Source organism: Phalacrocorax carbo, chromosome 2 (assembly GCF_963921805.1).
Source record: "Phalacrocorax carbo chromosome 2, bPhaCar2.1, whole genome shotgun sequence".
Taxonomy (NCBI): domain Eukaryota; kingdom Metazoa; phylum Chordata; class Aves; order Suliformes; family Phalacrocoracidae; genus Phalacrocorax; species Phalacrocorax carbo.
The window spans coordinates 38,640,444-38,764,670 of NC_087514.1; the positions used below are offsets into that span (position 1 = coordinate 38,640,444).

Genomic DNA, 124,227 nt, shown 5'->3' on the forward strand with positions numbered 1-124,227 from the left:
TAAGAGGAATTCAGAATATGCTTTTTAATAAGTCCAGGTTGAAGATGATCTTAACACAAGCAGTGGAAGAAGTCAGCAGGTACCCCAAGTGCAGAAGTTGCCTGGGTGGTTGTGGTAGGAGGGGAAGGAGCTGTAACCATTGTTAACACTGCCAAGGTATGGTTCAGACCTTTAGCGGGTTCACAGCTCTGGAGCCTCCTCACCTTGGTACCGTGGCACTGTGCATGACGGCATCGCACTCTTTTTTATGATGCTGGCTGCAGGCACGCAAGTTTCAGATGGGAGCTGCTTTTCTCTGCTTCTGTCATAGAGTAAGACTCTTATTTTTCACTTATGCTTTGGAGCACTGGCAGTCAGAGATCATCATCATTACCATGAGCAACAGGAGGTACACTTCCTCTTGATTTTATATTTAAAGTTCTGTATTTAGGCAAACCAAAGTCTTTTATAATAACCATGGGAGCGCTCGTATGAGGCAAGTACTGTTCATGACTAATATAATATTGTCTGTAACACTGGTGAAACCTTTTTTGTAAAACTTTTTTTTTTTTTGAGAGGAAAACCCAAGGGGCCATGACCAGCAATTTCTAAATTGAAAAAAATGTTGAGAAAACTTTTTAGAGAAAATGCCATTAAATCCATCTATTTGTAAGCGTGTCTCCTATATGCAAATATCTAATGTTTAGTCACCCAGCTGCACCATTTACATATTTTCTTTCCTCCTAGTATTTTGTGCACTTAGTGAGCGACCCTGTACCACATAGGTAGAGTAAGATGCTGACTATCAGTCAACATATAAGCACGTTCTCTGGAAGCAGGTTCTCTTGAGGTTATCCAGTTGCTCACAGTTTGATCTGGCAGGACACTTTGAAACACCCATCGCTTGTCACATAGTAAAATTTGGTAAATGTGTGCTTGCAAACGTGCTCAGTTCTGACTCACCCATTCTTTTAATATTTTTGCATCTTTTACTCCTGTCTTGAAAGATCAAAACTGAAGAAAAAAAGATGTTTAGCATCTGTCATGCAGATAAGCGTATTGTACGAGGTGGTTTTTATCTCGTGATATGAGAGAGGGAAGAGGACAAACAGTGGTACACAACGAGCAAACCCCTGGGATTCAATGGCACTCTGTAATCAATCCATTGCCTTGCAGGAATACACAAACCTCTTGGTAAGCTTTTCTTGTTGTGAGTCCAAGCTGATTCAGACAGGACATGTAAAATGTTGAATGGGCAGTAGTTTCAGCCTGATTGAGTAAAGATGTAATTCTAGTGGGATACTTGGGATTTTAATATGTCACAACAAAGAAAGGCCAGTGAATTGCATTGCGTTCACCATTTTTGCCTTGGTCAGCCTTCCTCCCACCATTCTGAGGCAATGGCATCAAGTATAAAAAGGATATTGTTTTCCTGGATGAGCTGTGCTATGTCTGTTCCCTCATTGATCCTAGAGCACCTTGTCCTGGCTAAAGGACCTTCTGTCTTTCCAAGTGACGTGGAGCCTTATCAGTCTGCCTCAAAGGCACTGTTTGTTGCCCCCAGGTACTCTGACTTCTTCTTGTGCTTCATCCACATCTTCCTCAGGAGGCTGGGTGTCCCGCACAGGTTGCCTCCTGTCAATGGTAGGGAAGCTTCTGCTCCTGGTGGCAGGGTCAGGTCATACTCTGCTGTCTTCCTCCAGCGCTGCCCGTGGCTAGCAAATAAAGCAGATACGTAAAGCATTCATTTCTGTGGCCCTTCTCCCCTGCCTACAATCGCTAGCCATTGAAAAACAAAGGCTGCCTGTTTGCAAAGGTATGTCTGTGCCTTGCCTGTCCCTGGGACTGGCATGGCTGGGGTGAGCAGGGGCTGTGTGGAGCAGTGGGCTTGGACACTGCAGCTGTCCCTTCCCTGCAGTCCGCACCCCCCTTGGAGCCCCTCGTTGACCTGCTATCAGGGCTACAAGTGGGACTGCTACTAGCTGCATCCTCTGTAGCGTTTGCCACCAGAGAAAAAGCTGGTAGGTGGCCTGGGGAGAGAGCTGAGACCTTCCACCAAAGCCCCGGGGACTGAGTGGCAGCACCCATACTGGGTGAGCTCCACCTGGCCGAGGGGACTACACTGGCTGACGTTGGCTGAGGGGGGTATATGTCTCTTTGTACTAAGTGCGAGGACACTGTGACAGTGAGCTTGCTACTGTCCCTTAGGTGGCAATGGTGGCATCTCAGATATCACCTGGATCTGTGCCTGGGTTAACTGTCTACTGATGAGTGCCTTTGTACTATGGTCACACTGTTCCTGAATTACACTTAAAGACAATAAAGCTTTGTTTAGAAAATTTTTAATTACATTTTCTAAACTGCCTTAGGGCAAATATTATAGACTTCTTAAGGGGAAAATACTTAAATTTTGAATTTAAATGCTTTTCTTTCTAGCGACAAAGCAGAGCTGTAACTGGCGCTAGGGCGGCTGTATAAATGGCCATGGCTGATGATATAATCAGCATGTCCTTTAGCTGATTGCTCCCTGCCTTTGGGAAGCAAGTGACATGGCTTTACTATAAATCACTGAGGTTTTAGAGCTGTGATTCAGAGATCTGCAGCTGAGCACTTCTTTGTGTTTCTGGTGAGAGGGTGACCTGTGGTGGAGGTGCCCTGCCCCCTTCCCTGCACAGTAGCGCTGAACACGCAGCCCCCCAGGCTTGGCTGGAGGGGTGGGAAAGGACTTACTCGTCTGTCGGAGAGCTGTCGCCTGCAGGTGAGTCTGTGACAGCGGCCGCTTTCACTGTGATGTGGGCAACTGGCGATGCTGGGAACTGTGGGAGGAAAAAGCACGTCATTAGGAAATGTCACTGGTGAGTAGGGGCCCAGGGTTCATCGGAGGAAAGAGGCTGTTTTAGGAAAATGAATAAATACTGTAAATCTCTTAAGAGAAAGCAGGCTGGTTAAAGCATAGACTGGCCAACTCTTACCCACACAAATATCCATTGCTCAAGTGAACAGTCTTATTGAGCTCAGCACAGGGCTCATATGAGCAAGAATTACACCTCTCATCAAAGAAGGAAGGCTTGCAAACCTTTTTATTCCCTAATTTTTAAGCCTAGCTTCCCGAGGAGGTGAGGCTTTGTGCAGACTGAGCAGCCTGTCTCTTGCAGCTCTTCAAATTCAGAAATGTTTCCCCGTTTTGCTGGGTGCTGCTCTGTGGTATGGGGGGCCCTGGTTCATGCCCCAGTTCTCCCATGGCCCCACAAGTACCTAATCATCAACTTCCTCCTTATCTTGTTTGATCATAAATTGCCTGCTAGAACTGAGTCACATTTTACCATGACCTTTAAAGAAGTCATTATCCCACTCTACTCAGCGCTTGTCAGGCCACACCTGGAGTACTGTGTACAGTTCTGGTCCCCGCTATACAAAAAGGATGTGGACAGGCTGGAAGGGGTCCAGAGAAGGGCCACCAAGATGATCAAGGGACTGGGAAGCCTGCTGCACGAGGATAGGCTGGGAGAACTGGGTTTGTTCAGCCTTGAGAAAAGGAGGCTTAGAGGGGATCTCATCACCATCTACCAGTACTTAAGGGGCAGCTACAAAGAAGATGGAGACTCCCTTTTTACAAGGAGTCACATGGAGAGGACAAGGGGAATGGACACAAGTTGCTCTTGGGGAGATTCCGATTGGACACGAGAGGGAAATTTTCACATTGAGGACAGTCACCATTGGAATAATCTCCCCAGGGAAGGGGTTGACTCTGCCACATTGGACACTTTCAAGAGTCGTCTGGACAGGGTGCTGGGCCATCTTGTCTAGACTGAGCATTTCCTAGAAAGGTTGGACTAGATGACCCCTGAGGCCCCTTCCAACCTGGGATTCTGTGAGTCGGTGAACAGGCCACTGCCACTGGCATACCCTCCAAGATGGTAAGCTAAAGTGTGGTTGCCCAGAAACAGAAAAAAATGTCAGAAATTGTGATGTGCTCTTGCTATTTCAGCCAATAAACACACTTACGGATTTTACTGGCAATACCGAAAAATTTCATCATATTATTGTCACTACTGTAACTGCTCTTAAAATGCCTAGGGCTATTTCCTCTGGGGTTAATATGAGACTGGATACATTTAGGTGTGCTCTGCAAGTATCCCAAGACTTAAAGATGTTTGAAATCACTTTTGCAAGCATCCTTTGAAATTTAACTGGGTTAATTATTGGTAGGTGCAATTAGTCTCATTACACTGAATGATTAATTTTGACCCTCCTTCAGTATTGTACAGTCATTTTTCTCAAGTGTGTCCCAGCTACCAGCTAGCAAGTATATTGCATCCATCCAAAAGAACATCTGAAGCCATGAAGTTTCTGCAGTATGATCTGGCGTTGGTCAGAAACTTTTCAAAGGACTATTTTCTGTTTGAAAATCTAGTTTTTATAAAATATAGGGACCTTGAACACTGGTTTTTGGTAAGAAAAAGAAGGGAGGGAAAATGTTTTAGTAAAGCTGAGTCATTTTTAGCCAAAACATTTTGTCTGTCCATTACAGAACAACTTTTTGGGTTTTGTACGATGATTTTTTCCCATCAAGCCTTTATTGACATTTTTGACTGATCTGATTATCATGTCAGGTTGGCATTCTGGAGAATATGAATTATTTGATGCTTGTTCCACTGTAGAAATTAATTTTTTCCTAATTTGTGAAATTCCAAAACGAGGCTAATTCCTCCCAGCTCTTGCAGGTGGCTGAGCATCCAGAACAGGAGCCTGCCTGTTTCCATCCCACTGCCCTTCCTGGTTCCCTGCGGGGCAGCCGTCCTATGCCAGTCTCTGCTCCCAGCTAAGGATCCTCTGGCAAAAATCACGTCTCAGAGCCTTAACGAAGACTGTGAAATCTGTGCATACTGTGACAGACTGACATGCTGTTAATGTGGGACATGCTGACAGGTACTAGGTTTTAAGATGCATCAGACAGTGGTGGTTGGTCTTGCTGTATTTACTTACCAAAGATTTTCCATCCAACAGGTGATTACAGGACTTGGATGACTCTCGTTCAGTAATTCCCACTGCAAGGCATAAGAAACATGGCATTATTGGTAATTATCCCATTGACACAGCTCGTATTAAAAGTCTCTTTCCATGCAGTTAAACCCAGATATGAACAGAGCCCTGATTCAGGTTATAGTCCCACTAGATTTGGTTACAGCCAAGAGTGCAGAAGTTTCTTTACTATGATCACCTACTGTGATGTCAAAATAAGTGATTTTGGAATTGCTTAAGTCATTCTGGAAAGTCACTCAACTGCTTGCTCCTAGACTTTTAAAATGAGATGATGAACTGGCCTTAGCAGACCAAGCTAAGTGGGAGCCCTTCCCCCTCTGTGAACACTCGTGTATGTATATACAAAGAGTGGTCCCATCTGCTGCTCCTCAGCAGAGGCTGGTAATGCAGTTTTTGTGCCTCTTGGAGCCCCACTGCCAGGTTTGTCCTGCCTAGGAGATCATTCTCCTTTCTGGATTGCCCTGGGGAGTTATTCTTACCTGGGCAGAGATGTGTGCTCCATTCACCCCATCACAGGGAGGGATGAGGACCTTTCTGTATGCCCCTGGCTGAGTGGCTGTCCTCAAACCTGGAGGTTACCTTTCAGTTACAGTGAGCACTCGGCCAGTTACTTATCCATGGGTAAAGTGAACATTCCTGCTAGTGGTGCTGAGAAAACAAATGAGTGAGGGATGCCAGATTTTTTTCATAGAGCCAAACCACCCCATTTGGCTGTGGAAATGTGGAGATCTCTTTTTTTTTTTTTTCTTTTTTCTTTCTGTTCCTGGCTGTTTTTCATTCTCTGCTGTTTCTTAAAAGGATATTCAGGTAAGCGAAGAGCAAAGATCTACAGGAACACTAAGATTCACCAAGACAGAGGATAGAATATGATTCACAACTGCTGTGACCAATGGAATATAAATAGTGACAGCAAACATCAGAAATAGCCAATATGGAGATTACAGTGCTGTCTCCAGCATGAGTTAGCAATCAGAATTGTCGTCTTCTGGGGGCAATATTTGACCATGATAAATATCTTAACCAGCCTCTCTCTCCCCACTCCACCCGCCCCCGTCTCCCCGCCAGTGATTCCATTAGGCACCTAACTGTATCCCTCATGTCAAAGTTTAATTCGATTACCTCCTCTCATCTTGCATATTAGGTACTAACAATATTCAGCAAATGGCTCCAGGCATCAGTTCTTCAGCTAATGTCTGGGGTTTTTTTTGTTTGTTTGTTTTGTTTTGTTTTTGTTTTTGTTTTTGTTTTGTTTGTTTGTTTGCTCTTGTATTGTCTGATTCTTCTTTTCAGCCTGTCCCTCTTCTTATTAGGTATAGAAAATGTTCTGGCAAAGTTTTAGCAAAATATGTAAGGAAAAGTAAGTCCTTGTGGCTTTGGGTTCATAAGCACTTTTCAGGACATTGCTGGCTGGGTGCAGTGTGAATTCCACTTCCAGAAGGTGCTATGGATGTCCAGGCCTGGGACAAGGGTTGCTCTAAATCTGTTACTCTGACTTGCACTGTGTTTCCAAGATGACTACTTGTAAAAAACTGAGCACTTCTTTCCTGGAGAACAAGTGCAAGTTTTTTTAATCTATCCAACCTGTGAAGCAAAGCACAGCTTTGAGTGCAGTCAGGGGTTTCTTGTTCTGGCCTTCCACTACACATACTTGCCTTCCTGCACGCTGGAATGCCCTGTCCTTACGCTTTGATATTTGTGTAGGGTTTCTGATGCTAGCAATAAGTGTGCTGATGCTCTCATCTATGCTCTTGTTTGCACGTTCTTCACTTCCTCTGGAAGTTGAACTGTTCACTTTATGACCCAGATTTCAAGCTGTGCTTTACCAAATCTGAAGTCTCTTTAATATTCAACAGTACTTGTCTATGGAGCAAGCATGGAAAACACTACAGACACAACTATTTCCAGTGAGGAAGTTGAAGAATGTTTTTGAAGGGTGAAATTTATGTGGAGGTCACACTTGTAGAGAGATTAATGAAAACAGATGATACATATCTACACATATACCTTGCTCCATAACATATGCTGGCCCTCCAGCTGTTGAGAAACAGCTGGAGAAACCTTTCTGGATCTCATGGCACCCTATTCTCTGTGTACGTATTATTAATACAGTGTGTACTGAAACTGGACACTGCAGGACATCATGGCAAAAAGCTGTTTTTATTTTCATACAAATATTTGCAAACACTTCTACTTTCCTCCCCTTAAAATGCTAACTCAGTAAAGTCACGCACTCAAAAGTCATGAAATACCAGAATAGGACCAAAGTTGTTTCGTCCCCCCCAAGGATCTAGGCTAGAGATTCAGTCTCTAATTTGTGACCAGAAACCATTTTTCCACAGACTTTCTGCTTCACTTATACAGACAGTGCTCACTCAGAAAGCAGTTATTCATCCTTAGCTTTCATTTCTCTGGGCAGACTCCTATACTACTTCCCCACAAGTGAATCCTCTGAGGACAGAACTATTAATATTTTCACCAGCTTTTCTGTATTTCTGATCACTGTGGTCATCATCTGCAAAAATGTTTTATAAAAACAGCTTCTTCACCTCCTGGAGGACAAGGAGTTATGCCAGGGAAACAGAGGTAGGTATGGGGTTTAAGATCAGAAGTTCCTGGGACCAAGTTTTTCAGAGGCTTGAGGAGGATGCAGCACTGTTCATAGTCAAAGCACAGTTTTTAGTGCAGCAGGAACTGAGCACTCCTGGGTGTGGACTCAAGAGGTGTGAAGTAGGCACCCAAAAAAGGGGGATACATTGGCTGTGTGAGGTGATGAGCATCACTGAGGAGTCTGATGGCAGTGATGGACAGACCTTCGGAGCTATTGCAGGAGACACCCTGTAGCCCCGCAGCAGCTCTCTTGTCTTGTCCAGATGCTCCTGGTGAGTTTGTCCTGTCCTGTTCTCCTCACTCCTTCCTTCCACCCCTCAGTCAGTCCTTTTTGTTTTATTTTTTGTTCTAATTTAAACTTAGTTTCTTCCTCTCTCCCTTTCAGCATCACAGTTTCTTTACCCAATCACTTCCCTTTCTCCCTCTATAAGAACTGTTTCCCCCTTTTCTGCTCTTCTTTTTGCATTCCTACATCTTTTCTCCTGTTCATACCTACCTGTCATTCTTTACCTCTTGTTGCCCTTAACACCAGGGACCAGCAGTCCCTCCTTTCTCCCTCTGCTGGCTCTCTGCCACCCACTACCCCACAGCCGGTCCCAGCCACTCCTCCTCTTCTCCCCCCTGAAGCCCCAGCTCTTTGTTCAGCCATTTCTTGGCTCCAGTCCCAGTTTGAGATCTTTCCCTACAGTCTAAAGCTCAGCTTGGTCCTTCCCAGTTTCCCAGTCCCCACTCGTCTGGTCTGTGTTCAAATGGGATAGCTCACGGGCAGTGAAGTTGCAGAATGATGGGTGTGAAGAACATGCACCTTCAAGGTAGTATCTGCTTTACAGTTTTAGCACCTTGTAACAGCTAAATGTCTAATGTCTCTACCAAACATGTGCCATATAGGAATTTTTCAAAGGCTTATGACTTGACTGCATCTGGGTGGTTTTTCAAGGGAGAGCAAAAGATGCGTTTTTGATTAAAAGGCCACCCCTTGCCAAACTACATGGCCCTGTTCCAGCTTCGACCTTCCAAACATAACTCGCCAGCGTTGCAGGAGCCGAGTGGCCCGTCTATTTATGTTTACTCATTTCCTTGGTTTTGCATTGGCAAACTCTGTTTTTCCTTCATGGGTTCTCACGAATATGCTGAACAAGTTTTGGTTAAAAAAAAAAATCAGGTCTGTGGCTGACATCCAGAATCTAAAATTTCATCCCAGATAATTATGTTCTGGCAAGTTCTAAGCAGGGATCTTATATAAGAATATGACTCAGGCAAACTCAGTAATACGCAATCCATCATCTCTAAAATACTGTCAGCCTTTGGAAAGGGAGCATTTATGACTCTGAATAAAGGGAAAGCTCTGCAATGCCACAGTTGTTATCTCATTAATTCCACCAGACACTTTAAGCATGGAAGTATCCTTCACGTATACAACAAAGCACCTGCTTCGCTGCAAACTGGAAGACTGCACTATCTAAAAATGTTCTGAAGCCACAGAGGAATAAAGTGACTTCTGTGGACTTACTGTGCTGGGCAGCGCCCGTGGGAGGGCAGGGTCCCCGCGGCCCACTCTGCAGGTGGCCCAAGCCCCGCACCTTGTCTTCACTGTACAGAACCTGGAGGAGGTCACCCTGGTGGGGCTGCAGCTTCTCTGTCCTGTGGGGCCGATGATCGGATACAGCTACCACCTACAGGGAAGAGGTAAAACCATCCCGTTACACCTGGCCTTGGAGATAAGGTGGTCTGTCAAGGTCATGGGGGAGCAGCATCACACTTGCTCTTCCCACTGCTTTACTGTCATCCAGAGGGGATTTTATTGGGTGGGGACTGTGGGATTTGAAGGGTTTATTTTGTTTGGGTCCTGCCTCTGTGCATAAGATGTATAAAAGTATGGGAAAACCAAGTGTGGTCTCTATGGGACACAGCTACTCAGTTGCACCTTTCTCTGTTCTCCCCAGGAGACTGAAGTGTGGTCCTTTTCAAGATCTACTGAATAGCATATGCCTTTGAGACAGCTCAAATTTAACTCCTTATTGTGTCGTATCTTGGGGAATCAGTTAAACTTATGCAATGTGAATTACTAATGCTCTTTCTTCACGGCCTCTCATGTCTTTTGGACTTATTTACATTTTATACCTGGTAAATGACTACAGAGGATACAAGGTGGTGAAAAATTGGCTCCTAGAGATTAATTTTCACAAACATTAGCTCATATAAACAAAACTCACCGAGTGCTGCATCTTTGAATATTAGGCCCCCTGTACCCTGAACAGAGTCCCTGAAAATCAGCATGAACAAAATCAAGTTCTTTTCTACATTGATCGTGACTAAGCCACGGCACTCACTGTGCTGCCACAGGCAACTGGGGAGGCCAGAGCTAATGACAGCTTAAAAAAACATGAGTAGGCTCCAAGCAGGTGGGTCCATCAGGACTCTTATCCAGGATGGTCCAGAAACAATTTATTCAAGAAGATTAAAGTCCCGACAGCAGAGAGTGTTTCATACTTTTGTTTTTTTTTGTTCTTCTCTGAAGACTTGCTACTGTCATACTAACAATGATTTAAACAGGGCAAAGATCCAAAACAGCAAGGAAAAAAGACACATGGCAACTGTTCCAACTGTTTCCTGTTAGACTTATTTCTGTTGATCTTATGTCAGAAGAACAGGAGAAAAGCAGTTACTGGCATCTAACTGATGACTGATAGTTGCCATCTACATGTTTTATATATAAACACAATTATTTGTTCTCAAGACTGAGACCAGCAACTGACCAGTACTCAACTGGTGTAGAAAAAGCCTTAATTCTACCTATTGCTCTGCTTTCTAACCTACACTCAAGAAAAAACAAGACTGCATTTAAGCATGTCCCTTCATGCAAAATTGTCTATTTTCTTTAAGTAAGTTTTAATTAATTTTGCCATTAATCTGCAATATTCTGTGTACATGAATTTTACACAGATATATAAACACATGCAAATCAATGTTTTCTAAAACAGGAAGAAAGAAAAACCATAACCTGACCACTTTTTACTCTTTTGACTCTATGTATCCTCAGGAGTCTGGAGTAGGCTACATGACCTGGATCTTATGGACCAGCAGGACAAGGAACAGCAACTGCCCAACAGCAGGCACAAGTGCTGCTGGAAAGGACTGGTGAGGCAACCAAAGCCTAATCCAAGACCTAAGAGGGGTTTTCTCTTAGTTCTGTGGATTTTGGCACACAGCCTAACACAATCCCTGCTCCATAACACTACTTAAGGACGTGCCCAGTATTAAGTTAAAGTCAAAGGGACTACGGGTGTTCTTGAAGACAAGCACATGCTAAAGGAGGCTGCGGCTGGGGCCTAGCTCTACTGGCCACGAATCTGGTGCTGCCAGAGCCGTGCCTCAGCATTGCTCCGATAATTCAGAAACGAGGGTGATGCTGGTGGTGGGAGGCCTCCTGTTGCTGCTTAAGCAGTTGCCATTGTCTCTCTCCCAGCTGTCCCTGGACCAGTTTCAGGACCTCCCCATCCCTCTGCAGCAGCTCCTCATGTCCACGCATGGGTATGCAGCCCACTGCATTGCCCTGACTACCTGAACCACGCAAGCTGCTTACCAGAGGCATTACCCGCCATCACCACAGCGACAGTGGTGGAGACACCTGTCTTCATTACGAATGGTGGTGGCTGGCAGGGGTCTTCTCATGACAGCCCTTGGAGTCTGCCTGATGTGAACAGAGATCTTCCAGCTGTCAAAGAATGCTACAAAGCTCACCTTTCCCACCAGCTCTGGAAATATGCACAGTGCTCTTGGTCACACTGTCTTCTTTAGTGTGTGACAGAAAATGCCTGCAACCCTCTGCTACTGAGACACCTGAGATCGCTTCTTTTGCATGGTCATGGAAAGAACATTTTGGTAAGTAGGATGCTGGCTGCAATCACCTCTAATCCTGAAAGTGGCTTATTTGATCAGTGTAAACCACCATGAACTTGAAACTTAACATTCTGCCTATGCATTGCAAAGGATGAAATTTAGTTTGGGGAAAGGAAGCAGGATTTTAAAGTCCATTAATAGCAGGAATTATTTAGGTGCATTGCCTATGTTTTCAGGATTCCTTGTTACAAGTTGTATCAGTAATGCCAAAATGCCTTCAAGCAGAAGAATCTGTATAAATAAGTTGCAATGCCGTTTTCCATTACAGCTGGAGACAACAATGCATTCTCTACAGCACATCTTCATTTAACATCTTTCTTGGCAGCATTTGGCTGTAATACACTTTTGGAGTTTCTTATCTCCTAATTCAAGATTTCACTGTGACTTTGGCTACCTCACCCATTACTGTAATATGTAAAGACTTATCTAGGTCAGGAAACTAAACCTGCTGTAGCGCAGTTTTGATCTAAACTGGAGCTGACATTTCTCTAGGGTACCTAGGGTAAGGCAGAAGGATTAGCTGGAAGTCACTTTTATTTTCTAGATGTACCAGGGAATTTAAATCTGTGTGAATGGCAGAGTCAGCCAAACTATGCAGAATTAGTAAACAGTTCTCTAAATAACTACTGTTTTTAGAACCTCTAAGTTCCTTGACCAGCTCAGTCTGTTTGCAAGATGTTGACTCTGAATTCAGAGCTCAGCAAAGTCTCTTTTTTGTGCATTTTACTGCCTGGCACACCCACTGTTGGAATTAGCTGTGTTAGGCGGGGAGCATGGAGGATGCAGGAGGGTTGCAGAGCAGTGCAGACGATGTTCCAACAACCCAGCCAGTGCTCGTTGACCCAAAATCCCACTGCCAAACCAACAACCAACCAGAAAAGGTGACAATTAAACATCTGGCTTTGGATAAAACTCTGAAGCTTAGAGGCTGAACAATGAAATGCTTGTTAGTGGAGGAAATACCAGATTTGTAGAGTTAAGCTCTTTTTGATGGTCTAATGCTGATCTAATTTTTAATGTGGCAGCACTAGCATGCACAGAGGGAGTTGCCAGTTTTCTATAACGTAGCCAGGTACTGGTGTCCAGACAGTTCTACCCAAAGGATTCTGGGGCTAGAAGTGCAAGGGAAGGGAAGGGTCTACTAACACTAACTCTTAATAGTGCAATAGGAACTGCAAATAGGCATATTATTGAAACACTCAATGGGAAAGACAGAAGGTGTTTCCCCCTTTCTCTCACCCTTCCACAGCCGTGACCATGAGTTTGGGATGGGCTTTTGAATGTGATGAAAGTTACCCCCCAAGGTCAGTCATTTGAATGTTAAGTCACTTTATGGTACACTGCTTGAGTGTTTCTGCTGCGAAAAAAAAGGTCTGGCAGATGTCCATGTTGCTTGCTATTTTCGCCCTTGCTGAGGATTAAAGTTGTGCATCCACTGCAGTCACCAGAGCAGAAGATGTCATGTTAGCTGAGGCATTTCTACAGCACTAAGTGCAGGTGCAGACATAAAAGTGAAAAATAATCATTCTGCTACTTTTCTGTGGGTCTAGAAATTGGTAATCACAACTTCCTCAGAGGCATGTATATTCCAGTACGTGCAATTTATCTGAATGCTTGTGCATGAGCTGCAAGCAGCTGCCACACACTGAAGTCTAAGAGTTGACTGTGCCAACTGCAATTGTTTGAGAGCCTTGCTTGTTTTTTTTAGCTGGAGCTACAGACCACTCCTCAGGCTTGGTCATCCTGGTGCTAATATGGTGATGCCTGCATCATGACTAAGGGCCAATCAAAGGACGTCTTTAACTGGGGTCAAGAAAGCCCCAAAGGAAAACAAAAATCCTCTGAAAATACAGCAATAAACCAGGGACCTTCTTATCTTGTTTCCTTCCACCTTTATGAGTATAGTGCTGCTAGAGCAGCTGATCCAATCCAAATTATTAGAGGCTCCCATTTAGCAGAAAGAACAACTATCTATCTGCTGAGATTCAGAACATGATAACAGACATACAGTTGCCCTAGATTTCAATGAAAGCTAGCTGAAAATTTTCTAGCTGAATAGTTCTGTGAGAAAATTCTGGTTAGAAATCTGGGCATTTTGTTGGAAAAGTATCTACTTTGTCAAAAAAAAAAAAAAAGAGATAAATTATCTGAGCTTTCTGGTTTTTTAAGTCAGATTGGTTAAATTTTGGTTTGGACTTTTCTGCTCTCTTTATATTACATGGAAAACAAAATATACCAAAGGCATAACAAATAAAAATGGGGTGTCTCAAAATGGTATATTTTGAGTAACACTCCAGCACTCTGACTTTCATCGTCATTTGGAATGAAGAGTCATTTTGAAACCACAGCCTGAGTTACAGGACAAAAATAAGATTTTCACAATTTGAGAAAATACACACGTACATAGTTTCTGCCCAAACACAACAAGCATGTTATTGACTCTTCCTAGCAATCACTTCAGGCAACCTGTGAAGTATTGGGATCCTGTGATCCACTTTAATAACCAAGAGAAGGGATGGGAGTGAATGTGGCGAGGCTTTTTTCAGTGCATGAGTAAGTGTGGTAAGCAGGGGGGACCTACTGTGCTGTGGGGAGGTCAGGGGATCAGCAATACAAAGAGTGGGCTGTTTACAAATGAGGATGGGGCTAGGAAGTGGGATAAGGCATGGAAAACAGAAGGACCATGGAGCAAAATATTTCAACAAAGTGCTAGAGAACAGACAGGTCTGTAGTGAGACAAAACGCTTTGTCAGAAGAGTCTCAAAGCTTGTAAAAAGTGCTTTGATATGCAGAAGAAAAAGAGGCTGTCATTCCTGCAAGTCAGAACTGGGATAAAAGGATTGTGGAAGGGGTTGTGAATGGTTCAGGTGGATTTAAGGAGGGAAAACTCTCTCTGAAGACAAGAAACCTCATGCCCATGTGTCAAAGTGTCCAAACTTGGAAAATGTTTTCTCAGAGCATAAAAAATGTTCAGTTATTTGAATGTGGGGGTGTATATCACCTGTATGAGGTGGGTAAAGGTCCAGCTGAGCTGGTGCATTGCAGGTGAATCAAGGACAGGCAAGCATCGCTGCGATCAAGGGACAAGCATCCTCCGGTGGCTCTCTCAGAGCCATCTTTTTGAGTCGAGGTTACAGTGCAACTTGGTGTTTTTCTCCCAAATTTCCCAGGGAATGGGATACTGGCTTCTTGATTAACGTGTATATATATTGATATGAATTTGTTTGCTTTTGATTCCTGCTTGTCCCTCTGGCACTATTGTTAAGGCTTTATGGATAAGAATTAAGTCTGTGATTCCCTCAGATGACCCATGTTGATAAGCTGCTCTGTTCATTTTGACTGACTCTGCACAGCAAGACCGTATTTTCTGAAGTTTCAAAGTGCTTCTGTAAATAAACTGTAGCTTTACAGAAACTCCCCTTTCTGTTTCCCACCCCACTCCCTGCATCAGACAACAACGCACTTTGCCTTGAAAGATCTGCTTCCCATTCATCCACAGCATTTTTAAGGATAAATGTAGCCAACTAAAATTAAAAAAAAAAAAAAAAGAGGGAGAGAAAGAGAGATTATTCTTACACTCTTTGTTAGGATGTGCTGCGTAGGTTTGGCTCGTCTTCGGGCAGGACTGCTTGCTGTGAAAAGAAGAACAGAAGCACAGTCAGGGTGCAGCAGAGGTGGACAAGATGAGGTTTCACCTGCCTCTAAAAGTCCTCCATGAGAATACACTGGGGGCACAGGGGGGAAGGGGAGGAAGAAGAAAAGGTTTAAGGAGGATTCCAGCTGAAACAACACAGAAGAAAGTCCTTTTTAATGCCATGTCAGAGACCATGCTATAGCTATACAACACAGTCATCTGTGTTGCACAGGGCAACAGCCTTCCCCAAGTTTCTGCACCTTCCCATCAACTTGCAGAAGGAACTGTCCTTCTCCATCCTGAGTTTTGATCTGACCTCCCACCTGCCAATGTTTCAGAAGGAAATGAGCTTCTCTTTCCATCCAGTCACCTTCAAACATGACTAATCTATACATAAACTTTGGAGAGACCTATCATTTTATCTAGATAGGGACTTTCTCAATAAAGTTAAACTCCTTCCTGATGTCATTTCACTTTACTGCATGATGTCCAAACACAACACTTGCATTAAGCCCAGTCTTTTCAATCCTCAAAATGACCCATTTAGTTCTTTAACTTGGGGCATTTTGCTTAAAGCCTGTTTCTCAATTTTATTTCTTAGACCCAAGAAGACACCAAAATCATAGGCAAAACAGAATCGCTAGCCACTAGACACACAAGATGCCAGGCCCATAAGCTAAGCTTTTGACTGGACTGAAGCAATCAGTTCTGGGTGAGCAATTTTTTGGGACAAAGCGAAGATTGTTTAAACACTTATTTCAGTTTGACTTGAAACTGGCCCAAAAGACTCTGTCTTTCAGACATACTCAGAGATACTCCCAGTTCTCCCACTTGTCATAGGTTACCATTTGCTCTTTAAAATTATTATCCTCTCCTGTGTTCAGGCTACAGGAGCTACAGGATTTAGCAGCCAGTGAAGGAAACAGGCCTGCAAAAACCTGCCAAATTTGGACAATTAACTCAAATTCTAAAGGCTGACCCTGAGGGCAAGGCACATGAATGTGGGTTTCCTATTCAGGCTGCATGTATAGTCCAAAGGCTTTGAAGGGCCAGGAAGGCTTGTTATGGGATGACAGGTGACTCTTGCTCTCCAGGTAAGCTTTCCTTTACATTTTTGGCATACATCCAATTCCAGGAGTTGCAGTGCTTATCTCTGCTATGTATTACTGTTTGCAAAGAGTTTTGAAGCTGTGGAAGCAGCTGGAGGTCATCCAAGACTGCTTGTCACTGCAGCCAAACTCCTCTCCTCTGATGGCAGGAATAACAAGCGACTGGGCTTTCCAGGGCTCCGGTACAAGCAAAGCTGGCAGCGGGAGCAAAGTCACTCTTCCTAGACATCTTGTGTTTGTCTAAAAGCCAGCCCTCAACAACCCAGTGAGCATGTAAGTGCTGACCATTAGGACCCCACTGCATAGAATTGAAGTTTTGGCCTATGCTCTGCCCATAGTGAAACAGGACAGTAACGCAGAAGGTGATCAGGCTTGTCTGGGGTCCCTGCCAGCGACCCACTGCAGCACAGGCTACTTCCACACTGAACTCATCACAAGCGAGTTATCTGCCTGTATAGAGCCTGAGAGTGTGCTAAGCTGTCAGTTCGATTACGGTCTGTTTTGCATGGTGTGCTATCCTCAGGGATCCCTACTGCCTTCTCCTGCAGGACATGTTTTATATTTTAAACCTTGCTGAGTCTGGGATGAAAAACAGACAAACAAAATGAAGGTGGGTTTTTTCCTAGGAATATGTTGTAACTTGTTTTTGAAGCTGCTGCATTCACCTTTACTTCTGGAATTTCAGTGTGTGATGACTAAACTAATTGCTCACAAGCAAAACACTCAAGTGCAGAAGTTTAGTGATCCAAGGAATTATCTTCTTGTCTCTCTGGTATTTTATGTATTCTACTGGACACTGTGAGGAGCACAGTTTATATAGATTTCTACCAGCAGCAAGTACTGCTGTGCTGTTACTGGTATGCAAGCTGGTGCACAAGGAACAACACATGCACCTAACGATAATAAATTTGTGTATTTTCAGAGTATGTATGATCCACAGTCCAACACTGCCTGTCGCCGGCCAGCGGGAGTGGCAAATGGCTTGCAGGGGCTGAAGAAAGGCAAGGCATGGAAGGGAAGTTACAACACCAGCAAACATGCAATTACTTGAATGGCCATTGAACGAACAGTGAATTACGGAGGTAGCCAGAAGTGACCCACTTACACAGGAACACAATGGGAGCAATGCAAACAGTGGGGCTGCAGGGCTCTCCCTGCAAACACGATTGTCTGCGGGGAGTGGGAGCAGGATGATGCTTCTGGATTTGCCTGCAAAAGGATGTTTGTATGTCCAGCCCAGCTCTCGGGCAACAAAAATAATTACAGTGGTGGTTAACTTTGTCATTTCCACTTATATTCTGAAATTAAGCAGCTGAGAGCTCATGCTCGCAGCTTGCAAGTAAAGATCTGATCTGGCCCCACAATTTGTTTTCCCTGCTTTTACCTGCTTTCTTGTTGCTGAAATATGCAGCCATTGAGTTTAAACTAATTTGTTCAATCAAAGGCAGACTGGGCTTTGTCCGGTTCTTACTCTTCATTACAAGCAATTAATGTTAATCATGCATTCATTTCCAGGGCATGGCTTTGGAAATGTTCCACTTATTGAGCCAGCAGACTTAAATTCAACATTCATGCAGTTCACCCAGTTCATCTGAGCTGCTAACTGCTCGCAGAACTTCATTTTCTTTTCTATTACACAGAATAGCCACACAGTTGCAAGCTGTCACTTTAGCAATTACCTCATAGGTATACCAACACCGATTCCAGATCTCCCAGTTTTGCCAGAGCAAAGATTTTACACAGCCACAATGTGGAAGCACCTGCACGGATTAGCTCCAGAAACAAGCAGCGAGCGCCGGACTGCAAGCAGAGCACAGCACGGCACAGCAGAACAGATGAGCTGCTCACTTCCGAGATTTCCCTGATGCTAAACACCCCATCCATCTAAAAGACAACACCGTAGCGGTTGTTACAGTTTTGATGTACTCACATTTGGATGAAATCACAGTGGTGAAGACTTCTAAATTTTCGTCGCTGCAGCTGTAAATCTGGTGCATTTTCCACCTCCTCCTCCTGACTGCCTTTCAGCTTCATGCAACCGCTCTGAACTTCTGGTAAATAGGTTTCACTAATCCAATCTGGCTCTGTGATCATTGTCCAGATCTACAAAGGACAGACTGATGCTGTGATCTCATCTCATTCCATATTCTTCATTGCAACATTTTCTGCTCCCATCTGCCTTTCTATGAATACTATTAATGCAAAGATTTAATTTAGCTGTTACTTAAGCCTCTACTCAGATAGGAGCATTTTATTTTATGTCTCCTTTTACCAGTTTGGTGAATTCTCTACAATAAATGGCTAATAATTAAAGTCTGTTCTGTGCAGCCAATGTATAGGCAAATAAATGTTTGCAGATGCACTGCAAGGATTTTTAAAATAAGTTGGGTTAATACTTTACGTACACATTTATCATAAAAATTTGCTCCTCCCATGTAATGAGAAGATGATTCTAGGTATATGAAGAAAAGTATTTTATGCTTTACCTTTTAAGTTCATAAACTAGTACCTGAATACTGGGCACTTCAGTGTAAAATTTCAAATGCAGATGACTAAAGAAGGGCACATCAGGCAGGTGTATGCAGGTCTCTATGCCCCTACACTTCAGTGGCTGCAGAAGTAGGGCAGGTGGTTCAGTCATAGATGGGTTCCTACATGACTTGATGGTTCTGGGGCCTAATTCCATGTTTATGCAATTCAGTAAAGGGTCTTCTTGCGAAAGCTTGTCATTCCTTAATGCTCCCATCATAAATTGTTCCTTTCCACATCTAGGAAAATCAGCCCTCTCAGCTTCTGGTGACTTACTACTGCCATGGACACCTACGATGATAGAAAATTTTGGCTTGCAGGCTCCAGCAACTGATGTAGCAGTAACACTTTCAAGTGTGAATAATGATATTAAATTATATCAGACTAATGAATAGCCTTCATTACTAGCACGTGTGTGTAATTAACACAAAAACTAGTGCTGTCTTCTCCTACAGATGCCTGCCACCAACAGTCCCAGATGGAAAGTGCCAGCAAACATGAGCTGTCACTCTCATATTCGTGTAACGTTTCTTATCTGAACAAATAAATATTGGTCAAATACACATCCTGAGCCTGGAAGCCTTTTGGTTGAGTGGAAGGTGTTACTATTTCAAGAAAGAAATGAGCGAAGAGAAGCTGGTATCACTTGTTACCTCCCAGGGCAGCCTCCTGCTGTCCAGGGGCAGCAAAGCCATTGCGGGGCTGGGGGCATTGTCCCAGAAAACCATGCCGTGTTTGAAACGGGCGGTGGAGCGGCAATATAATCAAGCAAAAGTTCAATTAGTTTTTGATTTATTGCACCACATGTTCTACTTGTATGACTGATGTCATTAACATCAGGCTCGGCTGGCGCGTTCATCTGTCCCTGCCCGGCTCCCTCTGAAGGGGCACACACTCAACAGATGGGGAGCTGCACGGGCGCAAATGCAATTGTTTATCCCCCTATTGTTCCTGTGTCAAGCAATCAAACTAAATCCATTACCCACCGAGAAAAAGATCAGCGCACCGTCCATTCAGCAGTGAATGGAGCAGAGGCGGTTATGCAGGGAGGCTTTAAAGCTTTCAAAAGGATAAAAAAAATAATGAAGAGCAACACTGAATAGTTGATGAAAAAAAAAAAAAAGCTCTAACAAATCTAACCCACCCTTTATTTCACCTTTGGATATTGAGAGTCCTGTAAGACGCACTTTTGGATCTGAGTCATTGTTTTCCTAGTTATAGGTATGACCTAAAGATGTTTTTATATCATAGCTGGAGTTTAACATTAGAACAAATATTTGGTGTGTCATCATGTTGAGGGGTGGTGGGGATGTGGAAACTGAAGCGAGATTCAGAAGCTGGTTACAAGCTGGCATTCGTGGCTTTGTAGGTTAGGCTTGGAGCAGGTAGGCTTTGAACATCTATCTTTACAAGGGATGTGATGCTCTGGGGATGAATCACCCTCTGTGCAGAGCCTGACAAAAGGCTCTCACATCACTTCTAGTCAGAAAAATAGGGCTCAGGAGGGCCAATATAATCTGTCTCATCTAGGAATTAATTCTCCCTGTTCACAAAAGGGAGTTTGCTGCTTCATTCTGCCCAGAGCTTACAGGGTGGTTAAGCACTGTGAATGTCCAGGGTTTTGCAGAAAATATTAGTGTGGCTTCAAGAGAAGGACTGCGCATATTAGGATACTTTTTTCCTAGCTGTCTGTGAATTATTTTGGATAAATGTCTTGTTCTAGTTAGCTACAAAATAGGTGTGATAATACCTGTAAGAAAGTGTACTACCGAGCTCAAATGCATGCAACCTACTGAAGACTTGCAGAAGATAATCCCCACCATGTCCAACCAAGGGACTGTTTGCAGAGCCACATCAGATGATTTCACACAGTATCGCCCTCCAGCTCCCTACTGACCTAACGAGTTCAGTCTGTGGTGGGAGCAGGAATCCTTTTTTTATTCCCCAAATTGTGTAAAATATCTAGAAACTAGGCTCAATTTTTTCTTGCTGCTAAACACAACTAATAAGCTATTAATTTAATTCACATGGTGTCACTGCAGCCATGAGAAGACCCAAAAAAGTTTTTGCACTGGGGTACATCTTTGACTGAAGACTCCCAAGCCAATACGTGGAATGCAAATTCCTTGCTGTGGGCTGTGATTATCTCTGTTTACCAAATACCTGAACTCCCAGTGTTGTCAGTAAATGATCAAAACATTCGCTGGTGGAAGAACATGGCAACTAAAGGTGAATGGGGACAACTCAGGACACAAGACAGACATATGGTGTCTGGCAAAACATCCATCAAACTGAACTGCAGGTCTAGGACAAGGATGGTATTTGATTCTTGGGAATGTGGGCAGAAATGAGGGAGGAGTGGAAAAGAGGAAGAGATGTACGCTGAGGCTGAGGTAAAAACAACTAGTGAAAAACGTCATAAGGTGCAGTGAATCTTGTCAACATGGCAGAAAATCCCAGAAGTTGGCAAAATGTTTCTCTGGGGAGGTGGCAACGGTGCTTTTCCCATGGGTTGGATCTGTTCAGCCACGTTTGGAAGAAACAAGTTTACATGCTTGTCCAATTTACCAGGTACACCAGAGTTGGTAAGCTTAAAAGGAATCCAATTAAAACAAATTTGAATTATGGTTACAGAAAAGGTAATTAAAACTTTGAATGATTTAAGAGAAGTATAAGAAACCTTATTTATCCTGGCCTTTGTAAACAAATGAATGCCTTTCCAGCACAGCATTCTCCCAGTGAAGTCAGTGGGAAGCATCCCTGCATATGCAAGGGATATTGCTGAGGGATTCCCTGGCCCACAGAGGACAGCGGTCTTCCCGAAGCAGGTCTCTGGCTTCTCCCTGCATCTTGCACCCTGTTGCATAAGAGGCGACTCTAATCCGTACTGAGCCACTTGAGTCTATTTCTTACCGTTAGCTGGGCAATATGATAAGGATAAACCACGGGTATTTTTGGAATAGGATTGCAAACCAGAAGTATGCACAGTTAACCATTTAAAAATAAGGTGGGATAAAACTATCCAAGCACGCTGAAGACATTTACTCTAGAACACTTCTGCATGATGCAATGCAAGTGGCATTTTTCATGGAAGGAAGATCGCTTTGTTTCATTTTAGGGCCACAGAATTGCAACTGCCAATGACTGAAAAGTAAAATCAACAAAAAAAGGCAAAATATGAAGTGAGCTTCTCATACAAAATCTGTTATTTTTCTCTAAACGAAAGGACAGATATGCTATCAACAACTTCACCTCGTAGTCTGCAAAAGTAGTGCTGCAAGGCTGAAAGGTCTGTGAATAAGTGAAAATTTTTCAAAAGTAACATTTTAATTTGCATCTGGCTGGAAGGTGCTGTAACAGATTTTACCCAAATGGGAATAAGATCGAGGTGTTTGAAAAACATTCTGAATTTTACACTCACTATAGAGGACCAGGAGAGAGGGATGCAAGTGTTGTGCAGTTTGAAAGGGCTACTGCACAGACCTCTCTGCTAATCAGGAAAGAAAATACCAGCTAGATCTGGAAGCCAATGTGAAAGCATCCCACACTAGTTACAGAAAGATACTGCAGGATCCTGAGGAAAAAAAAAAAAACCAAACCCACAAAAAACCAAACCAAAACAAAAAACCAAGCCTGGTTGGCTCCTCTTAAAAAAAGTTACATATAGATAATTGGACATTCACCAATTTGCTCTAAGCTTGTAAAACACACTTGAGTAAGTCCATACAATGATTAGCGAGAAGCACAATGCCCAGCACTGCAAGGTTCAAGTCCCGCAGAGCTTGTGCCAGCAGCAGGGATTGCACTGAGACAGCATTAAAGCTAGGGCCAGGCTGAGCACGTGGAGGCTCAACAAGCTTTCATACACTGGTCATGTACTGGTAATCCACAGAAAGCATTAAAAATGTCAACAAAAGAGTGATATGTCCAAATTGGGCTGTGACAACAACCGCTTATTAAGATGCTGAACTTTAACTACATTTGTCCTTGATTAATTAATTTTTCAAGCTAATTGATCAGTGAGGTCTTTATTCCCCTGATAAAGAACAATCTTTTTTGGACGGGGCTTTTTTACTCCCACTTTTTTTCCTTTAAAACATTTTAAGATTATTTTGATTATTGACTCCTGATGTGAACATAACTATTTTTGGAGAAACAAGCACTTTAATTAAAGCTTGTCCTTTGGTTTCTGGATTTGTGCAGTAATAGTTCTCCTTCTGCATCTCCATATTACATCTTACACTGTACGGAGCAAAATCCACCGCCTCGGTAACCAGGCACAAACTACTTAGGGTTCCTCCCATGGATAAGTCTAAAGAATAAGGCAACCTGAACTGTCACCTTACTTGTCTCTAGCGTGTCCTCACGCAGCCACCAAGCTCCTTTTGCCACATGCAACACACGTGCTCTGTGGGATGAAGGTCTTTGGAGGGAATCAGATGTCATTGCCTCCTCTGGCCTAGGTTCTGCATGAAAATGAGACTAAATTTAAAACAAGGACCGTCATTATCGGCACTCAGAGACCTCTGTGCTAGAAACTTAGAAAACAGGACTAGGAAGGAGAAGCTGCACTAAAGGCACAGAGGCAGGATCAACTTTGAGTCCACTTTTGGTCCAGATTTAAGTTACGGTGCCTGCGAGAAGCAGCAAGATAGCACAGGAGGAGGTGGCACCACAACAGAGGAGGTTTTAGGACAGAGTGGGAGCACCAGTACGGAACTGCTGTGTCTTGGAAATGTGAGGCTTTTGAGGTAGCTTTTGTGTGACAAGGATGTTAAATGGGCATATACCATACAGCTATGAGTCTGGAAGGGGAAACTGGGGGACTCCCTCTGATGCCAACTGTGCTAAAAACAGTTTTGGAGAGATGAAGTGAGTTATCTTGTCTCACTGCTGGTTTGGTCTTTGGCCTCCCTACTGATGCTGCCAGCAAGGGTGTCGAAGATCTTCTCCTTTAAGTACCTGACTTGTTTCTAGGAATCTGATTAAAGCTGATCACCTCAGATAACAAGAGGAACTAATGCTGCAAATACATAGGAGAGGATTTTCAAGCTCATAAGCTACATAGAGGTCAGTCCTTTTCAAGTCACGCAGCCTCTGAGATCTTTGATTTTTGCAGAACTGATGATCTTTACTTGTCCTTCTCCCCTGTCCTATTAGCCTTTACACTTAACCACTTACCTCTATTAATTCAGTTCTGGTTGTAATTTGTTCAGCTGCATTCACTATTTGGCTCATACTGTACAGAGGTAAGTCTGGGAGAGAGAAATTCAAAAGGCAACAGGAAAGAGTTTTTGGGGGCTTTGCAATAGACATGGCACATTCTCCTTAATAACTACATAGTTTTAGATTCTACATCCTTTGGATTTTTACAATGTTTTGTAAAATGCATATTCTCATCTTAGATGTTCCCCTGAAGTCTGATGTTTCTATATCCTCTCAGCTTGGTCAGCCAAAAAGAGGTAGAATCCTAAATCCTAGCTCTTCAACTTTTTATACTCTCTGGCATGTAACGACGTTACATATTCAGGCTCAATGTCTCAACTGTACGCAACTGTATGCATAGATCTACACAAACATCAGGTTTTTTAACAATGCCTTGTTTGCTAGGCACATGCCTATGTCTCCAGTGAAGGACATGCTTAGACCTTTAGCCCCATCAGCCCACCCTGTGTTGCCTTTGTTCAGCAGGTTCGCGTTTTCAGCTTGGCTCTGTTGGGTAGGGCCCTGAACTGTGATTTACAGTTGGTGACGTTATTGTTTCTGACATGAGAAGTCACAAACGGTTACTTTACTATCAAAAGCTGCTCCCAACTCTGTGCTCAGTTTTACCAACTGAATAGTCCTAGTTTTAGGACTTCAATTTAAAACACAAATACAGTGGTTGTGAAGTACATCAGTTTGACCACACCAAGAACCGAACCTGGGAGATGGCTACATGAAGGCTGTGGGACGTGCTCTCCCAGGATGTCCTAACTGCCAGAAATGTGCGTGGCACCACTGTGAGTGTGTCCGAACAGGACCTGTGTGCACCAGAAGTGGAGCAGAGGCTGCAGCCCTCCAGGAGGGAACACCGAAGCGCCACCGCTCACAGCACAGCACTGACATGGCTTCAAGCCTTCCTGGCTTGGAAAGATGACCCTGGAGAAGGACTGATCCACCAAAACAAGTGTTATAGAGGCTCTGAGGTTTTAGTAGTGCAAGGCAAATGCAATTCAGGCTCTGTTCACATTAATTCCCATTTCTCACTGCTCAAATAAGCACACAGCAACAGCTTTCACAAGGCAGGGACCTGTCCATTGGAAAATGGATTACGACCACCAACTCTTGCGCATAGACTAGTGAGCAACTATCTAATGGCCACTAGAGAGACACCACAGGTCTGTGCTGGTGACCTAGAGGTGAAAAGCCCTCCTTTGTCTCTCTGAATCCCCAAAGCTTTCAGACCCCCGATCAGGGGGGAAGTTCTGATCTAAATGACCATTAATCTTCCTTAAGGTGAAAAGGTCAGAAGAGCAAGTTATTCAGTCTTAACTGTTTTTTATGCCAGCAAAAAAGCGTCTTTATTTGCAATGCTGTCTTAGACTATACAGCAATACTTAAACGTCCAAACTTTCACAGTGATTTTTCGAAAGTGAGGTCAGCTTTTAGATAGATGACAGAGTCCACACACAGTGTCAGCCCCCCACAGCTGTGTCCATAGCTGTACCAACAATGCCACCGTACCAACAATGCCACACAATGGCGTCCTTAAATCCCATAAAGGCAAGTGACAATGCCACAGAATGAAGCGATAACATATTGGAGCTGCTGACAATCAGTCTTTAACATGTGTTATCCATTTGACTGCAGGTGTAAATCAGCATTTCAATGTCAAGTTGCTAATTTAAGGCTGTATAGTCAAACATCCAACCAGCATACCCCAGGAAAAGCACAAGTACATTGTTAAAGTAGGTCAAAGTCACTGCAAGTCAGGGAACAGAGAGAAGTTCCACATCAATAAACCAGCGTTTGTGCTAGTATATATATATTTAATGATACAGTAGTATTAGATTAGATTAAACATTTACCGGCGCTCAGACGACAGTGTGGGCACAGCCATCATTCTCTTGCTGCTCAGTTGACTTTGGTGGCATATGTGGTGCCAGTGTACATGGCTGCAGAACCAAGCTCTGTGACTCTACAGTGCGACGTGAATTAACATGGTTCTCCAAAGGATATGGGTCACATTTCCTCTGCTTTCACTTAACTGTGCCACCTCACGGATGTGCATTAACTTTCCTCCCTTTAATTCCCACATTCAGAGAAATAAGGAAAATATCTGCTGCAATTTGTTGCATTTAGATTTCTCTGAAAAGCGAGTACACGTAATTTTTCAAAAGAAACTTAAGACTGAAAGTATTTTTTTCATCCCCTCTCCTATTACTAGGAAAGTAGTTAACTTAAGCCCCTGATTAACATTACATTGAGCTGTGTCAAATGGTTCTTCCTCTTACTGTTATTATTTGGCTGTACAACGTTTCCTACCAACTCATTCGTGGCAGCTGTTTCAGTACAATGGGAAAAAAAGAAAATGAATGGCATTTCAGTGGGTTATTTAATGGGAGCCTAGAACTGGCAAAATATAAGACTGCATTCAGAAACGTTGCATCTAAGGGAACTGCAGCCTTCCTAATGATGGCCCAGGTTTGAGTTTGGGTTTTTTTTGTCTCAGTTTCACCGAGAAATTCACAGCAAGCGTAGAAGCTGTGCTTACTCTCATGATCAACTACACGTGAAGAGGATGCACTCAACATTTTGTAACAAAGAGAGCCTGCGTGATTTCGCATATGTACACTGCAGTTAGTACAAAGGGAACTGCCTGTGGAAAAAAATCCGCATGTACAAATTGAGCTGAGACCTCTGCAAATTCAGTCACCAACAGTCCCGCCACACCATTGCTCAGAGAGTAACCTCTTCTTCTGCAGGAGGCCTGGTGATGAGTCAAACATGGAAACAGGCTTCCAGGCTGGATTAGTAGGGGCAGGTAGGTGTGGAAGACCCTCTTCTTGCTGCCCAGGGCCAACACTGTGGCAGACAAGCTGCGTGAGCTACAGCTCCTGGAGAGATCAGGAAAATGCTCACATTGCCTTCTGTATTCACTAGCCGCTGTTTGAATTTAAATTATGTTTCCTTTTATTTAGGAAGCACTCAGAGATGGTCTGATGAAAAACTGATGCTGCCCTGCATCAGGCTTCCCTTGTCCCTTCTCCACAGACAGGCTTAATGCAGTGACAGATTTATTCGGTTGGAGCTGTTGAACCCACAGCATACTGCACACATCCTGGAGCACTGTGATGCTTAAGCAGATTTACTTGGGCGTTACGGAAAGTGCCTAGACATAGCTTTCCTGTGTGTCTCTTAACCATAGCTCTTTCTCATCCACTTTTCAGGTCTCAGGGATGGAAAGCCAACATGACAGCCTTGGCACATTGCCTTAAAGCGAACTCGATGCGATGAGGAATGAGCATGCACACTAACCTACCTGTGATTTCTTCCATGTTTATTCACACAGGATGACAGTAGGAGTTTTTGCAGATTTAGGCATGCTGGTTACATATTTTTTGCTTCATTTTCTTTTTGCCTTAAGTGCTGGGAAAATCAACAGTGGAATGGGAAGAGGCAAGGGAAAAGAGGGGCCAGACAAACTACTTTACCTGCTGCTCCCGCTTCTACTGATGCCAAGCAGCAACCCTGAGAGTTCTGAGTACCTTGAAAGAAGAGTGGGCTCTCCATTATGTGGCCCAGGTAAAACTATACCTATTCTTTAACTATTTTCACCAGCGCTACACAAACACTTGTTTGTACTTGCTCCCCAAATCTAACCTTATCACTGTAGCTAGACTGAGTGAGTAACCAGATGGGCAAGGGTTCAATTTGTGTTTGCCTGCACAAAACCTGGAGAATACAGGACTAGGGGAGAGAAGTCGCAGGTCAACGTCCACAGCAAGAATCCCAAATGTGGTAACTCCTACTCTACTAGGAGTCCCTAGGGCCTCTCAAACCATTCCTCTTCAGTGTTCTGTTCTTCATGTGCCCAGGTGGCCAAGAAGGCCAATAGTATTCTGGCTTGTATCAGGAATAGTGTGGCCAGCAGTAGGGAAGTGATTGTGCCCCTGTACTCGGCACTGGTGAGGCCACACCTCGAATGCTGTGTTCAGTTTTGGGCCCCTCAGTACAGGAAGGACAGAGAAGGGGTACAAAGCTGGTGAAGGGTCTAAAGCACAAGTCTGACGAGGAGTGGCTGAGGTAACGGGGGTTGTTTAGCCTGGAGGAGGCTGAGGGGAGACCACCTCACTCTCTACAACTACCTGAAAGGAGCTTGTAGTGAGGTGGGTGTTGGTCTCTTCTCCTGAGTTACTAGTGATAGGACAAGAGGAAATGGCCTCAAGTTGTGCCAGCAGAGGTTTAGACTGGATACTAGGAAAAAAATTTTCACTGAAAGAGTGGTCAGGCATTGGAACAGGCTGCCCAGCATGGTGGTGGAGTTGCCATCCCAGGAGGTGTTCAAAAAATGTGTAGACATGGCACTTTGGGGCATGGTTTAGGAGGCATGGTGGTGTTGGGTTGATGGTTGGATTTGATGATCTTAGATGTCTTCTCCAACCTTAATGATTCTATGATTCTATCATGACTGAATAACTGCCATTTATATGCTTCCTTAAAACCTATTCAAGAAAACATGGTCTAGATACACTAAGCATTTCTTCTTTTTTGTATAAAGACTGACAAATCCTTTTATATAGTTACAGCTGATTAAGACAGAAAGTAAGTCTCTGACTCTACAAGGAAGAGGGAGAGACTCGATCAAGCCCTACTGCTAACAAGTATGACATACAAGGATTGGTAGTGTTGTCATGAAATATGTAATAATACTTACAGCTCTGTGCTGATTACACAGAGCAAGGTGTGCAGAAAGCATTTGAAATGTTCACAGAAATACCATGCAGCAGTTCAGGTACTTTATTTCTGGAACACCTCTAACTTTGCTCTCGATTGTCACCCACGATACAATGATTGTGCCTGCACAGCACCGAGCTCACCACGCAAATGACGTTGCAGAAGAGTCATTATGCTCTGGGAAGCTAGTGAAAGTCTACTTTGTCTCAGTGGTTTTGGTTCATAGTTACTTTATAAATTTGAAGTTAACATGACAGAGTTAAACACTGCTCTCAAACACTTTCAAATAAGCCTTTGTTTATAGCAAGTGTAGTATTGTTGGTTATTTGCATTCCAGTATCATCTAAGGGCAGTAACAGATATGTCACAGAGGGTTTGAGTAACAGAGCAGTACCAGGAGCCACAAGAATAAGCTGCCCACGTTTCACACACATGCCCAACCACTGCTGGGCACTCACAATCACAAGTTCACCCCAGCTTCCCACACAAATGGCAGGCTCATGTGCACAAAATAGGCATGCTCAAAGACAGGGATATATTTGACCAACCAGGTTTTCTCAGTACAGAGTAATTAAGAAAGATAATACATGAAAAACCCTGGTGACTCGTCAGTTTTGAACAAAACTACCACTGCCCCGGAGCCAGGGCATGACTCCCTGTCACACCATCACTATTTGAAAGACAGCACTGTGGGGTGACTTGAGCTCCCTTGATTTTCCCTCAGAAAATTTTCGCTAGTGACTAAAAACTGGTGGTGGGAGAACACTTGTGTAGCTGATGTCCATAAATGGAATTTCACAACCAGTTTAAGCCAAAGACCCTGGTGTGGGACCAAAGGGGTGTGGGAAACAGAAATGGCCCTTATAGCACTATCTGCTTATGTTGGGTTAGGTATTATATCAAACCCTTTGTCTCATCTATAAAATATGGATAAAACCTACTATATCAGAGGGGGTTGTGAGGCTTAATTTAAAAACTAGCAAGATCTCTGGGTTACCTGGGATAGGAAGTTAAGTGCAAGGCTCTGTCAGTTGAAAATGCAGCCTGCTAATAATTGCCGTACTGGCACAAATGGCAAATAAAAAGCGTGCTGGAAGGAAATACCCTACATTCCTAACTAGCCCATCAAAGTGCTCTGCTGCAGTGATGAAACCCATGTGCTGTTCTGTTCCCCAGAAAGTATATACTCCCCAAACACAGCATGGCTGCCATGAATTAAGCTCTTGGAAAAAACATTCTCTCTTCAGGACTGTGTACTGCTACCACAGCCTGGAGAAAGACAGGAGTGGAAAGATTAAACAGGCCAAAAGATTATATACAAAAGGGTTTGACAAAAACGTGTGTTTTTTTTTTCCAAACATGGCAGCTTTGCACAATACAATAAAGTGAATCCCTCACCCCATGCTATTACAACGTTAGCCTTCATGACAGAGGTTCTTGTGGGCAATTTCAGCAGAGGATAGGATTCAGAAGGGCATGGAAATCAAAAGCGAGTCCCAGCTTTACAGTCCCTATGGCCACTAAACCCATTCTGTGGTTAAAAAGAAAATCTCCAGTCTTCAACCAGTGTCCATCCACCTAGTTTAACTGAGCATTAAAACAGATCCAATGTCAATATCCAGTACACATCTGTCCTCAGATTCTAGGATAGCACTAGTTTTATCAAAGACATAAATGCAAAGGTGTAAGTATAGGGCCTTTTACTTCAACAGGGTGACTGAAAAATGCTCCCTCCCCAGCAAAAAGAAATAAGCACACCAGAAGTTATGAGGTGGTTCTCATGTTTGCCTTGTGCTGTGGTAGCTGCATGAATCAGATGCTGAAAGGGTTCAACATGAAGCAGAATCTGATTTAAATGAACTGTACACACAACCATGTGTGCTTTTTAAAAAAACAAAAATAGTATTAAAATTTTAGTTTCATTTCTCCCTTTCCCACTTCCCTTTCTCAGTTGACAGTCAACCAGCTGGTTAACTGCTCTGAACGTGCACACTCATTCCCACGTTTAAGCAGTGCTCCCAGCGGGGCACTGTGCAGCCATATGCTACACCAGCACTTTTTAATATTGAACCACAGCACACAGCCACTTCCTTAAGCTGGTGGCTGTGCTCTGAGTGACAGCACCCGCAGGAGCTCAGCAGCAGCAATTGCTTCACAGAGAAGCAAGACAGTGCTGATAGCTTATTTCCACAGAATGCAGCAGGAAAAGGGAGCTGTTGCCTCCACACAGACAAAATGACCATGATGGATGAGGTATTGCCATTATGTGGTTCCTGCTGAGCCTCTGATCATGCTTTAGTCTGGTTTTGCTCCTCCTATGAACACTTTGTATAGATCTTAAAAGGAAAGATAAATACCTGACAATACATGTCAAGATTTTAACCCAAATAGAACTTTCAGGAAGCCTTTTCCAAATACGTGTGAAGTGCATAGGTTTTTTTTTCTTAACCAAACAACAAAAAGTACCCCAGTTCAACAGTCATCTTAGCAAAGCCAAACAGTAAAGAGATGATAAAGTGGAACAGAATACAGAAAGCTGACATCTTCTGCAAGGTAACTCCCCTTTCCTATTTAAAAATGCCCCAATTATTTCTTAAATAGCATGACTTTTTAAAACAAAATCACAGACAATATTAACAAAAAACATAATTTGTAAAATGTTTTGGAATATCCCTCAAAACATTTTTCCACCTTTGACCACCTCTAAAGCACAGGAAAGCCTTCAGTAAAGCGAGAAGTCTGTTCCAACTTTAATGCAAGTTAATACTACTGACTACTGAACACGATAAAAACCCACAGTCAAGCCTTCACTTCAGAGCACTATTTAGTTAAAGATGAATTACTTGACCTTTTGGCAGCGTACAATGGAACAGAAGTGAAAGACACACAAGTTCTCCCATTCTCTAAACAAATTCAGCCCCATATCTGTAAGAAATTACCTTTGTGTTAGAATAGGGCACACTTTTCAGAACACAATGTTTAAGCTAATAAAGCTTCATGGAAGCCTCAAAGAGGGCAGACAAGTCGTCTTCTGTTTGGGGACGCGGTGATAGTTTAGTCACTCTCTCCTACAAGATTAAAGAAAAACTGGATTGCAGAAGGTTGCCAATAAAATTAATCAAACAGTAGCTGAACTATGTGCCTTTGTACTAATGTCCTTCACAGAGAATAACAAGGTTTTGCAAATAAGTAATCAAGTAATTATGGTTGAAGCATCATCAACTGTACAGTACTTTCAAGAATACATTAAATTTTCTATAATTAAATACACAGAAGCAAGATTAAAATGCAGTTCATTTATAAAGTCAAGTACTTCAAACACAGGTCTTGTCAATCACAGATGTCAGTACAGTGGTGGGTAGTATCCTGGGAATACAGTCCATTTTAAAATTTGTTTGCCAGCATTGGAACTAGGAGGTCAATTTTTAGGGACCAAGATTTTCTAATTACAACTTCTCTCAAAGCTCAGGAACTGCTATAGATGGGGAGAGTAAACAGTGCTTGCAACTCAGACTCCAAAAAAGAGATGGTAGTGAAACTGCTTAATAAATGGCCTGACACTTTGGAATCAGAATACAAAATAGCTGTGGCTAGTCTTCATTTGGATGGTGATTCAACAGAATTTTCATGCGCTGAAGTCCCGCTGACTGAAATGAAACTCAGGTGTACGCTTCACTGCTCTGCTTGACAAAATAACCACAAAGGCAGGGATGGCAATTCAGAAAAGCCCCACGCTACTGAGGATGAGGCACTGTATTAGTGCAGCTATTCAGTCACTGCAGAAACACTCAGCTGAAAGGGCCTAACATTAATGTACTCATACTGGTTATGATTAGTGCTTTTACGCTTTCAACAATAAATGATTTTAACATTGATTGAAAGGCTGGGGAGAGTTACAAACATCTGCAAAGACCAGAGGCCAGGACTACACTAGGAACTTTTATCTTTAGATAAATGTGGTATTTTGGCAAGATAAGAGTTTCTTCTGCTACAGCCTGTTTCGACATCTCCCTCGTGGGAGAGGCTGTCCCAGTAAAAGTTCTAAATTTTCTTCCCCCCTTTTTCACATGTGAGACAGTGGATATCATTTGCTAGGGGCCTTGCCTCATGCACCAAGTGAGATGCCGGGGAAGGGGCTCCTCCAGTCCCCTCCTCAGGGACAGGCTCAGCTGAGACACCCTCCTGAGTGGAGCACACACCGCTGTTGCAGCTGCTCTGCTTCCCTCTCAACCCATGGGGCTGCAATTTGCGGACAGGCTGGATGTGGTTACACAGCAAGAGAGGCCACTGCACTTAACACGTGAAATACCATGGTGATGAAGTCAGCTGTGAGATATTCACAGTTCATAATCACACTCAGCACAGTTAGCATCTCTTGTGATGAGTCTGAAAAGCGCAGCTTTGTGTGCATAACTTTACCTCCACAAGGAGCTTTGCTGGTGCAGCAGTAGCTATCAAACAATAGCTCTTCCCCACCCCTGACCCGTGCTACTATGCACGCCGATGCAGCCGAAGAAAAGGCTAAGGTGGTTCTACACAGCTTTGAAACCAAATGGAAAATTCAAACAGCACTAAGGCAAAGGTATGTTGTTTTTCAGACTCACAATATGCAAATTTTAACAACTCAGTGCTCAAGTACTTGGTAAAGTCATTGGGCTTGTATTAGGACATTCTGGGCCAGATTACAGTTTTGCAGCCCTGTGCACTGAGATGGACAGAGTTATCTGTAAAGTCACATGGGGTGACATGAGACGACCACCCTGACAGACTGTATCACATCCCACCTGTATAGACAGAAGGCTACAAATGGATGCTCCTCCTGCATGCCTCAACACAGAGGCACCAGCACTCCCTCTGCACAAGCCTGCTGATATTTCCTGGTGCCCAGACAGCAAGGCCCCAGCTCACCCTGTCTGACTCAGTGCATTCTGGTCTAGTGCCAAAAAATGAGCAACTCCTGGCTCATCAGTGGTTCAGCCCACACTGTAGCTGCCTCTGGGATGTCTGCAGGGGGTGGGTGGGCTAGAGGACAACCCTTTTACAGCCTCTCATTTTCAGTCCTCCCCATCTCCCCTCAAACACCATCACAGGGCTGGCCACCTTAGACCTTGGGACAGCATCTTCTTTGCTAGACCCACTGCTGCCTGTAAATACGATCAATTTCAACAGACTCAGACAGGAAAACAAAATTCTGTTTTAACTTCAGGTATAAGTGTTTGTCTGAGCAGAGTTCCCACCCCAGATCTAGACAGTTAGAGTAGATTCGGTTTTGTTTTCCTGCAGCCTGCACTTCACAGCGTGGAATACACCCCGCACACTTATTAGTGCTACCACCACTGCACCACACTGCCTTGCTGACGTGAATGGGTCAGTGCTGTATTCCAAAGAAAACCTACTGCAAGATGAAAAGAAAAAATATACCAAAGGTTAAACTGTATGGACTACCTCTGTGGGTAATAACGGACTATTAAGGAACACTAATACATTTTCATCATGCTACATCTCATACACAAAAATGAGGTTTGAGAAACTATTAGGTCATCTCATTTCACACAATACAATTACTCATCAATGCTGTCAGATGACAGTAAATTAATTAAAAGTAAATTTGAGCTAACAAACAAACAAAAAACCTCTTCAACATCTTTTGGTGAAGAACCTTCTCCCTCCCCCAGCTATGCAAAACACACCTTAAACGAGCAGTTGTGCTGTGATGACCCAAACCCAATTATTTTAAAGGAACGTATTTATTAAAACAAACCTCCAAAATGCCCCATAATGATTTACATGCATAACCTATTTGATGGGTGCTCAAAGACCTTAGTGTTCTTCCTGGCTTTGCCACTGCTCTGTTGTGCGTGACTGTAAATAGTTGCACCTTCGTGTCATTTTCTCAGGTATAAAATAGGAATATTAATATTTACCCTCCGATGTTAAGCTGCTCTGAGATTTATGAACGAGAAGAACCAGACATGGTAAGAGGTACTGCTGAAAAACTGAATAACCTTTCAGCCTATAAAATTTTCATTTTCTCCGTAGTGTTTATTTCCTTTGCTACTTGGTGAAAATAAATCCTAAGTGGACAGAACAGTCCATAGCATATGAATCAAACCATCTTTTTACAAGGAAGACACTGGGTTTTACTTGTGGAGTGGTGTGTTGCTTTTTGCAGTGTCTTTGTGAGCACTGAAACAATAAAGGCTATTACAAGTTTAATCTATACCATCCCAGGGGACCTTATTTCATATTCTGAAGGGGGTCAATGGAACAAAAAAGCCATCTGGGAAGAAAAGTGCAACTTCTCAATATGGAAAAGTTTAATGCAAAGTGAGCTCGATCATTCTTACCAGATAGCACTTGGTATTAAGGCTTTATCTATAACCCATCCTGCATACATAATTATCAGGGAGAGTTATGACAAAGCAGTTATCTTCTACAAAGATCAAAAGTCTATGAAAAACATCCTCTTTTTTAAAAATGTGACATTTAAAAAAACCACACAACCTAGCCATTCTTTCTGAATCCATGCGAGGAACAGACTGCAGCATGCACTCCATCTCACTGAGAAGACGTAAACTGTGTAGAGAAACAAAATACAGTGGGCTATCCATAATTTTCTCTATTTTAATTCTCATGTAGGACTAAAAGTAACATTTGCTTGCAAAGAAACACTTCTGTTTTTTCAAAAATCTGCTCTTTTAATTTGTCAAGAAAAACTGTTTTGCTTTCTGTCTTACCTGAGGCAGAGTGCCTTTGACTAATGCAGGGATGTCTGCTTTAGAATAACCAATTGCAGCTAAGCCATCATCAACATTCAGATCAAACAGGAATTTCCGGAGCGTGTCTGCCAAAATAAACCCCGCATCTTTGATTCTGGCAGTGCAGATGTCAGCTCCTAAAATAAGACATAATGCCTTGACTGTAGGGTGGAGAGAGAGGAGGAAGCCTGTTCTGGACTTAATTTAATCATATCATCAGCTGAATTCATATCCATACATAACAGTCACTGCCGTAAAAGCAACATGAAGTAAAAAGAGGAATCAGTCTTCATTTTACAGTTGGAATAGTTTCTAAACTTCTGTGATTCTGTGAAATAAAACAAGATCAGGAGAAGCAGGTAACTGCTGCCAGAAAGACTAACTGCCACATGAGGTTAACTTCCTTTCCCTCTGTGCTTACAGGGAGCACTTTTTGGTCTGACTTCTGGGAGGAAAGAAGCTTAACGCATGAGCGTCAATGGTATTTATTTTTATGGACAGTGTGCCAAACGCTAACTTTATTTTAAGGCCTTGAGTTTGCTGACATCTAGAGGACATAGAAACCACTGACTATTCTGTTCAATTACACATTCGAAGAGAGGACTAGAGCACGTAGGCTGAGAAAGACAATGGCAGGGCAGTGTTCAAGGGGTTAAGGAAGTCCTAAACTTAATGCTATTTGAATATCCACTGGCTTGTGTAGGATAATGCAGAACTGAAGAGAAGGAACTGGTATCTTTGAAACATCTACTGAACAGTAATGAAAGCATCAATATAAAATGAAATATTATCAGTATTTCTGATGGAATAGCTTGCTTCCTCTCCTGCAATGAACTGTCAGGACTTATTTAAAAGTAATAACAAAAACACATCCAGATAGAAGACACAGGTTCCTCCATGTGATTTCTTTTCAAAGTAAGCTGAGCTAAATTTGTTCTCTGTGTAACCTCAATGATGTTACACCAGAACTATGTTAGGACCAATTGCCATACTGGGAGATGAGTAAGAGCACAACATAGCTACAGGAAAAATATTTTCTTTGTTCCTCACACAGTTCAGGCAGTTGTAATATTCAAAGGGGGGGTACTTTAAGTGAACAGGAGACCAACAAGCTCATTTGAGGAGCTCAGATATTTAGGTAGTAAGACTGGCAGTACTGTGGTAGAGAATGTCTGGGAGACATTGATAAATAAGGTATGACAGAGTCTTGTATGAAATCTTATGCTATTAGGATTATGCCACGCAGCCTGAGTTTATCCTGGGTTTTACTGTAGAGGAGTAACTGGGACGTAAATCCAGTATCCTCAGATTGTAAAGTAAAAGGGAAAGGGAAGAGGGGAAAAAAAGGACAGAAAATATGAACAGCACTTTTACAATATTGCTATAGTTCCAGTACTTTTTGCCCAACCTAAAGGATACATCAGTCATTGATTGTACTTAGAAAATTTCTGGCCACACGCATACCTATTTCAACTGTTTAAGAACCCACCCAGGGCGGTATTAAGCTTTTCTGGCTATACCCTAATTCACAGCTGTACATACACACAACATAACTATTTAGTAATCTGCTCCATGTCATAAAATACCTTCTTAGTCATTGCATTTGGCAACATGACAGATTTGAATCACCTACTGTGGTCAGTTGGTCTCTGGACTGGAATCAGAAGTAAACACCCTAGGTGGGAATTAACAAATTCAATTCCACATGACACGTTTTCGGCAGAGTCCCTTTACAGCAGGGCAGACAATAATATAGTTTAAATTTCTATTGAGAAAATTAACAGTGTGTCCTGGTTTCAGCTGGGATAGAGCTAATTATTTTCCTAGTAGCTAGTATAGTGTTGTGGTTTGGATTTAGCATGAGAATAGTGTGATAACACACTGACGTTTTAGTTGTTGCTAAGTAGTGTTTATAATAAGTCAAGGACTTTTCAGCTTCCCATACTCTGCCAGCGAGGAGGTACACAAGAAGGTGGAAGGAAGCACAGCCAGGACAGCTGACCCAAACTGGCCAAAGGGATATTCCATACCATATGACGTCACACTCAGTATATAAACTGCGGGGAGTTGGCCGGGGGGCGGTGATTGCTGCTTGGGGATGGGCTGGGCATCGTTTGGTGGGTGGTGAGCAACTGCATTGTGCATCAGTTGCTTTGTGTATTCTTTTATCATTAATATTTTTTTCCAGTTATTAAACTGTTCTTATTTCAACCCATGAGTTTTTTTCACTTGTACTCTTCTGATTCTCTCCCCTGTCCCACTGGGGCGGGGAGTGAGCAAGCAGCTGTGTGGTGCTCAGTTGTCAGCTGGGATTAAACCACAACACAGAGCTTTTAGAGACAGAATTTATGGCACCCGCTGATACCACAAAACCCAGAGGAACTTGCTTTTTAACCACTTGTTTTAAAATCGGGGAGCCACTGATATGCTGTGCTGGCTAGTTATCCAGAAATATTTTCTTAGTCTACTTTGAGTTGTACATCATTGCTGTAGGAACACAGACATTTTGTAGCTTAGTATATTATTCCAAGTAGGTTTGTGTTCTGGTGTTGACCATAGGCAGGACTGCATACTTTGGAGGAAGGCTGAACAAACCTTATAGCCAACATTTATAAAATAAATGGAATTTTTCCCCATTTTTTCTGACCATGTTGTTTTACATCATCTTTAAAATAGTGGGATATTTTCATTTTCTATGTAAAAGTCCCACTCTTCCTTGAAACCCACAATGCTTTCAGATTACTTATACAAGGAATTCATACACATGAGTGGATTGATGTGACTTGCATACAGAAGGCTGACCATACAAGGGACTGAACATAAATTTTCCAAATACCAGGAGAGTTGCCTGCCCCATCAGCTTTCTCTCTACTTTCTACACTGCTGCACATGTGACTGGGATTGCTCATTAGCAAGCATGGGTATTAGCAGCAGTTTAGCTACAACAGTCTAGTGGAGACAAAAAATCTGACCTTAGATATAAATAAATTAGCCCACCACAGAGCCATGCTGTCACAGCTAGACCACTAACAGCTCCAAGATTACATCACTGAAAGCTAGTTTATTACACACAGTCATGCTGGGGGTGCAATGAAGAGATATCCTTTCTCTAGGACACTTTCCAGTGATGGGTTACACAGATAACAAGGCACTGTATGAAAAGATAGTCTTTAAATGAGCTGTCAGCTTGCAGCATTTACTTTTATTCTGCTAAGAAGCAGAAAAGGCCACTGTGTTCATTAACCCACTTCTGAGCTATCACAGATGTGTCCACAGAATACCTACTCCATGCTTTCCCTTGACATCCGCCCCTGAGAAATTCCAACACCTACAAACAAGCTTCAGCCTACATTAGAAAGGCCAAAACCTGTGTGTGGCATGGAAAAAGAGCAGGAGTGATTCAGAATATCACTCTGTCCTAATTAATTGCCACAGCAGGAAATTTGATATGCAAAATGCTTCCTTTTAGGTAACAGATGCACCCGAGTACTGGTTTGTTTTATGGTATCTAGTCTAAAGTAGCTACTCTCCATAAAGCACCTAGAGACATGCCAATCACAGCTGCTGTCTTGTGATTCATAACAGATCTACAGTCAACTTCAGCTATCCAGTTTTCTAGGCAAGAAGCAGATTTCTCTAGCTTGCTTCTCTAACTCCATCATCCAATATCAAAATTTAGCATTATTCTACCTAAGTTTGCATTATGTGTAACTTAGGCTCCAGAATCTTGTTTTTTAACCTTAACCCCCCTGCAACAACAAACTACAATTGCTTGCACACATTTTTTTTCCCCTCTCCAAAAGACCTTTTGGAAAGAATTCCATTTGTATGAGTAAGTTATATCCACAGAGATTCCTACCTAGTATCTCTGCAGCTTCCAAGTGCCGCTCCGGACATATCTGTGCCGTGAAAGCAAACACTGCTGGGGATGTCAGCACCACAGAAAGGCCATGAGGCTGGGGGAACAAAAAAAAAAAAAGAAAAAAGGAAAAAAAAGATAATAAAATCACATCAACAGGACATATACTTTCAACTTCTATGTGCTTTAATGTTCATTAACGTGAGATAACAGAGAACTGAAATGAAAACAAAGACAAACCAAGTTTTACCACTAAAGAGTGATCCACATTATAATCCTTTGGTTTATAAGTTTTCACCAAACCAGAAATAGGGTAAGACATTCCATGGCTGGAAAAGATAGCAGAGAGAAAGTGGTTAGGACAGCTCTCCTGGTATTTGGAAAAGGTGTGTTCAGTCCCTTGCACGGTCAGTCTCTGTATGCAAGTCTCTTAGGTACAGGCATTTAAAGGTATTTAGGTACAGATATGGTATGGATATTAGGTACAGACAACCCTCACACCTCTGTACCTTAGGGACCTAGCTGTAAAAACCAGTAGCTCCTTACTTTGTGAGTGTGAAGTTGTATTACTCCATTGACTGGACTGAAAGATGTTCAGTTACTACAGTAATACAGATACACCAAAATAGCATAATCTGCATCTCTACCTGATCACACTGCCTGAGAAAAACAAACATTAATTTAAAAGTATAATTAAAGAGTAGATTTGCTCAAATGGAAGGAATGAAAGGAAGGTCTCTGAAGAGAATGACTGCTAATAACTTCTCCACACAATCCAGGCTTAGGCTTTGCTTCTCTGAGATTTCCACCCCTATGAAACTGCATTGCCTTGCAATATTAATTACAGGTCATTTCAGCCAGCTGACTACCTACCCCACAGACAAACTTGCCAGTTCAGGAAGGGCCCAAGATTACCTCATTGTTGTCTCACTACAGAACAGCCATTATGAAATTAAACAATTTAAATGATGTTGAGTATTTTTTTTCTAACTATGGTTTTTATTATCAAAAAAGGTAAAGAAGGCCATGTTTTGTAATTGTCACGATTGGCCAGAATACTCAATCCTCATACACATAAATGCCAAGAGCCCATCAATTTCTCACAGCGCACAGCTCCCCCTGCATCGCAGGCCATGCTACAATGACTTCTTATATATTTAGCAACAAAGGCGGCGATGACTTTGACAATCTGAAACAAACTAGAGGTTAGCATTTTTCTGTACTCACCAGAGATGAACACCAGCATTGCCAAAGCCAATACCAGCAAAAGCACTTGCGAGGTGCATGTTGGCTCTTGCTTCACGGTCTTCAGGGTTTCTGATGGCTCTGTACACCATGGAGACAACAGTACCAGTGAATTCACAGATGGATTGGTAATTCAGGATGGAGAAGGGAGAGAGGCCTTCTTTATGGACAGAAACCTCTAAGATAAGCTGAGATAAAAATTCTAGAAATATGATCAGTTTACACTCCAGTAAGAGAACAATCCTGCTTCTGGATCAGTAAGTAGATCAAACTGGTTCAGTGAAGGGAAGTTTCCTTTCACTTGTCTAAACACTGAGTAAACAGAGTGAATTTAGCCATATTCACCTCAGTGGTGATTTCAACAATTCTACTTAGGAGCTTTGGCAATCCTATGTATGGTCCGAAGATGACTCCAGCTTTCTCACTATCTCATTACGTGGTGGTCTGAACCCCCCATGGGAAGAGGACAGGGTTCCTTGCCTTCCTACACATCAGACTGCTTGTGCAGTTTGACAACATGGGGAAGAAGTCTCATGAATAGATTCCTCAGGAACAACAGACAACTATGTTGACTAGCTAGGTACTGTAAAAAGTATTTTACAAAAACCCCACATTGATCTTTAGTAGATGTACACACAGTATACAAAACTGTATACAGGCTAAAACTTTATTGGTAGGGATCAAAACCAACTCCCAGTTAAGTCAAAACTTCATCTAAATCAAAAGTCTTCTAAGTATGAACTAGTTTTCATTAAATGCGTAATTTTGCACATTTGTAAGTACATGCAGTTACCTTGTTGATGGATGTTTAAGTATCTTCATTTACACTGAAGGTCACAGAAGTTACACCAGCAGTATTCTGTTCAGTTTGTTATACATTCCCCTTACACCATCATAGAAAGGGGATTCTTGAAAAAATGTGAATGCTGCTTCCATATTAACTGAGCAGCTTGAAATAGGTTCACAGAGGCATTAAAAAGCTACGTCCTCAAGACAACCTAGTAACCCTAACTTTACTTTCAATTTTATTTGAAAAACTTTTTGCTTTCTTTAAAAGAAATCCAGGGTAGAAAATGAAGGTTTAATGTAGTTGTTTGCCTTATTTTAGCCTAAAATTAATGTTGTTCTAAGCACTCCTTTTTGGGCACTGAAGACTCAACGTACTGCAAGGGGGGTGGCTGTTAAATGTATTACCTTTTCAAATATTTAGCCACAATGCGCAGTGCATGAAGAGCCCAGACGTCACTGATGGGGTTGCTGCCCTGGTAAGCCGGTCGGTCGATTGGGTTCAAAGGGCAGGGACTGCGCATGTTGTAAGGAAGAGCAGTATATGATTCTAGAGCATGGCTAAAAGATTAAAAAATGAATTACTTAAGTGGGAGCACTCCATTTTACTGCCCTGCTGCCCTTTGAATGCAGGTTCTCCTTATTTACTTCTGGTGTTTCACAGTTGCCAAAAATAGACATACAATCTCAGGAACAATTGGGAGAATGCTGGGCGGGGACCTCCAGAGCCTTTCGCCCTCCAACAGACACACAAAAGGCAATCTAAACACAGTCATGATCTGTCAGCTCACACCATGCTTAAAGTTAGGTTCGATGAACTGGCACCTTGGGGTGTAATGCTTTTCACTGAAGAGCCCTGTGCATCTGCAATGGGTGCGCTTCCTTTCTGTAGGACAGGAGCTGTAAGCACTGGAAGCATTGAAAGCATATGTACCTTTCTTTTAGAAGTATTGACCTTCGAAAAATTAGGAGTACGATATTTACGCTAAATGGCACTGCCAACAGTCTTATTTCCTGGATGCTTGTGAATCTGACTACATAAAGAAGGGGCACTGCACACCTTGCTACATTTAGATGCCCAAACCTACAGACACCACCATTTTCATTTATGAACAAATGCCTCGATTCCAGTACAGGCACTGTAGTTGAGGGTACTTCACCAAGCTTGAGAAATCACGGTTTCATTACACATCTATTACTTTAATATACACAGCACCCAGAAGCAAAGCAAGCTCCAGCCCTCTGAACAGAACCTTGCATGCATTTTGTGCAGTTAAACGCTGTTTAAGATGAAGAAAATTTTGTGCTAAGTGAAAAGCTCAGGAGAGAGGTCCTGAAGATGGTCATAATTGGGCTAAGACCTGCCAGCATCCCTCAAACCTACATACATTTTTCTTGATGCATCGTGGCTTTTATTAGAAAATCCACCTTCTCTATTCCCTGCCGTGTCTATGAGACATGCTAAATGCTGTCACAGTTGTGATTAATCATCTACATAATCTCTTAAAGAGGGACACCTGGACTCTCTTCCCTAAAGACAACCATCCTGGAAGCGAACAGTTTCTCCAGTGCACTGCGAAAACAAACATTTCTGCAAATGAGTGATTTGTTTTCATATGTTCTGAGGAGGGTAGTGAAATTAAGTAAGAGGAAAGTATAACGGAGACCGCCTTAACAAGAACAGGAAAGGGAGAAAATGATCATCCTTTTCTGCTCCTAAACCGTATTTTTTTCTAAAATCATAGTAAAAATATAAAATTGTAATAAATTCAAGTAGCAGTCTACATAGAAAACTCACCAAAGCACATCAAAGCCACTGTTGGCCACTATTCGCTCAGGCATAGACAGTGTGTGTAAAGGATCAATGATGCCTAATGTTGGCTTAATGACTCTTGAAGCAATACCTGGAATATGTAAGTGAGGAAAATGAGTTAAAGATTTGTTGCAACAAAACAGGACAAGATAAGCTTAAGGTTCAAAATGTAACAATTAGGGGAAGTTATTTGAAACTATGACAGTAAAAGCAAAGAGCGAGAAGGGAGAGTAAGAAGTATCTATGAATCTAAGTCTTACTGATTATGAAGTCCCTGTAAGAGAGTTACATGATTTGAGGCTGTTGCATGAAGTGAATTATTCCAGACAATGTTCTCTCTCCATTTGTAAACCTCCCTGAGCAGACTATACTTCCAAAATGTCTGCACTGAATGGCATCTGCACCATTATTCTTAGATTTGTATCTTCTGTGAACAATCACAGGGCAAGACTGGTTTTTGTCTACAACCAATTGCTATTGCTAATAGCTCTCTTCAGCACCTGCAGTAACCATGCCTTCATGTTTTGCTTAAGGGGGCACAGATGTAGCTTTGAGGGAGACAGACAGACAGACATAGACTGACATAGTCTAGTACATATAGACCAGAAAACTCTGAGCTATGGTCAGAGCTCCTTAGCACACCCATTTGGGTTCCAAGTACAGTACACTGTGTGGCATATATCCACGCGTTTAAAATGAAAACCTCAAAACAGCTATGAAGCTTAAGATGACATTTTAGCTTCAGTCATTATTTGCCAGGGATGAAAAGGCGAAAGGAAAACAGTGCCCCTCACTTGCACAGCATCTCAGGCCTGAGGTTTCAAAAGTCAGGAAAAGGAACATTTGGTTGCAATTACACAACAAAGAAACACAAGTCTTAAAAGCTGAAAGAAAAATACAGAGGAAATAAGGAACAGTTGGTTGACCCTGAATGTAAGTAGAAATTTCCTTTGCAATTAGCGTTTTCTGCCATTTAAGAACTTGAAAGATTTTAGTTTCCTGTTTTGCCTTCAAACTATAATCCACTGTATTACATAGATATTTCATTATGTTAATATGCTATAAATTTAATTCAAGGAGGAAACCTTTAAGCTCTTCAAATTTGCCTTTGGCAGTTGAGTCAAACAAAATGACACCTGAAATGACATGCAGTATCCCTTTTTTTTGAGGCAGGGAAATAATGAAGACATTAGAAACGCAATTGTATTGAATAGCAGACAGGGAAAAAAATCTCACCGGTTTTTACTTTTAGTTCTTTGAAGTCAAAAATGGCAACACCAGTGGTTTCACTTCCAGTTCCAGCTGTCGTAGGAACTTAAAAGGAAGAATGGGGATAACAACAAATAATAAGTAATATACAATATTGCAACATAAATAAATAAAAACACAATAGTAATGCCACCAAAAATATAGGTATCCCCGATCCTGAGTATGCCTGAGCCAACAGGTCAAACAGAAACTGCCACTTCGATCTCTTTTCTCAGTAAAAGGAGTCAAACTCAGCTAAACAAGACAAACTAATGACAGAAACTGTGATTTTAATTCCACTGAAGTAAATAGCAAAATTGCTGCTGAATACAACTAGAGCAGAAGTAAGCCCAAAGGAAGGTGAAACAGTCATGGTAACCTGATTTCAGTAGAAATATGACACAGGGTGGAGAATGGCTCCCCTTCTCCTAGCCCTCTCTCCACAAACCTCCCTCCTGCTTTACCTGCAATAAGTGGCTTGAGGGGCACAGTGACAGGCTTCCCTTTCCCAATAGGAGCATTGACATAATCCAAGAAGTCTGACGTAGGACTGGATGCATACAGATTGGCAGCTTTACAGGTGTCTATGACAGATCCACCTCCAACAGCAACATAGGCATCAAACTCTCCCTTTTTAGCAAATGTAATAGCATCCAGGAAACTTGGAAAACAAGAAAAGCTTCCCCATTAGTCAGGATTAAAACAGCACATAGAGAAACTAACTATTAAGACCAGCATAGAGGTCACAAGGCAGCGTTTAAACAGCTGTATGGCATGCTGTAAGAGCCTAAGGACTACTTTGAGAAGTGCACTGTCAGAAGTAGTACCTTTGGTCTGTTGGCTCCACCCGGACGTTATCATACATCTGAAAATTTATACCATATTTTGCCAAGGAATTCAATACCGCATTTACAGGAGGGAGTTGGGAGAGGTTTTTATCTGTCATCAAACAAACTCTCCTAGCACCAAGATTCTGCAGGTCCTACAATAACAATGGAATGAAAAACCAAACAACTGGTACAAAATCAAACAATGAACTATTGTAATACTAATCCAAATCAACTGAACCATGTAATAATAATTAAAAACCCAACCTAAAAGTAGTTGGTTCATGTAAAATTTTTGAAACAGTATCAGCTAAAAAGGATTAATCATATACACATAGGATGCAGAAAACAGCATAAAGTATAAAGCTGTCAAACTTATATAGTTGAAGTCTTATGACAGAAGAAGACCAATGATAAAGATCTTAAACAAGTGAAAACCATGTGGAACCACTTATGGCTACAGTAAAATGTAAAATGTTTTTTCAAAATTTTTTTCCCTACACAATTCCTGTTACATAAAATGGCTTTTCCACAGGTTAGGTCTCCCCTAAATGCCTACCAAAGCACAGCATTAAAATCTTGAAAATTTAATATTGAATATTAAATTATTGATGAAAAAATCAAAATAAGGTGGCAAAAAAAAAAAAAATAATACCACATCCTAACCTTTGCTAAATTAATTGTCACAATAGCTATACAAAACATGCAGTTCTAAAATAATCTTAATGCTGTTTAAAGGCAGAAGTTCAGTCTAATGTCATTTACTATTGAGCTATTCACAAATTTGCAAATAAAAAAAGAGAACTGTTAATGCCATAAATGCCAAGAAGAGAGGGAAAAAATGATAGATGAAAAAACCCAGTGATAAAGGCAACCTGGAACAATGCACTCAGGTGAATCATCTCACACTACTGAAACAAAAATTCTACACTTTCACAGTGCAAATTCAGAGCTGAATGAATATCCACCTGATTTAATGGAAAGTCTCTGATTCATTTTAATGAGCACTAGAAGAGATGAAAGTGATCTTGAGAAAATCCTGGTGAGTCACCAGGATTCAAAACTTTTTGAATTAAATTCCCTGTCAGAGAAAAATATTGTTGCATAACTCTGGCAGATCATCCACAATCTCATTATCCACTAAACTGCGTTTCATGTACAAACTTATACCACAGCAACATTGATGTAACATGTTTCTGTTCTTTACCCAACAGTATTTTCTGACCTTTTTACACTGGTATATATTACTACACATACTGCAAAGCAGTGGAGACTCAGGCACACCACATATAAGATTTCCCTTATAAAATGGATTGATAGCAGCAGCTGCCCATTAGAAAATAACTTATCACCAGTGATGGACTTACACTACGGGTGCTTACCATGCCAATCTCTTTAGTAACTCCTTCTCCATATCGGATGTTTGAAATGGCCATCTACAAAAAAAAAAAAAAAAAAAAAAGAACAACATATTTTTTTCTGGAAAAATGGGGAAATAGCCTCCAGTCCCAAGCACTCAAAGTAAATATAAATATTTATGAATGTAAATATTTGCTAAATGCCATACTTGGAAGTATACAAAGTACTACTTTTAAATCAAACATATTTTATTATTAGATCTACCTCAAATGCATAGTCTGTATTTCCCAGGGTAGGCCGTTCAGGTACTAGAATGGAAATGAAACAGTAAAATTAGGGTACAAAAAGTTACTTCAATCTGTACCTCAGCACTAGGGTTGACAGATTCCTTTACTTTTAAAATCACTAATACACTCGCATAGGTCATCTTGGCTTTTCTGGGTAACAGTTACCCATTTCATCCCTTGCTGTTTGTGAGATAAAATGATGCAAGTACTTAATTTGATTCATGGAATTCAGCAAAACAAGAGTGTTTTTTCCTTCTTTCAAGAATGAATTCCTTCCTATAAAAACTGAGTAAGTTATCAAGAAGTTTGCATGAGAATTTGTCTGCAGCCTGTGAAGTCCAGAACAGCAGATAGTAAGTAGAACTGATTATCTGCAGAGCATACAGGCTGCTGCATACAGGTTGAGAGGTGTTACAAGTGTGTAGAGGCTCCATGATCACCTTCAGAACAACTGTTAAGACAAACTGATGAGGCACTCTCCATATGCACCACGATACAGAACATCTTTTGTATGTGTGAGGGCAATACTGACAGGTGTTCACACTTCATTTTACTTCTGCTTAGTCCTGAACTTGCAAGGTGAAACTGAATTGCTTGCTTGAAAATTAAAAAAACTGCATGCATTGCTAATAAACAACAGAGTTTTAACAAGAATTGGTGTGTCACTACCAACTTTATTGAGTAGAAGAGAGAAGTTATTTATAAGGATCGTATTTCAGTCACATCCTCTCTCTGCCATGTCATTCTTCCTGAATTTCCACAAAACTCTCTATTTCTTCAATATCCTGATTTTACCACAAAGCGAAACAAACTGCATCAACTGAAACAGCCCATTCTTCTCCAAGAAAAGATCAGATGAGACATTCTGCTCTTCCTGCTGAAGTCATGCCTTCTGTCTGCTACATTAATTGAAAATATGTGATTTGGATTCAGATCCAATGAACGAAGCCACAATAATGAGTCTTACAGACACTCTGGGGTGCACTGAAGCGCTGACCCACAACAGTAACAGATAGATGTATTAAAATCCTTTATGCACTTCCTATTCAAACCCAGGCCAGCTGCTATCAGCTCTTTCATTGCCATCTCTTGCCAGGCTGTACATGTTTGACCTCTCCTGGAGTCTGAGTCTGCTGTACTCTCAGCCATTAATTTGACAGGCTAAGAACATGTCCAAGCCATTTGCTCTCCTGCTTTCTGAAACTATAATAGATGCCCTGCTGTTATATTCTTGAGCCAAGCTTAACTTCCAGGAAGAATTTTCCTGTGTTCAAAAATGGCACTATTTCCTTGAACACTGCCAAGAAACACAATGAACATTTTTTTTTTTTTCTGCTCACAGTCACCATTAAATCAATTTCCACTATTTAGACACTTACTGAACTGATACCATCTTGCTACATTACAGACTCCATTGTCTTACAGCGAGGATTCTTAACTAAGACTTCTATTTAGCAAGGGCTTAGTTTGAATTGACTGAGTAGGTCATCAAGCAGACAAGCATAAGAATGAAATTCTATTTCTCAGCTGCACTACTGTCTTGCTGTATGCTAGTCTTTGGCAAAACAAATATCTGAACACATATATAGCTTTTGCCTATGTAAAATGGTAACGACAATTCTTTAAAAAGTTTCTTAAATAAAGCACGTGAAACCAAGCCACACACACTGCTGGAATTATGGCCCAAAATACCAATTTTTATTGGATCTGGAGGCTGACCAGCATACAGGTAGCTATTCCCATAGCCTCCCTATAGTCAAAGCAAACAGAAATTCCTCCCAGGGTGACTCGGTCACTCAGTGCAGCTCTCCTGCTCTTACTCCACAAACCTGGCCCAAGCAAGCTGTGTTTTCAAGACTGACTGTATAAAAAGCCTATAGAGATTACATTCCCCAAGCCAAACCAGACCGTTGTGAATAGCTCCTTTTTATCCACATCGCCTCCCATTTATTTTCTAATGTAATGGACATGTATTTTTCCCTTCAAAACCAGACCTGAAGTTGAGATGGCTCAGGGGATGACAGCAGTAGTAGCAGCCAGGGCAGATTTCTGATCAGCTTGCCTCACAGTAAGAGGAGAGAGGTACAGGATGCCTGAGTTGTGGCTTATGTGGAAACAGTGAACCTCTCTGACAATAACCACCATCTTTTTACAGCTGCAAAATAACAGACTGCTTACCTTATCCTTTAAACTGTTCTCTTTCCCACCTGTTACCTGCACCCTCTGCCCAGGTTACAGTGGTAGGTACAGCTTTACAGGGTGATCGTCTCCCACAGAATTATTTTGGAGACACAAATTAAGTCTTACCTTGGGAGTATGTGTGGCAATGGCTTGGGCACCGACATCTAGTTAAAAGAGGAAAAAAAAATAAAAAACAAACCAAAAATAGCCATGATTAAAAGGGAAAACTAAAGCAGGAACCGAATCTGTCCTTGACTAAAAGTCTCTTGTCTGCACCCATTCCTGCCGCCCTACCCCGGAGAGGCCTGCCGGGGGCCCGGGTGCCTGCCTGAGGCGGCCCGGCACACCCCCGGGGCCCAGGGGAGCGGCAGGCTGGGGTCCCACGGACGGAAGAACACGGGTGGGCCGGGCAGCCGGCCCGCGGGGTGCCCGTGTGAGGCGGGCGGGCGGCGCGGGGCAGGGGGGGCATTAGGCGACCCCCCCAGGTAGGGACCTGCCGCTGCTTTTCACGGTGTTTAAAAAGCAGCGTCCGCCCGGCCTCGCCCCCCGCCCCGCTGCCGGCACCTGCCGATACAGGGAGGGAAACCGGCGGCCCCGTCGGAGGCCGGGGCTCCCCCCGCTGAGGCGGCCGCAGCTCCCCTCAGCCGCCCCGCACTCACGCAGCCCGCTGCAGTTGCCGCAGGAGGCGAGCGACCCGCTCCCGCCCCGCCGCCATGGCCGTAGCTCCGGGGGGGGGGGCGGCCGGGCCGGCACCACCTCCTCCTCCTCCTCCCCCCCCTCCCCCCGGGACAGGTGCCAGGCTCCCGCCCGCTGCCCGCCCCCCCCTTCCCCTCACGTAGTTTACCAAAAGCGAGGACTTTGCACGGCTGAAGCGTCAGATTCAGCTCCTCAGGGCCCGCGGAGCCCCCGCGCCTCTGCTCGGGTTTCCTCATCGCTGCTGGAAATGCACAAACTACCCAGGTTTTCAGTGGTGAAAGTTCACCCATAACGTCGTCAGCAGCATAAAAACGGGGGTGTGTGTGGAAAAATGCCATGTTCTCTGGTTGAGCAGGTACAAGATGCGCCCTGTGGAGACTTCAGGAAAACTGTAGGTCTGGAACATAAAACAGCTTTTCCTTTGCATTTCCAAGTACTTTTTGCCCCTGATTTGCCTAGCTACTGCCATGAAAGCTTGGTACCAATGGGTTGTGCCCATGAGACTGCTCCTGCCACTGGCAAGTCCGAAGCAGCCGGCGGTGGTGCAGGCTGCTCAGCACAGTGGCAAGAAACATTTAAAAAGCAAAGAACACATCTTATACAAAGCCCATAGGTTGAGCACCATAGTCAGTCCATCAATACCACCCAAATCCCTTCAGCTCCAAGGCATACAATGCCCCTTCTGCCCTCGGCAGCTGCCTTATACAGATGTTTTGCTTTTTGATCATGCTTAAGCTACCATCCTACTGAGCTGCTAGAGAATGAGATAGCAGAACCGCTATACAGTCACTTAGCTTTTTCAAAGACTCAAGTACTTGCAGCAGAATACTATGTTTTTATTAACAACTCACAACTTTACTACTTGAAAGCTTGAGAACTTAATTTACTTGAGATTGCTGGAGCTTGTTTTACTACCCCGTTACCAGGAACGGCCCCAGGGAGCAGCATCCTCCCTGCAGCCAAGCCACACACTGGGACAGCAAATTGTACTTTGTGTTTCAAGCGTATAGGAAGCACTACAGAGTTTAAGAGAGTAATAAACATAAGTCTGAGATAATTTCCAATATCTGCTCCCCAACTGCCTGGTAAACAAAAACACTGCGAAACTATTTCTATGAAATGATGCATTACTGTTAATAGAGGGAGAAATTTAGGTTTTAATCTGCTGTTCAATGCAAACATTTTTCTGTTTAATTCAGTGGCTGGTCACCAGCTTTGGCTTCTTTCTTTAATCAACAGAACCCTCTAAGAAATCTGTACAATTTCTTAGGCCCTGCAATAAATCTTACAGTAAGTTTTCATGTTCCTTTTGTAACTGAACCTGAATACCAGAGAGATGAGCTGCAGAAGTTGACTTACAGAGCAAGAGCTCCACCGTCAGGCCACTTGCCCAGAGCAGAGAGCAGCAGCCACATCCTTTGACCGTAACTGTGCCTGATGGGGATGTTACTCGATCAGAACACAGTCCCAGTTACTGAGCAAGGGACAAGCTTTGCTCAGCTTCAGTCCTGCCTGGAAACGCTGCAGCCATGGCCAGCTGTGAAGCAACATTACCTCTGGGTCCCCACGAAACTGGGTGGGGACTAGGACTCCTCGACACACCACCAGCTCCCCTTAAGCAGGGAACACAGTCCTCCCTGACTGCCAGCTAAGAGCCAAACGCAGGACATTTTAGAAAGACCAGAGCGTATTTATTGACAAATCGGTGCGGGAATAGAGCACCAGGCAGGAGGCTGGAAGTGACAGTCCTGTCCCACACCTCGGTGGGCACCCCGGGTCCCGCACCCCACGCAGTCCCTCCGTCCCTCAGGCCTTCTTCCTCCTGCCGCCGCCGGTGCTGCTGCCCGCAGGCCGCTGCTGCTGCCGCCGGGCTCCGCTCTTCTTGCTGCTGCGGCCAGCCCGCTGCTGCCGGCGGCCACGCTTCCCTCGCTGCGACTGCTTCTTGCCCTTGGCAGCGGCCGCCTCGGCCTCCTCCTGCCGCAGCTGCTTGTTGACGGCCCGGGTGATGTCGAGGACCGGCTTCTTGCTGCCCATGTCCCGCAGCAGCTCCAGCTGCCGGCTGCGCTCGCCCGCCAGGTTGCCCAGAAGCGGCTCGAAGCGGCGCTTCCTGCCGCCGTTGCGGGAAGGCGGCTCCGCGGGCTCCTTGGGCAGCCGGGGCTGGAAGCGGCCGAGCGAGGCAGTGGACACACGGGCGACACGGGCGACGTGGGCCACCTCCTCCCGGCTCTGGTGGCCCGTGGGGTGGAGGGGGGCGGCGGGGACGGTGCTCCCGGCCCGGTGGGCCCGGGCCAGGTTGCGCAGGCGGTTGAGCTCGTTGCGGGCCACCCGTTCCCGCTTCTCCCGCCGCAGCCTGGCGAACTGGTCCTCCTCCGGGTCGGCGCCCTCCGGCACCTCCGCCAGCCAGGCGCGGGCCGGGTCGCCGCCCGCCCGCCGGTATCCCCACCGCCGCCGCCACTCCTTGGCCTGCTCGTCCCACACCAGCGAGGTCCGCTTGCGGCGGCGGATACCCTTCAGCCGGGCGAACTGCTCCCAGCGCGTCGGCGGCCGCGGCCGCGGCGGTGGCTTCTCCCGCGGCAGGCGGAAGGCCGGCTCGGGCAGCCGCGCCACCAGCGGCCCCCCGGCCCCACCGGCCCGCTCGGCCGGCAGCTCCCAGAGCCGGGCCACCAGCAGCTGCGTGTTATCGCGGGCCAGCTCCCGCAGCAGCGCCTCCCGCCGCGGCCCGGCCCCGCGCAGCCCCGCCGCCGCCGGCGGGTTGCGGTCCAGCGCCAGCAGGTTGCCCAAGTCGAACTCCAGCTCTAGCTCCTTCTCCACCGTGACGCTCCGCCGCTTCTCCGCCTCCTGCTCCTCGGCGGCCGCCAGCACCTCCTCCACCCGCACGGCCGCCATGGCGGCGGCGGGACAAGCCAGGCCGGGCCGACCCTGGCCGCTCTCCGCACGTGGGGCAGCCCCGCCGGCCGCTCCCGGAACCGCGGCAGAGCCCTTCCCGGTTCAGGGCGGCGGGGCGGGCACGTCCCAGGGCCTGCCGGGAGTTGTAGTCCCGCTTGCGCCATCCCGGCCCCAGGGGCAGCGCCAGGAGCTGCAGCCCCTGCCTGAGGGAGACCGTTCCTCCCGGCAGAGCCTCCCTGGCCCATCTCCCGGCTGCTGGAGCGTTAATTCCCCGCGATTCCCGTCAGGGGACGCCTGCGGCCGCAAGTGCCGAGCAGGCGCTTCCAATGAACCCGCTGAAATCCCCGGCGACCCCCTCGGGCTGGGGCTGCCAGCGGGTCGGGGCGGCCGCAGACCCCGCTCCCGCCGCCACCGGCGGGGCTGAGGCCGCAGAACATGTGCGGGAGAGTCCGTGCGTGAGGGGATGCAAAGGCCGAACGCTCGGTGGTGTGGAGAGCTGGTGCCACCGTGGCCCCGCAGCTTCCCCTCCCTCTGCTTGCACCCGCGGAATGCTGTGGCACCCAGACACTGAGCCGGTCTGGGACCGAGAAACAGAAAAATACTTTTTCCATGGGTTTTAGGGTGGTTTTGGGTATCATTATGCCTGACAGTCATTGCCGTGGAGCAACACCCGTAAGTGTTCATCACGGTTCCAAAGATTCAAGTGCTGTATTGCAGCTCCACAGAGACCAACGCGGGTCTTGCGGACACGTCTCTCTGCAGAGAAGGGAGGGGAGGAACAGCGTTTGGAAAGCAATATCACCTGGCAGAGGTCTCATCAGGCATCATGATAAGTGAGGTGATGGGGTGATACTGCGTGCACCCGAAGGTCAGCTGGGTCAAAGACACCTCTGTGCTATTTTTAAGCAGACAAGCTGTGGAAGAATCCATTTACAGCTGTGATTCGGCTTGCATGGCTGTGACATTTTGAGCTGATCCCCGCTGCCCTAAAAACAAGCTCATGATAGCACTTAACTGTAGCCAAGTGAAGTGATGGGAGTTTTAATACAAGATACAATTTTCTGCTAAGCTATACCACATCTCTGCCTTTACATTATGTTTGGAGCGATGGAAATGGTCCCAAGGACAAAGGCACAGCAGTATTGTTGGAATTAAGGTAAAATGCCAGCCTTGTAAAATGAAGACTGGTGGCTGATTCTCAAATCCTAATCCTTACGATATTACATTTTATACTTTGCAATTCTAGCTGTGATAAAGTCTTTGTTTTCCCGTGCCAACACTTCTGAGTGTGATTCATACACTACGGAGCAGCAGAGTCCCTTTGCGTTTAAACCCAGGCCGGCGGGCACAGCCAGTTTTCCTGTTTACCACAAGATGGCATTATGCTGGATAATGTTATGTTCCCTGTCCTGGACAGCTCATACTTTCACCTGGAATTACAGATAAAATTAACTTTAAAGACTGTTCTTTGAAGAGATGCACATGCACCATTTAGATTTAGGCATAAATTTATCCTTTTGAATTGCAAGGTCTGCTTTTTCGGTGGTCTGATCAATACCTTTACTCTGATCCCTGTACCCTCCTGTTTTATCCTTATGTAGCTAACCCTTTTGAGTTCTTTTGGTTTATGTTTGTACAAAGCTCATAAGTCTTCAGGTAAATGTCTGAGACTGAGAGGACATAACTGGTAATATCTACTGCACTTCCAAAGTTCCTTTAAGTGCTAATGATTACTGTGTATCCCTGGAATAGCAGAAGGAGCGCGTCCCAGGAATTGGTCTTTTAGCTGGTAGCATGAACCTGCTAAGGAAGGGGGAGAAGAATCTCAGAATGTAAAAATTACTTTCTGGCAACTGCTGGATAGAACTGAATTCCAGCCTTTTTATGCATTCCAGAAATTGTCATTTACTGTATGAGTGGTCTTAATGCAGTAAGTGGGGCTGTTCATTTACTCAATTGCTTCAGCGTTACTTTGCGATAGTAGTCTAACGGGGGCACCCTTACAGTAACGGGTTAGTGACAGGAAATTCTATACTTGGTCTCAGATGGATTTCAAAGACGGATTTTTTTAATGGCCTTTTTTCTCCTATTACTGATCTTTGCTGTGTGTTTCATTGCTAGAGGCAATGAATTGATCCTACATATTTCATCCCTTCATACACGATTGAACAGTAACAACTATGATCGACAGAGGAAATCCATAAATGTTTTTGCATATTTTTTTTGTCCACAAAAATCACACTTTGAGCAAATTAGGTAAGTCTTTGAAAGTAGTCACAAGTAGATGTTACAACACGTTCTTAAAGTTATTAACAAAAAAACCCAGAAAAAATTTCTAAATATCTGTTTAGAGAATAAATCTGCAGAAGCGTCTTGCATCATTTCAAAGATTCAGGCTTCTAAAGAACATGGGAGAAACTCTGGCCAAGCTAAAGTCTTGGATGGTTTTGGTGCAGGTCTTGGCAGAGTCAGATTTTACTTATTACAAGCCGAAATTTCATAGTCTTTGTATAGACCTCCTCCTGTTGTGCAGAAGAAAGAAATATCTGCTTGGTTTACTGACAATGCCAAGCTGTTTGTGCTGTAAGCACAGGGCATAACTGAAGAAGGAGCCTCATGCTACTGTGCTTGAAGTGTCCTCAGCACAATGCTGCCTGTTGGCGAAGCCTGGTGACAAAATCGTTACTGCTGCACATAGCGATGGTGTATTATTCAGACAGGACGTTTCTGAGTTTGTGATTTTACAGTGTGGTTAGGAAGGTGGTAGTTGGAAGAATATTGGAATAGATTTGTAAACGAAACAGGGTCTGTAAATAAGAGACATGGATATTTTGGGGAATGATCCCATTGTGAGAAGTGGCTTCTGAGGTGCTTACCTTAGTAATCATAGCCACGCTTTGAGCTTCTAACTCCCGGTTTAGACCTGAGAATTACAAGCAGGCATACAGCTTCCTGTAAGTGAATAGGCATGTGTGTACTGCTGAAAATTTGGGCTTTTGAAAGATACCAATGTTGAATTCCAGAAATAGCTGTTAGAAAATATATGTTTTTATTCTCTCACGTTTGCTCCAGCTTTGTTGTCAGGCTTTTGCAGTAAATTTTTTAAGAATGAATTTTTAGCAATGCTTATACATTTTGTTCATCTCTGGTTTTGGGTTCCTAGTTTTAGAATCTCAAATGCCACATTTCTCAAAAGGCCTGTGGCTGGATCTGAGAGTGCTCAGCCGTAGCACTTGAAAGCACTTATCTCTTACTGCAGGCGCTCACAGTCCATAGATACTTAAACAATCTCAGCCGTGTTCTCTCTTTCCATGAGGTTCTCTATCTCTTCAATATAAACTATAATAATACATAAATCTTGGGGTGTGTGTATGTGCTTAATCCTTAGTGTTTTCTTACTTTCTTTACTGTGAGATAATCGATCAGACAGAATTTGGATGCTGTGGCAAAGTGCAGGCTTTCTATGGGGTGAAGAAGGCTGGAGGGGTTTGGGTTGGTTTATTTTAGCCACAGTTGAGGTCTGCATGAAAAACATAAGATGGCAGAGTGTAATGTGCAGAAACACTTGTCCAAAAGATTAATAGAAAACATAATGCAGGATATATGTGATGCACCAGAAGAACTACATCAATGTGATATACTGTTGGTTTTGTTTTTCTGTTAGAAGAGAATAAAGAATTATCCTGCGTAACTTTTATTTTTGTAGTTTCTGTTCAGCTGGGCTACAACTTTAAGTATGTGTTTGATAGGAACTGCTCTAATGCAGTGTTCATGTCTCACTGTTAGTGATACCATTAACTTAGATTTACTCTTCAAACTTTTGCCAATTACCTCTGGATGGCAGTAGATGTAGTTACAAGATGATTCAACCAATTCATAAGCCTGCTGTGAGGATCATTATGAAGAACACTTTTATCAGGAAAACCCAAAGTGCTGGAAATTTTGGCAAATAGTAGAAAGTGCCCTTAAAATACCCACACTGTCTCCAAATCCTTCCTTTCTACTGACTTTGTTCAGTACACTTTGAAGTAAAAATCTGTGTTGTAGGATTTCTTCCTGTAGGGGAGAAGTTTTTTGCTCGCTAAAGCTAAATTAAGTACAACAGTTTCTGGACCAAAATCTGCTTCCCAGTACATTATTTTTACCCCTGTAAAATGTATTTCATGTATTTCAGCATGTATCTTTTTTTTTGCTGAGACATATTAAGTGCTTTTGCAGTCCAAACAATGAAGCATAGGCATGAAAATTTGGCTAAACAAAGACTCCTTCCTATTCACTAGTCCATATAATGTGAAAAAAACTAAGTAACAAAAAAATTGCAAAGACCTGAGCCACCATCTTTTATCAAATATCAGGACCGACTTCAGCAGTATAACAAAAATATGCCTGGTACTCACAGTTTTTACTCTTCAAGAAAGAGTTAAATTACTGATTATAGGTAACAGGTAGTTTCTTCTTGTGGCTTCACCAATGTAAGGCCCTGCTAGAAATGTGTTAAGGGACATGCTTAATTCTAGGCATGTGGATTTTTCTATTGATGCTGATGATACTATCGGTGCTCACATGCTTAAAAACTTGGATTGTAAATAAGCTGGATTAGATTTCCTGTCCGAAGGTCCAGTGTGATATTAGCAGAATGTGGGATTTGTGAAAAACCATGAAGATGAAACTCAGGAGGCTGTAGCTCTGGTTCCAAACCCTAAGACTGGGTAACTGGGAATGCAGTTACAAGTGAGTGCTAAGTAGAGCCTAATTTTTGGTTCAGAAGCCAGAGCGTAGATAGCTGGCGAGATAGCAGGGAGGTTTGGATGACTGCAGGCATTGTGGAAAGCAATGGTAGACCATAATCTATTTTGATCAGTTGACTGTGACTGTGTGGTTTCACTGAACTGATTTTGGGTAAACAAAACAAAGCTAAGCTAATTTGAGGCCTTCCCAAGTGTTTGATGCCTATCTTGCTATGCGTTAGGGAATCAGGCTGAAAACAGATTGTGATGTGGTTTGCTTTTTTATGAGCTTCGCAGTGACCTGATTTCTTTGAGGAAGTTTTCTTGTAGCGTGGTCTCAATATTAGAAATACCAGCAGTGGTGTGGCTTGGTTTTGTTAGGTGTTTTTTAGCAGAATTTAAAGAACAGAGAGAGAACTTTATCAGGCAGTGATGGAAAGAATGGCAACGTTGTAACATGTTCTTTTTCCAGGGTCAGTCCTTCTTACCACCTGTCTAGAGTAGACCTACTTTTTGGCACAAGATTACTTCTACAAGTTTGAAAAAAAGCCATGGAACACATTTTCTTCTTTTACAAGAAATCTGTCGTGCACAGAGATTTGCCCTACACTTGCAACCAGAACAAAAATGGCTCCTCTGTTCTGGGTTCATGGCTGGAAATGTCTCCGATGTTGGGAGTGAGACGGGACGTGTAAGTCTTCATCCATGACACAAAGGATGTGCCACAGCCACTCCTGATTTTTGACAGAAGGACACAAGGCAAATCAAATCGAACTAAGGGTCCAGTACTGTGAATCTGAGATTAGGATAAATCCCTATGTGTCTGCTGACAGTGACTCTGCTTTTGTGAGTCAGAAGCAATCCATCTTCAGGAGGGGCCTTAGAAAAAGCTTCCTGAGCACTTTTTCAGTAGAAAATCTCAGTCTTTTATGCACATTTACAAATACTGCATGTGATTAAGCCTATGCAGATAACAGCATTCACGTGTACAAGAGAGATTTGAATGTTTATTTTTGCCAAAGCGAAAAGGATGAGACCTGATCTCAAAGCAAAACAATGCAATACATTTAGGACCACAACTCCTCAGTGACTTACTGGGGAAACTTCAGCTTGGGGCTTGGCATAGATCCAAGCATCATTTCATACACACACCACAGTGATTTCACGCACTACAACCGCCTGAATCTTCTCCCAACCCTTGCTGGATGACATGGAGATGTATGCTGAAATGCCGCTTGCCAAAGATGTCTTCAAAGCCTCAGCACTACTTGGCAGTCAGCAAGGGGAAGGCTCCCCAGGCCCAGTTTGTAACCTTTTACCCTCCACATTTCCATTCGTCAGCGAGGCTGATCAGGATGAGATCAGGATCAGGACTCATCAGGAGGGTGAATTAAATTCATCCATTCCAGGATGGAATTTTGTCCTCAGTGTGTTTTCAGACTATTTTGTTCTTAAAGCTACCTTTGACACCAGCGTGATGAAATACACGTTGAAGGTGGTGCGATGAGGAGTGGGGAATGTACATGCAGGTCCTGCTACAAAGCAGCAAAAGCGTTTGTGTGTGCGACTCTGCTTCCCACAAGCTATTTTGATAATGTATGCTGTAGGTGTCCAAGTAAAAGATATTAAGTGCTGCGCTTCAAATTTGATGTTTCTATTACATCAGTGGCAGTCATTTCAAGGTCTTGCTAATACATTTTCAGTTGACAGTTATCAATAAAAGGGGAAAAAAGTCTTGGTTCAGATCTTTTTGTACAAAGGAATATGGCACTTCATGGGTTCCATCTGAGATAATAGGGAGGGTTTCAACCACGTGTAACCACAGGTGACTCATGTAAGACAAGAATCATCTGAAAACTTGTATGAGCTTGTACCTAGGATGTATGTTGTGGTTCAGAGTAAATTAGGGGAATTTCTGTTAAACAAATATTTTTAATTTTGAATGTCATACAGCCTAAGGCTGTGACTCTATGTCATTACCCAGTGACAACAGATTTGGTTAAAATAGTTCCTGCACTGAAAAAGAAGTCCTAGAGATTAGCACAGTCAATTCACAGGTTTTAGACCATGCTGACAAGGTAGCTGAATCAGCATAGCTGAGGGAGATAGCTTCTGGGGTGGGGTGGGAGTGTGAATGCGTAGCTAGGCATTTGAGAGGGAACAGCAGTCTCTCAAACTGGCTTTGTCCCTGAAGGAATTAGCCGCAGCTTGACTCACAAGTGAGGATGGCTTCCCTTGGAAGAGCAATTCTGGTTCATGCCTACAGCAGCCTACTCAACCTCTTCTTGAAGAAGTCTGCCTTGTAAAGGTAGCATAACTGCTTATGTAGCAGCAGAGATCTCCCATAACTGCTCCTGTAGAAACCAGTATATTATAATATACTATAAACTAAACCAGTTGCTACATAGGTTGCTCAGTCATTCCTGCAAAGGGTTTGGCAGCATCTCAGAGGGGTGGTGGTGGGGATAACTGGGAGCAGGACCAATGTTGGCCATCACAAGCTAACCTCCCCACTGCTGCTGAATCAGAGCTGTCAGAGCTGGGGCAGGAAATTCCCTGCCCTAATCTGCAGTCAGAGCTCTTTGGTCCTTAGAGGGGATGAGTGATTCTCTGAGCTGTTCAGAGCCTCCCTTGTGCCAATACAAAACCAAATCAGCTGTCCTGCACAGCGCATCCTTATTCTGTCAGTTTTCTGCAGTGTGCCTCTGTTCATCAGCTGCTGCACTACAGGGAAAGGAGCAAACCTGTAAAATGGGATAGAATCTCAGTTTCCAGAATCCTTCTACAGGCACTGTGGGAACTGCTCAGTCTGTAATTTTCCTCAGTTACTAAGGAAATTTTCAGGCAGGAACAAGGCAAGCAGAGGACACCTTCCTTTTCTATTGAAGATGAATCCTGCACCTGCCTCCCCTCTGGGCTTTTGAGCACTCGCCTTGCTCCCTAGAGACCCATCCAGAGCATCTCAGGGGTGCCTCACGTAACCCATCCTGTGGAGTCTTGTTTTCTGTTCATCCCTTTTGTTCCTTTCTGTCATTCCTCCTTCTTTTCTGCATTAATGCAGACATCCCCAAGGCCTATTATTTCTACTGTGTTTACTTACTTGCTCCTGTATTTGAAGCTGTTCCTCATAGTCCGTGCTCAACCCTGATCATGTCCATTAGTATTCCTAATTATTTCTGTGAAGCCCCGAGCTTGAATTTCCCTGATTTGGGCAACCTTGCTCCAGTCCAGAGCCTGTCTCTGGATTAGTTTGTCAGTGGGCAGAACAGCCATGTGCTGTGCCAAGGTGTGTCAGAACATGTGTTTCTCGTGTAGGTCTACAGAGCACTCATGGGGACCTGGAAAAAGTACCTACTAAGTTGCGTGAGTAAGCCAGGCTTAACTGTCCTATAATGCACTGACATAAATGGTATGATAAGTTTGAATGCTGTGGTGTGAGAAACAGGTGGTGGTAAGTTTGAGAAATAGTTGAGCTGTGAATTAAGCTTATGACTCAACCCTTATTGATGTTACCCGTCAATTAGAGGATCATGGAAAATCCCAGCTGTACATTTGGAGTGGGCAGTGTTACGTATTGGAAAGCAATTGCTTTTTACTCACTTGGTAAGGCCTTTCCTGGGCTTTGTAGCCTACATCAATGAAAATACAGACATCTACAATTGGAGAGAGTAGAGGAAAGAGGAGGAAAACTAAGTGGAAAAATACTTCATAAATGAGTTTTAGAGGCTCAGTAGGGAAGAAGGAGGAGAGCAACATCTCTTTAAGTGAATGGTTTGAATGATTGCAGCTTTTCCTTCACTCCAATTTACTCAAGCTGTGAAAAACAGCTCTAGATAAAGCATATTCTCATTACGTTTTTGCTGATTAGAGAAAGGAAAAAAAACCCAACCCTGTAGATAGATTCTCATTATGTTTTTGTGATTAGAGTAAGAAAAAAAAACCCCTGTAGATGGTTTAGGACTGGACTGAGTATATTCACAGATCTTGGGAGATGCTTTTGTTCAGGCTATGAGTTATAATGATGGAAACAGCTGACACTAAGCCTATAACTTCTAAATAAACCCTCTAAACTAAAGCAATTAATACAAAAAGAAAAGTCGATGGATACTATCAAACATCTTATTTGCTAAGAAGGCTGATTTCGGATTGGAAATTCAAAGATTTGTGTTCATCATCTCAGCGGATTCAGCAGTGGTCTTCAAGGTGGCATGAGATCTTTGTTCTACATGTAGGAAAAAATGCATTCGGGCTGCAATATTGATTGCTGTCCTTTGGAAAAAAATTAATCTCGCTTTTATGCTGTCACATTTGGGTTTTTATTTTCCATGTAAATTACACTAGTTTAAAATTATATACATAGAGAAATAAAATATGCTTGTAAACCTGTTTTCCTGCCTACCTTCAGCTAGGTACATTTGTTTCGCAAGCTAACCACCTGTGTTTTCCCTGGTTTGGATTTTGAAGTTTAAACCCAGGCAGATAACATTAAGCATGAGTTTAAGAACCTTATGAACTAGGGTTTTTATCCCTCCCTTTTAGAAACCCACCAATTTTTTTGTATTCAGCTTTGCTGAGATGTGATCAAAAAGGACATGGGCTATGGTTCTGAGTTGGTTTCATTATAATTTTGGAAAATTCAACAGATCGTTACAGGCTTGCTCTGTGCAAAATACCCAGATGTACAAATCCTCAAAATCACTTGAAATACTTCTTTGTTCTGCTATCTTTCAGGGTGGTAGCATGACAATTTTTTAAGGAAAAGTTGCTTTCAGATTATACTTCTAAAAATGAATGGGATGTTAGAGCTTCCAGAGTCCAGAAGACAAATTTTAACTTTAAATCCTTAGCAAACTTTTGCTGTAGCAGCACTAAAAATCATGCCATTGCATTACTGTTTGGGTTAGGATAGACACAAGCAAAATTTAGCCAGGTTTTCTGTGTGTTGTGGACAGTGAGTGGGACTTGTCAAGAAAATCTAGCTAATGCTAGATGAGAGCTGTTCAGACAAACCAAAGTATTTTGGCTGCTACCTTGCTTCATCTCTCAGCCTCACCTTTAGCTAAACTAGGCGGGAAAACTGTTGTTTGCAGCCTAATTTAGGAAGATATTCAGACACATGAAGAGTCCTACAGATTTCAGGGTTTGAAGCAAAGTATCTATTTAACTTCAGGTTTTGAACGCAAGATCCTCCAATAGTGTACCTCACTGAGCAAAAGATCGGAAGGTCCTGCATTCTCACCGTGGTATCAAAATGAAGGGGTATGTGCACCAATAGAACATGGATTATTGGATATGTATTTTGCTTAAATGTACGTGTCTTATGGCAAGTGCCCCACAAAGAAACTTTGAGTGTTCATTCTCAGCGTGAACCTTAAGGTAAAAAAGTGGAAGTGTGCAAATACCTTCTGTGTTACTTAATAACCCCTTCATGCAACTTTTAGAGTTTCTTAATGACATTTTTCTCTGCTAACATTAGTACAACAGAGTCCCTGTGTAGCTGCTGGCCATGTACATCACTTTACATGAACTGACAAATGAAAGGCCAAATAATGTGCTAATTACCTCTTGTTGAAATGTAAGTGCCATTGTGACCTTTTTCTGTATGGTACAAACTACTTCTTTGCCGTGTCTAAGAGAAGTTATTTAAATGCATTATGAAAGCTGTTCAGGGCCTGATCCTGAAAGCTTTTATGAACCAAATCCTCTCAGTGCTACAGTACAGGTCTACAGCCTGATCCCTGACAGGTGACTTGGCGTTGCGTTAGGTTACATCAGCTTTGCCAGCTCTCCTAGCCTGCTTTTGTGCACAGACTGTTAGTGGGATTAATTAGAGGGCCACGGCTTTATAGCATCAGGCTGAAAAGTTGCTCTGTGTTTTTTGTTTCTGAGGGTACAGTTAGGGCACAGTTAGTTAGGTACAAGGATGTTAATAATTGTCTGAGTATCTGCAAGATACAGTTAGGTATCCTCAGAGCATACAATTAGGCTAAGCTGTTGAAAAGGGTACGTAAAGGGAAAAAAAATCTTGCAGATACTCAGACAATTATTAACATCCTTTGTAACTTGCGTTACGTGCCCACATGGGCATTGTGAATGAGCCCTCACTAAGGAAGCTTTTTCCACCTGTTCCCGACAGTTCTCTGGGATTTTTAAAAGTTTCTCCAAGAGAACACGTTGGTGTTTGTGGGCTGGAAGGATTGAGTCAAGAATTCAAAAACCACACACCCGCAGCACTGCAAATGGGAAGGACCCCCAGAAATTGCACAGGTGATAATTGTGCCTCTAACCCATCCTTGCCTGTTGTTGGTTCCCCAGACTTTTTATTCTTGTTTCTCCCCCCTGAAAGATTTCAAATATGCCTACATCTTTCTTAGGCTTTGATACCCCAGCTGAAAATCAGTAACCTGCTTCCCAGGTCTTATAAATGGCCTTCCCGTCAGTGCCCCAAAGAATAAGACTTTCTTTTTCAGCATCACAGACTGTTGATTCATATTCAGCTCATGAGCCAGTATAACATCGTTTTGTCATAACTGCTGCCTAATGAGAAGTTTGCCCTTATAGAATACAATACTGTATGATATAGTACAGTACACAGCCAGTCCATATTAGATTAAACTGAGAACAGTAAGCTGAGCATCTTGGTAACGTATTAACTCTTTGCAGTCCTGACCTATATGAGGTGACTAAGGCCTCGTGACCAACATTAATTTTTCTGATGCCATACTTGCATGTAGTGTCAGAAGAGTATTGAACGTGTAGAGCAAGTAAAGAGCAAAAGAGCTAACAGAGCAAGTGAAGCCATCTGAATCCTTCACTCAGAAGGGACCTGGCAGGGAATTGGGAGAAATGGTTGCAAAGCCTCAGAATTTTCTAGGGCGCTGCCTAGAAACGGCAGGGTAACTGATCTCTCCCGCTGCCATGAACAGCAACTCCCGTAGTACTGGTGGTGATCAACAACACTTTCTTGTGGAAATATGAAGTAGACCACAAACTTCTCAACAAAGACATTTAGAAATGTCAAGAATGCTGCAATTGACAACAGAATGTCACTTGGAAAAAGGCACATCTTGACACCAAAGCAGATGGCAGATGAGACAATTGAGCATTATGTCACGTAGCTGTACAATAAAGAGAAGTCATATGAATTTGAACAGCTACCAGCCTAATTAGTGACTTAATAATTTGTCCTCTAACATATCACCAGGTGAAAACAGGGTACAGGAAACTCATCTACCCTGAATAGTTGGGGCTGGCAGGACCTAATGACAAACTGTGCTTTGCTCCTTTTTATAAATTCAGAACCAATACTGAAACTGTCTTTCAAGAAGAAGGCCTAAACTGTCAGAGTTTTAAAAAGGGTGCGCGAACAAAAGCCTATATATTCTAACTCTACAAAGCATGCAGCCATTTAAATATGGAACACTGTTGCTCATCGCCTCTAATTAAGATCTTCCTTACTCTGTTTTCCCATTCGTACAGTCCAGTGGATTTAAATGGATTTACTTGTGATTCACTTTGGTGTAAATGAAATGCTAATTGGGATCCTGAAACAGGAGTGAAATTTATGTGCAACGGCCTGATCCTCATTTAGTCAGACATCACTTTGCACTTCTCTAACTGTGTAACAGAATTGGGAAGCAAATGTGAATGAAATCTATATAACCAATGAGATGCAAAATAGATTTGGTATCAAAAATCATCAAGGCTGAAAATGGTTTTGCTCCTTAGGACCTGAGAGTAGATAAATTCATTTCTTCTCACATATGCTCTGTTATAATGAGCCAGAATTTAACTGGAGGCAGTTAGAATTAGAAATAAGTGCATTTACATACTCAGAAATTTAGTGTGAAAAGAAAACAAGATCCACCTTGTTCCTCATTCTGTTCCAGGTGTCTTTCTATTAGTTACCTTTATTTTTGCAAGTGCTTTGTAAAACATGATTAGTCTTTACAGAATACCAAAATCTCTCTGATTTTATTAAAAACCACCTTGAATTTCATTTGCACAATAATCCATTTATTGTGAAGCGTTATTTAGAAGCATTTGACAATGAAGATCTCTCAATATTTTAAAATTCAAGTGCTGGTGAAGGTCTCGTCACGTTAGAAAGCAATCAACCATCTTGAGACAGGTTAATAAAAGCATCTTAAACTCATAATCAAAAGGCACTCTTGACCTCCATTACCAGACACAGGACTCCTAATGATTCATTGATCACATTTTCTCTCTTCAACAAAAATATCATGAGCCTAAAGGCTTCGAGATATCTAACATGAGAGATTTTTTTTTCCTGCTTCACAACTACATTTGACAGATGACCTTTAGTCTTTCTTTCACATTAGTGAGATATTTAACAAAGATAATGCAGATACATTTTCACAATTATCTGGTGCACATGCTCACAGAGTCCTCTATTCGGTACCACACAGTAAACAGGTAAAAGATCCTTGCTTTTGTAAATGCCTTCATTATAAATAAGTGCCCTGCTTTTAGCTTTCTTCTTCCAGTATGATTACAAGGTTTAAAAGCCTCTGAACGATTCTATGATTCTATGAATGCATGCTGTTTCACAGGGAGATTGGTGAATGCGTAGATACACAGGAGGTTTTTGGGATGGATGCGTAGTCTGTTTCCATGCCTTTCCTCCGGCATGCCAACAACTGCCCTTGCATTTCCCAAGTACCAAGAGGTCCCATGTGCTCAGCATTTTGGTTTACGCCTTCACTGTCGTGCAGTTCAAGGGACAGACTGTGGCTTGCCTTACCCTCCTGAGCTCACCTGAAATTTCCTGGCTTGGGTACAGGTAACAAGGGAGCTGTGACGTTGAGGACATCCGCAGCCAAGTGCTCACCCAGGGTCCTGGGCAGATATTCAGTCTGTGCAGAAATGCCTGCTGTCAGCACCAGAGCTGGCAGCTGAAGGTGACTCAAGTGTGCCTAGAAGAGCTGCAGTCACACCTCTGGATCATGGCAATGTTCCCATTTCCACCACTTCTTCAGCCCTGGCAAGTATCTCCTGGTCAGAGGTGCTGTGGAGGACACAAGATTGCACAAAAGTGTTAAAAGAGCTACATCACTGCAGACCTCCCCACAGTGGTCCTCACTGCACATCCCCGCTCTGTTTTGCAGATAAAAACTGAAGTTATTCCGCTGAGGCCAACAAGTTTGAGAAACGTGGCCTTCTCTGTCGGAAGACCATTCTCTGCTGGGGAGAGAGGGGCAAGGCAAGTTGTCCTGTTTGGATGAGCTGACACCCCTGTGCTCTGCAGGTGAGAACGGGGAGGGAGGTGAGAAGTAAGCAGACAGCATCACAGAGCAGCTGGCAGAACATGATGAGCTCAAGGTCACTTGGCTGTTGGCCCAAACCCATCCAAAAACACTGAAAGCCAGCAATTAGTCAGGCTGGCAGCCCAAATAAAAGGAAATGGCTGAGCCATGGCATTGTTCAGCAAGGTCATTCAGATTCTGCTAGCAACCTTTGGAAGGCCACCACGGACGTAAACTGGGACCGTCACCGTTCATGGCCTAGCTCATCAGTGTGAATTGAACTCAGTGTTCTTTTATTTGAATACCGGCCTGAAAACAGATTCAAAAGTACATTCTCGATTGGATCAGGAATTCCTGGTAACTTTTCAACTTCTCTTGGGATGAAGAGGTGGATGACTGAAGGCAACAATGCTTTGATGCAAGATGCCTATTAGAGCAGCATGTACAAGCTCTGGACAGAAGCTTTTCCTGGCACTGAGGCTTTTACAAGGTTCCATCAATTCTGAGACAGTTAAATCTTTCTTCCCCCCTCTATTAATAAACATAAATGTGTGGAAAATTACCCTAATCTTCTTCCAAAGAGGGTGTGCCTCCAGAATCACTGCCACTACCAGGGACCTCAGAATTCTGCTGCCATATTTAGAGGCGATAAAAACAGTCCTTGAATTTCTGACCAAAATCCAAATATAGTCTATTTCTTTCTGCCAGCTGAAAATGTACCTTTTTATTTCATTCAGTTTTATTTAAATCAAATTTTGTTCCAAACTTTTCATTCTATAAATGTCTTTTTCACTATAATTATTTAAATAAAGTGCGAAAGTGCCAATTTTAGTGAACTGAATTAGTATGCTACTGAATATGCCTGCTATTGTCATTCTGCTAGGAGTGGTGCTCTGTTCCTGTTTTGACTTCTCCCTGACTTCAGTGGATTTACGCAAGAGCTGAACCCAGTCTGTGAGGGATGGATTACCACAGGCAGTGGCACTTGTCAAATTTGAAGTGGACATAGTTGCTGTTTCTACATGATTTATCAAAGTCTTCACAGTGGGAGGAATACACTGGTTGCTACTTGACCAGGCATTGGCTTTATGGTTAGAAACTGACAGTGCATGTCAGTGATGCCCTGAGACATCTAAGCCTACTTGTCTTGTGTGTTGTGGTGTGCCAGGTCCTGGTTTCCCAAGCATTCAGCTGATCTCCAGCTTGACAGTGTGACGGCTTTTGTCTGTGATGGACACCTCTCTCTGAGAAGGGGGAAACATGGAGCTCAAGAGTCCCAGAGAACATCAAGGAGCAGAAGAGACAATGCAGGACTGTGGGGGACATTACTGTGGTATTAACCTCAGCTGGCTTTAGGTGTTTATGCTATAGGTGTCCACATAGAGCTGGTTGTTTAGGCTCCTTTCAGAGCCAGTGGAGAGAAGCAAGAAATACTGAGATATTCTGGATAACTCTGAGACAAGACAAAGCTTGCCCTAGAAGTGTGTGTTTCTCTTCAGTAAACTTAGTGGCAATTTGAGTAACTCAAGTGTAGCCCTCATTGTGTAGGTGTCACAGGTAGGTGAGATGATCCTATCTTTCTTGTGTGGGACCTTGACAGGTAGAGATTTTCAAGGTACTATGTGTACATTCCCTGTCCAGAGTCTTTTTTCATCTTGTTTGCTTCTTTTTTCTCCTCTGAATAAACGATCTTTTCTCCTCGTCTCTCCTTTCCTGTTTCTTTTCTTCCATTGCTTACATTTTTACTCATAGCCTATTTTTCTTCTACACTTTGGTGCTCTGAGACGATAATGATTCTACATAAATGGGTTTGGCAATCAAACTACTTAAAGAATTCCTTGAAAATCTTTACTCATCTCTTGAGGGCTGAAGGTGGAACGCAGGCCAGTCAACTGGGCAGACTCACTGTACCATCCTTACCGAGCACTGCCTTCTTGCCCCACCTGTGTCTCACCCACTTTCAGTCCTTGACCTGAGGTACCAGATGCAGGCGGTCATCCGACCTGTAATCTGGAGAAGAGGTTGTGCATGGCAGTGAGACTGGTGTTATCCAGCAGACCCTGTGCTCACCGAGGCTACTCTGAGCAATCTTCTGTCCTGCCTGGGGCCTCTCATGGCAGCTCCATGCATTTCATCCAGTGCCAGAAGTCTTATGCACTGGGACATTTGGGGTGCAGTGATGATACAGCTAATGGGTTTAGGGGCTGGGCACTGCCAGAAGAGGGTGGTGGTGCCATTTTCTGCCCCTGCATACCTGGCTGTGGACCCCTGCCCCTTCCCACATGCCACTGGTGCTTGCCTGACCTTGGAGTGAGGTCAGACATTAAAAATGAATGCATATTTCTCATGAGGGAAAGAGGAGATGTGTTCTGTTCTTTTCTTTGAAACTGCAGGCTTTCAGGTACAGCAGCACTGTGCTCTGGGGTACAGTATAAAAGCAGTATATACATCTGTAAAATGTCTGTGAAGAGGTAGTACGCAACGATGCAGCCCAGCTCCCTCAGAAATTTCCTGTTGGCTTCAGTGGCTCAGGATTTAACTCTGTTTACTCTCTGCTGTGTTTCCATAGTGCTGTCAATATTCTCCTACTTGTTCTGCATAGTCAGAGGCAAAGATATGGTAAATATATTAGTACAACATTAAAAACTGAGCTCTTCGTGCTGGAAAGCACTTATGCAGCTACGCTTTATGTACAGTTGTTACACCAGGCTGCACCCTGCTCTTGCTCATGCTACTGAAATTCAGGAGTGATTTCCAAAACATCTGTAGGCCAGCTCTATGGATCCAGCCATGAAGGGAATGTGGAAAAAGAAAAGGTCTGCAGTATCTTTTGCTTCCTCCTCTTGCAACCTTTGAGGCAGAGATTCAGTGTGGCCTCCCTGAGTGCTGTTGTGCTGCTGAGGTGTGAGGACAAGTACTGTCCTGAGTTGGGTGAAGGAGGAAGCCAGATTCCGTCACTGCCCTCATAGCCATAGCCGGGCCCTGTTACATGTGAAGGGGTGACCAGTATTAAGGTGGTTGGCCAAAGCCCCTTCAGTTCTTCCTGGCAGACCTGAGCCTGCCCCACGTTCCAAGCACAGTGCTCCCTGCTCACAACTGTTGTTGTTTCTCATTAAAGAATTAACTCAATTACTTATTGGAGATGAACTAGGAGTGTAATCCCAGTGAATTTGTTCAAAAATGCAAATGAATATTCACAGCAGGTTTTTTTTGGGGGGGGGGACACTGGGGGGAGTAACATTTGTTCAACTGTATTCCTTACACTTGAGCTATAAAAAGCAGCAAATTAAGGCTCAACATGAAGCCCCATAACATAAAATCAGAAAACGACAGCAGAAATGTTTCAGTATCCACCCACCACTTGCACAGGGGAACAAGGAATGGTGTTTTGTTTGTTGCAGAAAGATTATCATAGTGACCTAGCCCAACAAGCCATAAAGTCCAATCTTCTCCTTAGAGCCCTTTACAGTTTTGCAAGTCAGAATGCTTGTTTTTTCTTTACCATTGTAAAGGAGGATGCAAGGGAAAACACTGTGGTTCCTGCCTCCCTCTGACTCTAAAGAAAGGCTTTCGGGATGGTGGATTGAGCACAAAAACTTTGCAGAAGTGGACTATCACAAACACATGTGAAAATGATATTATATTTTTCCGCTTAAATGCTACATTTCTCATACACTATTAAAAAACCTACATACACATTCAATCAATATGTTTACAGATATGGAGGAACATAGACTATGTATTCAGCACATACTGTCTCTCATTGCAACTCCCCTTTCTGTCTGCCCACTTTCTAACAGATGATCTGGGTGCAAGCATTTAGGGATAAAGATCCAGGGTCTTGGTTCACCAGCGGGGGCCACTTTCTTTTAGTCTTCCAGATCTTCCATGATTCATGTCCAGGGTGTGCAGCTGTGAGCTGGTCTGCCATTCAGGCGACGTTGGAGGTGGACATGCCAGGGCATTCAGCATCCACCACCTGGACAGCCTGTCCTGGACTCCATTCCTTTTCCAGAGAATGGCATACATTTGGGATTTTTCATTCCTCACTATTACTAAGTCAATTTCTATATGATCAATATGTTCTGTGAATCAGTTATTTTTTCCCCAGCTCTAAATGTGTGATACTTCTCAGAAGAGACATTAAACTGAGATGCTGATCCCTTAATTTTTACAAGCTAGTCTTGTTTAATTAGTGTACGTATATGGCCCTATCCAAAAGTCTTTGGAAGTAATTCCAGTCTTCATGCATACATCCTCCTGAAGTGTCAATTGCAAAAGCCGTTTGTCTTAATTTTCTGCACCAAAACCAGAGGACAGCGTTACTGTGTGCCTTGTACTGCTGTCTACCTCTCAGGTGGGTTTCAAGTCAAGTCAACCATATAACTCTTCCAATTTAGAAATGGTCCCAGCAGTCATTATACGTGCTAGGTGACAAATTGTAATCTGCCCTTGCTGCTCCTGAAGGGCCAACCTAATGGTTGCTGAAGGCAGCTGGAAGTCACTGCAGCATGCTTTACACCAGGTTAAGGCCTCGGCTGCGGCTCAGCTCCTGCAGCTATAGCTTGCTGTGTGAGCTCCCAGCACAGGAGGAACTCATACCTTTAGAAGCTCTATGGGAAAGAATAAATGAAGCAAAGGTTGTCTTCTGCAGGAACAGATGTGCTCACAGAAGATGTTTTTGTAGTGATGGGCCAAATGGTGAGAATTTGCACCCTGAGCAGACATTGCTTTTCTGGAAATGTTTGTGGCAGAGATTTGGTCCAGTCAGGAGCAACCTTAAATGTATAGTGCCGCTTCGCTTGTGCAGCTGCCTGTTCAAGCACATCTCGTGGCTGCTGGTGAAGTTCTTCAGTTTCTTGCTGCACTGTGCACGAAACTTGGCTCTGCTTTTTCTGTCAGTTATTCTGACAAAAATTAATGAATTTCACAACAATTTGAATCCTTCCTTTTCTGAGTATACCTGCTTTCCTATTTAGAATATTCTGGTTTGAGAGCCACTTCTGTCAGTATGGGGCTTTAGAAACAGATGATCTATATAAATATATATTATTTTAATAATATCAAAATGAATTAGCTGGTTTTGCTTATAAATATAATTATAATTTTGCATTAGAGAACTTTCTCTTTTTTTTTCAGAACATGAGCACACAATTCAGTCATGAGAAAAATCATCCTGGAATGTGTTTCTAGAAAAACAATCAAATGTTGGTAAGCCAAATGCTTGCTTACTACACCACACAGAGGGGAAGTAGCAGAAAGAGAAACCTCTGATGGTACCTTTCATTAAAAGGAAAGCAACTCAAAACCTCACAACGTAGGAAATTAACTATTAGGTACATCTGACTTGATGATGATATCTCTACTGTGGTCTGGACCAAAAAAAACCCCCCCTGTTTATCCTCCTGTGATTACTTCTGAAGCACTTTAGTACTGTCACATCCCACTGGCTTTGCTGTTTTCATTACTCCTGACAGAACGTTTGGGTAAATGCAAGAAAAGAGAGGGGATAGCATAGCAGTTTGACAGCTCTAATTATGAATATTTAAAAGCTGCTTAAATGTGCTCTCTTTTATCACCTAATTTCCTATCAATGACAGCATTGGAAGCACTTGTCTCATTTTTCAAATCAAAGCTTCCTCAAGCAAAATGCTTGGAGACTGAATAGCTTATGCATTCTATTAATCACAGAGGGTGGGAAAAGATCCATCAAGTGCTTCAGATAGTTTGAGAGTACTCCATCCTTGTAGAGCTTTCACCTCCCATTTTTCACAGATGAGTGCGTTCGCCTCGTGTGAGTGGTCTTTGTGATTCTTCTTCATCCAGAAATGGTTTCAGATTTATCTTCCTTCAACAGTGCGTCAAATGATGCCTGAATATTTATAAAAAGAGTAAATTCTAATTGGGGTTAGTCATAGATAGGAGGAAAGAGTAGTCATATGTTGTTTTCTTAAAGAAGGGTAGCTCTTACTCTGCTTCCAATAGGTCAAGTTTCATTAAAGAAATGTTACAGTTTAGATGGAAAAGAACAACCACTCCAACTTTGAAATGAACTTTCTTTATTTGAGCCAGAAACAGCATTGTTACCTGATGTTTATGCTGTGATTATTGTTACTTTCTGCAGTTAAGATTGACTTTGACCATGATGGTAAAATGTTCCCAATTAATTTTATCGGAGATTTGTTCTTTATGCATATCCTGAAGAGAAGTGTCTTCTCCTTACTAGATAGCATTAACCAGACTCTCCCCAATAATGACATTTAAATTCTGCAGGATGTGCTTAACTGCAGCAGCTGGAGAAGGGGAATATCTTCAAAGACGTGCAGACGGTACCTGGTACTAGCCAGGCTGGCCCTTCGCCTCCTGGGAGGCTTGTGTGGCAAAGCAGTGTGATAATGTCCCTAACTTTCTGAAAAAGTCTGTGTCTGCAGTGCTTGTTCCCTCCTGTTTTGCCATTACAACTTGTGAATTTACATTCCATATGCTACTGAAAGATGACATGAGAGAGAAACATGATGACATTAGATGAAAAAAGTCAATTCTTCACTAAGCAACATCTTGTGGTATTTCCTACTATTCCTAGAGGGGAATATAATTCCTCCTGGGCTCATCAAAGTTAGAAGTTTGATGGTATAGCAGGAGAGCCAGTCTCCAGACTGGAGATGTGTGGGATTCAACAGAGTGATGTCTGTCTTTCTTTGATAAGAGCCAGGGAAAAAAAATAGATAGGGAAGCAGAGAGAAGAAGGAAGTTGAAAAGAAATGGTTTGGGAAAATGAAGAGCAGGTTCAAAACTCCTTCACAATATACATTGACACAGCTGGGTAAAAGTGTCCTACGGCTTAGAAATGTCTAGTCCCACAACCCCCACTGAAATGAGTAAGATCTGCATCTAGAAAGAACCTCTTACCAAAGACACCCACAGCTGAAAATTTTGGGGTTTTGTTTTCATAAAGTGTTGCTTTATATCCTATATTTACTCTGCACCTTCGTGGGTCTAAACTTAGAAATATTTCAGTCCAGCTACCAAGCTAGAGGGAGCTACAGAAAAATAAGGCTGCAAACCTTTTAGAGTTCTGCTATTAACTGTTTCTAACACTTAACGCCATTGATTAAATTTCTGATTTTCCAGAAGAAACATGTTTTGTCCTCTGAATGATTTTTAAAATTTGCTTCTGATGCACAGTCAATTTTCATAGTACAACAATTTTTTTCTCACTTTTTCTTAGTGCTTAAGGGAAAATCTGTGCAAAATTTTATACTTGCTTTGCTATGTGCATAGCTGTTAACACATTCCTTCATACTGTCTTTAAAAACACCTTAAAACTGAGCCACCATTTTAATTATGTAAGGCTTTTGTTGTTGAGGAAAGGGAGACCAGCTAACAAAGAAAAACAGGATGCCTTTGTTGGAAGGACAAACTATGTCCTGAAACAACTACCAGGATTGTGGATTTCCCACTGAGTGACAGGTGAGACTTTGTAAGAAGGCAGGTTGCAGCCAAATACAGAATTTGGCCTCAAAGAGAGGAGACAATCCTAACTGCACTTTATGGATTGACAGAAATTAATAGAGACCCTGTGCATTTGGCTGTGAGGGAGAATATGAGTCTGCTTACATTTTTCAGTCAAAATTATTAGTTTTTGTTAATTGAAATGATTAGCACCCAAGGCATATTAACTGTGCTGTTCAGTGCAGTGTAAATGAGCTCACCGAATCATGTCCTTTATACAAAGTTTAAAGTGGGTCAAAAATAAATTGAATCAGTGACCTTTTCCAGTAGTTTTCCCTGGGGCAAAGCAGAATGTGTCATGTGCCTGAGTAATTTATTTTCTTTTTACAAGGTTCTCTGTTCTGCAGGGGTTTTTAGCAGTCTCCAAACTTTGGTGCCTGGGTTATGCTGGTCACAATTTGTGAGACAGCCTTGAAGCACTCAGATAACCGTACTGACACAAAGCAACTGGTGCTCCACCGGACTCAGTGAGTGAAATAAGCACAGGCTCATAGAACGGCTGAGGTGGGAAGGGACCTCTGGAGGGCATCTGGTCCAACCCCTCTGCTCAAGCAGGGTCACCCAGAGCTCATTGCCCAGGACTATGTCCAGATGGGTTTTGAATACCTGCAAAAAGGAGACTCCACAACCTCTCTGGGCAACCTGTGCCAGTGCTGGGTCACCCTCACAGGGAAAAAGTGTTTCCTGATGTTCAGAGGGAACCCCCTGTATTTCAGTTTGTGCCCTTTGCCTCTGGTCCTGTCACTGGGCACCTCTGGAACGAGTCTGGCTCTGTCCTTGTTACACACCCCACCTTTACACCACTCTGTGTCAAAAGATTTTGTTACTGTATTAATCACCTTAAACTTCCAGGCCTGATTAGTGGGGGTGTATGATGCAGTGAGCAGGAAGAAATATTTCAATAGGCTTTTGATGAGTTGATGTATAAAGAGGCAAATGAATTATGTAATTTTTATTCATTTTTCACTGGAATCCATAGTTACTTGGGGTATAAGAACAAGAACAAAGAACTTTGATACCACAACTCTCTGTGCCAATTAATGTTTGTGGTTTATATCAGGCAGCCATTTGATGAAATAAATAATAGCTGATGCAGAAACTGAAGTGCTGATTTCTCCTCTCTCAGATGAGTGCTCTACACATCTGACTAGATGCTGTCATGTATTCTTTCTGTCTACAGTTTCTCCTCTCTGCCTTTGGAGAGGGCTCTGGAGAAGTGGTATGTAGGGCTGAGAGCAGGTCACTGAGCCCAGGTTCCCACCTGCTGATTGAGTGTTGCTTTGACTAAATTACTGGATTAAAATGAGGAAATTGCCCCTCCTTGCTGTTTTTGTGTGCTTCTTGATGTATTAGGGCACACACAGCTTTGCTTCAAGTGATTCAAGTGTTGGAGACAAAACAGAGAGCTTTCCATTTGTAGATCCTGAGAGGATGCAGATAGGAGCCAAAGAGCTAGGAGTTAACATTGCCAGGGCTGGGGTACTTCTGAGAAGACCCAGGTGCAGAATTTTACAGTGTAGGCATACGCGTCGTGTAGCACCCTGCAGTGTTAGTGAGTCCTTGCACTAGGAACTTGCACTGGAATCATGGGCTGTACTCTTCAATCAGTATCTCTTGCACAGCTACATCTCTAAAAACAAAGGGTGGGACACATCACATTCACCTTTAGCTGATTATTAGATAGCTATCTCATCTAATTAATCATCTACGTACTTCTACACAGAGAGAAGAAGGCTCCTCTAAAGAGAGATTTATCCAACTTACCTAAAATGAGCTGAACAGCCTCTGAAGCTGCTTCTCTCTCACTGCTGATGGCAGAGGGAGTGCCGGCAGTTAGCTGGGACAGGACAGCTGGAGTGTGATTTAGCTGCAGATTACAACTAGGTGTCTATGAGTAGGACTGCCTCTGGTGTAGACTGGTGTCTGAGCTTCTGTGTATAGGCACTTGAAATCCCTCAGAGAATCTAATGCATTTACTCAGGGCTGGCAGATACGCCATAGGACCTACAGGAGATTGCAGCCCTTCTGAAGCAACAGCTGGAGGTCAGGAGGGATACACCAGGGCATCCCAAAGGCACAAGATGCGTATGCTTGCACAGAAGATTCAAGCCCCTGTTCAGTGCAAACAATGAAACTTGCGATCAGGGACCTGTGCTAATCCCTCTGAATCCTGGGGGTTTGTCAGCCTGGGCTCAAGAGTGGCTTAGATACGGTGCAGCTGTCTAGCCCTGAGGATCCTCAGTGGGGTCCTGCTCCTCCTTTGCTTGGGAGCTGGAGTGTAGAGGTGCCCCTGCCTGGTCTTGCAAGTCTCTGAGCCTGACCAGTTCCCTGACTTGCCCTTCTGGCCTGGCCTCAGGTCTGCCTTGCCACTATAGACTTGCTGGGGGACCACAGGGCTCTTGGCTAACACTGGTTCCCATTGCCATGTCTGCTCAGCTCTTCTTGTCCAGATGCTCCAGGAAAGTGCTCAGTGTCAGTGAGGCCACCATCCTCCCTGCCCCACTGCGACCCTCAGCTCCCAGCTCCCCTTCCAAAGCAGACCCACTCTTGCTGCTCCCTGTGTGATTTAGCCCACCTAAAGATAAACAAACTCTAGGTGGGCAGCTCTTTACCTCCCCTGACTGTATTGATTAGAGCTCCACTGACGATGATGGGAGCTTAGACACTTGTCTCCCATGGCAACATCTGCCATAGCTAAATTTAGGTGTCTTAAATTGAAGAGGAATTTCACTTTTACCATAAAGACCGTCAGGACTCGGTTCAGTTTCCCTAGCATAGGCATTCAGAGATCCCCCACCCCATGGCAAGGCTGGAGGATACACTGCAGGAGCCATGACAAATCTGTATCTTGCTGGGTCAGTGCTGGAGGCCTGGTGTCAGATCCTAAGGGACCTCATATGGCACCAGGTGCTCACATTCAGGCAGCCTGATGCCCTTAAAATCAGTTGAGGTGAATCTCTTTTGCCTTGAATCTGTATGTGTTTCTATGCAAACTGCACATAAAATGCCATTGCAGACCCTGCTGAGGGTCAAAGTCAGGATGACTGTGTGGGGCCAAGCAGGGGAGAGCCAGCCAGGGACCCACCACCCCAGCCAGGAGCAGGACATCTGGGGTGCACAGGGGCAGCCCTGGGCATCAAGCATATCCTTGGGGACAGGTTGAGGCTGGGATGGGATGTCAGGATCAGGCCTGGTGAGGGGAACTGGAGTCAGACATGGCCCAGGATGGGCAGGTTTGGTTGTGGCCATGTCCTCCTGTAGGCATGGGGATGGGGCATGCCCTCAGCTGTGCCAGTACTGAGCTGCCCTGAGCCTGATGGCCAGTGCCCAGAGCAGGGATGGACTCAGGGCTCTGCCACTGTCACTGTGGCTCCTTGTAGCTCTACATGTCCTTTCCCAACCACTGCTGTGTGCCCACTGTCCCCTTTAAAACATCCAAGGAGCAAATTTCTGCCTCTGAAATGCACCTGCTGCTCCTTTTGAATTCAGTAAAGATCAGAGCAAATTCATAGAATCTGCTTTCTCAAATTATAAACTTTCTTCAGATACATTTTGTTGTTATTGACATAAATTACAGTATGTTATAAGAGCATGTAATTATTTTCTGCCCTCTGTTTGTGTGAAGTAGTGCATAAAATCTGAATTCTGTTCGACGGTGATTTTTGGTTTTATATGCAAAAGGAGTGCAAAACCCACCATCAGACTGCATAATTTCCTATTGTGTATTTCTGCATCATTAGTGAGGTTTTGCAACGGTTCTCTGTATGAAGATGTTCCTAAAATAACTGTATGGATCCTGCATCTTATCCACAGCTGTATCAGGGGGCGTGTAGGAGTGTCAACAAAACCACTAGGTGAATTTGAATATGTAATTAGTGTAGTGGGAACTTTGGTAATTATTTGCAAGAATGTAACTATTCTAAAATGTGTTTAGGATGCAGTTTCCATGTTTAATTTTTGTTATGGTCTTATGTTATAGACAAGATAATGGCATTGAGGAAATCATCAGAACACTCACCAGAGGTACTTGCTCACCCATGAGTGGATCTTGAATGTTGCTTTTACTTTTTTATTAAAACATTTTCTCTACCTCATGATCCTGCTTTTTGGAAAGGAAAATAAAGGAAATCTTCAATATAATTCAAGAAATAAGACAAATGAATTGAAATATTTGGGTACTTGGACAGGAGATCATTTCAATATTTTATGTAGGTGTATAAACCTTAAGCTGTGTTTGTGATATAGTGTCTTTTAGCTCTTCTTCAAGATGGGGATTCTGAAAGGTAACCTGACCTTTAGCTCTTTTTCAGAATAGGGCAGTTATGGTAACAGCAGTTTTGTAAGAAGGATAAGGTAATTTTGGTGGTTTTAGGTCAGCAGAGAAAGTGATAAAAGCTTTCATAGCTAACTTTTCTTTTCCTAACGAGTAAATTTTTGAGTAAATTATTCAACTGTGCTAGGGTTTTTCCTCTTTTTTTTAGCAGTTTTTACAGAATTTTCCATATTGAAGGTAGCGCAATATCTTTTTGCCTTGTTTGACTCTAATTGATTCAAAACTGGTCTTCAAAAGTGGTCTACATTAGTTAGTGTTTTCTGCTGTGGAGTTGTGGAAGAGATAATTTTTGATTAATTTTTTACCACAATTGCTAGTTTAAATCGGACTTTTCCAAGTTGATACCCTCTCCGGTTTGGGTGTGAGTCTTCATTTGGTCTTGTTTAGTTCCATATTTTCAATAAAGTCTTGCACCAGGTTATAGGAGAGGATTTGTGAGATAGCAGTAAGTGAAATGCATGAAGTGTTAGAGTCAGCGAAAAGAAGGGGAAACTTCAACTTTTGGGATGACGGCCATGTGAGGGAATGAAAGGCAGAGGAAATCAGAATGTGGGATACCTAGCCAGCCTCTGGCTAGTGTTTCCCTGCACACCCAGGAAGGCCACAAATGAGGAGTGACCCCAACTGATGCTTTGACCTCAGTTCTACCTCCCAGTACAGGAGGATGCAGCAGACAGTGAGAACTCACAATTTTGAAATTTTAAAAGAGTAATTGGTGCCAAAAATTCTGGAGAGACCTGAGATTGCTACCTACAATTTCAGGTAAATGAGAATTTATCAATTCCTAAGTGTGGTGTTTCCTTTTTGTCAGTATAGGCTACATCTTTAAAAAGTTGATTTTGATGGTGTGCTTGGCACTGATATGTAACAGTTGTGTTCAGTCATGTTATCTAGGTTTAATTCAAATTAGATTTTCTCTAACCAGCCTCAAGTATAGATTTACATGTTTGTTCTTCCTATTGCCTAAGTTGGACTCATACGTTTCCACATTTCTAGAGCCAAGGGAATCAGATCCATTCCACATCTCTTCAATAAAACAGCAATCTATATCCGGTTCTCTATTACACTTCACATGTAATTACTTTGTTTAGGGTGAGAGGGCGTGGAAGGACAGTATTAATTATAGGTGAGTCTCCGAAATGAGTTTTTCTAGCCTTTTCATTTCTTGATTTCCAGTTTTCTTCTTCTGCAGTTAGAGCACATCTTTTGAGGCAGTACTGACAGTGTGACCATTCATTGCTCTGACAGCTCCTTTGCCTCCTGATTCCTTCTCTGTATTTTCTGCATGTGGAAAAAAATCCTCCTTCTTTTCCTGTGCTAAAAGATCTTTCTACTTGTCTTGCTGTGTTTGGCTGGAATTTGATCAATAATCAAAGGCGTTTATTCCTAACCCAAGCTTTAAGTATTCAAAGAAACAAGATGCCCCCCTCCAAAAAAAACCAACCCCAAACGCCCAAACCTCCAAAGCAGGAAGCATATTTGAACAGTCACAAAGGCTAGGGGGAGGTTAGGAGAAAGTAGGGGCTGGGTGAAATACATGCTGGCTTTGAACAGAGGTGCTGTGTGGAAGGTCTTTTGGGCTTTATACAGTGGCAGTTTCTCTGCCATGTAATCCAACATGCTCTGTCACATAGATGAAATTGACAGGAGCAGGTATGTGCAACAGATCATGAGATTGGATGTAACAGGAAGGGGCTGCAGTACTTTAAGAAAAGGAGGCAGCAGGTAACAGACTGCTAGAGCAACTCCTCTGGCTCCCAACCTGCTCCTGCCAATGTTTCTGGGCCTTTCACAGAAGATGGATTAGTCTTCGGGCTATCTGGCTCTAACCCAAAGACTCTAGGTCAAGTGCTCCTGCATTATCTGCAGAGATGCTCAGAAGGTCAATTAGGCAGGCGGTTTGATAACTGTATTCATAGCCCCTGGTCCCTGATTGCAGCCTTTCTTGTTGAGACTCCCAAGGAAACTTGTTCTGATGTCACATCAGGGTAGAGAAAGCACGGATCCCTAATGCTAGTGAATCACTTTTTCAGATGGTTAGAGTTAGCAGAACTGTGCTGATTTACAGCACTTGATAATCTGGTGTAAACGGGAAAAAGGTATGCATAGCAACAGGACAAGAAACAATGGGCATAAGTTATTTCAGGGGAAATTCTGTCTGGATATTAGAAAAAAAATCTTCACCATGAGAACAGTCAAACTTTGGGAGAAGATGCCCAGAGAAGTGGTGGCTTCTCTCTCACTACAAGGGAGGCACTCATGCCTTGGCCTGGCAGAGCCATTGATAACCTAATTTGAGGCCCTGCTTTCAAAGGGCGGTTGGGCCTGGTGATCTCCAGAGGCTCCTTCCCACCTTGGCTGCTGTGTGGTTTGCAGTTGTAGTATAATCTTTTTGAAGGAGAGACAGAACTGTCTGGATGGAAGGAACAGACCAGGAAGAAATTAGACCAGCAAAATGAAAGGGACAGTATCGCTATGTGACTACAAGCACAGGATAAACTGGAGGCAGAAGAGAGATGTAGCTGTGCATGGAGCAGCGTTCAGATTTAAATATGACATTTCAGTGGCTGTAATAAAAAATATTATCTGAAGCTAAAGTAAAAGCTGCTTGATAGGACTTAGCCTCCTGCATCAGCTGTCTGATTAGTCTCCATAATCTGCTGCTCTTTAGATGCTGACTCTGTTATGGCTTATGCTTGTAGTTGCAGAAAGACCAGACAAAAAATTAGAGAATGGAGGGAATGCACAGAGAAACACTGTGCAGTCTTCCCTTAGAGAGTATATATCATGGGAGCCACTTTTGATTATATTATCCCATTGCTCATGTTGAGACCAATATCTAAAAGTAGAAATCCCATTAGTAATGATAAATAAGTGGCATGTTTAACACAATCAAATTAAATGTATAAATCTTAAGGAAAGATTCTTGTAACAATGTTAATTCATTAAACTACAGGTGGTCTCACCATGAGGGTGTTGCATCATTGTGTCACTCATTAATAATCTTTTCCTGTCACTTCTGAATTAAATCATTTATAGAGATCCTGTGCATTTCCTCTGCCTATTAACCAACTTGCTATTACATACTACTGCAGGAGGTAAAAGTCCTGAGTATTATCAATCCTGAAGTGATTTCTGATTTACCTGAATCGCATCCTGTTCTTCCTTTTCACAAGTCCTATTGCCTTGCTAGTAAACTACAGCGGGTAATAGGCTTAATGATACATACTTAGATTTAGACTGCAAAGACATTTTCATTTTAAAATATAAAAGACTTCAGAATTAGTTCTTCCTTCATCTAACTGACAAATCCCAAGAGTAGGATCTCAGGCAGGTGTAAATCTAAGCAACTGCTATTTAAGCCAGTAGACCAACGACAGCTTACTCCTGCTGAGTGGCCGTCCATGCTTAGCTTACAGATAGAGGCACAAGCACAGCATGAGAAGAGATCGGGAAGTGAGGTGTTAGTGGGGGCCAGAGGCAAATTTTTATTTGAAAGTTCAACTGTGTTTGTAACAGTCCTAAAATTGCACCCTTCTCTTGCTGATGGACCAAAGTAGTCTGGAGCTTTATGGTGAAGTCAATGGCAAAACTTCTGTGGATTTCACCCATGATCTATTCATTGAATTACAGTTTGGATGCTGCCAGCTGTTATCCTGCTGCTCTCCTCCCAGCTATTTTTTCCATTCCCACTTCCACGTGCAGTTGGCTCTGGTTTCTCTTGCCATAGCTTTCTCATCCCAGTTTGAGACTCAGTCTGCAATTCTAAATAATTTCATAGCACCTACTAAACCCCACCCAATTTCTAGTTCCAAACAGGTTCCTTACTCCTTTTTTTCCCCTGGTCTGGTCCTGTCCACTGCATCTCAGGCAGGAAATAACTACTCTTTTACACTACAGAGTGGCTGTGTCTGCATTAGCAAATACCATGGCTTGATGGGAGCAGACCTTTGGAATGAAATGGTATGTGTTCAGGACCCAGTGGCCACCCCATAAGCATTTCAGGGGTTTTCACTTTGGACAGCCTTTCATGGGCAGGACCATCCTTTACATTAGGATCGTATGCCTCCCTTAATAATTTCACTTTGCAGGACCGCAACCCATGCACTGTGAGACCACTCCACAAAATGAAGCAAAGCATGGTAAGTGGTGGACAGACAGGAGATTTGCTGCAAAGACTAGTAGATGAACCTGCAGTGATACAGTGGAGGAAGGTGTCTTCGAAAGTGACAATACATTGGTCCCTGACAGTCCAGAAAACCAGCTGCAGGAAAATCTGCTCAGCCTCTATAGCGTGAGCTGGGAGTACCCGGTACCACAACATCTTTAGAGAATTTATGCACCAAATACTAACAAATCTTTTCTGGGCACATGTGAATAAAGATTCCTCAGAATTTGTAAATGCATCATCAGAGAAGCATCTCTGCTATGAGGACAAAATTTCTGCTCCAAGCCAGAGGTCTTGAATTTCTCAGTGTGAGATTTCTTTCAACTTAAAATGTTATTTCAAAACAATAACTTTTCCCTAAGATTATTCTTATAAACACCCAAAACATACACACTGAATATAGGAAAAACTATTAGTGTAAAGCAGATACCTGTGGAAAATAAGAGTAAAAAAAGATAAATCTGTTAAAGAGGTAAACATTTGTAAGCTGTTAAAAGAGATTTCTGGGAAACATCTTCTTTAAATCACATAATCAGATGTCTCTGTTCAGAGTCTGAACTTCATGTTGATGTTCACAGTATAACATGGCACTCCACAATCAAAAAGTACATTACCACCTACTTTTCTAACTTACCTTTCAGCTCCCCTCACTTGTGTTTTAAAGCTTGTAATATTGGTATGTTCAGAAGTTCACACATGAAGACTTGGATGTGGAAGGTGATGCATACAGTTTTTTGAAAGCTGATGAGAAATACCCTCCAATTGATGAAACCAAGTTATCCAAATGGCCCCGGTTTAGTGGTGGACTTGGCAGTGTAAGGTTAATGGTTAGACTCAATGATCTTAAAGGTCTTTTACAACCTAAATGATTCTAATAGTCTTTGCTGGTGGGCAAAGGAAAAGCAATCATGGAATGTTATATTTAAAAAAACAGAAATAACATAAAATGGTGGTGCTTGTAGGTAGCCTCAAAAATAACCAGTGTTAATAAATACCAACTGAGACTGTAGAAATCCCACCAGGTTATTTTAAACTCTATGCTGCCTGATGAATTGTGTAGTCTTCATGTGGTGGATGGAGACTTGTGGAAGGAGCTGTGTCCCAGCAGGTTGCCTGCTTTCTCCAGCTCTCATGAACTCATCTCATAAGAGTTCTAGTTTTCCTGCCTGTCAGGGCCTCAAGCGCATCCCCTGCTCCAGGAGCTGCCTGCCAGGCTTGGGGTAGCTCAGCACCAGTGCAGCCAAGGATGGCTTCTGGCCCCATGGCCACAGGGATGATGTGGCCAGAACTGAGGCTGACTATCCTGGGCAAGTCTGACTCCAGTTCCCCTCACCAGGCCTGATCCTGACCCCCACCCATGGGCTGACAGCCCATCCCAGCCTCAGCCCGTTCCCATGGAGGTGCATGATGCCTGGGGCTGGTGCTGCCCGAGTGCCCCTGGCTGCCATGCTCCTGGCTGTGGTGGGATGGGACAGACTGTCAGGCCCTGCTTTGCTGCCCCAGGGGGCCCTCGCTGCTCCCCAGGGAGCCCCCCAGCCCCTGCAGTGCCCTGGCACTCCCCAGATGGCATCTGTCCTGTGAGATACATCAAAGATATGCAGGAGTGGGGACCATGTACTTCAGCCTCCTGGCCCACTTGTGTTGTTAGGAGGAGACTGAATATAAATTACACCCTATTATTAGGCAGCCTGGGCACCCTGGGCCTCCCTCTTCCTCCACCAGCCCCGCTCAGCTTGGCAGAGACCCTGAACCACCGCTGTCAAACTCACGAGGCCACTTGTGACCGAAAGGAGATGGGGAAAGATCATCCCTGTCGCTTTTTTATCAATAGTGATGACACATTTGAGGAAACTGCTGCTTGTCTCCAGCGAGGTAGCAAGAAAGCCATGAATTATTTATTAGTTCAATTAGTTGACATGGGTGAAGAGTGGTGAGGGCTGTAAAATAATTACTTATTGATTTGCCTTTTCTTCCTCAAACTGCTTCATGATTTTGGTGCGAGACAGCAAAAGCACAAGGGCTTGGGAGCCTGCTTGCTTTCCCTTCTGGTTACAGTGGAGCTGGCATTACAAATAATGAGGCTTCAGCTCTGGACACGTCCAAATATTGGTGCTGGCACAACAGACAGAATAACTTTATTTGCTGCAGCACAGATGCTGTTACCCCATTATTTTCTACAGGCATGTTAAGCAACAATCAATAACTCCCTGTCAGCTTATGGCATTTGGAAACCTCTGGGGACTACTTATAACACTAATTTGTTTTTCACACTTGCCATTGAAACATATTCAAAATGCCCAGACCTTCAAAAGGTGGGTACTTTTTTTGGTATTTTTTGTGCATATTAAAAGGGGGCTAATTTTTGTGCATATTAATACTAATAAAAAAAATCTACCCAACTTCAGAAAATGATGGACTGTGACACTCTTACAAAGAAGGCTGCAGGGCTAATGGCATATTTTTAGATCATTCAGAATTCTGCACAGCTTCAGTAAACTTCTACAGTTACTTAATTTCTGTTGCTATGTCAGTAATTAGCAATGTTGGTTACAGTTTGTATTAAAGCCTATATCATGGGGTCATCAGACAGGAGGCAATCTGAGAGTGATGCCTACTACATGCTTGTGGTGGTGTAGATATCACAAACACTCTGTTGTTGAGTTGTCACCATAGGCCACTGCTTTTGTGTACGAGAGTCTTTCACAGAACCCTTTAATTAACTTCTTTGAAATCTAAAGTAAGTTGCAAAACAAATACAGACCAAATAATGAGCAACTTCAAGTAAATCAGAAGCTTTAATAACATTGATGGAAACAACCAAATCAAATCACCTCCTAACCCTGGTGGAAACTCATATCCTAGGGTAATGATGTGACTAAGAATTTGTATCATGGCTTGTGTTTTGAAGCACAACAGTTCTTGAATTTTTTTGACTGTTGTCAAACTGCAAGTTAGAACATGACATATATACTGTCGTTAGTCATCACAGTCTGTGGTCAGAAAAATGTCAGGTCCAGTCAAAATAATTTCTAAGAACAGAAGAATATGAAGGCATTTCTATCGTAGGACTAGCCTATGGCGGACAAAAGCGGATGTGACAAGCACTGACATTTAAACCTTGTATCAAAATTACAAGTTTGAAGAGAGGAGAAATATTTTCTTTAGCTGGTGACTACCGTCTATACTACTGCATATTTGCTGGTTACTCAGATTCCTGAATTCAGGTAGCACAGGGCCATGTGTCTTTCTGTACTGGCCAGAGAAGTGTCCTGATCAGATTCAGCAACTTGTTTGAGTAAAAGCCAGCAAGGCAGATTCTTCCCACTGGCTTACAGCACCACAATGTCATTTTTATTGGTGCCGTCATTGTTGTGGTGCATATGATGAATGACCTCTTTCTATCTAGCACTGGCACACACTAACCACTGCCAACAGGAAAATCAAGCTTAGGATCTTCTAGGGTGGGTTGATCCTGGCTAGCAACTAAGTCCCCACTCAGCTGCTTGCATACTCCCTCCCCTCAGTGGGACTGGGGAGAGAATCAGAAGAACAAAAGTGAGAAAACTGCTGGGCTGAGATACAGGTTAGCAAGTGAAGGGAAGAGAGGAAAAAAAAAGTGATGCAAAGGTAAACATTCCAATGATGCCTAGCCAGACTCCGAGTGACGGCTAGTTTGGAAAGTAGCCTTTTGAAAACTGGTCTTTCCAGGTTTTATTGCTGAGCGTGATGTTACGTGGTGTGGAATATTCTTTTGGGTAATTTGAGTCAGCTCTCCTGGCTGCGTCCCCTCCCAGCATCTTGCCCGCCCCCAGCCTGTTGCCTGCGGGGATAGAGTGAGGAACAGAGAAAGCCTTGATGTGGTGCAATCACTCCTCAGCAATAGCTAAAAAATTGGTGTGTTGCCAACACTGTTTTAGTCACAAATCCAAACCACAGCACCATACAGACTGCTATGAAGAAAGCTAACTCCATCCCAGCCAGACCCAGGACAATTTCATACCAGTGCTTGCTTGTGAAATACGTGGACTGAGATTCTGGTTCACCTTGAGCTTTCCTGCTCTCCTGTTGCAGGGCCAAATCACAGCTTGACCAGAAGCTGCAGCTAGGGTGGGTCTGGAAAGATGAGGTTTCTAGAAATCATGTTTGTTCCTGTCTTGTCTTGTGATTCTGTAGCAGCTATGGTCCTGCTGGTGGTGAGTGTCACTGTGAAACAACACTAGAGGTTTAAAAAAAAGCTTAAAAAACCCCCCATAACTAAGAAATTACACATAAAAAACCCAAGAGGAATACTGTGATTGAAAGCTTCAAGCACTGAAAGATACAGAATGACATGATTAGGTTGCCTGTACCATCCCCATACAGGGGATTATCACACCTCACTCATTTGCTCCATGACTGTCTTCAGTTCCACGCTCATATACCTCTTTCTCCACAAGCAACTTTAATTCCAGCATTTTCTTAAGTTCTTGCCCTTGCAGCATTAATATTCTCAGCAGTTTAGCACAGTGTGGGTGACCTATAAATATTTGCAAGAGGTTTTTACACTTTTTGTTTTTCTCTGTCTTTTCAAAAAAACCCACATTTTCAGGGCGCAGAATTGAAGAGCATTGTGATAAAAAGGGTCAGAATGGGAAATGTCAGGATCTTATTAAAAAGCATTCATAGCCTGGGCATTCAGCTCAGCCAGTGGATCGCCTAAATTTTTCTTGCAATCTGTTTGGGAAGCGAGCTTCTTCAGCAAGTAAATGTTAGCAGGAAATTAGGGGAAAAGTTTCCAGCAGTTAAGGGTTCTTATGTTCAAGTGTTATTTTGAAAATATTTCTGGTTAAGTGCTAAACACATTTTCAAGTGTCATTTAACAGGTATGATGGCATTTCATGTGGGAGGTGAGCGTACACCAACAACACTACTGCTCCTTCAGCATGACACATATGTTCATTTTGTGTGCTGGAACAGTGTGGTTTTATGGGCACCTTGTCAATACCTACATTGGCATCATTCACAGAATAACCCTATGGGGATTGTAAATTTAATTACTGTCAGAGTGCCTAGAGGCATCTTTGCACATCAAGTCAAAATACATAAATAAATAAATATGGCAAACTTCTTTCTCCAGTAAAGACACTTTCTACCACCAGTGGCTCCAGGTCCTGCTGTTAGGTGCCTGCTAGCTACCCAGTCCCCATCTGTGGATCCAAGTGCGGGAATAAAGCCCAGCCACATCAGTAGCCACATCAGTTTCTGAATGCTCTGTGAACAAGGCAATTTTTGCCAAACTGCAGGAACAAGGTAAACATAGCTGCTAGTCAACAAGTTTGGTCTGTAAGGAGAGTTCTGCCTGTCTGAGGGAAAAGGTCAGGAGCAGCCTTCAACAAGACCATCCATCCAGGTGGATGTTTGACAGACCTTAGCGTACTCCTGGGAGGGATTACGTAGCTTTTGGAGGAGACCTTCCCCTGGGGTCCTTGCTTTGTTTTTCCTGCAGTGGCAAAGGACAGTCTTTACATCATTCTGCCCACTACCTTTTTCCTTAGTTATACTGAAAGTCCTTCTTATATTGACATCATGGCCTTTTTCTTGGTGATTTTTTCTTATGCAGTTTAGCAGCTGGTAGTAGCAAGGTGTCAAAGGTCAGAGCAAATACGTGAATTTTACCTTCTTCTATTCTGACTGTAGGTTTTACCCTCTTAGAACTGGCCTGTGTGAAACACCAAAGAGGTAGTACATTTATCCACTGATTAGAGAATGTATGTGCTTTTTTTCTGTGTCAGTATTCTGCTGCTGTTTAGTTAGTTATAAATCACGGCTAGTTTTACTATGTTAGTATTAACACAGCATTTTGAAAAAGCAAACCTTTGTAATAGTTAACGCTTTTAGCACACTGTATAAAGCAGTATCAAAGGTGACACTGGATAAATATTCTTCCTATTTTCTTGCTTCTAAATGTCTTTGTTATCTTCCCTGGATTCAGGGTTCCTGAATAAGGATACTCTAAAAATAGAGGCATTTGCTAATGCTCAAAATTAGAGCTGCATGACTAATTGATGGATGGCAAAATAGAGAACAAATTCCATGTTTGGGCTGAACCATGTGTAATTGTCCTCCTTTTCTTTTCACTGAACTGTAAATCCTAAATATCTTGCTGGCAGTAGCTCCTGCTTTAACCAGTAACTCAGGGGCTAGAGCACTTGCTACCACAGTATGGGCGATGCTGGGTCAGTTTTATCCCCTGCAAAGCAGTTTTGACGTCCACATTTCTCACTGGCTCAGAGAGTGTTTTAATCCATGGATTTTGTGAGTTGGAAAGGCAGACAGGAGAAGGTGGGAAGAAAGAAGGTTCTCCTCTTCCTATTACCCTGCTGTGTACAAATAATTAAATACCCACTCAAGCAAGAACCAAACCCAGATGACCTGGCAGCCTGTTGGGACAACCTGTCACTTGACTCCCCACCATGGGAGTTTCCTGGCAGTCCGGCTGCCACCCAGGTTCTCTCTCATTAAACACTGCAAAACAGACCAGCCTCAAAAGGAAAATCTATGTAATACCCTTTGCCTACTTTTTAAGACATTCAAGAAAGAGTGCAGTTGAAGGACGTTCATATCCCATGGGGACCTTACTCAGGGTGGGGATTTCCAACAAAACTCCCCTATCTCCCAGTGGGGACCCCAACTATCTTGAGTAGACTGCTCTCAGGCGGTATGATCCCAGGTGGGAGCTGTATAGGACACTGAGCAAACATGCAGAAAGTGACTAGTGTGCCTCATGTTTAGGCTCATTAAGAAGGTGTAGACTGTAGGGATTTTTTTCTCCTTTTACCAAACAATGAAGTCATTAGGACTTTTCTTGCCTTTTCCATCTTCTATTCCTTCCCAGTGGAGCCTGATATTTCAGACACTCTCTGGATTCAGCTCCTGTCAGACAAAGGAGATAACTACAGTTAGGTCTTCCATATCCAGAGAAAGAAGAATCTCCTTTAGAGATCCCGGTTTCATTGATTAAAGACCAATTTACAAAAGCTATTTATAATTTTAATTTTAAAAATATTGGGACCATTGACCTTTCCTTTCCCAGAAAAGCCAGCCCTCACTGTATTGCCTGGTGTCTGAGAGGTCTCATAGGCTTCTCCCCGAAGACCTACAAGGGAGTACCACACCATAGAATGAAACAGGAGAAATCCAATAGACCTTAAGATCAATAGAGTCTTTCCATCTGTTTCGATGGATCTTGGATCAAGCTTCATGACACGTTACACTCATTTTTCATTTATGAACACTTCACCACTTGTTTTATGCCTGAAAGAAATACGCTTAAACCCTGGTTGTTATTCATCATGAGAAGTATACTAACTTTAATGGGCCTGATTTTCTTCTCTGTTAGCATAAATTCTTGCTGGTTATAAGCCTAGTAATATCACTGGTACTATACACATAGCTCACTGATGAAAAAAATAAAAGAAGAACGAGAGAATGAGGCTTGTGGACTGATTTATATCAGCTGAGGACAAAACTGGTGTGCTTTAACAGTACCACAGAAGTTCCACTTGTCTTATTAATTAATAAGTCACTTGCATTCAAACATTTATCAGAAGAAGCCCTGGAGGAAAATTTGGAATAAGTCTGTTATAATTTCTGTATCTAACATGTATAAACTTTTGATGTTATAAACTCTTCTGGCAATTAACATTTAATACACGTAACACTAGTATAATTTTTTTAAAAAATAATAACACTGCTGTTATCTCTTAAGGATAGACACATTTGTTTTACTTTTTCATCATATCTTAGTCTGATATTTCTGCTACCTCTTTTCAGGTTATCTTTCTGTTTTACACTTCTACTATATATTCAGGAGCACCAGAACAGACAAGGCATAAAACATAACATTTTACTTACATTTACTTAAATAAGAAAAAAATTATAAGTATTTATCAGTACAGTTCATTATCTTGCCCAACACAAAGGTAGAAGTCCTTTTTTCAAAGGGCAAAGTAGTGAAATATTTGTAAAACAGTCTTGCTGCTGCTGACGTAAATCTACCTTGCATTACTTTGTTGTTACTTTCTTTTCCTTTTTGTTTTCCCTCCCTGATTCAGTCTTTTTTCTCCATGGCAGTCTCCAGATACAGTGTTTTAGAGTGAGATCCCCAGAAGATGCAGGCACTTTAAGACTCAACATCTCAGAACCGACAGGTAGCATCAGCAAAAGTCTGTATGCTCGGCCTCAGGGCAACAGGGGACTTGGTTTGAATTTTGTAGGAATTATTGGAATAATAGTCTTCTGTAAGGACAAATTTAAGGAGGGTAGTAGTGAAGCATTAATAGGCATGCTAAAAGATCTGGGCAAACAGGATTGCAGGAAGCTTCAACTTGATGTGACTCAGAAATGCTAGCAGGATAAGTGAGGTTCCTGACGAGAGGTCAAGAAACATGATCTTAAGAGCCACACATTGACTTTCAGTTTCTAAATGGCAGTCAAAGTCTCGGTACTGGCTTTCTTTGCAAAACCTGATTTCCTGTCATTTCCTTTGCAAGCTTTGAAAAATCCCAGTCTTTGGAGTAATTTTAATTTGGCGTTTTAATAACATTTCACACACGAGCAGAAACTGGTCCCTATGAGCCAGGGAGTTAGGCTGACGTTCAATGCGGCAAAAGTTTTTGAAAGGCTTGCTTTTTTCCACATATACCTTGAAAAAGCTGATGGGGCCTTTCCTATCCATTGCATGTCTTTACACTGACCAGGGAGCAAGCAAACAATACGAACAAGTTGCAGATTTATTTTTTGCTAAGAAGTGCTGTGCTGGGAGTTTGTAAATAAACCACTGTTGTTCAGATATCAGGAAGCATTCCTGAACATCATGTGTGATGTGTGAGAAATGTGAAACTGGACCTGAATGAGGAGTGAGCTTGGGAGGGAGTCCTAGAGCATTTATTAACCTCAGGACACACAGAGTCAACTGCTTGATTTACTCAGAATTTCTGTGAGTATAAGTGAGAACAAAGTCTCCCCCAGTATCTTAAAAGTCAGATTAGTTCTGAATGTGCCCAATGAATCTGGGAAACTTTGTGTTTGGGTTGGGAGAAAAACAGTAAGGACTTGCACAGACTGCAACAGATAGGCCTGTTCTTCATCTCCAACCCTAGATGGGAAAGAGAAAACCATTAGATCACTGGAAGGTGTTACAGATATATTTAAATTAAAGGTCACTGATTTGATTTATTTCTTTTGGGTACTGAGCACCTTCTCTTCCAGAAGTAGGTATTGCAAAAGTCAGCTTGAGGATTTCAGGTGTAGGTATGGTGCATCATTCTGGGAAAGGTCAAAGCAAACAGCAGCTCCTCTTCTTGAAAGGAGCCAACACACAAAAAGGTTTCTGTTAAGACTTGTTCTGTGAAGTTATGCCTAGACTTTGTGCAGACTATTTTCAGATGTAAACAGAAAAATCAGAAAAGTTTTTCTTACAGGAAAATTCTCAGTCTTTCAGGTGTTTTAAGATATGTTGAGCCAGTCTGTTAGATGAGAGCTGTCTGATGATAAACTGGATCTATAAACCATTTTAAATTGAGAACATAATAGAATTACTTACTATGGTTACATTTATTTTCCCAGCAGTAAATGAACATGAAACTTCTTAGTTTTTTTTTTTGTTCAGATGGAGCCATGCGAATTAACAGTGCCGGATATAGTCAATTTGATGTAGTTGGAAGAGATTTTTTACTTCTGCTGTTGACTAAATAAATATTTATCAGCACAATTCATGAAGTATTGAGTACTTTGTATGTCAATGGTTATTCTGATTATTTAAAGTTATAATAACAGTACTGCCATTTTGTAACATTAAAAATAATGAGTGATATTAAAATGATGAACTGGAAATGTGCCCACGGTTTGGTATATGGAGATACAAAATTTATGAGAACATGATACAGAGGTAGAAAAATCAGTTCAAAGGAAGTGTGTTTGGAAACCAGTAAGTGCTGTTTCATGTACAGATGAAGAAATTTGGTAAACAGGATACAAAACTGAGTGTTGTGAGTTGGTTGGTGTTAACTAGACAGCTATGCTAAATACATATGGTATTTAAGGCCAAATTTAAGATCTGTTTGGCACATAATTTATAGCCAAGCCCCAGTAATTTTGAGCACGTCACACCTCATTTGGTGAGCAACTGTGGAGTCTATTGCAAATCCAAGAATAATTTCAGGAATAGGGTGAAAGGTTCTAATTCCCACTTGTGCAGATATTTACATTGTCAGAATATATGTAAAATACTAATGGATCATAGTAGTTGGGACATATTGCCACTGATGTATATTACCAAAATTTTACTGCGTTCACAAAGCTGTCTCTCAGTTGGCTCCTCTTGGCTGGAACCAATGTGCTGGCCCCATAGTCTGCTGCCATAGTCAGCCATTAAGGAGTAAAATAGTGAGCTGTTATTGCTGGCAGGATTGTTGAGACAGAGAATGCAGCTTTATTCTGTTTGCTTTGGGTTCAAATACACCATTCCTGGTAATATGGACCATAGGGACTCTATGGTTTGTTGATGATCAGAGTATGCCAAGATCAACTGAGAAATAGACTGGTTATGACTTTTAACTGGAAGAAGAGCAAAACGAGCTCATCTCTGCCTGAAGAAATCCAGGCAGACATATTCGGCTGTTTGATGATCTGCCTCTTGTCTCAGTGGAGCTGATTTCATTAAAGCTGAACTTCCTTTTTGTCACTTCATTCTTTTTCCTTCAGATTAATACACTCTCTGAGTGAATGATGCCCAGAGGTGCTATCAGAGTTCATCAAAAGGAAGTTGTTCTCGTATAAGATTCATTCTGGTGAGAGCCTTAGAGAACTGTAGCTCTTGAGACATCCCAGTAGAGTTACAGTGACAAGATTATCCTAGTGTAGTTACAGCTGGGCTGATGGAGAAGTGCAGATAGCTGGAGAGCTTGTTCTGAGTCTGGAACAGCAGTAGGTCACATTTGGCCTAGGTATGTCGAGTATGGCCAACCTGCATCCATGTATGAGGATGGACAGGTCATGAATCTACACTCATCAAAACTCTAACCTCTTGGTTTTTGCATATGTACAGGGTAGAGGAGCCCAAAGAACATTATTGCTGGCACTGTTTTTGGTTATCCTCTTCCATTAAGCTGTGGCACAAAGCTCGGTCTGTCAGTCTGACAGATGAAACAAACCTGGCTGAGCTTTTAGTGGGTGCAAATCAATGCAGCTCACAGAAGCTGATGGGTTCATGCTAATTTACATCACAATATCCTGCTGACCTCTTGAATGTGCCCAAATCTTTGGCACTTTGTGCCTCCTACAATCACTTAAAGCTGTGCTGAGGGATTGGGTTAAGATAAAGTGCTTGCCACTTACTTGGCACTCAGTGGGCACAGATTCTGAAGGAGCTTTGAGATACCTGCACCCTACTGAATTTCTTTGGAGGTTGGATATCTGCCTTCCACAGGTTCTTTTGAATATCACTTCCATAACCTCTCAGTCAGATATAAGGGTGGAGGAGGGACCAGAATTGGCTATGAAATGCGGTAATAACTTCAGTGACTTTGAGTGAGGTAAATACTAAATATAAATTTCCAGTTTGACACAGAATCCACTGACAGCACCATAATCTCAGATGCTTTCATCATGCATGATTTTAAGCACTCATTGGCATGAAGCACCTATCTGTCACATTTATAGTTAGAAGCAGTGGAGGCAGCTGACATCTGACAGGGATGAGGCAGACCTGACAGGCACCCCCATCTTGGCTTGCTTCTCCTCTCTTTTTTGTTTCTGTCTTTCACAGGCTGGTATGACATCTCCCTACAGGGCAGGCTCTGCCTGCCCCAGTCTCACAGCCACTGGAGGGAAATGTGCCCTTATGGGGTGACTTCATGACCCTGCTGCTGTCCTGATGGCAGCCATCGGGCCAACGGTCTTTGAAATGGGCAAGTAATTTCTCAGACAGCAGAAACCCATTTGAGACAGGGCATGTGCATATTCTGTTTCCTCATGGCCTGTGACTTCTCCATCTGGGTACCCTTTAAAAACTCAGTGGTGGCGGATCCTTTCTGAATATGGGCTTGGGAATACAGATTGCTGTGGCTGTGTGTATTTAGCAGCTCCAGAGTATGATTATCCTTCCAGACCAAGCTGGGTGCCAGATCTTTGCCACGAGGAACATGCAGTCTATGAGCTGGTTAGCCCTGTAGAAATCAATCCTACATTTTCAGAGAAGAAGATGAATAACCAAACAGTGACTAAAGAAGTGTTTTGACCTCTGCTTCTTTTTCATTCCTTGAAGAGGATAATGTCTGCCTGCCCTTTTCCTGGCAAAGCTCACCTCTTTGCTCACACTTGTTTACTGCTGGAAGTCATTACCTTGGTGGAGGTCATTGTCCATGCCCACCCACTCTGTGGTGATTCACTCCCTTCCCAACAGCAAATGGAGAAAAGAATCAGTAGTCTGTTCCCTGAACACAATTAATATGATTATAATAGTTCCTAACTTTGCTCAACATATGTAAAAAATTGTCTATAAAATAGCTTCGACAAACCCAGGGAGCACAGTGAATAGAGTCAGTAGTGTATGAATGAATTCTCAGATCAACATCCATCTTATTTCTAGGCTGTCCCTTCAGTTTTGCTAAAACTTTCTGTGAAAAGGACTAGGAATTTCTAACAGTTTATTTCATATTAGTCTGATACTGCCTAAAGCTGAGATTTGGTAAAAAAATTTGCCTTTGGTACCTAACAGGCAAGTATCTTACTTATTCTTCTGAACTGCTGTGTGACAACCATGAGACTTTTATGGTCTTCCCATTGCTGAAACAAGGAAACACCGTTTCCTCTTATTTTCTTACACCAGCATAAATCTAAAATTACACCACCATTTAAATTAGAGGCAGAATTTGGCCCATCAACATTTTGTGGGTTTTAAAAACAGCAAGGTATTGAAAAGAAGTCCGTTGTCTCCAACTTTAGTAAAGGAACTTTATCTATCAGGCAGCTGCTGTAGTCTACTTGCAGTTGATTGATGTTACCTTAATAATGATGATCGATTAGATCATCAGTGTCATCCTTAGAAAGAATGTACTTTAGCTAATGACATCAGTTGACTAATAGATTCCTGTTTAAATGTCAAGGGGCCAGAGAAAGACACTCTGCTAAGTACTTACATTATACCTATTGAAAAAAATCACATCAAGTCTACCTTACAAAGGACTTTTGTGCCATAATTATAAGCCTTCTCTTTCCTCTCCTACAGGCAAGCAAATTCTGCTTTAAGTTACAACAGTGTAAAGCCAAGGGTTACTCCATTTGTCTTCAAAGTTTGCCTCAGTCTTTCTGGAAACCACCAGATATAAATCACTATGCTGTTACCCAAACATTTCTTTCCCTGCTGTCATTACAGAGAGCACATCTCCAGCCCTGAAACCAGAGGCGTGGAATGTGGCTCCTTTGTCCACTGTGGTCTCAGAAAAAAATATTTTGAGTTGAATTGTCTCTTCCAGTATGTTTGCTTTTGGAGAAACTCAAATTCCTTTCTTCTAATTACATACACTTCCTATGAACATCTTGAGAATATCTTCCATCATTATTGCAGTAAACAAACTGCATTTCCCCTTCCCCTCAGGCAGAAGTTTCCAAATAGGTTTTACATTAATGGTATGCACAAGTTAATGATTCCAGTCAGCTATATTTTGCTATGAAATTTTCAAATGTAACATTCAATTGATTTTTAGATTAATATTCAAGGAAATACTTGCTTAATGCAGACTTAAGGGTAGGTAAATATGAATGGGAATGCCATTCTATTGCTACCTTCCTTATGGATTCCTTATGGAGATGTACAATTTATGACAAGATATGGCTAACATATTCAGCTAATATAAGGAGGTGGTTGAATGAGGGGCATACTGTTCTATGTACAGATGTGTAATTGCACAGTAGAAGACAATTTTGTCCTTTGAACTTGAATCAAAATGTATAGAACTGTGAGCAGACAAATTCACTTTACTTTACTAGCTTTCTTACACTGAAGTTTAATTACCAGACAGGTTTATTTTATTCCTTTTCAGAAAATCACTGCCAGTGTAAAAATAAAGTGCAAAGCTGATAGAGGCAGCATTACAGATACGTATATAAATTTATTTGTTCACAAGCATGTATGCATTAAATACAGCTGCCCAGCTGGCAGCAGTTATATTTTTCTAATTGGAATTTGAATATGCTTAAGTGAATGTATTGTTTTTATGGCTCTGGTTCACTGTTAAGTCAAAAAACTTAATGGAAAGGTGACTATAGATGCTGCCTGAGAAAAAAAAAAAAACAAACCAAAATTACCGAGGGAGGATATTTGTCTAGACACCATCACAAATTTAATTGCTGCTGATATTCAGTTCTCTGGAACACATTTCTTCTGGAGCAGGCTGATCTGAGAGGACTATTGCAGGCAGCAGCAAGGAAAAAATGAAGTAGCAGTGACCCCAGAGAGTCAGCGGAGAGTCTCTACCTGAAGGATAATCTTTAGCCACCGAGCTCTCAGGGAGGTGGAGCAGGGCGAGAGCATTGTGGAGGAGAGACACTCTTCCGTGTTTATCACTGTCCAGAGCAGGGGAGGAAGGAAGCTAGGGAAATACATATGCAAGGTGATATTCCATCATCCCAGCAAAAATTTGGAGGATGAAACACAGATGATGGTGTAAGTATTTGCAGTATTTAATTTTATGTCTGGCTTAAGTGACTAAGGTTATTCAATGCAGAGTCACCCACAAAAGGATTTTGTTGGACTGAACCCTGACAGAATCTGCTACATCCTGAATTTATACCAAGGTTTTTCAACGGGCATCTTTGGCCCTCAGCCCTGTCACCTTGCTCCATCAGCATGGAGGGTTATTCACAATGTATGAGCATCACAGACTGGTGCTAACTTTTCTTCCCTTGCATCAAACTACCTTGCACTGCCGGAAGAGCAAAGACAAAGGCAGTCCAGGGGCTAATGCAGCCATGACCTTCCTGGATGTGCAGAATAATTTTGTTTGTGGAGGTTCTTCACAGGGTGCAACATAACCCGGAGAGTGCTGGGGAACTTTTAAATGAGCTAGTTCTACTTCTAGAAAAGTACAGCAGTATGGCACTCAGAGTAAAAAAAAGCTGTAGACAATCTCTCCTGGATGTGGCTCTGCCAGTAGAAGATGTATTGCCCCAGCTTTTCAGTGCTGCCCACTCTTAGGGGCTATTGCTAGTCTGAGCTCACCCAACTACATGTGTGAGTGTTCCCAAACCCACATCACTGAAAACGAGCAAAATAAATCTGACTCTGCTGTTTAAATTATTCTGCTTAAACTGACCTGGCTCACACAAGCAGCTCAGTGGGCAACAATAGAGAAGCCAGGTCTGTAAACTGGGTGGTCATGGAAAGTGGGGATCTGTAACCACGGCAGTGGGCTGCAAGGAGGTTTATGTCTGTGGCTTCAGCAGACCCCCACGCACAGACATGCTGTGCTTCCTGACAGAGGAGGGCTGCAGCTCTGTAAAGGTATTTCATGGTAGGCCAGAAGGGTCCAGGGTCTTATTTTTAAGAGCATGACATATCTTTCATATGTGTCTGACTTCAGGGGACATTGAACTGGAACCAAAATCCAGCTCCTTGTGATTCAGAGATGCCAAGATGCTCCACAACACCCAACTGCTAGATGAAACAGCTGTCTGCTTCATGCTGCTCAGGCTCTGCTGTGAGCTCAGGGGACCCGACAGAGTTCAGACAGAAGATAAAATCCTGCTATGAAGATAACAGCTCAATAAGTGACGTGAGTTTGAAATGCAACCAGCTATCGTCATGAAAGTGATAACAATACAGCTCAAAAGACCCAGCACGGAGCTGTTCTCTTTGCAATTTCAGGATAAGGAGAAGCATTCATTGTCTCATTACATGTTGCATAGTTTGCTCATTTCACCTTTACCTTATCTAGAGAATAAAAACATACCGAGGATGTCTTTTAGCAAGAAGAAAAACAACTGGAAAAGAACATTTCTATCACTATCTGTCTATCTGTCTATCTATCTGTTAATTTAAGTCTTTAAAAGAGAATCTTATATGAGAACCACCAATCCAGACCTAAACAATGTATGAAGAAGGATTTGGTATTTTTATAAGTATTTTTGTATTTCTTAACATTTTTGTTTCCTGGGATGAAAAATTAACTCTTTTAATGGTGGATTTTGCAAAAGCATCTTTTAAAATTTTCTGACCCATACATCATGCTGTGACTCACAGCATGAAGTTGTATAGGTCACATCAGACTTCTTTCTTTATGGAAAACGTGATGTCACATATGGCCCAGTGTGATGTGTCAGAGCACATGAGAGGTCATTCCTGAAATGTGAAAGAAATGTGGCAGTTCTCAACTTCACTTAAAATCTAAGGATAAATAGCAAAGTGCTAGGTAAAGCTGTCTCATGATGTTAATAGTATTAACTCTTATGCTGTTCTACAGCAGCTTTGATCCTGAAATGTGACCATCTCTGGAACAAAAAAATATTCTTCTGTTTTAAGTATGGTTTAACACAATCTTTTATTTTTATTATTTACCTTAAGAAATAGCAAGTGAAATAAATGGGATCTCTTTATTTTAGTCACCTACCTAAATTTAGGCTACAAAATAATATCTTGTGAAATCCTGAGACCCTTATGTTTATGGTTTTGATTTCACTTGATGTGGTACTGTCATGCCTAGAGTATTGCTTCAGTAATAACGTGAAAAGAAAGGTACCACCTATGAATCTCTCTCCTTGGAGATCTTCAAAAGCCATCTGGACATGGCCTTGGGCAACCAGCTCTGGGTGGCCCTGCTTGAGCAGGGGGGTCAGAGCAGATGCCCTCGAGAAGTCCCTTCCCACCTCAACCATTCTGTGATTCTGTGAAATCAGCAGCTACACACATCCATGACTAAAGACACCTTTTTTTTTTTATTTAGACTCCCTTTGATGACCACCAGCCCTCTGCAATGCTTGGGTCAGTTAAATACCTATTACTGTGGCTTCCCAAGTACTTTGAGGAATGTGTTTGTCTGCTTTCAGACTGATTTTGTACAGAATAACACCAGTGACAAGAAGGAGGTTTTGGTTAAAATAGATTGAGAATTACAATATTTAAATTATTCTCCATCTGAAACCATGAACACATGTATATACATGCATTCCATGAATTAATACAGATCCAAGTTTTATTCTCTGAACATAGACACATAGTTCTTCACAAAATATTTTATGAATGTGGTGACAGTCATCATCTTGATAAGAGTTTATGCTTAATATTTAATCCCGAAGCCTCTTACAGAAAAGAGGAATCCATTTTACAATATCACATTCTGATAAATCTTTGACTGGATCTGCTGAAAAGTCTGGAGATTTGTCTTTGCTTGAGCCCAGGCCTGTCTTGATGCATGATACAGATTAGTGTCTGTATGTGGTAATTAACTGTTTCTAATTACTCATCTATAAACCATTGCGGCTTTTTTTCCTCTCAGTTGTGTTGCATTGGTGCAATTGTTTTTCCTCTTTACCTGCACTAGGGCAAAGAAAATGATGTACTGTGTCCATGCCATGAGTGTATTAAACAATAGATCTATATTGCATTACTGTATTTATATTTAAAAATTTCAATCAGGATTTCTAAATATTGCTTTACACGGCAACTGTTAATGGGAATAGTTGTCAGATGAAAATTATTATGTCTAAGTTCTGTGATTATTAATATCTAGCAACTTCTCTGGAGTAATTAATTGTCCTCTCCTATTGAAAATCTTCATTGTTCGGTAAAAGTGCCAGGTTTTTTGAAGTATGGGACCAAAATTCGTTTGATCTTTTTGCCTAAAAAAAATCTTTAATTTCCTGACTCTTCTGTGAGAACAAGTGTGGTTAAAAAGGGCTGATTGCTCTTTTCTAGTACTGCGGTTGGAGTTACGTTCAGGGAGATGCAAGTCATCATTTTTTCTTCTCCTAAGCTCTTCTAAAATGTCACTCTTGACATATACTGTATATACACTGCAAAGTGTGCCCAGATCCCAGATCCAGGCTCAGATCCAAACCTCTGGTCTGGCCAAATTTTTGTTTTTTACTTCATACAATCCATGCACGTGTCTTTGCTTCTATTCTGGTGCATTGGTTTGGAGAGATTTTGGTGTGAAGGAGTTATAGGAATGTGTCCCAGAGTCCTTAATACACCCTTAAATAGAGCCACTTGAAGGACTAGCTCATGGGAGAACCTGTCTTCCCATCAGCTACCTCAGCCTGTGTCTGGTGTGCCCCAGGCTGAACTTGGGCAGGCACAGGTTTCTCATAGGAGGTGGCTGGCTTTGCTTAGCTCCCAGTTGCCTCCTGCTAGTTGAGATGAGGAGGAGGTGTCTGTATTTCACTGTAAGGTCACCCAGGTTTGGTCCAGCTGAATCAGAAAAGGTGCAAAAAGGGAAAGCCAGGCTCTGCAGAGGCACATACTGCCTGAGTGTGGCACAGCTGGTAGGCAAGCCTGAGAATGAGAATGGGGTGACAGTGGGGACCGTTCTCCTCTGCTTACTGGGCATCACAAAGCAAGCATGGCATGCTAAATAGTTGCTAATAGATAGACATGTTCATACACCGCAGTCCTAGTGAGAAAGCACCTGGGCCCGTGCCCAGGGAGCAGCACCCAGAGCTGTACCCCAATTTATAAGTGAGCAAGGACCAGTGCGGGCACATCTGGGCAGGAGGCAGGGAGTTCTTGGGCTACAGACTGAGTCACCAACAGGTTCCCGTCTGGCCCGTCCGGCTACCACAGCCTTTGCAATTTTATACAGACAAGGTACGTAGTCAAGAAAGGTTAAATCTGAAGCAAAATACATTCACTCATCTTCAGAGGTACATCAGGCTCCATAAATAACACTCCATCCCAAACCCTTGTTTCAGTTTGTTCCCTGCTCCTGTCTGCATTCAGAAGCAAGTGGAAGGTAGGTCCTTAAAATATTTATAAAGTGTTTTGTGCAACTAGTCTAAGCTCTAAATTTAACTTTCCCCCTAAAGCCATAAAACATTCTTGGTAATAAATTCTCTCTTTTTTCCTATTTGGGACGGAAAAGAAATTGTTTATTTTTAACAATTCAGGAAAAATTATAGCATAGTGAATAGCAAGTAAATTAGCAATTCTCTCTATTATCCAAACCAGCAGGTCTCCTATTAACAAAGGCAGTTTGTGGCCCCTGGATTACAGGATCAATCAAGCAGTTCATTTTTCTTTAATTTCAGCGAATTAAGTAATCATAAATGAGTCAAAAGCTGCATGTAGGACTTGTATTTACCTGTGCTGAGTTGATTGAGCTGATTTAATACCACTTTCTTAAGCCTTTTATTTTCTGAATTGCTGTTAGTATGTAATCTACCCCAGATTAAGGACAGTTATTAAAGAGTCTCTCCAGCAAATCTGATGCAGGCACCACCTTCACTCTCACTTTAAAAAATGTGCTTAGACAGCCTGACACTCAGCCAAAGGGACATTAACAATACATAGGCTGGGAAAGGGGAACTATTATATCTACTTTGTTTTGTCTGCAAATTTAATGGCAGACTTTTTTTTTTTAATTGGGCATGTATATTGGCACATAGAGCTAGCCAAGGCAGCTCAAATGAAACTTAAATACAGGGGTTAAGTTTAATGTCCCCCTTTGGACGCTGGATTTTATTCAACTGTAGAAAGCTTTAAGTAGTATGTAGCAGGGTCTACCATTGTACACAAGGCAGAACTGGGGAGGAAACAAGACAGATAAGACCTAAGTGAGTTCTTCTTTACCTGTAGGTCTGTACTGTCTGCTCGCCATACCTAGGAAGCAGGAAACCTTGCGCTTGATTTTTTCTAGATCCCTTGACTACCCATAGACATTTGCTGCATGTCAGCCTCCAACTTTATGGTCCAAAGGCAGTAGTAGCTACATGTGCACATACACCTCAAGCTCTTGTTCTGAGTTGGTGCCATTACGTGGAGTCAGATTCAAACCAGTCAATGCCGGGAAGACTGGAGTCTGATCCAGGGAAAAGAGGAGCGTGGATAGATGATACTACAGCCATTGGCCTCACTGGCTCCTGGAGCCCTAGAGGGACATGGACCCAGCAGAATTCAGAGCAGCTTTAAGACTGGCCTGAAATATGCCATGGTCTAAATCAGTTCCTTGGAGCCAGAGGCAAACTGAAGTAGTGTGAAGCCACGCTGGTAAGCTCTAGGGTAGTTGAAGGTCTATTTTATGACATAGGTGCAGGACTAGAGACCTTCCTCAGAAATTCAAATAACAGTCAACTGCTCTGCTGGGTTGCGTCGTTCCGCCTTTGAAGATTAAAAGAATTGGATGGCTGAGATTAAAGTATACTTTTACTGTGTGAAGGCATACAATCCACCTACTCAGAGAATTAGATGAGTCATTCAAAAATTCAGTGCATCAATCCATTATTTTTTAAACACAGGCAAAATCTGAATTAATAATGGCAACAAGTTTGAAAATTATGTGAATGGGCACATACTTCCTTGCAAACCTTTGGTAGAAAATATTTATGGTGAAGAGGATGTCAGTTTAAAAATTAAAATATTTTCTAGAAAGGCTAACGTCAGAAGAGAGATAGTAGATGTATTTCTCAAGGCCTGCTGCTGGTTCTGCACCATCAAGGACAATAGAGGTATGAAAATAGAAGTTATTTAAGGCCAGAAAGCATCTTTAGATCATCTAGCCTGAAATCCTTCGTGCATCACATACATGCAGGTCATTGTCACCTCTAAGTTGAATTCAGTAACGTGTTTGATGAAAGACCTCCCAGGAAGGCACTGAGTCCCAAGTCCTCTTTTGAAAACACTTAACAACTGGAGAGCCTAGCTCTTGACTAGGCAGTCTGTGACAACGCTTACCCTGTTTCATGATAAAAACGGTGTGTCTCTGCTCTGACTTGGAGTTGTGTGGCCTATGTTTGCCTCCAGTGCCCACATCTTCTTATGCCTTTCTCCACTGGATTAGGGAGCTGAATAGATCAGAGCAGTAGATACCACTTTTAAGTGGATCAGATGTCTTAATTACAATGCCAGCTGTACAGGTGATCCAGGAAAGGAGCTTCACTGGAGTACCAATGGCTGGGCTGTAGGCTAGGACTGCTCTACCTCTCCCAGGAGGCTGCATTACCCTCCACAGCTGTAAAACTGAAATTGTGCAAAGGTGATTCAGCTTTTTAGCATCTGGTATCTCAGGGAGAGCAGTGTTCTCTCTACCCTGCCTGTATTCTTCCACAGATTGCAGACTGCTCCTCCACCCTCACTGCCCTGTGACTAAGGGCAGGGTTCAGCCATAACTTAACGGCAACTGTAAAATGTGCCTAGGTCCAGACAGTACAGTCGAATTGCGTCCTTTCAGTAACATAAAGGTTCTTCAGTGCTGCTGTGGCAACGCAGAAGTGCCTTACAGTGAATAACACCTTTTTTACATTCACTTAAAGGTATTTTTTATTGTCAAAGTAGCAAAAGGAGGCCGTAGCTGAGGTGCAAGCTGATATTTTTTGAGGATACGTCTAAGTTATGCAAAGGAACAAAACGCAGAAATGCATGGGCCAGGTTCCATGACTTGGCTAGTACCTCCACAACGTACAGGACAATTCTGTCAGGCAGTACTAGCTTGTGTCTTCTACAGGAGCTAAGAATCCCCTCTTAGCAAGGTTAGCAAATGTGGGTGTAGTGCATAGCCAATGCAGTCAGACTGCTGCTGGTTCCCAAAAGAGGTCAGTAAACACCATCCCAAGGGTCATACACTCAACAAAGCATTTCAGTCAGTATGTTCAACATGCTGTACTCAAGCTTTTGGACTTGTAAATGTTAGCAGTCTTTAGTTTCTGTGAAGACATGCAGATGCGTTGATTTGGAGGCTTTTACTACCCTGTTCTCTTTAAGACTGTATGCATGGACTATACTGCCTGGGCCTCATCTGGAAAAGAAGAAATCCAGCTGTACATGTTCCAGTGCTCCTTCAGCTCCACTGCCTCATCCTTGGGATGACACACATCACAGGTGATACAATGTTTTCTTTCAGAACTCAGGAGCAGACTTGTTAGTCATTGGAGAACTCAGCACAACTCAATTAAAATTCTTCCACTACTTAATTGACATTTAGTCAGCTAGGAAGAAAACAACACCAACAGCAAACAGTCCTTGCTTTCAGTTAAGATGTTATGAAACTTCATAACATCCCAACTAGCCAAATGTAAGGAAGAAATGAGGAAAATCTAATTAGACATTGCATGGCCTCTCCTCCAAGTTTAAATGTAATATATTTGTGGTTACAGCTTCCCTTGAGGATCCTCCTACTCATGTCAGGCATACAAAAGTGGTAAAACATCTGTGACAGCATGGTGCATAACATAATATGTCATCTGCGGTCACAAGATTGGGGTTAACTCTTCCAGACAAGGAAGGTGATATGTCTGCTGAAGGCTTGCGGCTCTGAACATCTGAAAGTGAGATGGATGTGCACAACCATTGCCATAGCAATGTGGAGCGTGCCTCAGCTTTGGATGTTGTAGCAGATTGCTCGAGAGCAATGCAGGACAGCGTGCCCATCTTTGGGAACAACACCTTCTTACAAATAGTTTCTAGCACTTAGCAATCCCTAACACTACTCTTTGAGCTATTGTGTTTTTTCCTAACAATTCCTGAAATCATATGAACTTAAGAAAGCATATAGTCATCAGGATCCTAATGCCTCTTAGCCAAAGTATTTATGACATTGGGACACAAAACTTTTGAACTCTGCCATTTCTCCAGAACCTGGGCAAGGGGGTTAATCAAGAACCAACAGATGAGACTTGACTCTGATAGGCTTGACGCTGTCTCAGGGGTATTTGTCTTCAGCAGTCATGGGGAATCTCATCTAGTTCAAGTTCCTTTTGGATAGTCTGTGGACTGACCTCTTGTCTTTTGTAAGATATCAGAGGTGAGTTGCAAAATGGCTACCAATAACAGTTAAAAATAAATGTGCACACACTCCTATGCATACTGGGAACGCAAAACAAGGAGGGAGGATAAATAAGCTTTCAGCTAGTTTTCACCACACCTAAATCTCATGTGGTGTCATTGCACAAGATAATCCACTGATTTTTATTTTATTGTTTTTCAAAAGGGTTGAGTGGTCCTTGTTGAAGAAGATTGCTCTAGATGGAAATGCAATACAGCCAGTATAAATCTAGTTTAAAAAACCTTCTTCAGAGAGTAGTTATGATTACCTTTCCAACTGAGGAGATGTGTCCAAGGAGTTATAACCTGGGCTTGATGTTCAGTATTTCATTAATAGTTTGGATGATGGAATAGAGAATATACCTGTTAAGCCTGCATATGACACCCATCTGGGAGGGGCAGCAGAAGTGGCAAAGGACTTAGGTGTTACTGACAATCTGTAAAAAACTACTATTGGGCTAAAAAGCTGCAGTCCAATAAGGAAAATCCTGTTACTGGGAGGAAAAATGCACAAACCTAAAATGAGGGTATTCAGTAGACACAGATTTTCTGAAAAAGTCTAGGGAAAACAGCAGATCACAACTGAATTTACATCAACCATGTCACATTGTTTGGATAAAAAAAAAGCATATATTACACCACGATGTATGAGGAGAAGTGCTTTACACACTACTAATAAGGCTTCACCTTAGTCTTGTGTCCAGTCTTGTGTTCACCATCCTGCAAGATAGATGTAGAGTCCAGAGAAGGCTAGTATGGGTGATGCAGTCCTAGGAAACAAATTGTATGTAGATTGACAAAAGTGAGTGAGAGGGGTTAATACAAAGAAAACTGAGTGAGACACAGTTGTGGTCTCCAAATAAAGTTTTGATAGGATGAAAACTCATGGGCTGTGTGGATATTGCAGTTAGGTGTTAGGAAACCTTGGCAATGGTAAGGAAAGATTGATATGTGGGTTGGGGCAACCCCTGGTATCAATACAGGATGGGGGATGAAGAGATTGAGAGCAGCCCTGTGGGGAAGGAATTTGGGCTGCTGGTGGATGAAAAGCTGGATGTGAGCCAGCAATGTGCGCTTGCAGCCCAGAAGGCCAACTGTATCCCAGGCTGCATCAAAAGAAGCATGGCCAGCAGGTTGAGGGAGGCGATTCTGCCCCTCTGCTCTGCTCTGGTGAGACCCCACCTGGAGTGCTGTGTCCAGCTCTGGAGCCCTCAGCACAGGAAGGACATCGACCTGTTGGAGCGGGTCCAGAAGAGGACCACAAAAATGATCCAAGGGCTGGAGCACCTCTCCTATGAAGACAGGCTGAGAGAGTTGGGGTTGTTCAGCCTGGAGAAAAGAATGATCCAGTGAGACCTCATTGTGGCCTTTCAGTACTTAAAGGGGGCTTATAAGGAAGATGAGGACAAACTTTTTAGCAGGGCCTGTTGCGATAGGACAAGGGGTAATGGTTTTAACCTAAAGGAGGGTAGATTTAGACTGGATATAAGGAAAAAAAATTTTATGATGAGGGTGGTGAAACACTGGAACAGGTTGCCCAGAGGGGTGGTAGATGCCCCATCCCTGGAAACATTCAAGGTCAGGCTAGACGGGGGTCTGGGCAACCTGATCTAGTTGAAGATGTCCCTGCTTATTGCAGTGGGGGTCAGAGTAGTTGACTTTCAAAGGTCCCTTCCGACCCTAGCTATTCTATGATTCTGTGATGTGGAGTCTCTGTGATCCTACCTTGAGGCCCGGACCATGAGATGGGTGAGGCTGTCTGGGTGCACAGCTGTCAGCAGCATGGGTGTCCTATCTACCTTCTGCTCTGCCACACTCAACAAAGAATAATTTGTGTTGTATTTTGTATATGCTACCTCCTATTTTTACTTGGGTTGAGCTTCCCACATCTGAGGTGCTGAGTTTTCCATCTCACATTTTCACTGGTTGCCTCTATTTTTACTGCTGATCATCTGCATGAGAACACTTTTCTCTACTAGTTCTTTATGGTTTCACACAAAATAGGAGCTTTTAATGACTTACTCAGCTTCCAACGCTGAATGAGTAGCAACCAAAATAATCTGTATTTCACCACATGGTTCAGAAGCCACAGAAGCAGAAGGCCTCTACAATTTGGATATAAGAAAGCATAGTAAGAATTACTGACAAAACTGAGTTTCACAATGTCTGTAAATCAGGTAGGGCTCCTGAGTATGCAGAAAACAGTGATGGAGCCAAGTTGCACTAAGCAGAAAATAGCAGTTAAGACTAGTCCCTTGAAGTAAGTACATTTATGGTGGTGTAAACCAGATCTAGCTAAGGGGAAATACAGGCACAAAGAAACTTGATTCATGTTACATTATCATAAAATCAGCTTCAACCTCAATAGACTTAAGCTTCTCACGCTGATTTTGATTAAACTCTTGTCACATGTAATATTGATTTCAACTGAATTATTTCTGTTCACACAATGTGAAGAAGGCGGTCTGTCCCTATGAGCATAGGAGGTCTGTGTGTCCTTCAGGAAAGATATAGAAAGTAGTCTGCCCTTCCAGCATTGATTATTGTTTCAATACATGCAGGAACAGGAAAGCATTATGCATGTGCATTTCCCAATGGCTAGTTTCAGCACTAAAGGGAGAAGTAACATTTGCATTCCTTAAAGAACTGATTGAGATTCTAAAAACAGATTGGAAACTTAATGGTAAGAAAGGCACAGCTTGAAAGTCTTTACTTTTTGGCATGAAAGTGTGGACCAGATTGACACAATCTGTGACGTAGTTTCTAATGAAGCATTTGTAATGAGACATTTAAAGCAACTCAAGAGGCCTCTCTATCCTGTTGGGAAAGGAACACAAGGAGCACATATTTGAAATTCATTCAGCAATGAATACATAAGCTGATCTTGACATGAATTTAGAGTAGGATTCAATTGTAGATAGGTGCTTGGGGAAGAAGTCGCTTGTAGGAAAAAAAAAAGAGAAAAGAGAAGAAAAGAGAGAGATATAAATTAAGAGCTAAAATAGTTGGAGGAAACTCTTGGGGAAATTACCAAGAAGAGAGAGAGGTTTCTGCTTATTGAACTGTTGAATCATGGAACTGATTTCAGTTGGAAAACTTTGTGCTGAAATTTCATGCAGAGACAAATTTGGTTTTCCCAGTAGATAGGTAAGGAGGGTGGGACCTCCTGATTTCTGTTTCTCATTCACATCTTGCTTACCCCAGGCAGGGAGGCATCTTTGGTGCTCACTAACACACTGTAACAAGCCCATTTTAAACCTCTGCTGTAGCTGGGGTGAGTGTGATGTAAACATTTTTTTTCTTAGTGTTTAAATGTTTACTAATTAAGCAACTCAAAGCATCCCACTAGGCCTGACCTTGACACACTAACATCTGTTAAAATCATAGTTTACCTTATTTCCCTGTTGAAAAACACCTGTTTCCCTACAGAAAGCCACAACAAATGAATGACTGTGCTCTAATGATTTGACCTTGCTTCTGTAGCTCTGTTTTCTCATCCTAAAATGTTGTTTTTTCTTGCTTGCTTTGCTAGTTAGTTAGGGATTAATTTTCTACCTAATCTGCTTGTGTAGCGCTCTGAATATAAAGTGTTTTTAAGTGCCAAATATTGCTGTTATGGCTGATTAGGTTATTAGGTAATAATCAGTAGCTGAAATAGGACTTCCCAGAATGAGAAATAAGTATGGCACTCTTCCACCCTCTTTCCCGTCTGTGGAACGGCTGACTTGCTCTGCAATGCCCGTAGGGCATACTTGTAAACACCTTGTTGAGGCGTATATGGCTATATGACAGAGTCATATACACACGTGCATTTTAACACCTGATTATGAAATTAACTTTTGGGTGCAATGGCAGCTATGGCTTTCAATGGCAGGAGCAGCATGTGCCACTCTGCACCTGTCCTTCAGGACTATACTCCAGAGATGTGAAAACTTGAAAAGACTAATGCCTTAGTTCAAGTGGTCTGACTTTTGCCCCAGTTTCTGTGCCTAATATTTCCTCTTGGCTGGCTGTAGGTCTTCAGAGGTGCTAATTGAAAACACTAGGCACGAGGAATTAGGTGGAAGTTGGGCTGAGTGAACCTGGGCACAAGATGTCTCCTGTAGCATAAGAACGTCGGAGAAATGACTGGTTACAAAAGCTGTCACCTTCCTCAGTAGTCATGGGCTGAAGTCTAGCATGGGCACAAGGGAATTTCTTGTCCCGGAGACACTTTTTGATTGATTTCACTGTCAGGATATAAGTCAGGCAGCCACTCCCAACTCTAGCCTCCAAGACTAGCTTTGCAGCATCTTTTAGGCTCGGGCTGATGGCACTCCCTGAACTGTGTCACAGAAGGAGCTGGTTTTATATTGTCAAGTGTAATAAACCCAAATGTTAGTATGAATTTGCTAACAAATGAAGGTAATTGGGCTCTTTAGGAGGGAATGAGATGACAGCTTTTACTGTACTTCAAATATCAGTCCCAATTACTGTAAATACGATCATGATGCAAAACATTAATTAGGAAAATCTGAACTGTTTGAAATGTAGAGTCCCATATGAATGATTAACTACATGCAAAATATTGTGCCTGATTAGAGGCATTCTACTGAGACATCCATCTGTGAGCTCCAAAGTAAACCTGGTAGGAGGGGAGGAGAGATCATGGCACTGAGGGACTGGCACGGCTGAGATGACCTACGAAGCTCCTGAGCCACGTGTATCTCATATAGGGTCATAGGGCTTCCAGGACAGTAATCTCTGTGTACCCTATATTTTTTACTGCAAGCATCTTCAGAAAGAATATTTCAGGGTTAAGGAAGTCAGGCACTGAAAGAGTACATGGCTTGCTCAAAGTCACCTAGGATGACAGTAGCAGAGAAGGGAACTGAGCAATAGTCTTCCAAGTCTTAGCTTAACTCTAGTTCTTGTTTCTTATGCAAGGGTGGAAGTGGGTGTCCACAGAAAGGTGCGAAATAAAACTTCTCAAAAAGTCATTAGTGAGCACACAATTACAAGAAGACCAGGAACTACAAAATTGCCTGTAGGTCACTCCGAGTGCTTTTTCTGGTGGTGTAAATTCTTGTGATAATGCATTAGCAAGTGTTCATCAATTGCTAATGAAATAATGCACCTGGAAATGCTGGCTCCGGGTATTTCCTATGGGATAAACGCATTCACCCATTACCTCCACCAAGTCATAGGCACACTCTAAACGGTGAAGGATCTTCTACTGAAGTATGGCCTTTAGGACATAGCTCAGTACAGAATAGATTTAAGGGGAAAAAAAGGAAAGAAATAATGTTCAGTCTTGTGACTTAGTTTTATTTGTGTGTTCTTTGGCAGGCAGAGGGACCATGAGAGCTCAAAACACTTTATCTGCTGGTTTGTATATTATTTGAAATGCATTGGTCTTCTCAGTTCATTAAAAATACTAAATAACTATGCTGTTGCTGTTTTATTATGAAACTTGGATATATGTTGCCAAATGGGCTATTTTAAGCAAAATATTCTGTTGTAGTCTAAATGTACTATTGTTCCTCATTTGGACATGAGTCTGTAGCCACTGAAACATAAAAGCTGAAAAAATGGTGTTTCTTTGTCAAAACCTTGGTGAAAGCATCAAGCAACAAAGGATAATTGTTCATAGTTTGGACTCCTTTTTCAGTCAGTTCTTAGCCTGGAAGTCCTCTCTCTTTTTCTGATGGTGGTGCTACATTCATTGCTGGGAGAGCTGCTCACCACCAGATCACCCACTGATCCAGCTGGAGCATGAATATATGCTCCTTTTTCTGTCAAATTACTCGCATCACGTGCTGTGGTATTTATACTGCCTCCATCTTCTGTGCCAGCTTTAGGGGGAACAGATGATACCCAGAGCAGCACAAACCCCGCTGGTACAAAATTAACTTGCTTTTGAAGAATTTTGATCCAGCAGTGCTTTGCACCAGGTGGCTGCAGAGCTTTTGATCTGATACTGGCAGGTGCCAGGTCAGATTTGCTGTACTGAGTACTTGGAGCTGTGTGTCCAGAGCTTTTCTTTCTCAGCAGCTTTAGTCTTCTCAGACTCTTTCAGAAGCATAGCCTTCCAAAAACAATGTCCCATAAACTTCCCCTGCTAGTGATGCTGATGTATGTCTTTATTAGTGACGTGTGCACATTTTGGGCACAGAGAATAGTATCATTTATTGTCTGATTCCCTAGAGTACTATAATTGATGCTTACATTTATCCCAAAATGGAAGGTGGCTGTTATATTCATTTGTTCCAAAGAAAATTGGCCTAATGCATAACAATGCAATGTTATACAAATTATATAAGAATATCATAATGACAAATTATGTAATATCCTAGCATTTGAATTTATTATCTCAGTATGCTCTTTTTATGATGAAATAAAATGAGGTTTATTCATGAGCAGCTTACGAAAATTTCACTTCAAGTACTGTATCAGCTAGTTGTTTAGGAGCTCTTCAAGAAATTCCCTAACCATTGATCATGAAGCTACAATTTATTAGCTACCTCTTGTTGATTCTGAAGTAACAGTCTTTAGTGGGCTGTTTTCACAGATTAAATGAGGTTGAAGAAGGAGGCTTACTTGTCCAGATTTTAATGGAGATAAATATAGAAATCACACTGGAAGCTGTAAGAGGAGGGTTCTTTTGGGAGCCCATTAGCATCACTTGCTAAAGGGTAGTGCAGGTAACAAGTGATAAGTACTGTTAGCTGATAATAAAAACGGTTATTCACTTTAGTTTGACTTGGAAAGGTCTGTGCTGCAAAACTACCACTGAAACGTCACTGTGTGGTTCTTTCAGCAAAGGCGTACCTGCTCTTCCTAATGTTGCTCAAGTTTCCTCTAGCAGCACCAAAATTTCCTGCATATAGGAACAATTCCCAGGGGATTGATTTCTCAGTTCAGCCATACAGCAGCAGGGCAAGAAAAGCCTCAGCTATGGTAGGTGCTTCTGTCCGTGACTCCGTAATTATCTCCAGTGTTCTTGCTTTCTTACTGAAGGCCCTTAACCTGAAATGTAGTGTGATTCACTGTCACTGAAAGAGCTTCTGGTAATTCATCCCCAAAGTAAGACATTTACCACTGATGAAAGGCCTGGTGTTTGTTCTTAAGCATGATTTGACTCATGCATATTTGGTAGTGTGTTGCTCTAGTGCTCAATTTAGGGACAACGAGACCAGATCAACTCATGAATATTTGCATCTGAAGTAGTTGTTCTTATTATATTGATAATGAGAACTTCTGGATACAGCTGAGGGGTGAACAGTTTCAAGAACTCTAGGAAGCAAGCAGGAAGAATTGAAGATGATTGCTTTCCAGAACAGCTAGGCCCTAAAACTAGAGAACAGGTTACACGTTTCCTAACAGCTGAGAAAGACTATACAACATAAATTGGAAATATTATAAAACATAGTGAGCGCAGCCATCTTTTACATCTTTCCACCTGAAAATCAGATTGAATAGTTTGCTGGGTACAAGATAGCTGAGTTCTAGCACCACCTCTTGGCTCCCACCTGTAGGTATGGGATGATTCAAGCTAAATAAATGAGTAATGGGGAATCAGGAAGCTTAGCCTTTTTGGATAAAGACAATTCCATTCTTCTTTTCTTCTCGGTGTTAATTCCTTAGCTAGAGGCACAAAGCAAGCAATCTACCAGTCTTTCAAAGCACTGCTGGAATTTCTGGTAGTCCCATTGGCACCTGAGCTGTGGGTGATCATCTGCATTGTCTATGTTGTGAAAGATTCAGGACTTCTACAATCAATTATGAAATCAATTCCTTCCTTTTCTAGTGTAAGGGCAGCAACGTCTGATGCAAAGAAGAATCTCACTGGTTTTACAGATAGGCTGTATAACTGAATTTCTCTTTTTCCTATCACAGTCACGTTCCATGTTAGGATCTGTTATGGGGCTTGTTTATTTTTAATGCAGATATCTTTCACAGACAGAACACTTCTCAATCAATCTTTGTTCTGACACATTCAGGAAAGAAAATTCTATATTATTCTATTTAAATTCTATTCTGTTAAACACAAAGCCTGTCACTGGATCAGAAAGTCCCTAAGCTGCAGACTGCTTCCCACCAGAGCTCCTGTGCACAGAGCTGCATGATAGGCTCCTAGCACGTGGATCAGGGGGCAGAGAGCACTGTTTGACTGAAGGCTCAGTCAAATGAATGGCAGACACACACTGTATTTGTGAAGTACGGTAAGCACTGTAATATTTGTTCCTTCTTCAGCACTCAGAAAGATAGTACAGTTGAAGACACAGCTAATTTATGGCTAGTGAGGCATCTGTTAGTTCCCAAGGGAAAGTGGACTCAGGATGGGTACAGTCAGGAAATACAGTCTGAGACTGGCATCCTGGCTAGTGGCAGGATACTGATGCTGTGCCTGGCAAATTGGAGAAGGCCAGTGCCCCATCTGAAACTGTGCTATCAAAATATCAAGAGAGTACTTTATTTCTCCAAAACCACCAGGAGTTATACATGCCATGAGTTCACAACAACCTAGTTCATTTGCTGTTGGAAGAGGCAAGTCACTGGAAGATTTACTTCAGTTTAGATTCTTGAAAACATCTTAGTCTGTCTCAAGCTACATCCTAGCCATAATTGAAGTCTGAAGGATAAGTGGACTATCTGGTTTTGGTAATGAACAGAGATTAGTTATCAGTAGATGTCAATGAGCAAGAAAAGATTCACCAGACTGTTGTCTGTGACTCCTCTGCAGTTGGCATTGTTCATGTCCAATTCTTAGAAGACGAAAGTCAAACTGAATAGGATCTCTGTGATACTGTGGTGGAAATACGCACAGATGGCAATTTTATTACTTATGGTTCCAGTCATAATGACAGATAGCGTGTAAAGATATTTAAGCTACAGCATGTGTTCTTTGGAGCATGAGGTGGGTCTACCTCAAGCTCTGTGAAGTATCTCAAGCAGAATCATGCAGAGAGACAAGGTTGCTTTTCAGGATGGTGTTGAAGATTTGAAATCTGGCCTTGATTCCAAACTGGGACCTTTTTTTTTTCATTCTTTATAAAGGAAGAGTCAAATAGCACCTTGTTTTCTATCAGCCAATTTTTACTCTGCTTGGTGTTGACTTTACTGGATTTTTGAAGGGGTTATCACATAGCTCAGTGTTTGAAATGAAGACCTGTTCTGAGTGGCCGAAACTGGGATATTTACCTCTTAGACAGGGACGTGTTATTTATTAGAAGTTTGTCCTCACATGTTGGTAAGCAGCTGAAGGAGGGAGGATAATCTTGTGCCTGTGGTAAGAGACACACTTCCCAGCTACAGCAAAACAACATGTGCCACAATTCCTTCACTCTCAGAATGGATTAATACCTCCTTTCCTTTCTCCCTGAAGGACCTACTTGAGTGTTTCCTGGGTCTAGGTAGAGCTATGCTGGAAATGTTCATTAGTTGTGAAATGCACAATATTCCTTCTTGCTCATGTCTTTATTTTGAGGTTGTTAATAGAAATAGAAAAAGGATCCAGAGAGAAATCCCACCTCTTAGTCTCAGTCACTGTAGTACTGAAATAGGAGGGTATCTTGAGTCATGCACATATAACTACTGTCATTGCCCTTGCGGACAAGATAAAGACTTGCAGTACAGTTCAATCACCTATTGACATGTAGAAGCCAGTTCACTTACCACTGCCCTTCTTTCCCGGTTCACCAGTTTCCTGTTACTGGCATCTCCTTTCCATTCCTGTTCTGCAACCGTCAGCCAGCCTCCATCACACAGCTCTGCCAAAAGCTCTGCCAAGACAAATAGGAGGAAAGTGTGTGCTTTTCAGTTTGGGGCCAAACCAAGTTTAATTACAGTCAGTGTCAAAACCCTAGATTTCAGAATGCACAATTTCATCCCCTCTGAGTTGAAACCGGTACCTTTTCCCCCTAGGATTATCAATACAGGTAGGGCAAGTGAGGGACTGAGATGTACGCCCCATGTTACACCCAGGGACCCTCTTCCTTCTCCTACTAGCAGAGGGAGAGGCCTTTCTCAGTCTCAAGTCTAGGGGCAATTCTGACTAAGCTCTATGTGCTTTTGTGTCAACCCTTTTACTAGACGTGTTTCCAGGTTTCTCTGAATCTGTCTCTCATGCTAGAGGCCTTGCTGAGCAGACTTCCTGGGGTGGCATCTCTTGGAGGTTCAGATGAGCTGTCTGGTTGAGCCAAGGATTTTCAAAATCTTCCCTGAGCACAAGACACTCATAGGAAACTGGAGAGAGACAACCTCAGGGAGTTTATTATTATTCACGCTGCTGTCTGACAGCAACACCTAAAGGTCAAGGGCACTCACTGTTAACACCTTAAATTTGGCTGCTCTAAAATTATTTTTCACACAGCCTTTACTAAGGGAACTGAAAAAGCCTTATAGGGACATTCCCAACCTTTGTATGCCCATATATGTGGCTGCCTCAAAAGAGACACTATCAACTCAAGTATTGCTTAAAATTAGACTTTATTTACTGATTACAGTTCTGATGTTATTTTTTAAGTTTAAAAAAAGTTTTGCTCCCTCTGGTAGCAGCTGACTTCTCTCCTTTGAAAGCATCCTACGAGGAGCTGTGAACTTGCAGCTCCTAATGACTTTTAGGCCACCCTATGGCTCTCTGCTTTGGTAATTCACCCCTAAAAATTTCACCCTTCCTCTGTCATTTAGTAAAAGCTTCATCTGGATGAGCCAGGTTACATCAGAGATGGGTGCTGACGAGGTCTTGGCATTTACCCAGATGGTTTTAGCCAAGTTTCAGTTTAACTGCCAAGCCAAGGGCATGTACAACAGAGCAGAGTGGGAGAGCAAGGAGCCACCAGCCCTCAGCAAAACTCTTCCATGAGATGCAGAATTGCATTTCTGGAGCAATATGATGCAAGCTTAGGTAGTCCAAACATCTCTGCACCCATTACCTGAGGTAGGCTTGCCTGTAACACACTCATCCTGCAGCCTTGCTTGGATCCAGTACCCATACACATGTCCTGGTGCTAGTTTTAGCCCAGTCTGTGGGCCTTGATTCTGGATGGTGTTGGACTATCTCAGTAGAGAATGCATTTCAGTGCTGAACAAAATTACTTATATATGGCTATTCGTTAACTTCATCAAATTCAGAGGTAATATTTGCAAAGCAGTTTGAGATCTGCTTCTTATCGAGTGGCCTGATGTCAGCCACTGGCACTGCTCTTCCCTGGTGAAGGAGAAATCAAAAACTTAGTGCCTAGGAATATTCATAGTTTTTTACTTGATTTTCATATCCATTAGCCTGGAATAGGGGTTTTTTTAATAACATCCTCAGGCCAAAGATGTATCTGCTTCCAAGTTTACCGGAAGCTCCTAGCTGTAGAGAAGCAACTACAATGCCTCCATTGCCACCTCTCTTTGCTCTCCCAGCATCAGGAGTTAAGAATAAATACTTCCAGACTAAAATCTTCCTCCTTTGCTAAAAGAATAATATATGATGATGTGTGTGTGGCAGTGCCATCCATAGCCCCTGTCATTACATCCGTAATGATGACAAAGCAGAAGAGAGATGAAGGAAACCATCCAGTAAGTAAATTCATTAAGTATATGCTTTGCAATAACAGTAACCCAGAGTGAGAATGGGGGCAGCTGAGAAATCTGTAAATTTTGTCCGGTGGAGACTGATAATTTCTTCCATTTATTGGCTGGCATGATTTGTGTTTTTATTCTGCATTTTGATGCCTTCACCCAGTCTTTCATCTTGGCTATATCAAAACCTACTCCAGTGCTTCCAGACACCGCAGCCCTGAATTAGAAGAACCAGACAAAGAGTCTTGCCAAATTCCTGAGAGTAGACTGTAGTTTTGTATTAGCATTGTCTTCTCTTCATAAAAATGAAGTGTTTTCAAATGAAATTCCATTGGCCTCTGGCTTAGAGGAATGTTTGTTGATCCTGTACGTTGGAGGTGCTGATGAAAACCACCTTCATGTTCCCAGCTAATTTAATATTACTATTTACTATAATGTACTGCTTGAATTGCAGTATCACTTAGGATTCCTAGTCACAGACTAGGGCGCCGCTGTGCTAGACACCAGGCAGGCACAGAACAAAAAAGAAAGGCCCTTCCCTAAAGAATTTGCAGTCTTTGGCATAAGTATGGTCATTATAAAGATAACAATATTTTTTTCCAAGAAATGCCTCATCTTGTTCATTATCCATTGCAATTAGTCTCATGGGGCTCCACTTCCAGCAACACGCACCTGTTGATAAGTGCAGCCTAGCTGGAGCTGAGAGACTTTGATTCTTCCATTTTTTAATGAACAACAAATGGTGCATTAGAGATGTTTGCTCCTTCAAATATGCAGACATCTGAATTTCTAATTGTTTAGCATTAGTCATAACTTAAGTAGGACGGAGCAGATTCTATATATAGTGTGTTGCCCAGCCATTCAAGACAGATAGTGTGTTTGTATTTCTTCCTATATTTCCTCACTTGAAAGGAGTGAGCAGGAAGTTGCAACATCTCTAGCCTCAAGTATTCCAAAATTGTGCTGCCTACATCTCCTTCTCCCCCAGATATTGAGATTGTTTTCAGAATCATGAGATTTTTAAAGATGATGACATTCTCAGCTCTTCTGGTGTTTATTTGGGGGTTCTCAGCCCTGATGATATAGCTGGATGATGTCTTTAAGCTTGAAGGCTAAACTTTCTTCTTTTTTTTTAGCAACAGTTGAGGTTGTAACAGGATTCCAGGAGCTGGAGTTGCCCTTGGTATCGCAAACTTCCTTTAAATTGCTCTGACCATTTTCCCTCTCTACTCAGTTTTCATTTCTCAAGCTCATTCTCATGTTTACATGCTCTTACATATGAACGCATCATGTGTCTTATATTACGAAGGAAATCCTTGTTCACAGCAAACATACATGGTGCATATTTTGCCATTGAATGAGGGTTTTGCTTTCTGCAATTTTCAATTCCAACTTTTCTCCCATTATTTTCTCCTCCATCAGGACAGCCATGGGTTGGCCACTGAAAAAACACAGCCCCAGCAATTTGCTCGTATTGCTTCTGCCTGGATGCTGGAAAATGCCACAGCAGCCCAGCTGTGCTCAGATGTTTCTCTTGGTTTTCATAGTGATGCCCAGATCCATCATCCCAGCAGTATGGTGTCCCCATGCTTGTGACATGGCTACAGCTTCAGAGGTGAATGAACTAAATATTTCTGATGATGCTAATGGCTAATGGCAGGCTTGATTCTGCATGGGATGAGAGCAAGGCAAGGTCCCTGACGTCAAGGATGTGTTTGATGGCTGAAGCCAGCACTGGCTCAGGGCCCTTTCCATTGGGGTGTCCTAGCTGGACAGACAGGCTCTCATCTGCTCCTGGCCTCTGGTGGATGGTTCCTCACAGACTCCCTGGAACAAGCCTGCAAGCAGCCATCCACAATACGATCACAGCGTTGTAGGCTCCCCTCTGTGTCCCTCTCTCAGCGCTGAATAAAGGGACATCTCTGGGCTCTAACTTCTCAGGGGTAGGGACACGCCTGGGGAGAGGCAATATGGGCATTCCCACCTGCCCTTCCCTGCACGGCCACCCTGGTCTCCCTTACCTCCCCTCGGACAGTGGCTTGGTCTGTGTGCCTGGCACCTGCCTTCCTCTGGTTCAGCATCCCCCCTCCCACTCAGCTGAGCCTGCACCCTGCTGCTGTACAGATTGTGTGTGTCTTTGTCTCTTCCACTGCAAACTAGGGTGAACCTGGTGATTTCAGTGGGTTGTTCCAGATGCATGCGAGATGCAAACCCAAACCCTTGCCCCGGTCTGTGCCAAAGACAGAGAGATCATATGCTCAGCTAACCAGCAAAATACCTTTCATGGTCAAATGTACCCAGACACCAAGGCAACCAGGAATACCAATTGCTCGGTGCTCTCAGGGAGTGCTTGTTTGGTGGATTTCCCTGCTGCTACCAATGATGTGAGATAGTTCCTGCAGCATTATCATTAATGGCATAGAGGGCTTGCACATGTATCGGTGCAGCGTTCTCCAGCCTTATCTGAGAGCAAGAATAGCAACTGACAAGTCTTATGAGGTAAATATAAAGGTCAGCTGTTGCCTCCCTGGATGAGGGCTGGTAGGAGGAGAGAGGCGCAGCCCTTGCTGCCTTCATGCTTCTCCCAGCTTGCGCCTGCAACTTCCCTTTGCTGCTCAGAAGGAGAAAGCAAGGCCATGAGGTCTCCAAAAGTGGTTTTTCGTGGTGCCCAAGAGGGTACAGGTGCAGCTCCTCTCCGTGTGAATCGCGCTGGAGGGAATACCCCACCGGGTGTCCAGTGCTTTGGGCACAGGGAAGGCTCTTGCTGGGTCAGAAGGTCCATGACTGAGATTCCTGAGTGGTGTGTGCTGGCCTCTGCTCAGCTGCGGGTTAGGCTTTGGGAGGAAAACCGTCCCTGCAAATCTACCCCTGTGCGAGCCGCTGTGAACAGCTGTGTTCTTTCCAGACACGGTGGAACCAAGAGGATATTCCCGAGGAATTTTTCCTTCTGCTAGGACCTCCAGCCCATAAAACTGTGTCTTGTGGGCAGCCGTCTGGGATGAAGAGTATGAACATTAAGTCATGAATGAAAATAGTCCTCTGGTTGAGCTTATGAGCTCGGTCTTGGAAAAATGTGAGATTTACTCCTGCCCCATACACAAATCCTTGAGGAGACAGTGGGTAAATCTCTTCACCATCTCATGTTGTTTCTCCCTGCTGGAAAGTTTGGGAAATTAAGGTGTTTTTGTCTCTCTCTCACAGGACTGTAGAAAAACCAGTTATAAGTTGTAGGTGGAGCTCTGATATGATGGTGAGACGTACCACAGAAAATCCCTGTGACATAAGCATGTGAGTCCCTTCCTGGAATTAGGCCACTGAAAAATTGAAAGAGAAATTAAAACTGAATAGGAGAATTTTTAAGACTTCTGGTGTCAGAAGAAATGGCGTATAGCTGAGCTCCTTATGAGTTTTGTTCTTCATCCTGACCTAGAATGTACTTTTTATATTTAATTGTTTTATTTTTATTGATTTTTATAACTCACTTTAATTGAGCCTCTCTACGTCTGGCAAATTCAGTCTGCTGAGTAATAATAGGCAAATGTATTTTGTTCTTAAAATGACTTACCACCTTCAGGCATAGTAAGATACCTCGAATTTTTTGCTTTTTCTCTAGATTGCCCTGGAATGTATAACATTTATGACCATCAGATTTATATTTCTTAGTATCAAGGGCACCAAAGGGTGATATGGAAATGTAGTGCATAGATGTGCCTGTGTATAATTGCTGGCACCTCAGAGTGAGCAAGACGCACTGAGCTCACCTGAAATAGTCACAGAATGTAAGATTGCATGTTAGACAGCTGATCATAGGGACTGAGTGACAATGGTGATCACATGAAGTGGTTATGCGAGATGACTTGCAGATGTTCACCAAACACAAGAATACCAGAAACCCTTACTGCCTTCTGACAAAAGCTGGAGTGGTAATAGAATATTGCACTGTGGTAGAAAGCTGATCTACATCTGATGTGTGTTCTTCCATGTTTGTAGTTGGACATCTTAAAATACCTGGGGTAAGAGCTGTGCCCTCAGTTTAACATCATCACTCCTTTATTGCTGTTTTTAGAACTGTGATCTCTCTGCTATGGTCAACCAGTGAGGAGGGGATTCTTCTTGCCTCACATTAGCTATCTAAAAATTCAGTGAGTAGGCTAAGGTAGTTGTCTGCACTCTCTTTATAGACAAGGGAATGAGGTGAGCTTCTCTGGAAGCCTGAAGGCACTATTTTGTGATGGGATGTATCATGCTCTGGGCATGCTTTTGCTTTCCATTAGCTACAGCAGAGTAGCTATAATTTCCTTTCAGTAGGTGCCTGAGTTTGAGATCACTGAGGCTAAAGGGCAGGTGCACCCAACCCGAGATGGCACAGCCTAGATGGGCCTTGCTAACACTTTTTATTTCTAGACAATTTTATTTTGTGATTCACTGTGAAAATTATATTTGTCCACAATGTTTGCAGAATGAGTCAAATATTAATACTTTTCTTATGAAGGTTATGCTAATCTCAAACTATATCATTAAACATAAAACTCTAATCCAGATATACCTGGTATCTGCCTTGTCTCTCTCATTCACCCCTCTGCTGAGAATCCAGGATTTCTTCTGTTCTACTCTTCAGGAGTAAGAGCTGAGATTTCACCCAGAAACTAGTGTCTCTGGAGAAATGACTTCTGTGTTCCTAGGCAGTCCGTTCTGCATTTGAAGTGCTGAGGGAAGTACTTTTTGGTATGTGTACCTGTGATATTTTATATGCCTCATTATCAAGACATCTGAATGTCTTACAGTCTTCCCTGCATTTAAATTGTTGCAAGCCCTCTCACACATCACTCAGGAACTATGGGGAAAGTGGGGTAGTATGACCATGCTGCGTTAGAAACAAGCATGTACGAGGCACTGCAGACCCTGCTCAGAGCCAGGGGTCAGGAAAAAGGGCAGAAGAACCTGGCAGGTTGTACAGCTCTTGGGAAAATTGAAGGAGCTCTCCTAGCCCCACCCCTGTGCTCTTTGATAACCCTGTAATTCTTCAAGGGATGAAACTGTCTGCCTAAAGGGACCTAAATAATATTGTAAGTGATGAAAAACATAAAATAATCTGAGTGAATTCTCACTGGCATCAATCTTTTGGAGTGATGCAGCTCTATGTCTTATCCAGATCTCACCCACGACACTAAAAAAATGTATTTGGATCAGAATGCTTCCTTCTTTACATTTAAGATCACATTATTTTAAGAGGTTTCGTGTCTTTAAAAGGTATATTAAACCTAAAAATGAGGACACTGTGATAAAACCCACCCCAGAGAACATCTGGAGGGTTCAATAAGTGCCTCTTGCATTTTCCATCAACTGATTGAACTTAGCTCCTGTTTTTTGAACCTGTTGTTGTTCTCACTGCAAGCTGTGCTGACATGCTTTAAAAGCATACAAACACCTTCTGCTGTAACTATCTACACAATGTATTCTGTTCCGTTTTCAGCATAATATGCGTCTCAGTTCGTGAATGCCTGAGCTAAGAGAGGTAATGCAGAGATAAATCTCTGGTATTACTACTTGTTTTTTCCATTTGTTTATGATGCACAAGATCTGATGCTTTGGCACTTTACCAACAGTGCCTGAGGCCGTAGGTAGGTATAACAAAATTTAAAGTGTATAGCATCCCTAAGGAGATGCTCAGAATTGGGCTGTGGCCAACCTCATATGTTACATTGTTTGAACTTTGTTATTTTATTAAGGAATGGATTTCAGATTCATTAATGATTTAGCATCAATAGCATATGACCACCTTCCATGGTCTGTTGAAACTCCTCAGTGTGGTGGGAGACATGCAAGTGCATGATCCCAAGCATTTACAGTCCAGGCAGGATAAAACCAGTAGGTTTTCGGTACAATTTTCCAATTTAAAGGAAAGGACATGATTAATGTTGCAACCGAGGAGGTGGAGAAGCAGGACTGAGACGCAGTGGCAAAGCTGATGGGAAGTGAAAACTGAAGAACGCACGTTACGCCTGGAATGGGTGTTGGGCAGAAGTTATTTCTATAGGCAGCGCTACCTCCTGGAAGAGGAGATTTGAGAGTAAGCAACCCAGCTGGAGACACTGGTGGAATACGGTCTGGAGCCAGCAGGCATAATGGGGAGGGGAGAGCACTTCAAAGGGAGCTCAGCATGGGATTAGGACACATTTGGGGGTAGGGCCTTTGCTGAGGAGGGCAAACAGGGAAACACGGCCGTGGGTGGGGAAGATCAGCTAGTGGTGTCGAGGAGGGGGAAGAAAACAAAGACAAAAGAGCGCTTGCTCCCTCCAGGCAAGAAGTGGGGAGGCAGTGGAGGGAGGCGAGGGCCGGGACGCGGGAGCGGGAGCGCGGCGGCAGCCCGGGAGGAGCGGGCGGCGGTGCCGGAGGCGGCCGGGGAGGAAGAGCGGGCGGAGCGGCCCCCCGGGCTGCGGTCCCGGCCCCGGCGGCGGCACCCCCAGCCCCCCCGCCGCCCCCGCCCCCGCCCCGGCGGGGCTCACCGAGGGCTTTCCGCCTCCTCTCCCGGCGGCGGAGCACCGGCACCTGCCCCGCTTTGCAGCGGGAAGCGCTGCCCCGGCCCGGGCTGGCCCCGGGCGCCGAGCAAAGACGGGATCCAGGCAAAACCTGCGCCCCGAGGAGCCTCCCTCGCCGGCCGGGGGCGGGGGGCCGGGGGGCTGCGGGGATGGGAGGGAGGCCAGCGCCCGGGACGGCAGCCCCGGTCCCGGGTGGGTCCCTGCCCGCGGGCCGTCCCCTGAGTGGAAACTTTCCCCCGGAGTGACCTCTCATAGTACGCGCCCGCTAGGAAATCTCATTCAAGTATTTTTGTCAATGGGGTGGTGGGGGGGGGCACCCTGCTCCCGGCCCCCGGCCCGGCTGACGTCACCGCAGAGGCGATAAATATCTGTTGATATAATTGGACGTGAGATTTGGGGTTGCGATAGCGAAACTCGGCCCATCGCCGCTCCGACG

At 42.8% G+C, this 124,227-nt stretch overlaps 3 protein-coding genes across 5 annotated transcripts; all 3 read right to left on the reverse strand.

The window, feature by feature from the left end:
* Nucleotides 1-1,036: 1,036 nt before the first annotated feature.
* On the reverse strand, nucleotides 1,037-24,058 carry VXN (vexin). The gene is made up of 9 exons (XM_009515115.2): nucleotides 23,983-24,058; nucleotides 23,148-23,267; nucleotides 18,782-19,092; nucleotides 18,203-18,375; nucleotides 15,106-15,161; nucleotides 9,140-9,302; nucleotides 4,966-5,027; nucleotides 2,710-2,795; nucleotides 1,037-1,694 (listed from the first exon to the last, which is right to left on the reverse strand). Exons 4-9 carry the CDS (start codon nucleotides 18,267-18,269, stop codon nucleotides 1,508-1,510), a joined length of 621 nt encoding a protein of 206 aa, XP_009513410.2. The 5' UTR covers nucleotides 18,270-18,375; nucleotides 18,782-19,092; nucleotides 23,148-23,267; nucleotides 23,983-24,058; the 3' UTR covers nucleotides 1,037-1,507.
* Nucleotides 24,059-25,336: 1,278 nt separating this feature from the next.
* Nucleotides 25,337-49,867, reverse strand: ADHFE1 (alcohol dehydrogenase iron containing 1). 3 transcript variants are annotated; one of them, XM_064442614.1, is made up of 15 exons: nucleotides 49,763-49,867; nucleotides 49,230-49,267; nucleotides 46,900-46,943; nucleotides 46,659-46,712; nucleotides 45,277-45,431; nucleotides 44,914-45,110; nucleotides 44,438-44,515; nucleotides 43,187-43,292; nucleotides 41,797-41,949; nucleotides 40,585-40,683; nucleotides 39,608-39,686; nucleotides 39,358-39,454; nucleotides 35,478-35,635; nucleotides 31,680-31,808; nucleotides 25,337-26,900 (listed from the first exon to the last, which is right to left on the reverse strand). In XM_064442614.1, the coding sequence occupies exons 1-14, from the start codon at nucleotides 49,816-49,818 to the stop codon at nucleotides 31,725-31,727; spliced, it is 1,398 nt and encodes a 465-aa protein (XP_064298684.1). In that variant the 5' UTR covers nucleotides 49,819-49,867; the 3' UTR covers nucleotides 25,337-26,900; nucleotides 31,680-31,724. The 3 variants fall into 3 exon arrangements, with proteins under 3 accessions (XP_064298684.1, XP_064298683.1, XP_064298682.1); XM_064442613.1 differs by having other exon boundaries at nucleotides 25,337-31,076; XM_064442612.1 differs by lacking the exon at nucleotides 25,337-26,900 and having other exon boundaries at nucleotides 30,308-31,808.
* Nucleotides 49,868-51,468: 1,601 nt separating this feature from the next.
* RRS1 (ribosome biogenesis regulator 1 homolog) lies at nucleotides 51,469-52,786 on the reverse strand. Its single transcript, XM_064442615.1, has one exon. It carries the CDS (start codon nucleotides 52,683-52,685, stop codon nucleotides 51,606-51,608), a length of 1,080 nt encoding a protein of 359 aa, XP_064298685.1. The 5' UTR covers nucleotides 52,686-52,786; the 3' UTR covers nucleotides 51,469-51,605.
* Nucleotides 52,787-124,227: the final 71,441 nt, after the last annotated feature.

Coding starts and splice junctions, on each gene's coding strand:
- VXN (XM_009515115.2), bottom strand. CDS start 18,269: ATGCACCAGATTTACAGCTGCAGCGACGAAAATTTAGAAGTCTTCACC. Junction 15,162..18,202: donor CACTGTGATTTCATCCAAAT/GTGAGTACATCA, acceptor TTCTTTTCACAG/CAAGCAGTCCTGCCCGAAGA. Junction 1,695..2,709: donor GACAGCTCTCCGACAGACGA/GTAAGTCCTTTC, acceptor TTTATTTGCTAG/CCACGGGCAGCGCTGGAGGA.
- ADHFE1 (XM_064442614.1), bottom strand. CDS start 49,818: ATGGCGGCGGGGCGGGAGCGGGTCGCTCGCCTCCTGCGGCAACTGCAG. Junction 46,944..49,229: donor TTGCCACACATACTCCCAAG/GTAAGACTTAAT, acceptor TTTCCATTCTAG/TACCTGAACGGCCTACCCTG. Junction 44,516..44,913: donor CCTCAAGCCACTTATTGCAG/GTAAAGCAGGAG, acceptor CTTCCTTTTAAG/TTCCTACGACAGCTGGAACT.
- RRS1 (XM_064442615.1), bottom strand. CDS start 52,685: ATGGCGGCCGTGCGGGTGGAGGAGGTGCTGGCGGCCGCCGAGGAGCAG.